The following is a 144,179-nucleotide window of genomic DNA, read 5'->3' on the forward strand; positions in this document are numbered from 1 at the left end:
GTTGTTCCTAAATGTAACTTTATTTCAGTGATGCTCCTTAGAAGTAATACTCCTACTTCATTTTGTTTATTACTAAATTCCGCTTCTTTTGTAAATGAAACTTTTTTTCTCTCCTAAGCATATCGTATCTGGTGATTTTCTCGAGCAATATGACACTACAATTGGGCTACGATTTCTCATATCGTTACCCGTGATTCTGGTAGTCATTTGTGCGCTTGAAGAACGAAGGAACAAAACGAAAAAAAAAATACGACCAAACGGTACAACTCCCACTTGCTTTGCTATCATGTAACGTACCACTCTGCTAAGGTGAGACATTGTCACTTTCTGGATATTGTTTTCATCGTAAAAAAACAAGTAAAATGCGCGCAGACAAGATGTGGAGTGTGATGGAGGAAATTTTATGTATTTTCGCGCAATATTCAAGCATTGGTAATCAGATCAATATGACATATTTGCGCTTGTTCACAATACGAAACATGCCGACAAAACCAGGCCGAATCAACTAAGCGTTGTTTTAGTAGGGTGCAACAGTTGTCAGCCGATAGGGTAATGAGTTAACAGAGCTGCTCTGTGTTGAACAGATCTTCCGGAAGACCTTTAAATGAAAACGCGCGAACGAGCCTCTTCCGCATGCAGAAATTTCAGTGTCTGTGATGGCGTCGTTCATCGTGAGGAAAACGTCGGTGTTTTCCGAGAACAAAAGTTGAGGCAAAAGCAAATAGAGTGATAGAACCATAAGTATATAAATAACAACAATTTGCATCAGCGAGAAAATATTTTACCAGTACTAAAAATTGTGCCCCGCCCCCCCTCCACAAAAATTCAATGAAATTGTCATATTGTTTCACAGCTGGGCATAGTGCAATAATATGCTGTGTGGGAAAAATCCGAACTCTACCTGGCGTCAAAACGTGAATTGTTAAGTGAGTACGTCTTTATTTGATTTGATTGATATGTGGGATTTAACGTCCCAAAACCACCATATGATTATGAAAGACGCCGTAGTGTAGGGCTCCGGAAATTTCGACCACCTGGGGTTTTTTAACGTGCACCCAAATCTGAGCACACGGGCCTACAACATTTCCGCCTCCATCGGAAATGCAGCCGCCACAGCCGGGATACGAACCCGCGACCTGCGGGTCAGTAGCCGAGTACCTTAGCCACTAGACCACCGCGGCGGGGCGGAGTACGTGTTTTAAGGAGGACGCATTTCAGAATGCTCTCGCATATTGGGCCGCCATCATCACCAACAGAATCAACATATTGTGCAGTGGCACAGCTGCAGGCGATGCCACCCAGAGTAGTAATTAGTACTTTGCATTGGACTGTTTTTCATGATTCGCGATTGCTCTTCTCTGCACTTCGTACTTGCCTAAGTAATGACGGCATCTGTCACACCTTAAGCGCAGCCGTGGTCCTAGTTCAAGGTGCTGGGAATTGTCCATTATGAGTATTTATATCAAGAAAGCCACCTTGGCATTTTGAACGTCGTAGCGTACTGAACCTCACTCGAACAGGCTCTTTGCGGTAAGTGACCAGGAGGCATTAGTAGTTCAAACTGCTTGATAGAAAAGCTAACTTCATAATTCTGAATAGGATGCACTCACACAAGAAACAAATACGGATTCTTGAGCTCTTCGCGACTAGAGTAAAAGCCAAATAGTCTGGTTTTCAAGGGATCAGGAAAAAGATACTGAAATGAGCCGAATGCCAAATTACTGAAAGCAACAAAAAAAAACAATAAACAGGTGTGCATTCCTTCAATGCACGTAGGTTTTCTTGGTGAACCTGTAAATCGTGCACTAATTTTGCATATGAGCTCAGTATAAGGCACGAATCTCATCATTCACGACTTTGTGGACGTGGCATGAAGCCCCCATGTCTGAAGCATAAACCAGGTCTGAAGAACACTTCATCGTGTACTGTTACCACAAAAACACCGCGGATACGCAACAAAAGATTTAAGCTGAAAAAAAAAGGTGAGTGACTTATAATTTATGCTTGCTCCATGGCCTGTACGTTACATAGCTATTGGGCAATTCATCATGCGGACCGCTACTCATCTACTTGCGTTCCATTCTTTACCAACTAGCGCAGATTACGACGCTAATATCTTGATGTTCAGAAGTTCGCAGTATATAAATGTATTGTTTAATTGAACCCGACGTGCCCCACGGAAAATATCAGGTACAAACCAACGGCAGTTTCGGCTATTAGCGAATGCATTCGCGCTTCGTTACTTCACACAAAATCACGCTTCGTGCATGCCGTGCTGCGTGGATCGTCTCTTTTAACCGGCTTGTTCAATTAGACCTAATTAAAGAAAGTTTATACCATTAAAAATACAATTCCTTAGCGCTACCCACGAATATGTCCGTGTTATGCTGTTTTTTGTATTATAAGGGGTTTTGAATAAACGAGCTTTTGCTTATTACGTGCAGGCACTTTAGAGTTTAAAACGGCGAATGTTTGGCGCACTAATTTTTATTTCCTTGTGGCATTGCTGAGCTCTGGAGTGAAAAGCGCAGCAACGCTAAAGGTCAGAAAGCACTGCTAGTAGGGCCCACTTACGCTTTTGCGTTCTCTTGCTGAAGGTGCAGTTCAAGCGCCTTCAAAAGTTTTTTCTAAACACATACGAGTTTTTTCGAGTGACACTGATTGCAAGTGCCCTTTATTATCCCGCCATTTCAATGAGTATTATAATATTCATCAGGAATACGTGCAATTTTTTTTACGAAAGACTTCACAGCAAGAGCTTTTTTCTGCATATGTGTCATTGTACTGAATTTAAAAAAAGGTACTGCTCTAAATCGTATTTTGTTTTTGTTTTTTGGTTGGCTTGATACCGTTGCCAAAAACATATCGAATGACGACAATACTTGAATTAGGTTTCTAGGAGAAGCCTTCACGAAACAACTATTTTTTTGAATAAGTACCCTAAGGAGCAATTTATTCCAAATTACCTTTACTTCATGTGAACATTCGCCTGAAAATCTTTTACTTCGTGTAAACACCCCAGTATGTTGAGGTGGTTTCTGTAATCGCCGTATTACAATTTCAACTTACAATGCAGGAATGTAACGCCGAATGGTTTGGACAGTGCCTTCAGTGACCTTGACGCACTACGGAAGAAAGGCATCAGGCACTACGGGCTTCTCACCGTTCTTTCGTTTCAAAAGGACTTCCGGCACACAGTTAGGAGCACCAAGGGTGTGCTTCAGGTAGGTAGGTAGGTAGGTAGGTAGGTAGGTAGGTAGGTAGGTAGGTAGGTAGGTAGGTAGGTAGGTAGGTAGGTAGGTAGGTAGGTAGGTAGGTAGGTAGGTAGGTAGGTAGGTAGGTAGGTAGGTAGGTAGGTAGGTAGGTAGGTAGGTAGGTAGGTAGGTAGGTAGGTAGGTAGGTAGGTAGGTAGGTAGGTAGGTAGGTAGGTAGGTAGGTAGGTAGGTAGGTAGGTAGGTAGGTAGGTAGGTAGGTAGGTAGGTAGGTAGGTAGGTAGGTAGGTAGGTAGGTAGGTAGGTAGGTAGGTAGGTAGGTAGGTAGGTAGGAAGGAAGGAAGGAAGGAAGGAAGGAAGGAAGGAAGGAAGGAAGGAAGGAAGGAAGGATATTCTAACTGCTAGAGGCAACCAACAAGTACTAACAATATAAAACATTTTGGAAACACGCACCTGACTGCAGCACCCTGCAAGAGAGGCCGCACACACATTTTTTCTGTCTCTTTCTTATCTTTTTGTCATCATTCTTTTTTCCGGGCTTTGCTGGGCGCCTGACGATGCCATACGAAAAACGCAAGAGGACAAGCTGGGCCTCCAAAGCACTGCGCGCTCAGTAAGAACGTAGAGGCCGCCGTCTGAGATTCTCTAGGGTCGCCGCAGTGATGCGGTCTCATAAGGAGTTTTCCATAATGATTTGAACATCAAAAATGAGGCATTGTTTTGCAAACTACCAATCCAGAATATTTTAGTTTGAGTAACGGTTGATGTTCTTGAAATTTTAATGAATGATTACTGGAGAGGCAAATTTACAGTAAACTGCTGTCATTAAAAAGTACGTCAGGGGCACTTGTGACACCTACTTTTTGCTTAAACTCTGAATGGACGCTGACAAAAAGAGAGTTTTAGTAACCAAATACAAAAATCTCCAAGTGAGGGAGAGTGGAATGACGCCATGTGATTTTGTTGTATTCCGAATTCACGTTCTATAGCAGCAGAAAGGATTCTTAGCGCAAAAAAATACATTAGTAAGCTTGATAAAGGCAAACGTCTACCTCGTCTTGTGTTTTTTTTGTCAAATAATTCATTATCTTGTTCTAGTAACAGCGCACACGCTATCACTGCGACAATAACTAGAAACATTTTATGAGTGGTCTTGTTAAGACAATGTTAATGTGCTCAAATAGGCACCATTTATCAAGTCGCCGTGCTGCTTATCATTGCTGTGCGCTTGAAGTGTGGTTCGCATGGTGATCGAATTCCAGAGGTGAACTGGTGCAAATACCATCACCATCACGGCACCGCAAGTCTATGCATTGAAAATGCTAGCAGCCGTGTGTTTCTATTTTTGATGCACGTTAATTCAACCAATGTGTTCAAAATTTTCCTATCTTCACACTACTGCGTTTGTCACAATGATATTGTTTTTGACGTATAACTATAATTATAAAACTCATTATTTTGTGATGTTCCAGAAAATGAAAGAGATACAGCATGAAGAGACAGCGAAGCTCGTCCTGGCTATTGGCACCTACGACTTCGCTAATATATATAGATTGAAGATGAAACAAGGATTCCGTGACGCAGTTAAGTAAGTAGTTAAAGCGTCCACTATCTCACTTTCATCTTACCCTGAAGATTGAGTCAGATTGAGAAGGCATGCAGGTCAACCGGAAAAGACTAATTGCTAACTTGCACCTTTCTCTCCATTGAGCTATTACACGAAACAGCCAACATGAAGCCACATTTCAACTATGCAGCAAACAGCCTGGCTTCAACAATAATGTTACTTACTGCCTTAGGTTTCCCGGTCTTGTAATTGCTCCTTTCTTTCGAGAGCCATCTTCTGTTGAATACACCTGCGAAAATGAGACACATCGGTGGGTCTAACTGAAGCAGCTACAAATAAATATATTTCTCCAAGCAACGCGAAAAAATATGTGAAAAGCATCATTATTAAACTGATCTTGAGATGATTGGTGAATGCTTTGGATAAGTAATCACCTCACTGTTATCCTATAAACTCGTTCTTTCGCACACTAATATATATTAGTGAGTCCTTACCACAGCCGAAACTCTTTTTCCGCGATACTCCAAAAATGTGCCAATATTCCCTACAATGTTCGGTTATTACTGGCTATTTGCCTAAGGGAGTTTTTTGTAAATGAACGCTTACTGTCAGCGTTCAGAGCCGGCAACTTGACCAGCCCGCCGAAAAATGCTGGCCTGATAGGCTTGATGTCACTCATGAAAAGAACTTAGGAAAAACAATAGGTTGGCTAGTTTCACTCGCAAATAACTTTGTGCTCGCAGAACTACAGCGTGATAGTTCCAAAGCTAAGAATTTCGAACGTTGCCTTGGCAGTGTAAATTCACGGTAGACAATGCTGTAGCCAGCCAACGAGGACACATAGCAGGGCAGTCTCCGCTCGCGCTGTAGTACCGAAGTACCACCCGAGAGATAACTTCAGTGTTGTGCTTCGGAACACTCATATTGAACAGATTTTTGTTATTTGTTTTACAGAAAGCTTGAATGCACAATCCCACTTGCGTAACCAGCGTTGAGTCTTGCATCACTCGTTGACAAAAACTCTGCAAATGCACCTTATTGCACTCTTCTTGATTAAGAGTCACATCACGACTTTGTAGCGGTAGAAATGTAATTACTTTGTTTTGAATGCAGATGGAGCAGTTTTCTCTTCATCACACCTCTACGAATACGTTTGTAAGACCAGCATACTTCTGGAGAAAATTCCGTCCACAACCTTTATCATGCCCATACCTGTAGAACCGTCCTTTCCTGCCACTTCATTTCAAATTTTGCTAGGTGAGGAATGTTTTACCAAAAATAATGAATGGAAATTGGTGATTTTCCAACAAGCCAGAACCTTCGGCAGGTGTGCTTTCGAAAAAATAAATAAATCGCTACTTGCCTCATTTCAGGAAATATTTATGGTTGGCGTGCCTCCGCGTAACTCACACCAGTCATTTTTCGCAGTAGTGGTTAAGCTCTTTACGAAAGTTATGCGGAAACAGCATTCTTTCGAATGAAACAGCATTCGAAACTATGACATTAAACTCCCTGTCACGATAGTGCGTACAGCAAGAACAATGCATGCCCTCTTTTTTGTAAAAGGAAACGTGCGAGCGCATGGTCTCCCCTCCATCGCGGCTCAGTAAAACACCACCAACGAGAGCTGAAGAAAGCATGTACACTTAAGACTGGCACCACTGGTTGCGAGACGACAGCGGGAACTTAAACTAGCATTGCTTGTACATTGGCCATGACTCGCTGTTGTTGTTTTTTGCCAATCCCTGACGACTGGAGCGGAAGTGATTTTCGTAGCTGTCGTTTGATGACACTGTAGGCAACTGCCACCGAGCGCAGACCACGAGCTCGCATGTCACCTTTCATAAAGGATGATAGTTTACAACAGGCGCAGAGTGTTACCTTAGGCAGGAAAACATGCTGAAAGCGTGCGCATTCCGACCTTTGGCAATCTTCAGGTGATCTACTGACTTGATGCGAGATGAACTTTCCGATTAAGAATATAGATTAGTGGCATATTGTTTGTTAGATATGACCTCAGCTGTGCAAATGTAACCAATTCAATCTATTTCTAAACGAACTATCACGAACAATGCTTCAACGATTCATGGTCAGTGTTTCCTCACTGCAGAAATTTGGAGGCAAATATCGTCATATTGATTGCTTCGGCGGGATGGATCAGTCCCCAGGGTGCCTGCGTCGCCGCACCGCCCAATCCAGTCAAAAGTTTTAACCAACAATACTTCGACCTAGTGAGTTGTCTCATTGCACGCAAGAGTGGTGACTTTTGACGAATTCGTTTGTACCGTTGCATCGAAGACTGTCGGCACGTGACGTAGCGGTACATTATGCAATGACGTATGCTATGCATGTCATGCGACCAAGAAATCCTTTTTGGCTTTCTCAATGTATGAGCTCTAGGATAGGACAATGAACGTGTCTTAGCTTCTATGCCAAAAAAATATTCAAAGTTGTGAGCTGGTGCTACTGTTTGCGCCACGCGCCACTTGCACATGCCACTCATTTCGTGCAATATCTACATCAGCCTTTATGTGCCCAATCGAGGACCTGAGGTTGTTGTGAAGCATATGGGTAACGAGCTCGCATAATAAACAAAACAATAGCTGTGTGACCAGATATGTGCTAGCACGTCGTCTAACGGTAGACTTATGGTGTTCATCTTCTTTCACAAATGCACGGCTAGATGTTTTGGATCCTGACCCCCCGCTAAACTCCCACTCGGCTTATTACGACGTTACACTACTTTCCTTGCCCATTATTGGCATGAAGTGGTATTCTCAAAGGCATTCTTTTTGGCATGAAACGGCATTCCCTATTCACTTCCTAATAAAGTGACTGACAGCCCGTTACGTGAAATATGCGAACGCAGCGAAACAGTCGAGCACTTTCTTAGCGACTTCACCCGCTTGAACTGTGAAAGAGCGAGCCTCTCAAGCGCCCTAGGACAGCTGGACAACCACCGCCTGACAGAGAATAAAATACTGGGGCCCTTGGTCTACTCGATCTACGTCATGAGCTGCTCTGAAGTCGTTGTGGAGCGTTTCGCAAGTAACGGGACTCACAGACAAACTGTGACTGTTGGCTGACAGCTTTGCTTCCAATAGTGCTCAAATAGCGCTCCAGTGACATCGTTGGCTCTACTGTCACTAACTCTTGTTCTTCCCTTTCACTCTTTTACACCCTTTCTACCCTTCCGAAGCACAGGATAGCAAACCGGAACCTTATTCTGGTGAACCTCCCCGTATTTCCTTTATTTTTTCTCTCTTAGTCCCTGAAGCATAACCTGGCTCATACATGACACAACAGAAGCATCGTCGGCTGTAACGGTTATTGGAGATGTCGAGTATGAGATGACGTCAGTGTACCATAATCATTTCTAAGGAATGCTTCCTGTGGGTGCTGGGAAATGGACAGCAGAGCCATCACGAGTGTCACTCGTCACTGAGGCGCAATAGTAACGCTACTGCGGCCTGTATGGGAACGTGCCAATGCGCAGATTGTTTTCAAGGCGGGGTCCGTGAGGCCGTGTCGAGACCTGGGCCTTTTCGTGCTGAATCAAGACCTAGGCCCTTTACACCCCAAGTTAGTGAACCCAAGTTAGTGAACATCCCTGTTGGACACTGCAGCATCTAAAGAAGCCAAAGTAAGCCATATTGCCTTTCTGTGACGCCCCCTTCACACACAGGGCATTTTTCTGAATATTTATAGGACCTTTCAACTGTTTAGTAATGCAATGCACGCATTTATTTTTGCCTCTTCGTGCAGTGATTGATAACGACCTTTTTTTTTTTTTGCCTAGCCGTTTGTAAGTTGAAGAAAGTTCAAGCTAGCCCCTTTGTAGCCGAATTCTCATTTTAAGATGCCTGGAAAGATTGTGAAGACAAGGTCCCCTATATTGTTTCTTACCTGACATGGCGCCTGCATAAGGTCTGTTTGCAAAGAAGTTCAATACAAAGGTGTGTGTCTGCGCTGGGATATTTGCCTGACAGTCCAAGTGCTTATATTCTGTTCTTGCTGGAATCTTTCTTTTTTCGGTTGTGCCCAGTAGGTCACATCAGAAAATAGCGCCACCAGTACGCCACTGTACAATTAAATCTAGTATGTGGAAAGTTCGTAATCATAGCACGATGTTTACGTAAAAATGTCGACTAAAAATGAAAAAAAAATTATGTGGCAGATTTCATAAAGCACCTATGGTAAGCTTTGTTCGAATGCATTTTCACTGTTCTTTTCAGGAACATGCTTGGTATGCAGTGTCACAGGGAAGCACATATAAGAAACCCTCAACAATCACGGGCATCTCCTTCGAAATGTCCGCCCTTCAATACGTCATGAATAACACAATAAGATCACTTAATGTAAGCCTTTACAAGCCATGCGTGTCCGTGATGAGACAACGGCAAGCGGTATGTGCTCACTCTGCGCTCACTCTTTGCACTCACTCTCTGCGACCAATCTGTGCTCACTCTTTGCAACTAGTAGCGCTCTAAAGTTAACCGAAATAAAGAGAACTTCGACGAGCTCCTTCTTCTCTGCTTGGCACAACACAACTATAATAATAGACCAGAAACTCAATGGAAGTAATATTGTGATATTTAGAATCATGATGTAAGTTTAAACAAAGTAAAGTGAACTAAAAGAGCGTTGGCAGGAATGGCAGCAGCGCCTTTCACGTAATGCGTCCGTTGCTGTACCAGCTGAGCTACAACGGTGCTCATCTCCTTGTCGACTTCACGGGCAACATACGTACATCGAAACCCTAGAGCGCTAGTCAGTGCCACTAGCAGGCATGAAGGTGAAGGCAAGTGTCGAACACTGCTGCCAGCTGGAGTCACGAAGCACGTGATTATTCAACGTGCTCTGGGCTAACGAATAATTCCTGGCGTGCTACATGAAGGCATTCAGTCTAGCGAAACGAGAGTGCTATGCAGGATCACGCTCGCTTCTCGGGTTGGCTGCGAGCTTGCCCCACGTCGTCGTGACAGGAAGAAAATGCTGAGAGAGAGAAAGGTGGCGTAAATCGCCAACAAAAACATGTCTGGCATCACAAATGCATGTGTGGCATTTCAAACTGTTTTCTAGGAACAAGGTGCACGAACGCGTCAGCGCCTCCACTCAGCGAGCACTTGAACAGTGCAGCAACGCCTGAGTGGTTGTCTCACCATCAGTTTTGCAACTGAACGTGACTCTATGTGATTCGGAGCAAAGAGCAAGTCAATCGTTCTCAGCTTTGATGGCATACTTAGCTACGGCTTAACTTGACAAGTATTTTTTATGTCTTGACTAGAAATGTGTTAATTGACGTGAGATTAGTGATTTCAGTTTAAGTGACCTACGTTCTAATTTTTATGCATTTATATAGCATAATCCTAATTGGCACAATAACAGTGCTTGGTGTCTCAATAACACTGCTTCTATTAGGGAGATTTACAATAGCGTTAGCAGGCGTTGCGGACGTTGTGGGTGCCATATGAGTTTTAGAAGAGCGTGTGACCCCCAGGGAACAGTCTAACTATATCTTTCCCTGGGAGACCTTGGCTCATAGTATGTAACGCTATTCTGGGTTACAGCGACTGTTTTTCTCTTGAATATACCGGTCCAGTTTTATTATCACGTTACGAAAAGATATTCGGCCATCATTCAAGACTTCCTTCACGTGCGTCTATAGTCACTGCTGCTTGCTGCTGTAGCACTGAAAATTTTACCATTGCTTTTCTATTTCATTTCTTTTACTAGAGCTGATGGATGTGGCATTTTCAACACTTTCCGGGCGTTGAGCACTCTAGAAACTTGGTTGGTCGATCATCCATGCGTTTCTTGTAGCGTGACCCTGCTAACAATAGAGCGCTCATTAGAGTCTATAATAAAGGTGGTAATAAAAAAACATCTCATGTGCAAATTAACAAACCACGTCTAAGATACTACATTTAAAAGAAATAACTGAGAAGTATTTCCAGTCATCTCCTTTAAAGTGCCATAAACATTTTGGGAACATTCACCTCTCTCCCGTGGCGCCCAAAAAGATGGAATTACCACCGAACGAAACACAACGATAGCTTCTCGTACACACACTTTTCCAGTGCTTGGTCTCTACATCTGATGCGTGAAACTATCATGATGCAACTGGCTACAGACGACATATACAGTGTCAATTTTTAGGAAAGGGTACACAGGAGCTCGTGGCCTTCAGTGGGAGCGAAAACAAACACAACCTATTTTTGCGTCATCTCATGGCAAGCGAAACAAGCATTCTTTGGTGATAGAGAACCCCCTTCAAGGATAATACACAAGACGCCGGTAATCACTTTGGAGAGAGGAGGAAGTTGTATTCTCTCCGCTCGTTCCATATCACCAATGACTGCTTGTTTTGCTCACCGCGATAGGACACAAAAAGAAGCTGTGCTTGCTTTCGCTCCCATTTGAACGCGCTTCCAGCAGCGGCAGGAGTACGCATACAATGCGCTGCTATGTTCTCTTTCATAAAAATTGACACTGCACAGAACTCCCGTAACCAACAAGGTGACAAAGCAAGATTCCACCCACACTCGGCAAACACTGCACTCTTGCCTCAAACAAGAACGTCATAGACGTGTTATGAAAGAACCAGTGCGATCTGCAAGAATGGGGATAACTGCGTGATCACGTTGCGATAACGTTGCTATGTGTAAGCTTGTATATGTTTTTTAGGATACTTTCATTTTGTCTACGCTTCATGCTTAACAGTAACATTATGTTTTACTGGCCAATGCAGCTAACTATGTAACAGTGTTTGTGTTCATTCATGTCAGCCTGTACAAAGCAGCCAATGCCTTGGTCAGGCACTCCAGCCTTTAGATACAGCCTTGCCATTTGTGTGAAATGAACATAAACATCAGTTCAACTCATATCACATCATGCTACGCACTTTCTCTGTGTTCATAGTAGGGTAACTGATTTTAGTTTTTTATGTCACTTTCAGCTTTGTGAGCCAACCAATGTCGCGGACCGCACCGGGGAATACCTCGGCAGTCCGACGTTCACGTACGGGATTATATCTAATTCGTCGAAAGTCCTTACACTCGGCGAGCTGAACAACACATTGGCTCTAAAGGTAAGTGGTAACACGGAGTCTCCCCTGCCCTTTTTCAAAGACCTCATAAATGAACTTTGTCGGGCCGTGTATGTGGAAACAAAATACAACAAAAGGCGTCTCCTAGACGGTCGCAGGCTGTTCTGCGTATTGAATTCTATGTGACTGATCTCGAGTAAAATGAGTGAAATAAAAGAATACCAGGCGCTTTTTATACAACCATAACAGTGACCAATAGATAATGAAGCCAAAGATGATACAGTGGACGGTAAATGTTCTGTTCTAAATGTAAATTTGTAATTACGGGATAAACGGGCAGAAAGTAAAGTGGGCGAAGAGACTTGTTGCGACTGGCCGAAACCGAACCTCCAACATTGTGATAATGCGCCCAGTGTTCGGTCATTTGATCCACGACGGCGGCCGTCTGCTCACCAATTTATCGCGGGTTTTTGTGCATGTAAACCAGGGTGTGTTAGTCAATGCCATACGCTGCCATAAGGATCTGTGTAGAATATATTAGGAACAGTCATCCTCTATAGGCTCTTTTGCGTGGTAAAACATTACAAAAAAATCTGTTAGTTTTCAGTACCCTTACGTCACAAAAGGAAGAAATCTTTGTAATTGTCTTCATGTCTTATGTCTCCATGGCTTTCGCGATTTGTTACCGTAATTTGCGATGACTTATCTCGGAGGACAATTGTTAGCGGCAAGATAGTTGACTAATCTTCAAAGGTAAGAGGTTTGCTCTTTTTATGCATTCAACCCATTAGACCATGTTTAACGTTATATAGGTGGGAACATCACAAAATATCCTTCTGAAACACCTAAAATATACCAGCGTGTAACTGATTCGATATTATGAACATCCTTTTTCTTTAGTTTATGTTCGGTGAGTCAAGCTTTACCAGTAGTAAAATAAGTGTTAATAGTTATGACGTTTTTGTGGAGAACAGAACCATGCTGTCTGCGCTTCTTTATTGATACGTGGGCGAGCAACACCGAATCGGTTTCACCCGGGAAGGGTGAACAGTGTCGGGAACGAAATCGCTGTTTAGGCATAATTTCAAATATCAAAAAAATTGAAAATATCCTTTGAAATTTCATTCACGCAATTTTTCTCCCATTCAAACGTCGGACTCCCTTTCCAACAACGTTTTGGGTATCATATGCGGCGAGTGTCACATTGCTCATTGGCATGTTATCATTCTTTGTTTTCACTAGAATCCTAATGGATTCCAGGCGAAGAGGTAAAGGTTTTTGAGTCTTCTGTGATATTTCTTGCTCTCAAGTGCAAAGCACATTTTTAAACATAACTCTGGTGGTTATACTGGTAATGGTTTTTAAAATTAATTTCTTTGCGTACTGCAACCACTTCGGGCATCTATCTATCTATCTATCTATCTATCTATCTATCTATCTATCTATCTATCTATCTATCTATCTATCTATCTATCTATCTATCTATCTATCTATCTATCTATCTATCTATCTATCTATCTATCTGTCCGTCTGTCCGTTCATCTGTCCGTCCGTATGTCTGTCCGTCCGTCTGTCTGTCCTTCCGTCTATCTGTCCGTCCGTCTATCTGTCCGTACGTCCGTCTATCTGTCCGTCTCTCCATCCGTCTGTCGGTTCATCTGTCCGTCCGTCTGTCCGTCCGTCCGTCTATCTGTCCGTCTGTCCGTCTACCTGTCAATCTGTCCATCCGTGCGTCCGTCTATCTGTTCGTCCATCCGTCCGTCCGTCTGTCTATCTGTCCGTCTGTCGATCTACCTGTCCGTCTGTCTATCTGTCCGTCTGTCTGTCTGTCTGTCTATCTGTCCGTCTGTCCGCCTGTCTGTTGGTCTGTCTGTCCGTCTGTCTATCTGTCTATCCGTCTGTCCATCCGTCTATCTGTCCATCCATTTGTCCGCCCGTCGGTCCATCCGTCCGTCTGTCTATCCGTCTATCTGTGCATCTGTTTGTCTGTCTGTACATCCGTCTGTCCGTCCGTCTATCCGTCCGTCCTTCTGTCTGTCTGTCTGTCTGTGTGCCCTCACGATCACCCCCTTAAGTTAGGGTAATCCAAAATTAGTGTGGGCTCGTAAGATGGTTTCATGATTCGCTGGCATTGGCAATGTAGACCCTACGAAAGCAAATAATAAACATTTGTGTCCTAGCAGAGAAATCGAAGCCAAGCAATTTGCGTGGAAACCATGTATTCTACTACAGAGCCATGCCAGGTCTTCGAAAAAGTTTGCAAGAAGAGCCAAAGGTTCATGAAATGCCAATGCTGGTTCCAGTGTTGACTATCCAATTTCTCGCGTGTATTTAGCGCCACTTCATAACGTTTCACTTAATAAAAAGTGACAACAGAGTCACCTTGCATAGCATACATTCCCAAGTTACGTGGGATCAGCCTGTTTTTTTTTTTGTGGGTAGTAGCGGATGGCGATACGTATGTCACGAAATAATCCTCATTTGGTATTGCGAAGCCCCCGTACTGTGAAAGCAATCGAGTAGTTCTTATAAAGCAATATTTGAATACCACTCCAAAAATACAGGGAAATAATAGTTGGCCTCGCGCGGCTCGACTTCATGAAAGCTTCGCAGTGCTTGCGGAGCGCAAGGATTGAACGCAAATGCACCCACTCGCACAGCAGCGCACCATGCGGGTGCCGCCGGCAGTCATCAACTGCAAGGCCATCTCCTAGCCCACGCTCAGCACACTAGGCAGTATATTTCTAGACACTGTAATCAAAGGTATGTAGATGCAGATCCTAAACTTGTGGCTCATACCCACTATGAAAGATTGGCCAAGTAGCGGGTAGCTTATCAAAGAGGAATACATATCTATTTAAGCACTAGCCAAACGAACAGTAACAGAAATATTAGTTTATTATAAATTATTCCTGACCAAATATTCAGATAAATTATTTCGTACTGAAGGAGCAATAAATTATTGATATCAAAAAAATTTTAATTAATTAATATGTGGGGTTTAACGTCCTGAAACCACCATATGCTTATGAGAGATGCCGTAGTGGAAAGCTCCGGAAATTTCGACCACTTGGGGTTTTTAACGTGCACCCAAATCTGAGCACACGGGCTTACAACATTTCCGCCTCCATCGGAAATGCAGTCGCCACAGCCGGGATTCGATCCCGCGACCAGCGGGTCAGCAGCCGAGTACCTTAGTCACTAGACCACCGTGGCGAAAAAAAAACAATTTTTTTAATAGTGCACACTGGTTAACTGAGAACCTTATGATATTGAGGTTGTTCAGTATATCTCTTCGACTGTATTGTGGAATCTTGCACGGCCTCGCACACTATCTTGTTTCTATGCCCTAGGGTACGTGTCCCTAGGGAAGTAAATTTGACGGTGTCCAAGTTAATTCAAGAATTCGAAACAAAATTTTAGTGATATGTTTCTTAATGATGAGAATTTTATACAAGATATAAAAAAGCGTTCCACAGTTTCCCCTTCTCCACACACACAGAAAAAACACAGCGGGGAGAGTCAAGCCCGCTCTAAACAAATAAAAATTTGTACTTGTTGTTACAAATTTTCTTTGTATTCACTTTCTCAACCATATTTAGATGTAGATTGAACACAGTTTACTGAGCCACTCTCACTGACCAAATTTCAGCAATTTCATGGTACGGTTTTTGCTTTGAAAGTCTTTGCCATTATGGTGACCTCAATTTTCATATCTAAAAACAATCTTTACCTTCCGCGTGGTTATTCTAAGCCTAGGAAGAGGAACGTCGGCTTATCTGTATACAATATTTTAGAGAAAAAAAATATAACTTCCTACCTATTCAATTCAAGATATAGTTTCACACTTCGTATTTTCTATCAATTGTTGACTTCGTTTCATGTTCATTTTTCATTCTTGTTTATTTAGTACAAGCTCGTCATGCGTGAAGTCTTCTATATACCCTTCGCTGAATAGCACCTCTTCTTTTCTTTCAGTTGCAAAAATTTTGTTCATTTCATCAACCGCCGGCTTTATGGCTAATTCATTGTAGTGCTAAGAGTACACATTCAAGCGTCAAGCAAGAAAGCAAGGAATCTGTTGCTTATAAACTTCGCAAACGCTTCTAGGGCTCACATGATGCAGAAAATATACCTTCTACTCGGCCAAAGCCCTCAATTACTTGTATTCCAAGCGCGGACGTCAAGAATAAAAATAAGAATTGTGTTGCCCACAGCTACTGATCATCCAAGTGGGTAAGTGTCAATCGTTCAATCATCATCATCATATTCATCTAGGCTTTACCTCAGGGTAAATAGGTGTATGCCGTGTGGAAAGATAAAAAAAAAGTTACAGCTTTGCCGCAAAAGCGAAAGAATGAACGCGATAGCAACAGATTGGAAGGTCACGCGCAGAATAACAAGCAGATCGAAACGTTCCCCGCGTTTATCAAACACAAAGGACGCACAAAACGTACTCACAGGTACAGAATAACGCGATGATAGTCTTAGTTGTTACTTCGCTGTGTCTGAGAAGCGCGCCTTTTTCGCAAATGGAGGCTGTGCAATGATTGCAGTGACCTTTGTGCGACCGGTAACTACAATAGAATCGTTACGACAAAACTGAAAGGCTAGCCAAAACGTACGATTTTACCACTGGGAGATAAAGGTGCGCGATCTAGTGTACATACCCTTATTCTATAGCAAACTTTGGTTCTGTAGCGGGGAAGTCCGGTGCTTTGACAAGCAGGCTACGGGTGCACGTCTTGTAAGGAGGCATATGAAACGATATAAAATTGGCCAGGAGTATTACATTGCTTTTAGACAATACCACTGCGCAATCATAACAGCTATAGCCCTATTCATCGGACACGTCTCAAACGTAATCAAGTCAATGAAAACCTTCGCAAAAATGGCACAAGGCTGCTGGAAATTCTGGGCACATGCTTAGTTGTACATAATCTCTATATTGTCCATTCCACGCCTGTCTTTCCCGTAACAATACATTTATTTTTTTTGACAGTGCCAATCATTTTTCTCGCTCGTTCAAGCCGGCGCGTTAAAGGCTAGGTGCATTTGCAGAATGGCGAAGGTTTGCGTTGTCTTTCGACCTGTAAGAACACCATTTCTGAAGTGATTCCTGTACAATACAGGTAGCAGTGCCCCTCAATCAAATGTTTTCTACGATTGATGGAAGCCACCCTGTGAATAACGATGTCGTTGAGGGTTTTATTGCATGTGCACACTCAGTAGGCCTGGCTGTGCCTAATGATAGGGATGAGATGGAGCATCGTATGTCGCTACTCCCTCAAGTTTGTGCTTCCCCATTTGGGCACATTCTTCACAATATGCTATTTCGTGAAGTTGGGGCCTTCGTCCAGTGGTTCCATCCACTGACAGAGAAAAATTACTCGCTGCGGGCCTGTCAACTATACACCCATAACCTCTTAAGACGCATTTAGGCGTCTGTCTGACTCGCAACGACTGGCTGAAAGCAATTGAAATGCTGTATAATCTTGCCTATTGTTTTGCATGACTTTACTCGCAGAATGACTGAGATTAGCCGAATTTTTCGCTACTCTTTCAGAGGAGACGCCACTCGTGTATGCCTTCCCACCGAGTTCCCAGCCAGACGCTTTGTATGCAAGTAAGTGCTTGAGAAAATATCTGCAAGCGAATCGTCTTATATAGTGAGGTTCATCGCAGCTGTTGCATAATTTAAAGTGCTTGATTAAAATTAGGCCATTTGGACTGTCTTGCTTCCTAACAAAGAAAGGTAGCAAAATGTGCAGAAAATTAAGAACACGAAGGAACCCAGTAAGAGCGCCAGAGTTTGAAGTAACTCTATTCCGACTAAGAAAACCAACCATGAAGGCTTGCCAAGTATGCACGAGTCATGAAGGCGTAGCCCGTCAGGACCCTACACCATAATACACTTGCCATAGTGGTAGCAACATTTCTGCAGACATCTTGAACTCGCACGGCAAATTGATAGCGCAAGTTTTCTTATCCTCTCGTAGTATGCGTCAGGCAACTGTTTGTATTTCATGGCTGCCGCGACAAGGGGGATTTCCTTAATTTCAGGCTGAGGGCGTATTGTACTAACGTAGCCCATTATTACCAAAAATACTCTCGTTTTTTATGAAGTATTTTGAAGCGGTTTTCAGCTTTGTCTGAACCTCAATTCAGACATTTCATACAGACTTCTGCTTCGTTTTCGATATATTTATATTTATTTATTTATTTAATAATACTGTCAACCCTCCAAGAGGGTCATAACAGAGAGGACAATACAATTACATACATAAAAAATGTACAAGGTACATAAAGTTGCGTAACACTCGGCACTTCACAATGAAAACAGGTATTTCATTAATACAATTCAGAATACAAAATAACAATTCAAAATTCACTGACATATTCCAAAATAATGGACATGAGGTCGCTTACATCAAACTCAACAATCTCGTAAGTGTGCCTCTACAGCATTTTCGAAGTCGGTGACATTGTTTAAAACAACAATTGCGTTTGGTAGTTTGTTCCACATTTCTACGACATCCGGGAAGAAAGAATATCGAAACATGTCAGTATTTGTTTGGTATGGTTTTATGACGCAATCGTGGTTAGTTCGGGGATTTATTTTGCCTGGGGGGTGTAAATATTTGAACTTATCAATCTTAAGTTGCTCGTGAATTATTTGGAAGAATACCTTCAGCCTATATTTTTTTCTCCGCAGTTCAAGAGTATCTAAGTTGCATCTCTGTAACATCAGCGTGACCGATTCCTTTCTTCGGTATGTTGAACAAATAAAACGCGCCGCCAGTCTTTGTATTCTTTCCAGCTTCTTCTTAAGGGTCGCTTGATGGGGACTCCAAACAACGGCTGAGTATTCTAGTATCGTCCTAATGAAGGTGGTGTATGCAATATGTTTTACGTCACGCGATGCATGTTCCAGTTTTTTCCTCAATATGTACAACTTTTGATAGGCTATCGTGCAAACGTTATCTATATGTTCAGTCCATGACAATTTTCGCGTAATTGTTACCCCGAGATACTTGAACTGTTGCGCATGCACCAACAAGTGTCCACCAATGCTGTACGGAAAGGAATGGATAGTTTTCCTTTTACTGATGTGTGTATATGTAGATTTAGAATAATTTATTGACATTTTTCATTTCCTACACCAATTATCTAACTTTTTCAAACAATTCTGAACTTTCAATTGGTCATCTAACTTGGTAATTGTGGCGTAGATTAGGCAGTCGTCTGCAAAAAGTTTAACTTGGACACCCTCTTCTGCCGCCACACTACTGATGTCATTGATATAGAGGAGAAACAATAGTGGTCCCAATACTGAGCCTTGGGGCACCCCTGAAAGTACAGCTAAAGGATCTGATACATGGCCATCCAGTTTTACTACCTGCGTACGGTTTGTTAAATATGCTTCAATCCATTTTATTACGAGCTCATTTATTCCTGCATTACGTAATTTGAAGATTAATTGGACATGGGGTACTTTATCGAACGCCTTCGCAAAATCCACGCAAACCACATCAACCTGTTGTCTTATATCTACAGCAGCCGCAAAATCATGGATTGTTTCTATTAACTGTGTCACGGTTGATAACCCGGTCCTGAAGCCATGTTGATAAGGATACAGCAAAGTGTTCTGATCTAGGAACCTGAGTATATGTTTTGCTATTATATGTTCGAACAGTTTGCAGGTAACTGAAGTAAGTGACACTGGACGGCAATTTGTAGCCTGTTTTCGGTTGCCTCCTTTAAATACAGGAATGACGAATGCGGTGCGCCAATCTTGTGGCAGTGAGTGCATTGTATATGTTTTTTGAAAGATGATAGTCAGATAATGTGACATCCATTCTGCATATCGTTTGAGGAATACAGTTGGTATACCGTCGGGACCGCTCGATTTTTTCGTGTCCAATTTGAGTAATTGTTGAAATACGCCTTCCCTAGCTATTTCGAGTGTTTCCATTGGAACAGTGGGAAGAATTCTTAAGGCTTCTTCCGTACTCGCTGTAGTTTCCAGTGGGTTAAATACAGACTGAAAAAAGTTGTTGAAATGGTTTGCTATCTCATCTTTTTTTCTTATAATGTTACTACCAACATGAATTTCATCAGCTGTTTCTTTCCTGTCGCTAAAATACCGCCAAAATTTCTGAGGTGAAGACCTGAGGAACTCACTGAGGTTTTTTTCAAAAAATGTTTGTTTAGATGTGGCCAAGGTACGCCTGAGTTCAGTTTTTAAATTTCTCAGAACCACTGGCGACGTGCTCCCCTTACGCAGTCTCTTAAGTTTCCTCTTCATATGAATTATATCTCGGGTGATCCAAGGACTTCTCTGTTTCGTTTTTTTAACGCGTGATGGAACATATTTGGCTATGCAGTAACATATAATACATTTGAATTCTTGCCATAGCTCTTCTACTGATTTTAAACCCGAGATGCTCTCGAAATTATCCAATTGGATCTCCAAATAGTCAAGAATCGATGTATCGTCAGCCCTAGCATAGTCTTTAACTTTTACTGGCACATAGCTCTTCACATGTCTCAATGCTCGAACAGGCAGATCAAGACAGATCATCTTGTGATCCGATATACCATCTTGCACCATCACCTTGTAATCATTTAATTTATTTGATAGGAACACCAAGTCTAGTATCGACCTTGACGTCGGCGTAATTCTGGTATCTTCAAGCACTATTTGTTTCAAATTGTAGGTAAACATAATTTCTAGCATTTTTTCTGCGTTTACTGGCTCCCCACCACTGTACGAAAAATTCTTCCAGTTTATATGTGGAATATTAAAATCCCCAGTCAATATCAACCTAGTGTTCCCATTTACATGGGCACATAAAAACTTGTTCAAGGATTTCAGAAACTCAGGGGAGCTTGAGGGTGGCCGATATACAACTCCAATAAGGAAAACGGTGCTTTCACATGTTATTCTACACCAGAGAGTTTCTGGTACTTCGCAATCAATCAACGAAGCATTAAGAGAACCTTTAATGATTATACACACCCCACCTCCACGTGAGTCTCTGTCTTTTCTAAATATGTTGTAACTGGGAGGTACAACACAATCATTCGGTATATTTTCATGCAACCACGTTTCTGTTATCGTGGTTATGTGAGGATCGTGGGAAAGCAATAAGTACTCAAGGTGCGTAGTCTTGTTCACTATACTGCGAGCATTGAACGAGAGCAATCTTAGCTATTTTTTTGGTGCCTCAAATGAGCTGCCTGGGCTATCAAATCCGTTTGCCTCAGTTAATACGACGCGCTCACTTCGCTTCGTTGTAACAGTACCACGTTTGCCCGAGTGCAAATAGCGCTCGCCTCTGACGTCATCCCATGCGTATATGTCATCGTTTATCCTGAGTTTATCGTGTACGAGAACTACTTTCGCACCCGCCTCCCTATCCAAGGCAGCGCTTTGCCATAACTTCTTTCGTATCTGCACTGTTTCCTTCGCATAGTCGTTGCTTATTCTGATCGAAGTTCCCTTTAGTTTTGCGCAGCTTTTAAAGATAGTATCCTTTTCCTTGCTGTCGTAAAATTTCAGGATCACGGGCCTTGGTCTATCACGATTTACTTTTCCGATCCGGTGAATTCTTTCCACTGTAGTAACTTCTATGCGAAGAACTTTAGAAAAAATGTCATTCACAATGCGTCTTTTTAACACTTGCGCAGACTCGTTCGCGCTCTCAGGAAGGCCAAACACCAAGAGATTATTTCGTCTGCTTCTATTTTCGTAATCAATTAACTTGTCATTTTGCTCTCGAACGATGGCCTCCAGTTTATCCATTCTATCTTTCATTTCATCAAACATGGATATTACACCCTGTATCTTATCTGTTTTAGCATTCACTTCTGCAATTTCTTTCCTGATGTCGTCTACCTTGCATTCCAAAGCATTTTGTTTTTCGAGAATTTCCTGCAAAATGTCAGCAGTCTTTGGGCCTGGATTTTCCTCAACATCACCAGCCATCAGCAGTAACAGTACTGACCAGCAATCATTCAAAATAGCACAACATCTACGAGGGCACGGCAGCACTAACAAGTATCTATTATCACTGCGATACGTAGAGCTGTAACTAACCTGCAATAGCAGCAACGGTGTTTTAGACAGATATATATATATAGGTTTGAGAAACACCGGGAAAGAAGCTGCTAAACAATGTTTTAAGTAACTGTTCCCTCGTATTTACACTGAGTACTTGTAATTGAGGAACACCTAGCATAACCCAAATCTTTGGAAATCTTCGTAATATATGCTACATAGGCACTGACGTTTAAACCTGTAGGCGCTGCAACTCTTCCAAGCAAAGTCACATAGGCTGTAACAGAAGAGTCCGCACAATTCTACAAATATAGTCCCATATTATTTAACCTTATGTCGTGCTTGCTATTTCTCCTAGCCTCGGAAGCCCATGAGCCGTAAGTTTTCTTGCCAAGAGCTTCATTTTTTTTGTTTCTAGAGTATATGATGCATGCAGTATTCTTCAGAGCAACATCGCAAACAGCGCAGTAGTAGTTATCCTTGCACTTCCATTTCTATGACTTATAGTCACGAAGATTGTGCAGTTGTGAGCTACCTGTTTACATGTTTTTATCAAAAGCTATAAGAATATGCAGTGTATTCGGTTCAGTAGTGTTCAAAACTGTTTATGCTAGTAGGCGTAGAAATACGCCACGAAAGTTCACGTGCACCATTTTTGTTTTCAGTTTATCAGATTCAGTTTGCAAGAACAATTAAGGTGAACCCATTTCTATGCAACGAATGCTGTCGAGAAATGGAAGCCTTCTCTCGCCAACTCTCACTGCCAGTCACGACGGGAGACTTACTCTTCGGGCTCCTAAAGAGTCTTATTAGTGTTAGGGAACAGGCGTGGCGTACATTGACCCCTACTTTTAGGCTTAGAGCTGGTCTATTCACTGTCCATTTCCTAATCGCACCACCCAACCATCGTCTTGATTGCCGCATATCAGGAGCGCACCTCCAGCGAATGCCACAAAGACATAACATGCTATCATCGACTGAGGCAGATACATAGGGATGTATCTGGGGGTTGGAGTGGGATACGACGGGCACAAGTCCGTCATCAAGCCCCGCTTCAGAACAACAGCGCTGTTAAAAACTGATTGGCCTGGTGAATTCACACTCATAATTTCCCCTGCATTTCAAACTAATTCACCTGTAGAAATTGTAGAAATAGCATGAGGAGTGAGTAAATGATAACTTGCAATTAATAAATTTGCAATAAGCAGGCAGATTTGGCTGCTTTCTACTTATTTGGCCAGTTTTTAGAGCTCGTAGTGCCTGAAAGACGTGGTGGCTAGTTGACCAGAGTTACCAGGTAGAAACACAAAACAAATCTTTAAGATTGAGCAAACTAGGCAAAAACTAGCGAAATCGGGCCCAGGGTTTTGAAAGTAGCCAAAAGTAGGTAAATTGTGTAAAAAATAGCACTGTTTTTTATTCTAATGACCGATTGCAAGTAGGTTTTGTTGAAAATTTAAATTAGTGCATCATGACAACTTTGAAGTAAGAACTGCTGAGATTTAAATTGAAATTGTTGGCTTCAGCAATCACTTCATGCAGGATGGTGAAATTTGTTGCAAAAATGAGGCTCTCGTTGCACTTTTTCAGTCACTTCGTTTAAAAAAAGTTTTACTGCCGCCTTGAAGCGAGCAGGAAAATGAGTGCCGCGTTAGCGTGTGAACAATTACATTGCTGCATTTTACGCATATATTATCGTCACTTTCGCAATAATTTTTGCAAAATGACGACGTCTCCACCGTTAATATTTCTTAGTCAAAAAAATACGCACATACTTTGTCGCATAGCCAATTGCTTTTAGGCGATTCCGCACCAAAGATTGATAAGTATAGTTTAACGTCCCAAACCCAACATATGATTATGAGAGAGACCGTAGTAGAGAGCGCCGGAAATCTCGACCACATGCGGCTCTTTAACGTGCTCCCAAATCTCCGCACACGGACCTACAGCATTTCCGCCTACATCGGAAAAGCAGCCGCAGCTGCCGAGATTTGATCCTGCGACCTGCGGATCAGCATCCGAGTACCTTAGCCACTAGACAACCGCGGCGGGGTCCACGCCAAGCGTCTCAGCCATTTCGCTATCATCTCAAAGATTTTTGAAGAAAAAGTGACTATTTGCATCGTTGAAAGCAGTGAATTACAAAAATATTTTGGATAACTTTTTTTTCACTTTGGTGCCCTCAGAACTTTTCATGATGTTTTCTCTAGAGGTTGTTTGAAAAAAATACCTTGGAAGTACCACACGCTCACTCTTTGCCAAACTTGGTATAAATTTGAAATAAAAGTTGCAAATTAGGTTTTATTGAATCTAAGTAATATTAGCGCAATGTTTCTGTCACACACGCCCCAAATAATTTATCCAAAATGAGTAACGACTACCATTTTTACACTGCACTACCGCACATCGTATAAATATCGGAGCGTTAGAAAGCTACTCCACAGAAGATTTGCTTTGCGAAAAGATAATAATAGACCTCTTAAATGACAAAGCTTAACAAAGCATACACAAATTTTCAAAAAACCGTAATTTTTGTCTAAATTGAGAAAAAATTTGCAATATGTGGCGGTCCAATCAAAAATCACTTGTATATCTCAAACGTAAGCAAATCTACATTTCTTTTTACATGGCAAGTTTCATGGTCACAATTTATGTTTCGAAGAAGAAAATTATTCGTGAATGTTCCCGCTGACGGGTACTTTTCCCTTTGATAAACGAAAGCTATCGCTTTAAGTTGCTTGTTGCCATCAAAGGTAAACTTCAAAAGCAAGTTTTTTTTCTTAAAACAAAAATTCTAATAATGAAGCTTCCTATTTGAAACAACTATTTATCTGCTTTTGAAAGAAGTATAATTATGGTGTTTTTAATTTGGTGCAAATTTTGTTTCAGTGTGGACAAAGATCAAAATTTTGTGAAATTCTTATTTCTTTGGTAAAGTTTAGCAATTTGAGGGGTCAAATTAATTTTATTGCCAAATATACCATCCGTGAAGTAAGTATTTACTGCTCAGATATTCATACAGACGGCGATATCGCAATAAAAACTGCAAACGAAAATGTGGCTAAACTCTCCGAGGCACATGCAGCAAAAAAGTTGCACTAATATTACTCAGCTTTAAGCATCTTACACAAGCACGTTTATTAACATGGAAATCAAATGTGATATGGAAAGAAAAAGCAGCACTTTAACGATAGAATCTGTCACAAACAACACCAAGAAAATATATTGCATAGTTTTGAAGGCACCACGTGACCAAATTTTTTTAAGTACTCTAACAATGCACTGTTATGAATACAGTATATTAGCACAATTTTTTTTGGGGTGCGAGGGTCGCCGAATTGATTGAGATGCTTGACGTGGAATGACCCCAATTTGAATGAGTAGAGGGCGTGGGGCAAATGGCACGCTTTCACTTGTTACGGTCATTGACAATTACAAATCAAAGTCGCGTTCGGAAAAGATGACATGAAAGGTGAATATCTGACCTACTTCTGTCTGGTTTGGAAGCCGATAATATAAACCATAAACCATAAAACCATAAAAAAACCATAAAAACCATAAAACCATAAACCATAAACCATAAAAAACTGCTTTTTACCTTAAGATAATATACCATGAAGAAAACAGCTTTTTTACCTTAAGCCCACTCCCCACGTGGGCATCACCTCTCCCGCGCCATCTCTCGCCCTTTGTTGGCAAGAAGAAGCCGCGAGCCGGTGGGCGCGCCTGCTGCGCGCGCCTCGAGAGTTTTGCGGCGCCTACATTGTGGACAGTTCGCCGCTGCTTGCCACGCGATACTTCCCGATGGTGTGCGCGTACCTTTCCCGGCTGTCGTCGGCATTGCGAGTGTTGCGCAGCCGATTGCGTTCGTGAATGGCGTCGTCAACACCGATCAAGCGTAAGCCAGGGAAGCCGACCGCAAGCGGTGACAGTGGAAGACCAGTGATATCGAAGAGGTGCCAGTCAAATACACCGACTGCGCTCGAGAATACAGATGGCGCTCGGGTAACATCGATGAGATGTTAGCCAAGGAAGCCGAATGAAATTGTCTTCAATGCGTCCCGCCTCCCGTGTCTTCGCGTTTCAAACAAGCGTTAACTCGAGTAAACGCTACAAGTTTTGCTTCAAACCACTCTTGCAGCACCCGCGTTAACGCCCGATTCAACCAAGTCAACGCCGTGCACACCGCTGCTGCTTCGCATCCCATCAGGGTTCCCTTTGGGAAGATGGTCTATAGTTTTTTTTCCTGCAACAGTACGCTGGTATGATTTAGCATCTGACATTGCTTTATTTTTGGTCTATCCATCCGCATCTCCTGACTTGAAAGTCACGTTCGTTAGCCAGAACAAGAACCAATGAGTCTTATCACAAGTTTGGAGATAAAAATTACAAGAAGTGAACTACGAAGGTACGTTGGTCACTAAATTATAACCTAAATAAAACGGGCAGATGGGTACGGAAATTATAAGTTACGTCAATTCCACTCGTTTTAGCAGAGTGTACTAATTGTGACGCAAACCTCAATTAAGTGACGAAAATTTAATTTTCTGCAGGCAAAAACCGAACCTGCAACTTTCTCCTCAATACTTTGAGCGTAGCGTCTTTTTTGCTTTGAAGAGGCCACAGAAAAAGTAGCGACTCTCGGAAGCATCGACGCTGTGTCATTTACAGATGTGTGAAACACTACCAAACTACGTTTACACAGTGTTCGTTAAAGCAATCAAACTCATTATAACAAATGACAATGATCTTTTCTTGTCAGATGGTATATAGAGAAGAATATTTTAAATTTGATAGTCTCTCTTCGGATATGTAAACGCGAAAATTTCGGTCTGTTTATATATCTGTCAACTGAAATGGCTTATGTAAGGCCACATCCACAAAGCCCACCATTATTGCTTAGGTTTCTGCGTTTATACTTGTGCGATTGTCGATTGAAAGGCAAATATTGTGCATATCTCAGGCGCATTTTCAACACGTCAATATTCTGTGGTGCGTTTTTGACACTAGAAAGGCATACGTAAAAAGTTCTAAGAACTGTAGCATTTATTACACTGGGCTGACAATGCGAATCTATGCACAAAAATGCGAGTTTTTCACGTTTTGCTAAGACAATACGGTGCTGCCACCTACCTTCAAATCTACAAAATTAGGCGTCCCAGATCGTGCGGGCATGCTGCGCGCTCACTATAATGGAGGCCATTCTTTCGTTTTCTGAGACTACCACAAGATGGCGCTCATGCCTCACGCAGCACATTCAGAATCTAATCGACAGATTTTCCCACGCAACACGTGAAATGTTTTATTGTATTCACTTTCTCCAGACGGAAGACTATTGTCTTTTGACGACTTTTGCAATCGAACATGCAGATATGTGGCTGAACTTTCAGCTTTATATCCCCCGCATTCATCACACTTCTTTTCTAGAATGTTGGCTTTATTACCCCAGTTTTCTGAGAGAAGCTTTGAATCAAATGTTGCTCTTCACTACACCAAACCGAGCACAGTGATATCACTCGTCTGGAAATGACGCAGGGGTTCTCACAATTACATGCCGGAAATTGCTCACATGGGGCGAACATTCTTGCCAAAAGGTGGCTCTGCCATCGGCATTACCGAGTGAAGGTCAACTGCTAAGTGAAGGGATGGTCTAGAATGCGGGGGTTAGCAATATTTAAATATGATAGCTAAACTTCATTGCAGTGGGTCCCAACAAAGTCTAACCATGTTGGCAATCCTAAAGTGCGTGTTCCTTGGAGCCATGACGATCCTTTTCACTCTACTGGCCTTTATGACTTACAATACAGGTGAGCGCCCGCTAAGCATTCTGCTTGTCCAAAATGCAGGTGACAGAGCGAAATACTGAAGGATCTTGCTTCTAGAATATTGCTTCACCGATGTAAGCAGATATTACTAATTTGTTGCTTAATTTAAATACTGTGCTGTTACAGTTGCCATTTCAGATGCTGTATCTATATGGCACCGTAATATTTGCCCTGGCCAACCATGAATTCGTTTTCCATCGGTAAGATCGCATCTTCACATCCGCGACACTCGGTGGTGTATTTGTGTATCAACATCTTTGAAAAATTCAGGATCACATAGTACTGCCTGCTTTATTTGTGGCTTTAAGCCACACTGAAATAAAACCATACGCACTTAATATCGTCTGCACACTTCCACTTTGCGTAATCTAGAATAAAGCGAAGCCTTTCAGTCCGCTCAGTCAACGCTGCATTTTATGCCAGAGTCAGGTGAGCTGTTAACAAAACAGTAACGAAGATGTACGGTAGGGTCGACCCTAATGAGATAAGAAAATTTAAATAATAATTAAAAATGTAAATGCCATTTAACGTCCCGAAAACGTCGCCGTATTTTTGAGATCCCGAAATTTTAACCCCCTGGAGTTTCTTAATGTGCACCCAAATGTGAGATGACGAGCCTGTGACATTTTTGCCTTCATAGAAAGTACAGCCGCTGCTGCTGGGATTCTTTCCCGTGATCTGTAGAATAGCAGAGGAGTGCAATAACCTCTAGACTACCGCTGTGGGGTAAATTTTCTAAGGTAGTAAATATATATTTTTATCACCACTCGTTACCAAGAAGGCCCCCGGCCGCCTTTGCTCAGGGTGGTTGGTGAACTACAATTCGCACGACACGAACTAGAAGTGCTGTGAACAAGAAGTGCTTTTAATTGACGACTCCAAATAACTTCGTCAAGCCTTTCCGGCTGGCACAAAATAGCACCAATGTATAAAAGGCGAGCAAAAGCCCGTACCGTACAAGCCCAACAGTAAACGGTACGTACAGTACGAAACATAACGGCATGAAAGCAAATGGAACTCGCACGCAACTGGCAGTAGAAGACGAGTCATCGACTCTCCTTAGCAGACACACGAAACCTGCGTAGCCTCTGCTCTGCAGCACTCACTGAAGAAAATCCTATCACTCTTAAATAAATGGAGTGACGTTCACTCCATTTAGGGAGGAACGGCGATGTCCCCAATGTTGGTATTTGAATAGAGAAACGTTACTCCCTTTGCCAAGGAGGTACATGTTCCTTCCTATGAAAATCAACAAGGATGCCCCCAGACGAAGCGAGTAGGCTTAGCAAATGCAGCGATTCTCGACTGATAAGGAGAACACGGCACTGAAAGTTACAAAAAATGGTGCCGCTGAGCTTGATATTGAGCGAAATGATTATATAAACAAGCAGACGAACCTGTGGCCATGAAAACATCGCGAAAGAGAACGACGGAGCAAGCAGGTTTCGTTTGGTCTGTGAAGCGACGTTCACTCCAAAAGACACGGATACTGCAGAGACCTCACCTGAAGAGTGCATGCTAAGCTTGTTGTATTTATTTCTCGCAGATTCACATAGTGTAGCGACGTTATCCATGCGTTTATGGGGCCGCCGGTCACGGGTTGTGCCTCCAAACCGTAGACTCGATCGCAGCAAAACCATTCCGACTCAGTTGTGCAGCTTTTATAGATGGATATTCAAGGTTATATAAGTAGCTGGAGGTGTGAGAGTGTCATAGTCGTGAAGTAGGTGGTAGAAGGCGCCATCTGGAGAAACTGAACGATACTACAAAAAAGGACGCCTGTGGGGACGTACGTTGCCATTATCCACTATCACATCACGGCTCCCATGCGGATTGTTTACCCCTCAGCCTTTTCAGGATTCATCACTGACACCGGACGCCCAATATGTGCTGATGCATGCATATAGCGACACATGCACACAAGGACACATACTACACATAGTATGCATATAGTACGCAACAAGTATGCTAACATATACGCTAACAAGTACGCAACAAGAGCACAATAAGCCATACACAGCAGCGGCACACACTTCGACCAGTTTACTCACACCCTACTTCAAATGCACACAAGCTTATATAGCGATGAATTCCGACAGACTATAGTGGCACAAGTTACAAGTGGGTTTTCTTACACTTTTTTACGTTTTGTGGCAGTACCACAGTATGCGCACACCTAAATATATTGTATCTGATGCTAAGACAAACACAAGTGTATCAACGGTGGCACATTAACGAACGGAATAATTACTAGAGCTTATCTTGTTTTTGCAAACAAGATTGCCCCAAGTCATGCATGGTATGCCCAGGGCATTCCGAACGCTGCACCATCTCTCGACCACTGCCACAGTTATTTTTTTTTTCTTGAAGCCTCCGAGAACGCAAACGCTAGCCGCGCGCTATAGCCATTTCGGAGGTCACGTCTTTTTTATTCTTCCACTTGTTACCCGGAAAGGGCGCAGAATGCAGACCAGACTTAGTCTCCGTCGTGGTAGGTGTTCTGTGGCCGCATCGACATCGTTTAGTTTTTCTTGTTAACGTTTGCTTATATTCTTTTTTACGTGCTTACCCCAAGCGTGACCGTTAGCCATGGATACAGTACACCACTAGCCCTTCAATGACAATGTTTTTGATGCGGTAACGACCGCTGTAGCATTGTATACGTACGTTACAACGCGGGTCTTGCGAGAGAAATAAGCAATGACCTCGCATTCAACGGTATTTTTTGGTGAACGATGGCAGTAAGGCGACATGTGGCGGCACGACGCGACTTTTGAAAAACTGTCTTGCGATGCCTGTGAATAGCAAGGCATAAGTCTTAAAAGCACGCCAAAAAAGTTTTGCGTGGCATTGGAGAAATTAAAATGCGGGACGAAGACTCGCCATCGTGAGTCTTGAATACGAGTGAATTGTGCTGTTGGCGGTGTGGCGTGTCAGGGTCGTTCGTAGTGTATCATATGAATAAAGGTGTAGCCCACCATGAGAAAGGCAAAAAATAACACCAAGCAGACCCACGCATGAGGGGTTTGTCTCATGCTTCTCTTGTGCTGTCTCTTGGTTGCGCAACCCCTACAATTCACAAACTTTCTGTTGGCCAGCATTTTTGGATGATTCCAGTGTCTCCATGATGGAGGACTTCGGTGGCCAAGGTGGAGCCTCCTCATACGAGTATCCACCACCGACCATATTAGTCGTAAGAACCGTTCCAATGAAGCGGTACACGGGAGGCCATCCAAAGGCCTCGGCACAGAGAATGTCTACTTCAGCACTCACAGGTAGGTGTACGTACTTTACCTGAATTTCCCTCAGAAGTACTATTTGGCTTAAAGCGCGAAGTGCTATGGTTTGATATGACTGTACGTATGGACAATAATTATAGCATTCGCCTGTACACAGTCGTTTACCGTGAAAACTAATTAATTGTGTCCCTCCTATCAAGCGCCACTAACTGTATAAGCAAGATAGTAGCTAATGTTAGCATTTTGTGTTTTTTCATTTGAAGTTTGAATCAATTCAACATGAAACAGAATACAAAATGAGAAACAACGCAGCAATTAAGGGAAAGCTTTACTTGTTACGTTTAGATAGAAGCTTGAGCTTTTTCACGATTGAAAGAAGCAAGGCATCATTATATGTGAAGAAAGATTAGCACCGTCTTCCCAAAAGACAACTCTGATGGGATGCGAAGCACCAGTGCAGCGCACGAGTGGTGTCACAGGCTGAATGGTGCTGACATGGGTGCAGCCGTGAGCGATGAAAGATTCGTTTGAAGCGATGGCTGGCGTAGGTCTTGTGGCACGTGAAGGCATGTTTCAACGCGTACGTTAGGCGCGCGTCAGTTTTATTGCGCGTGAACCAACGTGTCGGCAGTGTAGCGAGCGGTGGTCGCGGTAGCGTAGCGAGTGGCGGTAGCAGCAGGTCTTTCGGGCGAACCGACGAGGCAGCATTTGCGGGTGCTGCGGCAAGTTCGCGGCGGGCAATGGAGAGAGGGACGTTAGCGCGCACTGTGAGGGGAGCGTGACGTCAACTCGAAGCTGCGGCGTGACCTACATCGTAGTGCTTTAACATCTGCGGTGAGGGGAACGCGTTGTGGCACGTTCGTACGTACGCACGTACATACGTACGGCGTTACACACGCGAATCAAAGAGCTATTTCGCATCTAAAAATGTCGAATACAATCTGTGATGAGTGTATGAAAGGTATTTTGAACTATCACGCCGTGTAGAAAAGTTTCCGCGATGTCTGTTGAGCAGCAATTCCCTAGAGCCCTCTTGATTGCGTTTCTTGTTTCGTGATCGAGACATTGAGGAAAAACTCAAAAGGCAGATACTGACTTAGAAGAAAGGGTAAGGGTGGACATATTGTTGTAGGAGGTGTTTTTATCGATGACAGAACAGATCCCACATGATAACATGACGGCGTGTAGAACAATAATCAAGCCCATATAATCGACAGTGCACGTGGTTGTGTGGCAGTAGTGGCCTTTTGCCACTGAGTATGAGATCTGGTTGTGTGTCAGTGTGCTAGCAGACCCGCACAAATGCTTACGGTTATACAGAACACTACCACCAGGGCGAAAACAATCGGTGCTGGAATTTTGAAGCTCGCCCCCGGATTTTCAGATCACTTAAACGGCAAAGGGGCGTACCTCTGGTGGGGTTTTCCTGTCATTGCCGCTGGCTTCGAGTTTCAGTGTGAACGCGGCTTCACGCAAGTGAGGCCATGAAGGTTACAGCGGCGCGTGGCATATTGTCGTTGCTCAGCTAAAGAAGCCGATGATGGCTCACTCTTCTGCAGCGTAAGGCCAAACGCAGTGGTCACTACTATAGCATTGTTCGTATCAGGATAAAGATAGAGCTAAACACAGTAAAAGTGAGCTGTACCTTGAAGTTTTGCCATGCAATTCGTTTTCAGGTATTTGAATGACGCCTTTCGAGCCTTCACCCGTGGTATCACCTCAAAATACACACACATCGCCTATTTTACTCACTGCGCACAGGATGTATGTTCTAACTTGTGTGGAACCCTGCGCAGGCTACTCTTAGTCGCCATGACTACGCACATGCAGCCACCCAGGCGTTCACGCAAGGGCAATCAGATGAAGATCTGTTGAACCCAGATGAGAACAACACAAACATGGTATTTGTAGGATATCGAATTCATCTCCACAAGTATAGACTAGAGCGCCGGCAATACTATCAACTACGTGAACGCTGACTAAACCACGTCGGCTCATCATGAAGAAGACACGACCACTACAAATTAAAACATCACTGACCCTCATAGATCACGTAAAATGAACTAATCATTATCTTTTCTCTCTGGCACTGAGTTCTTCTGAAGTGTTTTAGCAGTATTGCTAATTACTTCATACATTTTCATCATGAATACTAGAGCTGCCCCTGTTTCAAGGTGCACTTTTTTGGTGTGGCCCCCTCAAGGCTTAGGCGCTCTATCACGAAATCAAGAAACGCTGCTTATGCTAACAGGCAATTGTTTTATGCCGCCCCGCCGCGGTATAAGTGGCTAAGGTACTCGGCTGCTTACCCGCAGGACGCGGGTTCGATTCCAGGCTGCGGCGGCTGCATTTCTGATGGAGGCGGAAATGTTGTAGGCCCGTGTGCTCAGATTTGGGCGCACGCTAAAGAACCCCAGGTGGTCGAAATTTCCGGAGCCCTCCACTACGGCGTCTCTCATAATCATATTGTCACGGGGTCGTGACGTGGCCGAAGACAGGAGACTTCGTGTTAGGATTTAACTGTTTATTTGGGCGAACCTGTGCCCGGTAAACTGAAAGTCCAATTACAGCAGCAGTCTCGCACAGATAGCAGTCTCGGACTGATAGCGGCGAACGGAGCGTCGGCCTTCGATCAACAACTGACAAGCGGCGAAGCGCGTCGGCATTTATACTCTTGCCGTCGAATGTTCTAGCGTTATCGCTGGCGGTGGCGTAGCTTCCAGAACAATCTGTACCGTTCGCACAGTGGGCGTGATCTTATCGAAATGATCTACTACAGTCCGGAACCTTCTAGAAAACTGCAGGCGCGGTTTGCGCTGAGAATCGTGCGGTGTTTTCGGACGATAACAAAAACTTGGGGAATGGAACGTGGCATTGCCCCCCTCTGAAAAAAAGGCATCGTCCCGATGCTTTAACTAAAGATGAAAGTACAATAATAATGCAAGAAAGTACAATGAATAAATTACGATACAAAAATAATACAAAAAAAACACTAGTTAAGTTTGTTAACGCGCATGAAACGGCTTGAGGCGCGCGACATGGACGACTTCAGGTCGCGATCGGCGTCGTTGAGAGTTCGTGATGCCGTCGGGGACAACCTCGTAATCAAGTGGGCCGAGCCGTCGAACCACCCTGTACGGTCCGAAGTACCGTCGCAGAAGCTTTTCACTTAGTCCACGTCGGCGTATCGGCGTCCACACCCAAACACGTTCACCGGGCTGGTATTCCACGAAGCGTCGTCGAAGGTTGTAACGGTGGCTGTCGGTCGTCTGTTGATTCTTGATACGGAGACGCGCAAGTTGTCGGGCTTCTTCGGCGCGTTGAAGGTACTCGCTCACATCGAGGTTTTCTTCGTCGGTGACGTTGGGTAACATGGCATCGAGCGTCGTTGCCGGGCTCCTTCCGTAGACCAATTTGTATGGCGATATCTGCGTCGTCTCCTGCACTGCCGTGTTGTATGCGAAGGTCACATACGGAAGAATGGCGTCCCACGTCTTGTGTTCGACATCGACGTACAGGTGCGATCAAAAGTGTGCAGACCACGGGATCGCGTGGCAGAATGCATCGACGCGCCAGCTAGCGACGAGACACGACGAGACACCTGCTGCAAGGGCGCATGCGCGTCCCGTCTTATCACTTGGCTTCTCATGTCGCTCTGTTGGACGCGGTTACGGCGCTCGTACCCAAAACGACAACTGGGTGTCGCTTTCTTTGCTCCATCGAATCTGTGTCATTCTTTTACGTAGCGGCTGCGACGGGGCCGGTTCAACACCGGCTCGCGTTGTTATTGACACCGGTTGATTAGGATAAGTAAGCATAGCGAGCATCGCACAACCTGACGAAGCCAAACGCACAAAATTAAATTTTCTCAGGCCAGCTTGCCTTTGTCGGGCTAATCCAAGTTTCACTTAAATGAGCTTAGCTAAGTCAAAGTTAATGTAGCCGAAATTAATCAAATGTAGTCGAGCACTTTATGACCTAAATAAGTGAGGTGTAAGTAGCTTTAGTTAAGCCCAGTCCAGCTTGGTGTTTTCATGTTAAGCGAAGTTAAGCTTAGATGAGCCCAGATGAGTCGAAATAAGTATAGCCAAATCTAATTAGGCAAAGTTGATCATGCTCATCCTTAACCTAGCCGTGCAAAATTAGCCTATACAAGGCAAACCTTATCGGGGCCAATTAATCTAGGTCGACTTCCCCATGAGCCCACAGAAGTCAAGGTCAGGAAGATACTAATTACTCTTTACCGACTCCATACTAATTAGGATAATTTACGTCTAATTAGTGCTAATTATTGTGAACACTAATTATGACTAAATATTAGTCTGAAATCCAGCTAGAGTATCCTCTATACTGGAATTTCACGTGGCATAATTAAGCTAAATATGCATAACTAATCTAATTAGGCAAACACCAAGGAAATTATAAAAAGTCTGATTAATCTTGGTTGGTCATAGCATCATCAAACCAATTGGATTATGATTAGCTTTAATTAGGCAACATCTTATTAAAACACAAATAATTAACGTAATTGAAATCGAATTCTCATGAGCTCAGAGAATCCAAGCTCAGCAAGATGCTGATTACTCCTGACCGAGTCGAGTCTCATTTACCTAAATATAAATCTAATTAGCCTTAACATTATTTATAAATATTACTGAATAATGTGCGTGACATCAAAGCCCACCCGAAGTACTCGAGTTTGATGTCGCAGAATTATGCAAATTACGCCTAGTTACGCCTAATTGAGATCGGACTTGCTACGAAACCATTAGCTTCACTGTGACTTTGCCTTGCGCCTTTAGTGCAGGCTGCCCACGTTTTTTTTTTTTCGTTTATCGAGTGGCGCGCTGCTTTCTGTGGTGCTTAGCTGTTTTTCAGGAGTTTCAGTAACAGGCAGTCTAACCGCAATGGCCAGTTATATGCTCTTTTGAAAGAGAAAGATACAGTATTTTTGAAACAATACAAAAACTACTGAATATTAGATTACTTAGCTGCTGATAAAATAATTCTTCTATGCAGCCGCTGTCTAGTCCTAAAAGATCAAAACATAATTACAATTTTAGAAGAAGCCGTCTGAACAATAAAAAAGCGGTTCTAAAAAAACCTCAGCGTCACCTGTAAAATATCTGGCTGTTACGTTTATACAAGCTCGACCGTAGGGATTTCCTTTGCGATTCAAAACGTGCTACAGCGAGAACAGTCGCCATAAAAACAATGGAAGCTGTGAGGAAAGCTACACATAAATGGCGCAAGCAGGGACTGCGTGATATTGTTACAATTATCAGGTTATTTTGAGTTTTTATATTGTTTATCTCTTTCAGATTGGCCCCTCAGGACTCAAATAAACTTCTGCTGGTCAGTTTGAGAGAAAAACATGGGGCCCCATTGAGCCGTTTTTTTTTTATTTTCCCCCTTGGCAAAATAATAAAGTATTTCTGCTCCTCTCGAAGCGGCAACTGAATACCCAAGGATCCTTCGGTCCATAACAGCTTGTACTTTCGGCGAGCCGTCAGCATGTGGATGACGACGACGACGAAGCTGCGCCTGAGCACTTCCGTGCGTCGGAGCCGAGCGCGAGAATTGAATATCTCGGCAAAAGTGACTGCGTGACTGGTCGCCCAGGTCCGAAAGACGACGAAATTAATTGTGTGAGGTTGTAAACACCAGGCGTCTTGCCACACGTTTCCTCAGTAACGTGTCAGGTTTCCGTTGGCGGCGATGACGGCTTGGACGCGTCGCGGCATCGACTCGTACAGCCTCACGACCACCTCAGGGGTAAGGCGCAGGCGCTCCCACTCCTCGCTTACTGCCTGCCAAAGCGCTTCGGAAGTCGCGCTTGAAAGCCGTCGCGCAGACAGGCGGCTCTTCACGATGCTCCACACATTTTCAATCGGGTTCAGGTCAGCACCGACGGGGGTAACCAAGGCAGAGTGCGGATGGCAAGGTTCTCGAGTACCGTGGCCACCATGCGAGCTGTGTGGATTGGACTTCGGTCGTGCTGCAGCTGGTAGCAGCCATCCTCGAATGGTCCCTCCAGGGCGTAAGGCACCAGCACTTCCTGCAGCAATCTGCAATAAGCGGATGCCGTGAAGGATCTATTGATTCGGACAAGTGGACCGAGTCCCTCCTTGCTGATGGCTCCCCATGCGCTCACGGCGCAGCGGCCGCTGGACAAAACGTTGTGGCAGTATTCTGGAAGGTATCTGGGGGAATTTAATCAGAAAAATCAGTGTTTCGTCGGAGTACGGGACGCATCAATTACTCATAATAATATATCTGTCATCTTACGTGCCATAACAACATAGGATTATAGGGCATGCATGCCGTCGTGGAGGGCTACGGAACTTTTGACTGTCAGGTCCTCTTTTAACATGCACTGACATCACACAATACACCGGCATTTAGCATTTCAACTCCATAAAAATGCGATTGCCACTGCCGAGATTGAACCCGCGGCTTTCGGGTAAGCTGCCGAGCGTCCTGTATATAGTTCAGGTGCTACGGAATAGTCGCGACAGGTAACCTAGCGATGCTTCAAGGCCCGCGTGATATTATATATGTTGAAATACTTTGTTCTATGGGAGAAAAGATATATAAATCTTGCCTTGGAAGGAGACAAGCATTGACATTTGTCTTATAAGTGTTGTTGTTCACGGGAGGGTTTGATACAAAGTGTGAGGAGCTGACAAATGGCATTACTGAAGTAATGGTCAATTTGTTAACTGCCACGAATCAAACCTGCAGGTGAATCTCACCTGCAATTCATAGGGCGCCATACATGACGCTGCTGGTCCCATCGCGAAGAGAAGGTAGATTCGTCGGTGAAAATTACTTCGCCCCATTCTTCCACCGTGCAGCCCTCCACAGAACGCGCAAACTCGAGCCTTAGCTGCCTCTGTCGCTCCGTCAACTGAGGTTTCTGAGCAGCCACGCAGCCCCACAGCCCGGCCTCTCGCAGTCGCCGCCGAATAGTGCTGAGGGAGACGTCCAGTTGAAGCTCACGGCGGATTTCCTTGGCATCAATGAATGGGTCTACCACCACACAGGCCACGATAAGCGAATCAGTTTGAGTGTCCGTTGCTCTTGGACGTCCACTGCGCTCTCTGTCAGCAAGACTTCCTCCATGGTCGAGGTAGGTCCTGATAATTCTACTAACTGCGGCCCTCGACCTATTCATCAAGCGGCAGATTTCGCGTTGGGACCATCCCTGCAACGACAGCTCCACAATACGTTGTCGCTGCTCCAGTGGCACGTATGGCGGCATTGCAAATACAAAATGAAGCACTACCACTTCGATGCTGCTTCCACAGTCTGCTACCTAGGAGCCGTTTACATTATCCGTCAACGTGACCGTCGGCTCTCATCGCTTGCAGTGATAACGGAGGTAGGGCGTCGGACTAAGCGTGCTAAGGATGGCCACACAGAATTGCTGCAGCATATGCGGCCGAATGCTTCAACCTATGCCTCTTTTTGTCGCTTGGCATAACCATCGTTCAGGGGTTCAATTATCAAGCGGAATCATCTGAGATATAAAATGCAACCCTACGCACTAGCGACCGACTGACACCTTTTTTGTTGATGCAAGCTGGCGCCAAAACCGAAGGCGCATTCTTGAGCCCTCACTGGCATTTCTTGATGTTGCATTAATTACCACAATTCCCATTATTATAATTTAGATACTCTGTTGCACATTTCCAGAAAAAATAGAACTAGCATTTTACAGCCTGCTTGCGCTGGAGACATTGACGTGAATAATTACACTGCATTAAACACCTTTACTCTCAAAAGCGTCCTATGCAGCAATAGATGTCTATATTAGGCGGATCGAGCCGTGATTTGCATAATTCTGCGACATCAAACTCGAGTACTTCGGGTGGGCTTTGATGTCACGCACATTATTCAGTAATATTTATAAATAATGTTAAGGCTAATTAGATTTATATTTGGGTAAATGAGACTCGACTCGGTCAGGAGTAATCAGCATCTTGCTGAGCTTGGATTCTCTGAGCTCATGAGAATTCGATTTCAATTACGTTAATTATTTGTGTTTTAATAAGATGTTGCCTAATTAAAGCTAATCATAATCCAATTGGTTTGATGATGCTATGACCAACCAAGATTAATCAGACTTTTTATAATTTCCTTGGTGTTTGCCTAATTAGATTAGTTATGCATATTTAGCTTAATTATGCCACGTGAAATTCCAGTATAGAGGATACTCTAGCTGGATTTCAGACTAATATTTAGTCATAATTAGTGTTCACAATAATTAGCACTAATTAGACGTAAATTATCCTAATTAGTATGGAGTCGGTAAAGAGTAATTAGTATCTTCCTGACCTTGACTTCTGTGGGCTCATGGGGAAGTCGACCTAGATTAATTGGCCCCGATAAGGTTTGCCTTGTATAGGCTAATTTTGCACGGCTAGGTTAAGGATGAGCATGATCAACTTTGCCTAATTAGATTTGGCTATACTTATTTCGACTCATCTGGGCTCATCTAAGCTTAACTTCGCTTAACATGAAAACACCAAGCTGGACTGGGCTTAACTAAAGCTACTTACACCTCACTTATTTAGGTCATAAAGTGCTCGACTACATTTGATTAATTTCGGCTACATTAACTTTGACTTAGCTAAGCTCATTTAAGTGAAACTTGGATTAGCCCGACAAAGGCAAGCTGGCCTGAGAAAATTTAATTTTGTGCGTTTGGCTTCGTCAGGTTGTGCGATGCTCGCTATGCTTACTTATCCTAATCAACCGGTGTCAATAACAACGCGAGCCGGTGTTGAACCGGCCCCGTCGCAGCCGCTACGTAAAAGAATGACACAGATTCGATGGAGCAAAGAAAGCGACACCCAGTTGTCGTTTTGGGTACGAGCGCCGTAACCGCGTCCAACAGAGCGACATGAGAAGCCAAGTGATAAGACGGGACGCGCATGCGCCCTTGCAGCAGGTGTCTCGTCGTGTCTCGTCGCTAGCTGGCGCGTCGATGCATTCTGCCACGCGATCCCGTGGTCTGCACACTTTTGATCGCACCTGTACATTGACAGCATGTCGGCGATCGTCTTGTTAAGCCGCTCGGTGAGGCCGTTGGTCTGTGGGTGGTACGCTGTCGTCCGGCGGTGGTTTGTTTGGCTGTATGCCAAGATTGCTTGAGTTAAGTCGGCAGTGAATGCCGTTCCTCTGTCGGTGATAAGGATTTCTGGGGCGCCGTGACGTAGGACGATATTTTCGACGAAGAATTTAGCTACTTCGGATGCACTGCCTTTTGGCAGGGCTTTTGTCTCGGCGTAGCGGGTGAGGTAGTCGGTAGCTACCACGATCCACTTGTTTCCGAAAGCCGACGTCGGGAACGGCCCCAGTAGGTCCATACCAATCTGCTGGAAAGGTCGGCAAGGTGGATCAATTGGCTGCAGAAGTCCCGCTGGCCTTGTCGGCGGTGTCTTGCGTCGCTGACAGTCCCGGCATGTTCTCACATAACGAGTGACGTCGGTGGTAAGACGTGGCCAGTAGTACCTTTCTTGTATCCTCGCGAGCGTGCGAGAAACACCGAGGTGCCCTGCCGTCGGATCGTCGTGAAGGGCCTGCAGGAGTTCTGGTCGCAGAGCTGAAGGCACCACAAGAAGGTACTTAGCTCGAAGCGGTGAAAAGTTTTTCTTTTGTAGAAGACCGTTTCGTAGAAAGAACGACGCAAGTGCGCGCTTGAATATCTTCGGGACTTCGGCGGTCCTGCCTTCGAGGTATTCTATTAGGGCCTTAAGTTCCGGGTCGGCCCTCTGTCGTTCAGCGAAGTCGTCGGTAGTTATCGTTCCTAAGAAGTAGTCGTCATCCGGGTCGTCGGGTAGCGGTTGGTCGACAGGCGCACGAGAGAGACAGTCGGCGTCGGAGTGTTTTTTGCCGGACTTGTAAATGACAGTAATGTCATATTCTTGAAGTCTCAGGCTCCATCGTGCGAGGCGACCTGAGGGGTCCTTCAAGGTGGCTAGCCAACACAATGCGTGGTGGTCGCTCACAACTTTGAAGGGCCTGCCGTAGAGGTAGGGGCGAAATTTCGACGTAGCCCAGATGATGGCGAGGCACTCCTTTTCTGTTGTGGAATAATTTGCTTCTGCTTTGGATAGCGATCGGCTGGCGTAACTAATAACCCTTTCAAGTCCGTCAGCCCTCTGCACAAGAACGGCGCCAAGACCTACGCTGCTTGCGTCAGTATGTATTTCTGTATCGGCGAATTCGTCGAAATGGGCAAGTAACGGAGGCGTCTGGAGGCGATGTTTAAGCTCCTGGAAAGCGTGTTCCTGCGGCGTTCCCCACTTAAACTTCACGTCGGCCTTGGTAAGGTTAGTGAGAGGATCGGCGATGCGGGCGAAGTTTTTCACGAACCGCCTATAATAGGCACACAGGCCCAGAAATCGGCGCACGGCTTTCTTGTCAGTGGGCGGCGGGAAGTCGGCGATGGCGGCTGTTTTCCGTGGATCGGGACGAACTCCAGACTTGCTGATAACGTGCCCCAGAAACAAGAGCTCCTCATACGCAAATCTGCACTTTTGTGGCTTCAGTGTGAGTCCGGAAGTCTTGATGGCTTGAAGTACAGCTTCAAGGCGCCGAAGATGCTCGTCGAAACTCGAGGAAAACACGACGACGTCGTCCAAGTACACAAGGCAAGTCTGCCACTTCAATCCTGCCAGTACTGTATCCATAACGCGTTGAAACGTTGCAGGCGCTGAGCAAAGGCCGAAGGGCATCACCTTAAACTCGAAGAGGCCGTCCGGTGTTATGAACGCCGTCTTCTCTCGGTCTCTTTCGTCGACTTCGATTTGCCAATAGCCAGTCTTAAGGTCCATTGACGAAAAGTACTTGGCGTTATGGAGCCGATCAAGTGCGTCGTCTATTCGTGGCAGGGGATACACGTCCTTTTTCGTGATTTTGTTCAGGCGGCGATAATCGACGCAGAAACGTAGGGTCCCATCCTTTTTCTTCACTAACACCACGGGGGATGCCCATGGACTTTTGGACGGCTGGATAATGTCATCCCGCAGCATTTCATCAACTTGTCTCTTCATGGCCTCACGTTCTCGCGTCGAAACCCTGTACGGACTCTGACGGAGTGGTCTGGCATTTTCTTCGGTTATGATGCGATGTTTCGTGATTGGGGTCTGCCGAATTTTCGATGACGACGAAAAGCAATCTTCGTATTGCAGGAGCAGGGCCTTGAGCTGTTCTTGCTTATCGTTCGGAAGTCTGGGATTGACGTCGAAAGATATGGGAGGGGCTTGGTGCCTCTGAGCAGGTTCCGCAGAATCGGCGAGGGCGAAAGCACTGGTGGCTTCGACAATTTCTTCGATGTATGCGACCGTTGTTCCTTTGTTCACATGTTTGTACTCATTGCTGAAATTCGTGAGCAGAACCGTTGCTTTGCCTCCCCGCAGCTCTGCGATTCCTCTTGCGACGCAAATATTTCGGGTGACCAACAGATGCTGACTGCCTTCAACGACACCTTCCAAGTCAGGTGATTTAGGAGCGCCGACTGAAATAATGACGCTTGAGCGAGGCGGAATAGTGACTTGTTCTTCCAGCACATTCAAGGCTTGGTGTCCTGACGGCGTGCGCGGCGGTAGTGCTTCTTCTGTGTATAACGTTATCGACTTTGTTTTTAGGTTGATGACAGCACCATGGAGGCATAAGAAGTCCATGCCAAGGATGGCATCTCTCGAGAAACGCTGTAGGACTACGAAGTCTGTAGGATAAATACGGCCGTTAATGGTGACTCTCGCTGTGCAGATTCCTGCAGGCGTTACGAGATGACCTCCGGCTGTGCGGATTTCAGGGCCTTTCCAAGCTGTCCTAACTTTCTTTAACTTCGCGGCGAACGACCCACTGATGACAGAATAGTCGGCTCCGGTATCGACGAGAGCGGTCACACTGTGGCCGTCGATAAGAACGTCGAGGTCGCTAGTTCGCCGTCTCGCATTACAGTTAGGGCGTGGCGTCGGGTCACGGCTGCGTCGGCTTGTTCCGCTGCTTCCATGTTGCGTCGTCAGGCCACCTTCAGTAAGTGAGCTTTCGCCGTCAGGGCTTTGCCTGGTTGGCGTTGTGTTCGGAAAGCTCCGTCGCGGCGTCGTCGTCGTCGGAGGATCTTCGGTAGTTCGTCGCACAGCAACCGCACCTCCACCGGTTGCTGCCCTTAGTTTCCCGGATACGGGCTAGGAGACCGGCCCCGCGTTGGGCCAGAGTATTGTCGGTGGTGCGGTGACGTGCGGCGGCTGGGCGACGGCGAACGCGAAGGGCTTCGTGGTGTCCACCGAGTTCCTGTCAGGTAGTCGGCGATGTCACGTGGTCGTTCTCCTGGCTGCGGACGTGGTGCATCGACGGCGAAGCCACGCAGTCCCATCTGTCGGTACTGGCAACGGCGGTAAGTGTGCCCGGCCTCGCCGCAGTGGTAGCACAGTGGGCGGTGGTCAGGGGTGCGCCAAACGTCGGTTTTCCTCGGCGCACTGCGCTGGCCCGCTGGTGAACGGTAGGTCGTCGGTGGGGGTGGTGGCGGCGGTGGTGTCTGGCGACGGAAGTGCGACGGGGCGGCGTTTTGGCGTGGACGGGGAGGAGCGTTGTGGCGCACTGCAGCGGCGTAACTCATATTTTCTGGCTCGGGCAGCGGTGTATGGGGAATTCGAAGTGATTGCCGAACTTCTTCTCGCACAATGTCGGCAATCGAATCCACTTGAGGTTGCGCCGAAGGCAACAGTTTGCGCAGCTCTTCCCGCACGATCGCTCGGATCGTTTCACGCAGGTTGCTGCTTCGTTCATGTACCGCACGCCCCCGTCAAGCCGTGTACCCAGCACCTCCACCAGATGTCACGGGGTCGTGACGTGGCCGAAGACAGGAGACTTCGTGTTAGGATTTAACTGTTTATTTGGGCGAACCTGTGCCCGGTAAACTGAAAGTCCAATTACAGCAGCAGTCTCGCACAGATAGCAGTCTCGGACTGATAGCGGCGAACGGAGCGTCGGCCTTCGATCAACAACTGACAAGCGGCGAAGCGCGTCGGCATTTATACTCTTGCCGTCGAATGTTCTAGCGTTATCGCTGGCGGTGGCGTAGCTTCCAGAACAATCTGTACCGTTCGCACAGTGGGCGTGATCTTATCGAAATGATCTACTACAGTCCGGAACCTTCTAGAAAACTGCAGGCGCGGTTTGCGCTGAGAATCGTGCGGTGTTTTCGGACGATAACAAAAACTTGGGGAATGGAACGTGGCAATATGGTGGTTTTGGAACGTTAAACCCAACAAATCAATCAATTGTTTTATGCCATGTCAACTACGGGATCGCTGACATCTTTTAATCACGAATATGACGTTGTAAATTTTATACTAACAGATTGCAGAGAAAAAAAACGAGAAGACAAAGTTCCACAGCAGCGCGTCGTACTAGGTATCGCGCACAGCTCAGCGCGCGACGCTAGCCACCGCGCAACTCAGTGAGCCTTCTACCTGTACCTGTTAAAGGCAAGCCATTTATATACATCATGTACCACAGGTAGTCGTCGGAGCTCAGCAACTTCAGTGCGTTTTCATCACCAATAGCAAGATGGCACTACGGGTACGCGTTCTGTGCGCGCTCTCAAAAGGACAGATGCTCGCGCGCCTCCACATGGCGTGGTCAGTGATCGTATAGTGTTCTCTCTCTAGCATGGTGGCTCACGAGCGCTCGCGTTTCTTTTGGGATTCGGGCGTCCACACATCTTGTGCTTCCACCGCAAGTTTGATCTGAAGTTGTGGTGGTTAAACACACATCGAACGTCATTTCACTCGCTGCTGTGGCCACGTTTACGAAAAAAAGCAGGCTGCTCACGCACGAAGAAGCAAAAATAGTGACAGTTCGCAATTTTCTTGTGTATATATGTGCGTTCACTTTGGGCATTTTTATTTTTGTTTTAGCAGCATGCTTTAGGTACTGAGCTGTGAAATTTGGTTGTCCACGCTGATACTGTTTCTGGTCCTTCCTTGCACAATTTCTGCTTGAGGTGTTCGCTACTTGTTTCGAGCTGTTTGCGGCTATTTGCGTGGTATTGCAATTAGCTGCTGTAGAATTTATTCCCTCATCTTTGTGGCGGATTAATGCACAATGAGAATGCACCTCTGAGAATACACGTTTCAATTTCGTGTGATATTGATTCCTAAAAAGAGGGATTAACTACGTTTTTCTTTCATTATTTTTCGCAGCACACCCATTTCTACTGACAAGTCGTCCCTCGTTCGCGACTACAATGGTGGCAACTACGACAAAACCTGCCACTGCAAAATCGCGACTACGACCGCAACAACTCCTACTACGTCGAGCCTGAGTACATCACGCACGATGACACCAACCACAGCGACGGCAACCACAAATACTGCATCCCCAGCGTTAAGAAGCATGACTACTACCACCATATCAACCACCACAACAACCACTAAAACAACAACCCCCACCACCACCACCAGTAAACCAGATCAACTACGACTAGCACTGCAGCAAACCCGACGATAGCGAGGAAGACTGCAGCAACCACGATTGCGCCTACCTCAACGACTGCAACCACTGCTACTACAACCTTAGCAATGAAAACCACCATGACTACGCCCACAACAACCATCGAAACAACCGCCACTACTGCAACTACAACGATGTCGACCACGACTACGACAACAGCAACCCCGACTATAGCGAGCACGAGGGTATCATCCACGATTGCGCCTACCCCAACGACTGCGGCAACTACTACTACAACATCCACAACGATAAGAACCACGAAGACTAAGCCACAACTGCCACCAAGGCAACTACCAGTACTGTAAGAACAACGATGTCAACCAAGACTACGACCAAAGCAACCCCGACTATAGCGAGCACGACTGCAACATCCACGATTGCGCTTACCGCAACAACTGCAACAACTACTACTACACCCACGACGATAATAACCACCACGACTAAAGCTGCAACAGCCCCCAAAACAACAACCATTACCAAAATGACTACAACCACTACGACCACAAGAGTCCTGACCACAGCGAGCACAGCCCGAGCAACCCCGATTGCGCCTCTAACAAAGACAGCTACTACAACTACTACACCCACAATGACGAGTACCAGCACGATTCGATTAGAACCTCAAAAACCACCAAAACACCCTTGAAAACAACAACAAAGACCACCACGAGTCCAAGTATTACGACTACAACCACATCAACCATGACCACTGCAAGCACAATTACTACTAAAACTACCAGTACTACGACGACAACAACCACAAAACCAACCCCAGGTAAGGGACCATTCTTCATGTTCATCTGCACGTAAAATGTCGCACAGATATAAGCATTTGAAGGAATGAGTGAGATACATAGCAGTACTGTGCAATTTCATTTGGTTAATACAATAGCGCACAGTGTGGATCAGCCAACACAATCAGAAAACAAAAAAAGACTAGTCAGTATTGGAATCACTCGTGACAGCAGGCTTCAGTAATACTTACGCACTTTAACGTCAAAGCGTTACCTTACTGCGTTGATAAAAGCAGGTAATAAACAGCCTCCTTCAAAAGCCGTGCTAAGAAAGCTCGTGACTTTGTCACCAGAACTCTCAGCTCTCCGAGCTTTAGCGTCGTTCTCCAAAAAAAAGCATGTCAACGTATGCAAAATGCTCACTTACTACCCGCCAAATGCGACGTGCATCACCCGATGTCCATGGACCGCTGCAAAATGCGCAGTCACTCGTACTGTAATACTGTTCCCCACAGTGACTTAGGTGTGCTCCTGCGGCTGTGTCCATGTGGCCAGTACCACTTATCTTCTTTTTCCTGTGCAGTTTTCTTACTCAGACACCTTGTACCTTTTTATGTTAGGTGGCCTTGTTGAGAAACACTCACGGTATACACCAAACACCATCTGTCCTGTGTATAAGAATCACCCCAAAAACCCGCTGCAGAGACAGCAGCTTTGATTTGACTGAGAAAAGCATACCGCACATAGAAACAATTAACCATATGCATAAGTGGGCCGTTTTCTGCTCCTCGTTACAATTGACGTAGCGTCTACAAAGCAAGCTTTACAGTTTGGTTATGTGTTAATGAAAAAACTAACAGAAAATAAATTGATATGGACTGAGGTCAAGAAAATGAAGCGTGTTGTTTCGTTCAAATCTCTCTATACGACTGCTTCTTACCTTTTGATTTTTTTCAATCAGTACATAACCCAAAATTGTACGTTAATCAACAGCCCGTCTGCCTTATCACTAGTGCTTCGTAACGACTCGACGCCCATGTTGCACTCGACGACAAGCCTCCGCAAGAACAACCTGACCAAAAGCGACGCTTTCATGTTCCCATCTCAAAAGTATGATCAGGAAATTGTGTGCAACGTTTTTTAGCGTTAGCTACACAGGCCTCGCTGAGCCAATTTCGCGTGGCACTGCTCTGCGCATAAGCAATGATCCTCCGCCGCCGCCGCGCGCGGCTCGCCGCCGGTGTGCGCGCAATTCGATGCGCTGCGCAGACGATCAGTGGTGTCACGCACCGGAGCCGGCACCTCCCTCGCACTCGGCCGCGGCCGCGCGCTACTCGCCGCCGATGGTGTGCGCTTTCCAGAGGAGTGCCGTCATAGCCTTGGTAGACATATGGACGCCAACGCGCGCGCCTTCCCTGTGCAGTCGCCATCTGACACTGGGCTGGAGCCGCTAGATAGCGCCTCTGACTGGCGTTTGCCACTGTGGTATAGCCTTGGAGGAGAGTGCAAATTGTGCTCAACGGTGCAGTAGAGCGGAGAAGCTTAACTCATCGGATCCCGAAGTAGTTGCCCGGAAAAATAAATATACATGTGCCACATATTACGTATACCGTGTGTCTGTCATAGGAACAGCTGTAAGCATAATATCTAGAAAGCTAAGAATTATCAGCTGAACCTTTGCTAACGCTACGTATATCCTGGCGTAGCTGAGATAAGCCACTGCCATTTTTTATCTGTATACGCGTATTGTGGTCACAAGTCACACGATAGCACGAGTTAAGGGGAATGTATGGTAGCGTAAGCGACTCGGGGAATGTCCTTCCGCGTTTACGGTATGCGCGGGTTTGTGCGATGCGGTGAAGGTTGACTGAACGAGTGTGCTGGTGTCATGTGCCTCTAACAAGTGGCAAAGGCGGCATAGACAGACAAGATAACTTGGTCGCAGAACACTGACTGCTGTAAAACTTTAGATTCATTTGTTGAAATTGTCTTTCTTTATTTACAATTGCATGAGGAACAATTGAAATACTCGAAAAATTATAAAACAATCGTAACGTCAATCAATATTTATTTTGTAGTTCGCATACTGACAGCTTCGAAGCATTGTGCTCCGTAGTTCAAATGAACTGGTACCGTTCGGTAAGGGTTATTGGGAGAATTCCCGAAAACAGCTCTACAGTTTTGCACATGTATAAAAGACGTCTAATACATGTCACACTAAAATATTCTTTCGACCTTCTCATCTGTCCTTTTTTATCGTGTTTTACAATGAAAAGCAGTCGTGCATGTGTGCATCAGCTTGCAATTGACCACACGTGCGACATCGTACGCAACTGCTTACGTGTAACTAAGCAAGTATGGATGCATACCCAGAGCAGCCATCTTCTCTTTTCTACTACATGCCCCCAGTGAAGGCCATTATCTGCACAGTCGGCAAGGGAGCGAGTTTTGCAGACATGTACCCACCGGACAAGTACTGCGATTACATCTTCTACACCAACGTGATCACTGCCCATGGCCAAATTCACTCCGAAAAGTACTCCAGCAGCTGGTTTATTTTCCTACACTCAGTCAGAAAGTATAAGCTCATGGAAACAGGAATATCATTCAGCTTGAAGTACGTGATCAACGTTGTCGATTGTTGAGGACATATAAAGTACCCGGAACTTTGCTTAGAAAAAAATGTTTAATAATCGATTTTGAGCACTTGGTACTGAACTATGGGAGAGCAGTAAGCTATCCCTAAATGAGAACATGTCCACAAAAATGTGTTTAGAAAAAAACTGGTGAATGATTTCGAGTACTTGGTACTCTACAAAGGGAGAGCGCAAGGCCATACCGTGGGCCTCGATACTCAAAGAACGACAAAGAAATCCACGCATATTCACGAAGTGTATGTTGACGATGGGGCAAGGTAGTGTGCAACCGATCATGAATCACGACCTTCCATTTGGTTAACGTTAACAGCATTTTATTTTGCTCTACCTATCTTTTTGTTCTGTCATATGCTTCGATTGGTGGGTGGCTGAATGTCGCTTTTCTTTCGATGTTGGGGTCTTATATTTTGTTTATTCTATTTAACAATCTTCCGAAAATTTTTGTATGTTCACAGATGTATCGGTTTAGACGTGTGCTGTAGATGCCGTGCGGCTGCTTAGAAACGAAGACATATTGTGCAGTCTTAAGGTGCTCTGCCCTTGATAATGCATTTTCACACAGACATTTGCGTATAATACATGTAATAAGGCAATGAAAGGGAGCTAGAAGAAAACAGCACACGAGGCGTTAACGAAGAAAAATATTCCTAAATAACAGCACTGCAAATAGTTATGTGGTACTACATTAAGGTTTTGAAAAGATATCTGAAATTTGCATTCATGAATTTCGCGCCGAAGGCCCACTCCTTAACGTTAATATGACTTCCCGTACATACGTGGCTTTTATTGCTATATTTCGTTGCAATGGCTCAACATCCTACGTGAGGTAGCAGTACAGAGCAAGGGACACAATATTAAATTGTGCAGTTGAATTACACCGACAGAGAACTGCGTAGGCCCTGTCAGACCTAAAGAAATATTGTTAAAAATAAACATATTTTAAGGTGGTGCCGACATATCATCAGTGTGTCGTGTGGCCTCAAGCCCAAAAGTTGTCGTAATTTGAGCAGAGTAGGTTAACAATAAAATACAAGTCATTTTCCTTTTGATTGTCCCAAAATTACACAGCCAAAATAAAGATACTTTGGTTACGTGAGGAAGTGCGCTTGATTTTGTGGCACGTCACGTGCAACGTCAGGCAAATTTTTAATATGAGGGATACAATTGTAGTTAAAATTTATGTTAATATTTACAATATACAACAGCCATTGTATTTTCCAAGTCGAAGAAAGAATGTCGATATGGGTATTCGCTGAGAAGCACAGCATATGTAACGATTTCGGTACCGTAGAGTGACAGCTGGTTGCATGATGCCTGGTTCCATGAAAACAGCTTGCATGACAGCTGGTTGCACAGTCGGTTATTAAAAATAGTGGTATATGAATTTCTTGACACTTGTAACGGTAATAGTTTGGTATCCAAAGTACAGAAATCAATGCCCTTTCATCTTGTCCAAACAAAATACAGTGAAAGAAATACTTCCAGGAGTACCGCGAGCTAGCATATTGGGGCCTCATACTACTCAACATGCATATCTGTGATAAAACAAATGTTGATAACGACGCTAACTTTATAATTTTTGCAGATGACACTAGCATTTTCTTGAGATAATGCTCTAAACACTCTGTCGGTCATCTCTAATACTGCACTGAAATGCCTGAGCGTACGGAGCTTTGTTAATTCTCGAAAACTGAACACGGCACAACTGATGTGGTTGTTCTTTTCAGTCGCAACGACATAGTTTTAAAAATTTTAGATTGAAGTTTGCATCTCACTGCATAGAACTTGCATCAAACGACAGAACTTTAAGAGTTCTTATTTGTAACAATCTTATTACTTGGAACGACCCCCTCGATCATGTTGGCACACGTTTAGCGAAAACGAGCGGGGTGTTATGTAAACTGCGCTATTCGCAATGCACACGAACTCTAGGTGGCGCGCGTGGCGATTCAAGATGGAGAACCGAGAGATGATCAACTTGTTCCTCACTGCACGTAGCGTGTCGTAGCAGGCCGGCCTTTTGTAGTCTCTGTCAGAGTTGATTCTGAACGGCTGTGAAATGCCGCTGCCTTTTAGAAAGCAGCTATCACTAGCGAATATTATGGCACACGTTGAAGCTTCTGAAAAAAAGGATTCGGTGTCTCATTGAGGGAGAAGAGGTTTTGAACGCCGGCCACCTTATTTGTTGTGGCGTCAAAGCATGAAACATTGACGCCGTTGCCATTCAAGGACTCTGCCTGCAAACGTCCCATGTTCGAGGGAAGCCTCATGAGCTGGAGCTTGTTTTCGACGTGGAAAGTCGCGTCAAGGTACGTACTACGTGAGCTTTATGTGGTCACAGTGGCTGCGCATATGTCTACACTGAACCGTCACATACCCTATGTAAATATCGATGACTAGAATGTTCAATAAGTAATGCGTACGTGCTCGACATCGTGCCGTCACGAACATTAAGTGCATACGCGCTTATCTTACCGCACAGTATCTATAAAAACGACGATATGGCTATGCGCATTTTTGGAGTAAACCAGAAAAAGTACGCTGTTCTTGTTTGCAAATTGGATTATGGTCGAAGGTAGTTAGTGCACAATATAAGACAAAGATTAGGTAGCGTTTGCAAATTGGATTATGGTCGAATGTAGTTAGTGCGCAATATAAGATAAAGATTAGGTAGCTAGCGATGGCGCGGAGCTGCGGACCCTGTTACGTTCGTATGCAATGAGCCTGCGAGGGGAAGGACGTGTGCCTCAGCGTGCCGCCCATGAAATTTGCTTATTCTGTTTCGCCTGCCTCAGCAACGACAACAAAGCAAGATGCTTGGGGTGGGGTTAAAAGCACCATCGTACGACCTACATGGGTTAGAAAAAAAGCACCGCGAATAGCCAAAACCCAAGCATTAATGGGTGTACGTCACGATGAATAATTATTGTATTGCGCTCCTGGTATTCCGTTGAGAACGAAACAGGCTGTATCTTGCCATTTTTTCCTGCATTGCGAGCTGCACTTCTGTACTTCAAAATTTTATTGTATTTTTGCCAAACTATCAAACACTCAAAATCTATGCACAGCGGCAATAAAATGTTTGTATGATGCAAGTGATCAAGCAGTGTTCTTAACTAAATTTTAGCCCACTATGATTATGGCGCTCTTAAATAGTGAAACGTTACACAAAGCAACCAAATTTTTTGTTGTAAACAAAACGGCTGTAGTAGGAATACCTAAATACAGTTTGCAGATTTTATGCTTTTATAACTGACCCAATTAAAGCATTTTTAGGTAAAATTTGGGTGGTTATGGTGCCTGTGAGGATACCGTGGACCAAGTCTGACAGTTTCCATCCGCCATCTGGAAGCAGCTTTCCTTTCTGAGCCTAGGTGACTAACGCAGTAGTGCAATCTTTATTTGGAAGAAGTGTTACCATGTTCTCAAAGGTGGCTTATGTGCATAACCTACTTTCTTCTGCAGGGCCACTGCTCCTGCAAGGCGGGAAACTCTGAGCGTTGCGAACATGTGATTGCAATGTTGCTACATGTGAACAGGCAAGGAGCAGTTTTCTCATTTTATTCAATATTATAAAACACCAGCCAAGCATGCAGATAGCAAAACAACGCGATCTAAACTTCCATCAATGTTTTCAACAGTGATGAAACTTGTAGCTCGCCGCTTTGGTTCACACTTGAAGGTAAAACTGGTATGTGCTTATAAACTCGGCAGGGACTTGGAAAGAATGAACAGGAACAGGCGCGAACTTCAGCTTTTATTTATCATCAACCTACAATATATATTAATGATACAGACATTTGCAAGTGCACGTACTCACAAGGTCATAATCAAACAGGTTACAAAAAGGCATACAAAAATTTGCACTCACTATCAAAAGATGATACTGATCTGTCGCTATCACAAGTATTGCCTCTTACAGCAACTCGCCTTCTCACACTCTCAGGCATAGCATACACACTATTCGAATCCATGGTGTCCAAAACTCAGAAACAAACAAATATTAGAGGTGGTTCTAATTTTCCTTTCGACACTTTCGGCTTATGGCTTTTAATGCTGCAGCAGCCAGAATTCAAATGCACTGATGCTTCTGGTGCCTCTAGTATGAACCAATGGGGCTACTATCTCAACAGAAATTGTTCGTAATCTCTGATGGTAGTACCACAAGCTGCACCACCAAAGATATTTGTGCGAAAACCTTTCGAAGCATTTTTCTTTCAATTTGCCTCTCCTCAATCAAGTAGCTCAAAACTGACTGCACACAAATAATTTGTATTAGTAGCTAAAGTTACAAATGAGTGAAAAAGTAATTTTATGGTTCACTATGGTCTCTTTATGCTGTTTGGTTTATGCCAGATTCACTGCTAAAGACTCATTGATACAGAGCAAAATAAATTCTCAAAACCGGGAACATTGACGTGCACAACAAAATGCTCCAGATATTTGTGTAAAAGGCATGTCTCAGAAAGTGAGCCAACATCAAAGGTTACTACCCAGTAAACCTTTACGTGTGACTTTGCAAAATATGCTCGACACGTGCTTCCCAAGTAATCTATTTCGCAGCACTGCAATGTAGCAGAAGCTATCTTGAGTGTTGTTTGTGGTTCCTTTCATTTTATTAATAGGACTGGCACCCAGAACTTGGACCTGCTGACGTCTACTGAGGTTGCACACGCCTGGGGCAAGTTGAAGACAAATACACTATATGAGGCCTGTAAACTCAAAGAACTGTGCCACGTACAGTCCAAACCGCTGCCAATTCTGGGCACCGAACAACAAGAGGAAATACGTCAGCGACTGATTGCGACAGCACACGAGAGTGCATTGGCGCTGCATCAGCTTGGCAGAGTGCACTATATTGAAAGCAATCAAGTCAAAATGATGCTAAAGATACGCACAAATGTTGTACGCACACACAGTCACACGTGTTTTACATAACCACTTGTTAAGAGTTCCTTAACAATTCCAACAGCAATGTGGATATTACCAACATCAGAAGGGGTTAACTGATATGTATCCCTTATGCATGCGAGGACAGTAGTCCTGGCTAGTGCCACCTAAACCAATTTTAGAGGATGGCGCCTAACTCCAAATGATGTTAACTCGACATGATGCCTGCATCATTAGAACACATGGGTAATATTTAGGTTTATATAATTAGGTAGCAAGCATCCCAATTGACACTGCACTGGCATTATGGCTACACAGGGCCTTTTTCTAAAACTGTTTCGAGACCTGGTGTGGTACTATGGTAGAATGTTTGAATGCCCCAAAGAATCAACAATGTTTGTTCTTGCCATTCCTGGGTAGATAAAAACTGTCAATCACCTTTCTCGCATTACCTGTCTACCGCGACCCATGATAACAGGTATGGGCCACATGTGTCTTGAAGAAAGGTTTAGACGATGTGCGTGACATGATTGTCCCGTTATTCATATCATGATCAGCCACATATATTCTCAAAACTGTCTTATCCTTCCATGCTAATTTTGGTCTACCCCAAGTCAAGAAGGCGATCAGGAGGCATAGCATCCAGGCGTAGGCGGCGAGACAGATAGCCTGCAGTTCGCTAAGAAATACTTCCAGTTTAAGACAGAAGATCAATTCTTCCTCAAATAAACCAAACGTGAATACGAAGCTACCGAACTATAATGAGGTAATGACAAAATGTACATGCTTCGCTAAACAAATGTGAAAAATATCAACAATTGATAGATTATTATCATTTAGTTCCACTGCAAGAATATGCTAATGCACAAAATGAAACAAACCTAAACGCTTTACATGCAGTAAAGAAAAAATGCATGCTACTGAAGCCTTCGAATACATGGGAGATATGGGCCTACCCTCTGCCCTTAAGATATGTGTAATGTCACTCGTCATATCGTCATGTGCTCTTTACACGGCCATGGTGTGAGCTGTCGGAAGCGTCAACGGGCTTGCGAATAATAATGCGGTAGTATTGAAGAGCTCGTTGAACAGAAATTCCGGCGTCGGGATCGTTGGTTGTGAGTGATTAATCCTCTTGTCCATGATTGAAAAATCGAGACACATGCGAATAAAATAAATAATGAATTTCCGAGTCCGAGTGAGGATTGAGCTCAGGCTATTTGCGTGGCTAGCAGGTGTTCCACCCCACAGCTATGCATATGCTTAGGAACACACCGAAAATAACTTCCTCCGCTCGGAAATGCAGATGAAATAACTGCAGTTGAAACACACGTGTCCTGAGTGGGGGGGAGGGGGTACAACTGTGCATCGACATAGAAGAAAAGGAAGATGGCTTACGTTTTCAATTCTTCTTAGGTGATTGCCCAAGAGACCCTTTGTGTCGGTCCATTAACTCAATAGTCTTTACATATCACAATGGTGTGTTATCCCTCATGTGGTGGTGCTCAGCTTCTTTAGCTTCCTCATTGACCTCAGTTTCTGACTACCTGTATAATAGGTTCTACTACATTTCATTGCGAACACAAGTTCCATAATATCACTCGAACCTTTTCTCAGAGAGAATAGAGGCGGATAGATTAACAATTCCACCAATCACAAGAAATATTTCATCAAGGGCGCCGACGACTTCCCAAGGTACAGGTTCCTTCAGAACTTTATAAACTTCCACCCTCTCGATTGCACGCTCGACGTGAACACGTGCCCTGGCTATTTTTAGAGTCTTTTCTGATTCTTTCGTCCGTGAACTGCAGGTGTCCACGAATAAACGGAGGCTGCACAACCCCCAGCCCAAAGTTTTTTGCTTAGCGAGCCCAAGTTGAAACCTTTGTCAACCATGACATCATCTTCAAAACTGTCGAGTTTTTCTAGAACTCCCGCTTTCTCTGCGCAAGTCCTGTACAATGCTCGGCCTCCGAAACCACAGCTCACAAATGTAATTAAGCCAGCAGGTTAGACGCCAACAAGAAGATTTCCTTTGTGTGTACCTTTGTAATGAGAGTATGTTGAAATTCTACAAGAAGCACAGTGCGATTTTTCTACTGCAACCTCTGTGCAGTCTAGCAAAATACGTACCTCTATATTCTTCAAAGCATTCAGGCAGATTGCTTGCAATTTCTTGTTTGTTTGGCCATGGAATTGCACTTTTCAGTACCGCTTCAAGGTTACACCCTGTGCTGTAGAAGTGGCGAGAGATGATTGTGCGGTTCACAGAAAATAGTGGTGCCATACACACAAATGGTAAGCAAGTTTTCAATCGCACAAGAACGAGAATGACTCGTTCAAAAGTAGACACTTCAGCTACTATGTCTTCAATCCTGCTCACTTCATTACTAATGGCTACAAGCAAAGTCATTGACGACACACCAGTAAAAGCAAGCACAGTATTATCTGATGTCAGCATATCTACAAGTCTGAACTGCTTCCTTATAACGCAGTCTACATCGACCTGGATGCCTTTGTCTCGTGTGCACATGATGTCTGGTACATCCTTCATGCACTGCAAAAGCTGAAGAAGGGCTTCTGCAACCTCCACTGTTGATACAGCTGTAGCAGTTGCACCATTAGCACATGGATGTGATGCAGTTTCCTGGCCCTGCTCTTGTACCTGCACGCAAGAAAGATTTCCCATAAAGACAGATTCAAGCCAATGCAAAAGTGCTGAGAATCTTCTCATTCTTAGAAGAAATGACGTCAAATTGATTTAGCTTGTTTTGGATTAATTGCTATAAAAATCAATTACATAGCTCGTTCGGCTTTGTAATTGTTTTTCAATGCTTCATAGCATCACTTGTATACCTGGTGCCTAACGACTTATGATGCGTGCCATAGTGTGATGCCATGATCTTATACTGTTTATATCAATTTGTGCATACGGTTGAACCATTTTACAAGAGGCATAAACCGGGAGGCAATTCTTGTCATGTACATGAGATGTCTCTTATGAGCAGGGCACCACGTAAACATTTTCCTATGAACCCCTATATAAATGTACGCACACAAGTGTCTCTTATATCCTATTGTTTTTTACATTAGTGTCTCTTATAAATGGGTTCGACTGTATCAGTGTTCTGGCCTTTGACTCCCTGTTTATCTTGTCGGCTGCTGGACTCATTGTATCTGTGAAAAAGTGGCATGTTGAGATTTTCGACTACGGAGGAAAATATGAGAAAGTTTAAGGTACATGCTGCAACAACCCTATTTTGAAACAAGAGTATGAATAATTGCAATAGGTTAAATGTGGCGTATTTTTTTCTTGAAGCGTCTCTAAAATCAGTAGAAGTTTTCACTTTATATTCGATGATAGTGCACAAGTTGATTTGCATTCCTTGAGCCGTTTTGTAATTTTACCCTGTGCATACCTTGCATACTAGCTCGTGCTGCTCACTTAATGCTCCGCTGTCGTCCTGCCAGCTATTAATCGTGCAAATATTGAAGGTTACATCAGTGTACGGCTTATGGTGGTAAAAAAGTTGCCAGAGGGCGTAACAATGCTTTGAGTGATACGTGCTTCAAGCTATTGACATAACGTTGTTGTCTCTGGTTAGTATAAATCCTTATTTTAGTTTCCAAACGTTCACCCTGGATGCATACAACTACCATAGCACTACATATTACAGCATATGATTGAGCCTTTATATCACAAAGGGCTTCATCGGGGTTCTCTTCACAAGGTGACACACGCACAGGTTGAGCAGGCTCCCAACATGTTTTTTGAGAAGCTGATCCTGCACAAAAGTAAAATGAAAGAATCCGTAAACATTCTGCATTAAAAAGAGTATACAAACACAGCGACAGCTCAGAGTGTACTTACGATATGTTGAACATGCAAGCCTGAGGCAGTTTATATTAAAGAGTGATTGAAAACTGCTTTATCTTGGCCATAGCACGACATGGGTATACTTTGAATAGTTGTAGATTGGTTTACATTGTCTAGCCCCAGATGAGTGCAAGCAGCTCTACTGAGCAGCACGTTTTTATTCTTGCTTTCAGTGATCTTGTCTAGCCATGTGAGTAACGCTTTAAATTAGCCCTGTTGCGTCCTGAATTTCAAGTTATTATCTGGCATCAAAGGTTGGCGAACTCACAAGTGAACTCGCTCAAACTCGAAGTGGCGAGTCTGTGTATGAGTGAGTCGGGGTAAGTAATTTAGCCAATTTGAGTTCGATTGAGAAATTGTTTTGTAAGCCTGAGGCCGAATGAGCCTTAAGAGCAAATTATATTTGCCGAGCGTGAGTGAGCTCCTTATGTTTTGCTGACATACGTCTGGCATTAATACATCTTGTGACCACCTAAAATGACTGCAAAGAAGCTAATTGTTGGAGACTAAAGGAGTGTAACTGAAAGCTCTCCCTTTCTGTCCTGTCATTTATTCACTGCTTGAGCTGGAGCACGAGAAAATGCCGTTTGGACAATGTCACAAGCCACATTCTATGCCTCTTTAGTTTTTTTTTTTTGCTGCAGACTTTTTACAACATGCACTCGAAACTGCACAGCAGCTCTTTCACGTCAAATAGTCAGAGCGATAAGTTTTGCCTGCCAATCAGTCTGGCTCGTTTACGGTTCGTCAACCATGCATTTCTGCAGCCAGCTGTTGCATTTTTTGAAAGACTTGGGCACTTTCAAGTTTCTTTCAAATATGATTGCAACATACAGACTCATTACAAAAGACAGAGACACAAAGGCAGTGTTAACTCTATATAAGGACAAACCAAGACACAAAAACGCGCTCTGTGTGTGTCTTTTTTGTGCGTTTGTTTCTCGAAGTGGTGAGTGCACGTTTCAACAAATGGCTAATATTGGTGTCATGCACTTATGACACTTTTTACGAGTTTCGTTGTGTGCATTCTTAGCAGATCCATGTCGCACAATTCAGTGGTAGCCTTAATGTCGTTTAGCGTTGTTTTGCAGTGTCTGCAACATCATGGTAGTTGCAGAAGAAATTAGAATCCTAACAAATCTAGGAGAGATGAAACCTTTGCCTATGAATAGTGTAGAGATCGTTGACAGCCAGAAGTGCTTAAATAGCTTGCAGCACTTCCAGAACAGAATTGAATTGGTTTGACATTACACAACTGACTATTTTCTTAAAACTGACTGTCTTACATTTTAGTTACATTTCTAGTACATCGGGCATCTATATCTCCTCCTCTACAAGCTGTTCTTGTCAGTTTAATCAGTGTGGTGGTTTGCTGCACATGCTCTCTGGCGTATTGCATCCGGCTAAAGATACTTTCCGAATCAACGCATTGTTTGGTGGCCTCACTCCCTCTGTTGGCAATGGTTTAAGAGTATCCAAGATTCTACGCTCGGAACGGCTTTGGCAGGCTCGCCTGTACCGTCAAGCCCTGCAAGTACAACTTCTCGGGAACGATCGCACAGCAGCTAAACAAAAGAAGTGTCGTAAACTCTTCAGCCTCGTGGACCCTGTCCTGTCCCTTTTTAGCTGTGTTCGCGCGCTGAAAAAAACGTTCAAATGTGACTATCTACGGGCTTACTATCTTTTCTAATCTAGCAGAACAAATGCCGACTAATAAATAATATACCACAGTGCGACCCACTTATGGTCGATTCCGCCCCGCCGCGGTGGTCTAGTGGCTAAGGTACTCGGCTACTGACCCGCAGGTCGCGGGATCGAATCCCGGCTGCAGTGGCTGCACTTCCGATGGAGGCGGAATAGTTGTAGGCCCATGTGCTCAGATTTGGGTGCATGTTAAAGACCCCCAGGTGGTCGAAATTCCCGGAGCCCTCCACTACGGCGTCTCTCATAATCATATGGCGGTTTTGGGACGTTAAACCCCACATATCAATCAATCAATCAATGGTCGATTCCACAGCCTTCCAAAGTTTCTTTGTTGTACGCCCTGTGTGGCGTGTCATAAAAAATGTTAATAATAACAAACATACTATGCTCATGTCTACCAGAGTCATGGGCATCTCGCGCTGTTGCTTCCTGAATCCTTGCCAGGTCTTCTTTTTTATGTGTTCTTATGGGCAAGCTCCGCGAAGGCACAACAGTCTTCTTCAGTCGTCTTCAATTACGCGCCCACGATTTGGGATCTACATAAAATGAGGATTGAAATGAAATCCTGCAATGTCATTTGCCACAAGAACAATCTAATTTAGTACATTACAGAACAGCACATTTCGAATACCTTACTGTTAAATAAGCATTCAATGCATGCATGGTAGCCAATTATTTTACGTAACTCTGCATTCATAACAATGCATCGGCCATTGGTGGAATAAAAAACTAAAATGTTTTGTTGATTAAACCAGATTGTTAATGCACACTACTGAGACTTAAAAAACCAGTCGCAAAGCTAACGCGCTAAAAAGCAAAGCCTGTGTCACAAGGAAATTTTTCTCGCGATCAGGGCCGATTTGCATCGGGCTCGGTTCAGATCAATCGTCTCTACAATGCCACTTGCGAATAAGTGTGATTCGGATTGATATGATCACGGTTTCGTTGACGTCTGCACCAAACATGATCCGGACAGTTTTTTGCCGTGTAACAGCGGTCAGTGTTGATTACGAAATCTGATCCGGATTGGCCCTGATCGGAATGAAAGAGCCCGCGAGGAAAGACATCTCAAAGTGCAGTCGCGCATTACGGTCTGTTAAAAAGACCGACAGAATGCGGAAATTAACAATCCCTTCATTATATGCGGGCGACAGACGCCCATGCACTAGCTTCCTAACTCTCCAAAAGCAACAATCAAGTGTTTCTCATCCTTCACACTTCTCATCCTTCACCGCTCTGTTTGTGCAGTGACGCACGCAACAAATCCTCTTGCTTTTCGATTTTTTTGCCATTGCGTGCATGAAACAATATCGTAAGAGCGTAATCTTTATGCTTTCGTAACAAATGTCAACAATTAGCATTTGTCTTACCAATGCTGCTCCAGAAGAAGTCTTCTGTGACAAAATGTGCGCTGCAAACCTTCATTTTCGACGCCCCAGGCTTGCCTATACGGAGCTTCACCACCCACTCCTTCTTGAGTCGCATGTTTATCAGAAACGAATGAAGGCTTATCTCATCCTTCACCGCTCTGTTCGTGCACTGAGGCACGCAACAAATCCTGTTGCTTTTAGATTTTTTTGCCATCGCGTGCATGAAAGTTGGTAAGAAACGAGAACCCCGCCTGGCTGCACTCCTCAACTGATTATCTCTGAGATTTTGCTCTCGCCGGCCGCTACGTGGCGCGACCGTCTGTGTGCAATGCGAATATTTCACCGCGCAGCGTTAAATGTGTTATTTATAACACAATATTTTTCCAAACATAGCGTATAGTCACTCAGTATGAAGTGACCCTACAAAAGTCAATTTACACAGCTTCAGGTGCTTCAGATAAAAACAATTCACCATGTTGCAAATGCTCAGTATGAAACCCATACTGGAGAATTATTTTCCACCCTAACGATCTGCAATTTTAAAAATTCCATAATCTTAACATCGCTATAAAATGGCAACAGTTCTTTTGATGCAACAACCATGGTTTTTGTCGTTATGCAACCTGACTTTGCCTAAACTCATCTCATACAACAAAAAAAAAAAAAAAAAAACGACAGCCAAATCCCTCATATCTTTTTCACGCACGAAATATGGAATGAGCAGCCTATCATACCGTGTGCAACGCTTGCTCAATGAATATGAAAAGTATTTGCAGTAAAATGGCATGTGGTTGAGTACTTACGATCAAAGCAGTAGTGAGCGTTACGTTGTTTATACCAATTTGCCCGTTCCTGGTATAGAAGCGTTTCAGATCTTTTTTTTGTAGTTTAAATATACAGACTATTCAGATTCATATCAGCATATTTGGGATGTTCATATATGACACATAATGATCTTCATTGCGTATATATATTCTGTACCTCTCATTGGTGCAAATATTTTTGTGCATTTCCATTATTCTACCTTTTCATCGCTTCTCTTATGCACTGTATTATGATTTTTTTCCTTTTGTTTTCGCAAAGAAACCACGTACTTCATACTTTTCACGAATTTATTTGAATGTATATGTTTATATATGTTAACTTCTCAGTCAAATATGAGGACTGGAAAAGTAAAAATGCACAATTAGAGATGTTTAGATGCATGCTAGGTAGTTTTGTGGCTGTCAAGAATTCTGGCAAGGAACTTTTTCAAGCCGCTGAGTAGGAGCGTTTTGTTGTTGTCCTCGTGCTTATATCTTGCTGTATGAATGCCAAATTCATTTATTTATTATTTGCCTACTTATTTATTTATTTATTTATTTATTTATTTATTTATTTATTTAGTGAATCAGGCTTCGAGCTTCGTAATATTTGCTGGGCGTAATGCAGGATTCTATAACGACGTAGTAGTGGTGAATAAATGCATAAACAATAACTCCTTTCGTAACGATGCAAGGCTTCGCGCGCCTTTTGTGAGAGCAGGGAGCTGTCGATTGCGTGCGGAAAGACAACTTCACCCACGCCCAGGCAGTCGTTTTTGAAGTCCTTCTCGCAGCCTGACGACTCTTCAGAGCGCCTTATTGAAGTTTATATACTGTCGGAGGAGCAAAATACGCAATGCACTCATTTCATCCATATACGGTTTTAGAAAACATCAAGAAGTAGTATAACGCCTAAAAAGATAATATTTGGTTATGATTTATAAAGCTAGTAAAACTACACTATGCTGCACATATAGCCACTTCGCTATTGATACAGTATAATGTTAACGTCAGAATGTCGAACTTGTAGTTGCCGCAGAGGTGCACTTACGCAGTAATAGTAACCGACAAAAAATATTTGAATATAAAGGAACCCGAACCTTGTCATCACCGTTCTGCCGCACTTATCTCCGCGGTTAACACTGGTGTTTTGTCTGCTGACATTTACCAAAGGGCTCAGCTCGCCATTTCGATTACTCACCATTGTGTGTTAGTTACATTTGTAACTTCCACGTTTTTGAGCTAGAAATATACTGCTTTGTATAAGCAGTCACTGGCTTTATTAGTTTTATTAGTTTTTATTACGAATTTAAGGACAGCAACAATTACTTACTGGTGATAATGTGATGATAATGATATTGCAGTAATGTCATGTAAGCACAAACTTGTTTACTTCGGTTTCTTTATTATCAATGATGCTCCTTTCAGATTCAAGACGTTTTTTTATTTTGTCGAAAAGAATACACTAATTAGAGGAAAGTAGAAATATTTTTCAACTTCGCCGTGATTTCTCGTTCATGGTGAACAAGACTCCCGTGATGAATTTACTCGGCGTCTCTGATTGACTTTTTTGGTTATCATGACCAGATGACATTTCTTCTGACCTGTGAAGCTGTCGTTTCTTAATCTGGCCTAAACATTTATTCATTTGTTCATTGCAACGGTATCATATAATTAACAGGATGATAGTTTTCTTATATACTACAGTTCACACACGCGTCTGAAATTTGGTGGACAAGTGTAAAAATCTCATGCATAACCTAGTGTGAACACCCCCAAGCCGAATTAAAATTTTTTTTATTCCTCAGTACTTCAGCTTCAATTGCGATCGCTTTATATTGAAGTATGTAAAACAATAATTTAGGCTTTTTCAGGCATCATTGCACTGTGCGGAAAATCTAAATGAATACCTGGAATATATGTATGCTAATTAAGAAATCTTTTCAAGATACAATTTTTTGAAAAGTTCGACTCACCACGCATTTCTTCTATTGACTAGTTGGCTTGCATACCGCATCAAACTTATAGGAAATTGCCCTTATTGAACCAGTACATTTTTAGAACACTGTTGTTATTCCAGGCCCTGCAAAAGAATGCAGGATTTTACCGTAAAGTGCGCGACTTTGGTGTTTATTCTACCAATATGCAGCAATTGCATAACTTAGTATGTCTATCCGTATAATTCATTGAATCTTTCTCTTGAAAAAACTTCTCGCATGAGAATTCATTCTGGTATGTAAGCCCTGTACTTGTATTCAGTAAGTACTGTGATTTCTTTTTTTCCTCATTTCTGGCTAGCGGAGAGGCGAACGATATATTGCATGGGAGTAGATTGGAAGGCTTCTGCTACATACAGTTCTAATTTGTGGCCTCTGCAGTGAGAACCTTCCCTATTATAAAAAAAATGTGTTGATTTCATGCACTGTTTCCATTGACCAGCCTCGATTTATATGTGGGGTTTAACGTCTCAAAACCACCACATGATTATGAGAGACGCCGTAGTGGAGGGCTCCGGAAATTTCGACCACCTGGGGTTCTTTAACGTGCACCCAAATATAAGCACACGGGCCTACAACATTTCCGCCTCCATCGGAAATGCAGTCGCCACAGCCGGGATTCGAACCTGCGACCTGCGGGTCAGCAGCCGAGTACCTTAGCCCCTAGACCACCGCGGCGGGGCTACTGACCAGCCTGCTGCGGTAATATTATGACAGTCTTAGCACTGTATTAAACTTCATAGGAAGAATCGCGACCTCAGATCGTTGTGAGAATTCTGGCAGGGCCACTGAAATTAAAATTTCCACTGTCCACATCAAGTATAGTACATGAGTAAGCCTGCCGTCATTGCTAGCACTGTGTCAAAGAACGCTGTTGAGTGATAGTTTATCACGGACATATGACACACTAGGACATTCTTTTTAAAACATCTACTTAAAAAAACTCATTGTGTTGAGTAGGCATCTATAAAAGTTATTAGTGATTGCAGTGCAAACTTCTCATGCAGGAACGTTACGGCAGCCGATTCGGACGACGCCACAGGTGAACTGGACGAACTTCGTAGGCAAGGCATAAGACATTATGGCCTCCTCACCGTGCTTGAGCTTCAAAGTGAATTCAGCTCTACAATAATGTCCTCGAAACCTGTCATTAAGGTGCGTGTGATAGGCGTTGATTTGAATGGGGCCTTTGCTTAGGGGCCGGCAGTAGCTCCGCAACACATTGCCTTAATTTTTCTACCCTAAACGTGCTGCCAACAATTTTCCGTGCAGTAAATCACCGCATCGATCGTGCAGAACAGGCATTTGGTGTTCGAAGCACTGTAGCCTAAGTCTTGCAGATTTATGCATAGATGTGCCTCGATGGCCTACCAGAGAAAAACTGGCTTGACGTGGTTTTCCTAACTGAAGCCTTTCTTCAATAGATTTACCTCGGATAATCTTTATTACTGTTTCGGCTGCGCAAAGTAGCATGACGTTAGGAAGGTTAGGTGCCATCGCAGTTGCGTTTTAATTTAAGTCAAGCAAAACCATCATCCCATATTACAGTGGTATCAAAAATGAAGGAAATTTTTGCGTAATATTTGTCTAATATTTTGAAGGTAGTTACTTCGTTGCATAACTTCAAACATAGTGTGAATTTTCGGGACAAATGAGTGCTCACTGTGTGTTAACAACATAAAAGTTTAATTGCTGGTGGAAATTCAGGAGCATACAAAAGAGGCAACCACTACTATTCATTAAAAAATCGTTCTATTTTACGAGAGCGTAGTCGATGTTCTCACGTTTTGATCACATGTTAGGCTGACTTGGTGGGCTTCACTTCGCTTCACTCGTGTTACGTAATGCTACCTCTTTTCTTTTTCTTCCTCCATTACGCTGACCAAGGCTTCCATGTCTGCACATACGTTCATACCGGGTCTGTAGCTCAGTCAGTAGAGCATCCAACGCGTTCTTCCCTTGTCGCAACTTGGGTCAATACCACCGCAAAGCTGTCGTTGTGTCCATCTTACTATTTTGTTCGGTCTATATTGTAGTTGCTACAATACAGTTAAAATTTGGAAGACTCTTAGGCTTCAGCTTTAGGAGTTCAACGCTTAAGCAATATCATGTCCCTATAGTCAGTGCTAGAAAACATTATTGCGCGTAATTCTTTTCGAACTTGCCATACACCCACTACGTGGTCTTAAGGGAGTAGGTGCAGTAATGTATGTGCCTTATGTAGTGGCAGCCCGGATTTGAACTATCAATTTTATATGATAATCATATTTTCTGAAACCCATTTGCAATATATCGTTGTATTACGCAATATACTATAGTATTTCACGTTGTATTGCAAATCATGTAGACAAAATGCGTGTGTTTGTAAGCATGCAAGTCACTTTAATTGCTTTTCCGAGCAAAAGTTATTTTCGCTGCATTCACTAGCAGAATGGGGGCTGTCTGGAAGATTAGCGGCTTGCCACACAAACGACCCGGGTTCTTTCCCCACTCTGACCCAGAAGGTTTATTCATTTTTTATTTATATCTTTCTCAATTTGTCGGTCACGCACAACATGATGTTTTTTTTTTGCTCACAACCAATGACACCGATGCCAGATTTTATTCTGTAACTAGCTCTCCAACGCAATCACGTTAAAATGCTACAAACAATCACCCGTAGACCTTCTATAGCCTCAATTTTTTTGTTTTATTTGAGGCCTCGTCTCAAATAGAACACCCTGCTTCACTTCCCATCTTCTTGTGCTTTCAGAAATTAATGAAGGAGATGCATGGGGTGGACCGCAACGCCAAGACGGTTCTCGCCATCGGATCATACGACTACTGTCACAATTTTGTAAAAAGTCAAAAGATACTTCACCGACGTGGCCAAGTAAGTAATCTCAAGTGCCCTGCTTTTTGTCCTCTTCCTTTTTATAGAGTGCATCTCAACGTGGAGAAGTTAAGCCTGGCGAGGAGTTGCATACCCATTGGTGAAAAAGTCTGCTAAAGCAGTCGCTTCGAACATACTACCTCCAATGATTTACTTTCAAAACACCAAAAAAACGAGAAACCGAAATAACTGCTCCATAAATTGAATGGCTTGGTGATTGGGATTTTTCGGTCGTCTTGGTGAACTCCCTATCTACAGTATTCAAGGTTGTACTTTGTCAATAGCTTTAGATAAAAATTGATAATTGAATATCAAATGATTTTCATGAGTTAACATTCGTATAAGTTCAATAGTGAAGATAGTTCGCCACTGACACTGTTGCTTCAGTGACATGGCAGTGTTAAACAAGACGCGTCCATCGTGTGAACAATATGACACTTGTTGCGCCGTAAGTGTATAGACTGCATGCCTCTGGGCAATTGTATGATGAAAACAAGACAAGTATGATCGCTGTTCTTAAGTCTGATTTTTTCTGCAATTTATTTTCTGGCAGTGTTCAAAAATATTCGAAAAATATTTGGTATTTCGAATATGTGCTATTCAATTCAAGTGCCGAATGAAATAGAACTCTTTTCGTTTTGTTATTCAAGATTTTAGAATACTAGCCCACTCCCAGTCGAAGCTTTGTTTGCTGCACCACAACAGAAAGCAGGACTTCTCATTCGTTGTTTTTATCATTTGTGTCGTCCTCTTCTCTATGCACAACATGCTCTCGTGTGGTGCAAAACTTGTATTGGTGATTGCTCCAAACCACAAACTTATGTCTCTACGCCCCGGCCGATAAAATAGGTGCAGACTGAGCAAACTTTCGTGAGTGGCCCCGCCGTGGTGGTCTAGTGGCTAAGGTACTCGGCTGCTTACCCTCAGGTCGTGGTATAGAATCCCGGCTGCGGCAGCTGCATTTTCGGTGCAGGTGAAAATGCTGTAGGCCCATGTGCTCAGATTTGAGTTCACGTTAAATAACCCCATGGTAGAAATTTCCAGAGTCCTCCACTACAGCGTCTCTCATATTCATGTGGTAGTTTTTTGACGTTGAACTCTACATATCAATCAATCGATTAGTGCGAGTGTTCATTTGTAAACTTCGTAGCAGGGTCGCTTCCACGGTTCTGAGTTTTCCATGTGAGGATGAGTATATTTGCCCGATTTCATTACATGTATATGGGAATACCCTTAAGAAATGCAGACGAGCTCCTAAGGAAATGGCCAGAGATGTGGCCGCGTATTTCGTCGTGGTCCGTGAAGAAGGCTATTTCCCTCGAAGCATGATTTATGGCACTGCAGTGCAGCGCTGCAAGAGCAAACCGTGTGGCTTCCACTTATATTTCACGGGCTTTTTCAAAATGTGGAAAACATACCCATGCAGCATGTACATTGCCCCAAACAATTGAATCTGTTAATTCAGAATGCCTTCTACAGCGCGACGAAACACACGTGGCTCTTAGTTTGAATGACTTGACGAGGTAAGTGCAATACAAGACATTTCCTAATAAGGCACACATGACGGCTAATCATATGTTGTTTTTTCTCATTTAGTTCCGGTGAACCACTATTCTGAAAGCGCATGTGAAATAACATCTCTCTCTACTCATTGCCTACATAATCGATACTTATTGTGTATTAATTCTACTTCTCAAGTACACGAACTGTTGACGTATTCTGGCATGTGTCTGAGCGTACATCCGCTACGCTTGCTTGGTGATGCCAGTAAAGCTAGATCAAAAGTATATGCCGTCCATGCACTTAATTATAATCGCCGTTTTTTTTTCGTTCCAGCACATTCTTAGCAGATATATATGTTTACATAATTTCGACGGGATGGAGTGCTTCCAAGGTACGCTGTGTTGCCGCCCTCCGAGTGTGATAACGACATTTAACACGCAGTTAATTGGTCTGGTAAGTTTTCTTGTTTCATGTATAAGCCACCTTCTCAGCTTACTTTGTCATTCCTGCATGAAAGAGCTGCTCGAGGTGTTAAATGTGCCACTAAGCATCGCAATATTCTTTGTAGGATCAACAGAATAGTAAGTACATTGATAAATTACTTTAGACTTAGCAGCTATATTATCACAACACTCATTTCTTATATTATCTTTTGTTGCAATGGGTTGTCGCCCACAACGTCTGTCGGGAAACCCCGCTACAGTGGTCTAGTGGCTAAGGTACTCGGCTGCTGACCCGCAGGTCATGGGATTGAATCCCAGCTGTGGCGGCTGCATTTCCGATGGAGGCAAAAGTGTTGTAGACCCGTGTGCTAAGATTTGGGGGCACGTTAAAGTACCCACGTCGTCGAAATTTCCGGAGCACTTCACTATGGCGTCTCGCATAATCGTATGGTAGCTTTGGGACGTTAAACCTGACATATCAATCTCTCGGAAATGCTCAGTACTACATACACTTCCCTGTTAGAGAAGGTTCCGGATTATTGTAGAAGATTCTGTTAATATCGCGCGCAAGACGCGAACAGTCGACGTTGTTTCAGTGCTTGCGTGACGGCTAGTGATAAGACGGGTGTATTCAATATTCAATGGCAAATGTTTAAGTGCCGACGCGCTTCGCCGCTTGTCGGTTGATCGACGGCTGACGCTCTGCTCCCCTCAATCTGTGCCAGTGACTTTCTGTACATCGACTACAAGTTCGGCCACACAGTGTCATCTTCGTTATAGTTTGCTGTCTTCGTGAATGTCACGACCCCGTGGCCATATAAACTATAGCGCTATTGATATTACGACAATATATTTTATTAGGAACCTAAGAAAGCAACTGTAACATAATACCTGGTTCGAAGGCGTTAGACGCAGACGACCCGTTTATTTAGCATGGAGCCCAAGCTGTCCATTTCTAGCGCGTGCCTATCTCCCCTTCGTCCTCTTTGATAGTCTGGCCCGCTCCAAGAGAATATTCTGCAACATCCTCTCAGGGGCCCCAAAATGACTAGCACACTTCTATGAAGTCTCGACCACTCCAGGTTGTTCTGAACCGGATTATTATTCAAACTCATCCCAGGGTGGCCAAAGAGAATTGTACTCACCGAGAACGCCGATCGTGTTGAAATGCACTTGTTTTGCTACCGGGAGTGCCTGTGCACTACGGCCGTCAATTCGTGGCTGTCGCACCCCTTGCTGTCTCCGGAACCGATGCTGATGGGACGGAGGGTGCATGTTCTTGAGGTGCATTAGGCTGACGTGCTGGGCATGCAGAATTATGAAGATACGATGCCTGTCGTCGTGGTTGCCTAAAAGGTGGCTGGTCTGAGACGAGTTGTTCAAGTATGGCGTCACCATGGACACGCTGTCGCTGACGACGTCGTCGCACACGGCATTGACGAGCATCGGCGTGTTTGTTCGGCGGCTCCGCGTATTCCAAGGTCTTGCCGCTAGCAACCGCGTAGTCAGGCTGGTGGCACTTCTTTCCTGAGATCCAGACACCTTGCTCCCGTACAGATAGATCGTGGTGCTTGTTTGAGGTTCGTGAAGACACTTTATCGCTCCTGATGGCAACAGAACGCCACATCGAAGATATGTCTGTGTGCGTTGCAGGAAGATTGTTGCTGAAGACTAACAGTGTGCTAGACGGGCGCTAGATTCTGTCAGACGACAAGGGTTCATGTGCCATCCTGCCAAGCATTGTCTCTATTGCTGTTAGTGTTTCAGTTACGCGGTCCATTTTGCTGGTAGTGACCTTCCAATAGGCGTCGGATCCTATGATGACACTGATCTCGTCCAGTTGCCACGTACTCGGTTGAAAGTGGTCAGCTACGTTGTACTCCCGTTCGAGAAGTAGGTGCAAAATGTTGGAGGTGAGTGGTTAGCTTTGTGACAAGGCAAATTTCAGGAATCGTCAACGCTTGTAAGGTAACCGTTGAATCGTCGAACTGGCTTCGAAGCCGCACGTTGACACGCTTGGTGCAGAGTCACCTTCGTGACTTGAATTCTCCAAAAATGAGAAGAGAGAGCTCTTCTTTTCTCACGACGGAGCACTGAAGAATCCTTGCCAGGTCTGCACGAATGTAAGTGCGCTGACTGCCGCTGTTCAGCAGTACCCGCAAGAGAAGTCGGTGGTCTCCAGACTCTGTGCCCAAATTCGACCTGTCTAACAATACGCGTGTGAACTCAACATGACTCTGCGCGGTAGTGACCGTTCGCGTGGTTGATGGTGGTGTTTGAGAGAAGGCTCGGGATCATGCGTTGGGATGTGGATCTTCGGATGGGCGGGATAACTCGCAGAAAATGGTCAGGTGGCGCCGCTTGCAGGTACCACATCTAAGATTGAATGACTTCCTGCACATTCTAGCGATGTGGTTTCATGTTCAACAGCGGAAGCAACAATTGGTGTTCTGTAGCCTTGCCCGCTTCTCTTCAGCCGATAGGTTGGCATTGCAAGCAGCGATCATGTGATCCTTGCTGTGGCAGAGTGGGTGGCACGTCAGTCTAACAGGCAAGGTAGAACCCGTTAGGGCGAACGCTGACGGTATGATTTCTGTGCCGTACGTTTCTTCGGATATGTAAGTTCTGGCTTCGTCTTGCGCCACACTACGAGACTGTAAGCGTCCCTTTTCCTGGATTTCCACTTGAATGCGGAGAAACATAAATAAATCCTTGGCTAGCCACGTTCGGTCTTCGGGCGTTTCGGCGATGCTGGAAGCTCAGTTGAATTTGGACTTCTGTCTTTACATAATGGCGAGATCTTCCGGCAGACACCGCATTTGGACACGATTTAAGATCACAGTGTAATGGTTGGGCGCAACTTGTAGGCCTTTCAAGGCTCTAACGTGTAACTTCACACTATCGTGTAGGAGACAAAGCCTTCGAACGTCTGACGATCTTTTCACAGGGCTTAGCGCAAGAAGATTGTCAACATGCTCGTTCACAAGGAGATCCTGGCGTGCAAAGCGATCTGTGAGGGTCTTAATTGCAAGGTGGTAATTTTGACCCGCTATACGAATGCCTTCGACAGTTCGCTTCGCACCCCCGGTGAAGTAGGTGAGGAGGTACTTAAATTTTTTGATGCGTGGCAGCTCGGTATTGTTGAGGATGATATCGTCTAAATGGTCCCAAAAAGACTGCCATCCACGGAGTCTATCATTGAAAGTCGGTATCTGTAGCTTCGGTAGTTGAACTGAACGCTGGCGGTGCTCTCTCACCTGGCCTGCTGCGTCGGCGGAGTTCGAAGATGCGAGGTAACTAGGCCCGGGCTCAGTTGCTTGAGCCTGCGTACTGACCATCCTCTCACGTTCTTGAAGCCAGAACTTGGCGCGTGACACCACGTAGAGAATTTTCTTGTATTCTTGTGCCGTTCCTAATTCATGGTCGAGGATTTCTTCATCTGTTGTCGCCAGAATGACCTCGTCGAGCCTCGAAAGTGCTGCTTCGTTATCCTTCAGGAAATCCATGTGGCTGGTAATCTGGGAGGTGTCTAGATCCGGTTGCTGCAGCAGGTCTGATAACATTGCTAGGGCTCGGGTGATACCAGCTCTGATCGAGCCGCACTTTTTCGGAAGATGGTCAGCGGTCGCCATTGTCGTGACCTTCAAGGAGTCTCCGAGTTTCGTGCACAAAAATGTAACAACATAACTGGTCCGCAGACGTCAGACGGAGACGACCCGTTTATTTAGCATTTCTTCATCTGTGGTCACAAGGATGATGTCATCGAGCTTCGACAATGCTGCTTCTTTATTCTTCAGGAAATCCATGTGACCGGCAATCTGGTGGATATCAGGATCTGGTTCTCGGGAACGGTTTGGCTTCGCACATCAGCTTCAACCAACGGAGGCTTCACAAAAGTCCTCGAGGCTGCGACTGCGGTCGAAATTTGTGAAGTCCGCTCCATCTCACCTCCGAAGGTCCTTCCTCCCAGGTTTCGGCACCAATGTAACAAAATACCCGTTTCGCATACGTTAGACGCAGACGACCCATTTATTCAGCATGGAGTTCAAGCTGTCCATTCCTAGTGCGTGCCTATCTCCACTTCGTCCTCTTCGATAGTCTGGCCCGCTTCAAGAGAATGTTCTGCAGCATCCTCCCGGGGGCCCAAGAATATTCGAAAACTTCGATGAAGTCTCGACCACTCCAGGTTGTTCTGATTCGGATTGTTATTCAACAGCAACATTCAGTCTAAAATATCTAAAAGAAATTGCCGATCGCAACGTCTCGCATTTTAGAGTGTCATCGCATTTTGGTCACATAGCCTCCACAAAAGTTCTCGAGTCTACGTATGCCAGGTGCCTGGCTTTCTCAGAAAACAATGTACTTCATGTTTACTGATGAGATGCGATGCAGGCCATAATAGATGCCATCAAACTTTGTGCTGTCATTCCAATTAGAGCAGGAACTTCAAAGTGGTGCCACCCCACGAATTTTCTTTTTGCTCGTTTTGTTTTGTCTGAATTGTGTTTTCCCACGAAGCGTGGTAGTTTTAGAATCAGCGAGAATAATTCACATACAAGAGACAATTTGTTTTTTTTCTTTTCAGAGTTCCCTTTTGCACTGTCGCATTGTAACTTTTATGACATGGCATCCGCCATGGCAATAGCCATGTTATATTACGAACCCGGCGTGTGAGACCAACAGCTGTCCAACCCACGTGACAAACGATGGTGATCATTACAACAGTTTGGTGACACCGATAAAGTTGATGAAGTACACAGTCGTCACGCAGGCTACTTTCCCCATATGCGAAAGGGGTAAGGAAGTTATAAAGGGTGGGAGCGCCAAATACATATATGGTTTTAGAGGAGAGACCTGATCGATCTCGGTGCTGCGGTGACGACGATCAGGAGCCACGCTGAGAGGAGCGACGTGATAGCTGCTGTCATATGTTCGTTCCCTTATGGTGTATGGACCAAGATCTATAAAGTAATTTTTCGCAGAGCCCAGGTGAACGAACAGGTGTCCGCAGAAGGACTTTGCCACCTTGGCGGAACAGAAATATTCTAGGTCTCGCATCAATATTGACTTTCCTCTTGTCCTCATTATTAGCAATACTGGCGCAGGTGATTTCACGACAGCGAACTCTTCTGCGAAGGAGGAAGATGAAATAGAAGATGTAGAAAAAATGGTGTCCAAAACACTTGCCCTCTAAATATTTGATTGGTTTATTACAAGAACACCTGTCTCAATTAGGTACTAATATAGTAATTGCAACGGATGCATCTATGAGTGGCGAGAAGGCAGGTGTGGGTATTTTTTCTCTCTCATTATTCTGGTCATTTTAATTACGCCTCCCAGATTATACACCAATATTTGAAGCGGAATTAATGGCCGTTATACTAGCTATTCGTAAACTTCCTGCAACTCATTCTACAGCTGTGATAGTGTCTGACTCGTATTCCGTGTGTTCATTTTTATCATCGTCGTCGACATCAGCAGTACTAGAAACTTTAAATCATTAATCCCAGCAAACATTCGTCTAGTGCGAATGATATGGGTGCCAGGCCATCGTAGTATAATTATAAACGAAATGGCTGACACACTTGCGCGAACATCTCTTGATCTTCCGATTGTGCCAATCATGCCTCCTACAGCTTATGTAACAGCAGCGAGGTTTAGAAAACTTTCCCTTCTTGAAGACTCATCAAAAATTATGATACCGAGTCCAGATTTGTCGCACCTGCACTTCACATGGAATAATAAATGGTGTCCCACGCGTAAATTAGAAATCTTGATAACAAAATTACGTTGCCGTGTACCACCTCTTAATTTCTACACAAACTAGGTCTGGTCTGGTGCCATCCCCTCTGTGCTCAAGCTGTAAAAAACCTGAACATATCGACCATTTTCTTATCCCATGTCACTGTTTCAAAAATCAAAGAAAAAACTGCTTCGAAATTTTATTAAAAACTAGGAATATCACTTAATACTCCCAATATTTTGTCTTTTGGGGCCACTTCATTGTGACACAGCGACAGGAACATCTGCGGGGCTCTCAGCAAATTTGTATATAAGACAAGAAGATTACCTTGCTGAGTCAGCGATCAGCTCTCGAATTTACTAGCCCCACTACCACTTATTTTTTAGCTGATACACTGCATTGACAACTTTCAGGAGTATATCATATCACAATTCCACCTCAGATATTCAACAAATTCTATTATTTCTCCCCCCCCATTTTTGTTTTTTTACATTGCGCCAAATTAATTTGACAGTCAAAACACAGTAATCATATTCCCCCAATCTAGAAAATCTAAAGGTATTGACTTGCACTAACTACCGGCTTCTTGGCCAATCCCCCCTTAGTGGGTGAGAGCCACAAAAGAAAGGAACAAGCAAGCAAGCAAACAAAAGTGGGCGATGGCCTTACACTAGGAAAAACGGGCTGTAATTTGTCGAGCGTCGCACGGTGGTATTACATGCGACCGTGACGAAAGGAAGAATAGCGACCCACACTTTTGGGATCCGGTTCAACGTACATCGAGAGCAAGTAAGACAAATCCGGTGAAAACGCTTAGTTGGACTAAGCTTGCGGATGATACGCTGATGGGGTCTTGTGGCTGGTATTAGAAGACTGGAGAACTTCAGCAAAGGCATGCGAAATAAATGTCATGCCACGGTCACTAAGAAGCAAATGTGGCGTAAAATAATCACGTGCAGGACAAAACTGGTGACTTCAGAGGTAGCACAAGACGGAAGAGCTGCCGTCTCTGTGCAGAGAGCGAGGTGGTTCAAGGCAGAAACAATCGAACGGTGAGCAGCGGACGTAAGCGGAAGGGGTTCGTATAAGTATATACCTACGAATTCAAAGGGATTGGACCAGCACGACAGCAGTTGTAACGACCCCGCGGGAAGAGTCGTGGTACATTTTCTCTGCCGGTATGACGCGCAGGAACCGACGTACTTGGCGACAAAAGTGTGGAGGCCAGGCCAAAAGGAACGAGTCATGACTCGGTCATCCGTGTCGTGAAAACCCTAAGTGGCCAGCTGTGGCGTCGTCATAAAACGCTTGTAAAGCTTGCAGACCAAGTGAATAAGGAACGGCCGGGACCCATTGGTTACCGAGAGGATGATAAATTTGCCGACCTAATGTTGCATCTTCAAGCTTGAAACGTGCAAGCTGTCGTCTCAAGTGGCTGTTTGTAGCACGTGATAACGAAGTGAGCCAGTCGGTGATTTTACGACAGTAGGTATGGGCATGTTGGAGTGAGGCGAGACCTGTAGACCAATAAAGGTCTGCTGAGGCAACAAACTTTCCCGAGCCAACAGTCATCTACTTGGTCACTTCGCTGGTCGGTGAAGAAAGGATGGAGGGTGAAACCTGGGCACTTGGCGAGAGCAGGAAACTCGACAACGCATCGATATCTTGGTGTTGCTGAACCTACCTATATGTGATGCTCTAGTCATGCTTTTACTATCGTAACACCTAATGGCCAAGGCGTCCCGACAGACTTCAGAGAGAAATTTTTGGGACGCCTTGGCGATTGCGTGCGTCGAATGCTACGAGTGCTACGATAAACAACACAAAGCATAGTGGTCAGTCACAATTGTGAAATGCCAGCCATACAAATATTGGGCAATACTGGCGAATATTGGCGATGAACTAGGCACAGGATATCGCTATTGCGTTGAACTCCTAAAGCTGAAGCTTAAGGTTCCCCCAGTTTCTTCATGACTTTGGTATATTCATTCGGTCGTAAGTCAATGGTCCGCAGAGGACGTTCTGGCTCACACACGCTAGCTGTAGACTTGTGAGACTCTTCATCATTCAAAAGAATGCACTTCTCGACTGTTGTGTCGGCATCGTACATTTGGGATGGTTTGCAGTGGGTGTATGAAAACCTCAAGCGTATGTACGTGCATTCTGAAATTGATGAAATGGACATTCTCACTTAAGAAGCAGTGTTTTCTTGTAATTTTATTCAATAGCTCAACTAATTGTAATGTTGGCTTCCTACAACATTTCATAAATTTGCACTCGAAGGTTTTCAAGTTAGGGCATGTCGTAGATAAATTTGGCCAAATTCGTTTTTTATTTGGTGATTTTGAGATATAAAATTGAAACAACCGAAAAACTTACGATTTGGCTCACTTGAGAATTTCATTCATCAGCTCTAAATTTTCTAATTGCCTAATTCCTCGTTCTTTCCAAATTTATTGGTAACCCTGTTGATGTGAAGGCTTGATTGCAATGTACCTGTATGCGCTACGGTTCGGTTTCACAAATACGACGCTTGCTTTTCCGGGTAGATGCCAAACAATCAGAGCGCATAGAGAGGAGCACACAGTAATTGTATGCATCTTCATCTGTAGCACGATCACCACACTGTATTGGCATCCCTATTTTTCTCCAATATAGTGCATTTTATAACAACGCAATACATCTATTCAAGTCTTGCGGGAAGCTATCTGAACTGATTACTCTTTCGCCTAGTAATACTTCGAAATTTATAGCCGTTTTCACAAGAAATAGCAAAATGTATAACCGGAAATGTACAAGACAACTGTACGATGTTTATTCGAATGCCTTCTGCCGAAGTTTCACGGTAAGCTTTGCTTCTCTTCTTTACAGCTGGATGGTTGGTTTGCGGTGTCACCGCGAATGGCATTCATGAATCCGTCGACAATAATGGGCCTATAGTTCGAGCTGTCCGTCCTGCAGCACGTTAGGAACGGCACCTCAAGGTCAATGACACCGTGTAACAGCCATGCGTGTCCGTACACAAGGCACAACGATGAGCGGTGGATGTCTGGGATTTATCAGTATTTAGATTCTATTTTTACCCGGTGTAACAATGGATTGTGGGCACCGTAATGCCAAATGAATTTGCTAGTGTATATTTCGTAACACATCTGGGAGGAGCTGTCTTTGGCTGTGAAACTGATATTTTTTGTTCAGGTATCTCGCAGCAAAAATTGAACACGCATTGAAACTTCATACGCACGAACAGAACGTTTTTATTATCAATGCGTCTAAGGAAACACTCTTCGTTTAGTTGTTAATGATTAAAAACACAAATGTTACAGCTTTTCAAGGTGGCACTCAAACTCATCCACAAAATACTCTATGGGCACATAAAAAGGCTGCGCTGAAACACAAAATCAATTTGCCCCTGAGAATTAACAGGAAAAACTAACAGAACGGGCCGATAAAATTGCGATTTAGTTCTCGTAACATAAATACAATTAACATTAGGCTTGACGCTTTAACTTATTCAAATTCCTTCTTCTCACTCAAGAAGTGCAAATAAAATGCTTCTTTTTTATTGTGGCGGATCGGAGCTTCACATCAATAGTTGAAGCAATTATTATCTTTGTTGTGATCGTGGCTTTATGATGTGCTAGTGCAGATCTGTTCACAGGAAGAGGACGTCAACCACAAATCTTAAAGAAATCGAGGTCAATCGCAATGTTGAAATTGGGGTAGCCTCACGGTCACACATCAGCAGCCAGACATCATTTCTCACCATTTCAGTGAAAACTTATTGCATTGCATGCGGGACACGAAAATGGTGGGAGGTTGCGTGACCGAGCCGTACTGGCTGCACAAACACTAAATAAAGTTTGTTGTTGTTTGTCCTGCATGGACGTACTGCTCACTTCCTTGTGCCAATTTCTAGCTACGCTCGCGTCCTCTACAGTAAAATATGCAATAGGTGAAGCCATAGCCCACTTTCATATATCGCGGATGATCGTAAAATCCATGTGTTTCCCGATGTATTGGTTGCCTGTGGTCGGGTGGGCATGCTTTCTTGCTTTCACTGTGCGGCTGCTGAACGTTTTCAACACTATAGTGAAGTGGAAACTAGCTTGTTGCCACCATTTATTGGTTCACTGATTGAAATCACGTGACAAGAGAACATTTTTGGCTGCAGCGTGTGTTTGACCTGCTTCCGCTATTTATGTTCATAGTGCCCCTGAAAATTCGGCTATGATTTTCTATTATTCAGGGTTAATGGTTCACTTACTAAATTACATAAAGTTTTTTTGATGAAAATTTTTATCGCCCATTTGTTTCAGCTGTGCGAGCAAACGAATTTCACAGGTGGCCCTGAAAACAACCTCGGCTATCCAATACTCACGTACGGTGTTACTTCAAATGATTCAAAAGTACTCGCCCTTAGCGAGTTCAATAATTCGTTGGCTGTGAAGGTGAGTGAAAGCATGAGGTCTCAATATTTCAGGAACTAATACAACATATTGCCATCAATCTTTTTGTCGCAAGATTTGCGTTGCAATATATATTGACACGTGCGGTTCTTTTGGTTTACGAAGAAAGCCGCTATCACTTTCTGTTAAGCGCAATGCAGGCCGCGTTTATCTTGTATGCCACTCTGGAACGCGTTACGACGCGTGTATAAAAGCCGGCGCAGTGCGCCACTGGGGAGTCTTTTTCTTTTCCGTCGGCCGACGACTGTTCACGCCGCTGTTGCTGCGAGTTGTGTTTGGCCCTGTTTTGCTGGGCACAAGTTCGCCCAATAAACAGTTCGCCTGACACCGCCCTGACTCCTGCGTGCTTCCGCTCAAGTGCTGCGTGTATCACAACCTCGTGACATCTGGTGGAGGTGCTTCTCGGTCCATGTACCGTACGCCCCCGTCCAGCCGTGAGCCAAGCCCAAGCCGCCAAGAGGACGACGCCGACCCGGTCGTTCGAGTGAGCCGAAGACAACAAGGACTACCGCCCGAATACCTGCCGCTCCCCGACAAGGACAAGAAAGCAAAGGCTGCTACGAAGCCGGCATCCACGATGACGGAAGCAAGGTCTTCGGCAACCGTGGTCGTCAACCAGCCCAAAGAGCCGCCTACCTTCCGCGGATCGACCTACGAAGACCCGGAAAACTGGCTTGACATTTACGACCGCGTCGCAGCCCTCAATAAGTGGGACCCGGACGACAAGCTGCGTCATGTGTATTTTTACCTGGAAGACGCCGCAAGGACTTGGTTCGAGAACCGCGAGTCAACGCTTCGAACCTGGGACGACTTCCGCGTTGCTTTCCTGCGCACCTTTGCAAGCGTCGTGCGGAAGGAAAGAGCCGCATCACTGCTTGAAACTCGGGTGCAGCTCCCCAACGAAAACGTAACGATCTTCACGGAGGAGATGACGCGACTTTTCCGCCACGCCGACGCCGACATGTCTGGGGACAAGAAGGTTCGCCTGCTTATGCGAGGAGTGAAGCAGGAGTTCTTCGCCGGACTGATCAGAAACCCGCCAAAGACGGTACAAGAGTTCCTCTCCGAGGCTACCACCATCGAGAAGACTCTTGAAATGCGGACCAGCCAATACGATTGGCGCATGTCGCCAGACGTCGCAGAAGTCCGAGGACTCTGCCCCGACGACCTGCGCGAAACCATACGCGCTATTGTTCGTGAAGAGCTGCGCCGCATGTTGCCATCGTCTCAGCCCCAAGTCGCCTCTCTCGAAGACGTAGTCCGCGAGGAACTACAGCGCTCACTGAGCGTTCCTGAACGGCCACAGCCCCAACCGGAGGCGATGACCTACGCCGCTACTGCACGACGACCTGTCGCCGCTCCTCGCCAACACCAGGACCCAACGTCTCCGCAGTTTCGTCGCCAGCCACCGCCGCCACCCCTGACGCCTTCCCGCTCGCCAGTAATCCAGCGCTCACCGAGGAAAACTGACGTTTGGCGCACCCTGAACCACCGCCCACTATGCTACCACTGCGGCGAAGCCGGGCACACCTACCGCTACTGCCAGTACCGTGAGATGGGACTGCGTGGCTTCGACGTGAACGCGCCGCGTCCGCGCCCAGGTGAGCTACCTCGCGACATCGCCGACTACATCGCCGGATTGCAGTGGCAACAACGACGACCATCCCGTTCACCTTCGCCTGGCCGCTACGTCTCCCCGGATCGCCGCCAGTACACCGGCCCTAACCGGGGCCGATCCCCAAGCCCCTACCCGGGAAACTAAAGGCAGCAACCGATGGAGGTGCGCTTGCTGCACGACGCAATGCCGAAGATCCTCCTCCGCCGCCGCTGCCGATGACGACGACCACGACGCACGAACTTTCCCGACGTAGTCGCAGTACGCCGCCTGAGCAGAGTCTTTACGACAAAGCCTCGCCGCGGCCGCGACATAGCAGCACCGGACCAAGGCGACGCAGCCGTGATCCGACGCCCCGACCTAACCGGAACGCCAGACGACGAACCACCGACCTCGACGTGATCATCGACGGCCACAGCGTCACCGCCCTAGTCGATACCGGTGCCGACTACTCTATCATCAGTGGTCTCTTCGCCGCTAAGCTCAAGAAGGTAAAGACTGCATGGGAAGGACCGGATATCCGAACAGCAGGGGGCCACCTTATAACACCGACTGGAACCTGCACGGGAAGAGTCACGATTCACAGCCAGACGTATTCTGTGAATTTTGTGGTCCTGCAGCAATGCTCGCGAGACGTCATTTTAGGCATGGATTTCCTGGACCAGCAAGGCGCAGTCATCGACCTAAGATCCAGGTCAATCACGCTGTCCACGGATAATGTAACGGCGTCAGACTGCAACGTCGCTCACAATGCCTTGAATGTGACAGAAGAGCAGGTAACCATCCCGCCACTGTCGAGCGTCATCATTTCCGTCGGCACCAAAGCGTCTAACAACTTACAAGGTGTCATCGAAGGCGACCAGCACCTGCTCCTAAACCGTCAGATGTGCGTCGCAAGAGGCATAGCCAAGCTTTATAACGGCGAAGCCAAGGTAATGGTGACGAACTTCAGCAACGAATATAGGCAATTGAATAGGGGCACGACGGTAGCACATCTAAGCGAATTTGTGGAAGCGAGCAATGCCTTCGCCCTCACCGATTCTCAGGGAGCCGCAACGTCGACAGCAGTGTCCGCGTCCGCCTTCGACGTCAATCAAAGCCTTTCCAGGCAGCAACAAAAGCAGCTCAAAGCCTTACTCCACCAATACAAGGACTGCTTCTCGTCGTCATCGAGGCTTCGTCGGACCCCTCTCGCGAAACATCGCATCATAACCGACGAATATGCCCGTCCGCTCCGTCAGAGCCCCTACCGAGTTTCTGCACGGGAACGTGAGGCCATCAAGCAACAAGTCGACGAAATGCTGCGTGACGACATCATTCAGCCGTCTACGAGTCCGTGGGCATCACCCGTGGTGTTGGTGAAGAAGAAGGACGGAACCCTACGTTTTTGCGTCGATTATCATCGCCTGTACAAGATCACGAAGAAAGACGTGTATCCCCTCCCACGGATAGACGATGCTCTGGACAGACTCTACAACGCCAAGTATTTTTCGTCGATGTATCTCAAAACCAGCTACTGGCAAATCCAAGTAGACGAGAGAGACCGAGAGAAGACTGCCTTCATAACACCAGACGGCCTATTCGAGTTTAAGGTCATGCCCTTTGGTCTTTGCTCGGCGCCTTCGACGTTCCAACGGGTTATGGACACAGTACTCGCAGGCTTGAAGTGGCAGACTTGCCTCGTCTACTTGGACGACGTAGTCGTATTTTCTTCCAACTTCGACGAGCACCTCCGGCGCCTTGAAGCTGTTCTTCGGGTAATCAAAGCCTCGGGACTTACCCTGAAGCCAGAAAAGTGCCGCTTCGCCTACGAGGAACTATTGTTCCTTGGCCACGTTATCAGCAAGTCGGGAGTGCTCCCTGATCCACAGAAAACAGCTGCGATCGCCGACTTTCCTGCACCCACCGACAAGAAAGCAGTACGCCGATTTCTTGGCCTCTGCGCTTATTACAGGGGCTTCGTGAAGAACTTTTCGCGGATCGCCGAGCCACTGACGTGCCTCACGAAGGCCGACGTCGACTTCAAATGGGAAACGCCGCAAGTCGAGGCATTTCAGGAATTAAAGCGACGCCTGCAAACGCCGCCAATACTGGCGCACTTTGACAAAGAAGCTGACACCGAAATTCACACGGACGCAAGCAGCACAGGGCTCGGCGCCGTGATCGTGCAGAGGACCGACGGACTTGAAAGGGTCATCAGTTACGCTAGCCGGTCACTTTCGAAGGCAGAAGCCAATTATTCCACGACAGAAAAGGAATGCCTTGCCATCATCTGGGCTACATCAAAATTCCGCCCCTACCTGTACGGCAGGCCTTTCAAAGTCGTGAGTGACCACCACGCCTTGTGTTGGCTAGCTAACTTGAAGGATCCATCAGGGCGCCTCGCACGGGGGAGTCTCAGACTACAAGAATTTGACATCACCGTCGTCTACAAGAGCGGACGAAAGCACTCCGACGCCGACTGCTTGTCTCGCGCCCCTGTCGATCCGCCGCCCCAGGTTGACCAGGACGACGACTCTTTCCTGGGACCCATAAGTACCGACGACTTCGCGGAACGCCAACGAGCTGACCCAGAGCTCAAGATCCTCATGGACTACCTGCAAGGCAAGACCGCCGACGTGCCGAAAGTATTCCGCCGAGGACTGGCTTCGTTTTTCCTGCGAAACAACGTCCTCCTGAAGAAGAACTTCTCGCCGCTCCGCGCCGACCACCTCCTCGTGGTGCCTTCAGTGTTACGTCCAGAGGTTCTGGAAGCATTACACGACGACCCGACAGCCGGACATCTTGGTGTTTCCCGCACACTGTCACGATTACAAGAGAAGTACTATTGGCCTCGCCTCACTGCCGACGTCGCCCACTACGTAAAAACATGCAGAGACTGTCAGCGACGCAAGACGCCGACAACTAGGCCAGCCGAACTTCTGCAACCCGTCAAACCACCTCAACGGCCATTCCAACAAATCGGCATGGACTTACTGGGGCCGTTCCCGACGTCAACTTCTGGCAACAAATGAATTGTCGTAGCGACTGACTACCTCACCCCGCTATGCCGAAACAAGGGCCTTGCCCAAGGGCACTGCCGCCGAGGTCGCCAAGTTCTTCATTGAGAACATCGTCCTCCGCCACGGAGCCCCCGAGGTCCTTATCACCGATAGAGGTACGGCCTTTACGGCGGACCTAACGCAAGCGATCTTGAGGTACAGTCAGACAAGCCACCGCCGAACCACCGCGTAACACCCACAGACGAATGGCCTCACCGAGCGTCTAAATAAGACCATCGCCGACATGCTGGCCATGTACGTGGACGTCGAGCACAAGACGTGGGACGCCATACTCCCGTATGTAACCTTCGCGTACAACACGGCCGTGCAGGAAACGACGCAGTTTGCTCCATACAAGCTCGTCTACGGACGGAGCCCAACAACGACGCTTGACGCCATGCTACCGGTCGGCACCGACGAAGAAGACCTCGACGTCGCCAGCTACCTGGATCGCGCTGAAGAAGCTCGACAGCTAGCCCGCCTGCGTATCAAGAACCAACAGACGGTCGACAGGCGCCACTACAACCTTCGACGACACCACACCGAATACCAACCCGGCGACCTTGTCTGGGTCTGGACGCCGATACGACGACGGGGATTGTCTGAGAAGCTCCTGCGACGCTACTTTGGACCCTACAAGGTAGTCCGACATCGTGGTGAACTGGACTATGAGGTCGTGCCCGATGGCATAACGTCATCCCAACGACGCCGTGCACGACCCGAAGTCGTACACGTGGTGCGACTTAAACCTTATTACGCGCGCTGATTAGCTGTGACGCCTTGGTAATGTAATTTATTGCATGTACTCTCTCCTATGTCCTGTCTTTAGCATCGGGACGATGCTTTTTCAGAGGGGGGTAGTGACACGTGCGGTTCTTTTGGTTTACGAAGAAAGCCGCTATCACTTTCTGTTAAGCGCAACGCAGGCCGCGTTTATCTTGTATGCCACTCTGGAACGCGTTATGACGCGTGTATAAAAGACTGACACGTGCGGTTTTCTTTTGGTTTACGAAGGAAGCCGCTATCACTTTCTGTTAAGCGCAACGCAGGCCGCGTTTATCTTGTATGCCACTCTGGAACGCGTTACGACGCGTGTATAAAAGCCGGCGCAGTGCGCCACTGGGGAGTCTTTTTCTTTTCCGTCGGCCGACGACTGTTCACGCCGCTGTTGCTGCGAGTTGTGTTTGGCCCTGTTTTGCTGGGCACAAGTTCGCCCAATAAACAGTTCGCCTGACACCGCCCTGACTCCTGCGTGCTTCCGCTCAAGTGCTGCGTGTATCACAACCTCGTGACAATATATACGGATGACTGATCGTGCCATGGACCAGCCGTTCCCTCAAAAATTCCTACACGGTTTTTTGATATACTCACAATTTTTTATTACTGCAGAAGTCGCTTTACCCTCAAATAATAATACACTCTGAATAAGCTAATAGCATCATTTTAATGCGACAGCATTGAAACTTTTTTTCTCGGGAATTCAGGCGTCGATGTCGGCGTTCGTGTTCTTAGTTGTGAGTGAACAATAATGATCGTGCAGGCGACCGAGAATCTACCAAGGTGCAAGCGATTTAACAATAAATTTCAGTCCAAAGTCAGAATCGAAACAAGGCCGTCTGCTTGACAAGGTCTACAAAAAACCAGATTATTTTTTGGGAATCTATGGGAATGACACTAAAGGCATGCCATGTAGACACTAAAGGAATTCCATGCAAACTATATGATCGACATTCCAATAGTGTAAAAGACACTATAGGAATATAATGTAGGAAATGACTCTTCTTAACGCAGGAAATATTTCACGGCAGATTTACATAAAGGCACGCCACGTGAAAATAAGTGACTAATAAAGGAGTGAGTGGGTTATATTCAGCCCAGCCGTTAGAAATTGTTCAGGATCGCAAGTGCTTGTGGTGCCTTACGGACAACCTATGGGTACTCCGTCAATTACAATGGCTCAATGCACAATTAGAAAATATTTGTTCAATAAATATTGTAGGATTAAACAGTGTAAAACGGTCAAAAGTACACGCACAAACGTTTTTTTTTCTTTGCGGCACAGTTGCAGGTAATGCGTATACGATGCCTAATTGCACTATCACCTTCATCTCTCAAAGGCCAAGCGAAAATGTCCTCTGAGATATTTTTTTCGCCATGGCAAGAACCTGGTTTGCAGTCGTTTCGTTCTTTTTAAAGTGGTGGGAATGTTATAATGGATTTTCTGAAAACGAAACAAATTGTGAAAGGAGATCACGGTTACCAGTTCTGAACGACGCAATACTGCCGTTGATGTACTAGTGATGAATTTCAGTGCGAATAACTGTACTGAATCTTGATGAAATAGATAGATCGTGTTAGGCACTCAGCGGGCAAACGCATGTTCGAATTAGTGCTTGCCGCACATTGTTAACCTGTTTCAAAAACGCGGTGATATGCTGTTATCCCGCAGGAAAGCACACGCTGTTTGATTTGGCAGATCTGCGGAAATCACAGAATAAAAAAAACGTAACTGTAGCGGCAATGAAGTGACGTTCAATCAGTTCGTCATTGCTTGCTGAGACTAATTTGAATGGTGAAATTTCATAAAGTAATATTTTGTATATCGATTGCAGCAGCACTGCCGGGAAAATTGTTTAGAATTTTCAGGTTTTTTTGTTAAAATAATTCACTATGTGAACGCCTGACTGAGAAATCAGAGAAATAGGTGAATTTTTTTGTTTTGTCCACATCACGGCTGAAATGTTTACTTTCTTTTTTACCTAAGACACGTCTACGCTTTTTCGTATGAACGAAGGAAAGTCCGTTTTCGCAGCGTTTGTTTTAGAGCTCGTTCAGTACACGTTCATTGTTTTGCACAAAAATGAAAAAAATACTTAAGAAAAAAAACAAAGAGACTGAATTTTGGGGAAGACAGAAGCTGGGGGTGAAAAATTCGCAAACAGGCGGAGTTCTGGAGCTGACGTTCTGACAATCAGACTTTTCTTGAATTGAAAAGCCTTGGAGGAAACAAGTCGACTCATCGAAACATCAGCTCCTGCACAACCCCTCCTCACAACATTTCCACGTTTTAAATGTATCGTTTTCTGTGTGCCACATTTTTGTGTGTTTCTCGAGTTGCGCTTCCAGACCATTTTGCTAAAGACAGTAAATTATATCAACAACAAAATGGCATTCTTCGCAGTTCACAACGGCCGTAAAGAACTTCGTCGGCTACCGTGAACGCACGACATGGCTGCTCTACAATGTGCACAGTTTGGGCAGCGGCAACCAGTGCGGCGATCGTCCGTTCAACGTCGTAAGACTGTTCTGCATGGCTTAGAAAGGCTCGAAAGAACCGATGTGCCATGGCTGACGTGCTTTCTTTGTCGAATAATAATACCGTGTTTCCTATCGCTTTACGACTAAGACAAATAAAGTGTCCGATGAGCAAGATGTCCTTGATGTTGCTGTAATGCTCGCTGTAGAGGGCTTTTCGCCAATGCGTTACGTCGATTGTGTCGAAGGGTTATTTTCAGGTGAAGAGCATGGCACGAGTCTGCTTTTCTTGACGGAAGCTTTTGTGTTGCAGTGGGCTTCCTTTCACAGCTTCCGAAACACAGGAAAGCGGACTCTAAGAACACATAAGTAAGCGCCAATGTTTGCGGGGTACATTTACCTCTTTGATGGGAACGAAATGGTCCTCCCGTTTGTGCAGTTTTGTAGACAGATTTTCAATGTCCCATCAACCTGTACTCTTTTTATGGATATATTTCCAATATTAATCTTGCGACCTCTGCTCCAAGTATTAGAAAGCAATTAGGGTTTAAAATGACTTGGAGAATAAATCTTCAGTTCGGTCAGTTTTTTGCTCCGTATCTACCGTATTGTTTTCCTTTAGCTTTTGAATTCACTAGCATCTTCCCATTTTGTGGTAGAAACCAACTTTGCCTATATCAAATTGAAAATTTCTTCTGCAATCTTGATGACAATATCCTGTTTACCCTATTTTTTCGGCGAATATTGTTCTCTCACAATACATATAGATTAGCTCAACATACACTGCCTTGAATTCAACAGAAAAGGAGCCAGCCCCGTTGATACTACCGTTGGATATGCTTGCTGCTTTTGACATGAAGAGTGTTGCCATCTTGCAGTTGCGCACGGAAGTACTGCTCTGCAGCGTCACTAACGAACCTATGTGGAAAGTGTGAATGCAAGAATGTAATAATTTCTTACTTATAATTTTGTACAACCCTGGCCAAAAGATCCCAAACCACACTTCCATAAAAATACACGGGATAGTGGACTGGAAACTTTTGACCTAACTTGTATGTTTCTACAAAGGCAATGAAAAGTGCTCTGCATAGAATAGTAAGCTGTATGCATAAGTATGTTTGATCAAAAACAAGAAATTTGGCACACGTGGACAACTTTTACAGCGAAAGCTGTTACGAGACTACAACTCAGGTCACGCCCAATTGTACGCCGCTGCCGCCGCCGGTGTCCGTGACCACATCACGCAAAACTAGAAAAAAAAACTAGCACTAAACACACAGTGCGACTCGAAACCCGGGTCCGCTGGGTGCCAGTCCAGCATTCTTTCACTGAGCTACGCTGGTGCTTGTGACTTGTTAGCAAACTTGCTTTAGGCAGGCTTTATGTTTTGAAAGCAATTGCATTAATACGACTTATAAAGCATTTTAAAACAGCGAAAGAACTACCAATCGTCGTACATTGGGAAAAGCGTAAAGAGTGGGCCGTCTAATGCTCCGTGCCATTGCAAGAGCTTGTTCTTGTTCCCCTATGAACTGTGGCGAATATCCACTTGCAAACGTGCAAACGCACGAAGGGGAGACAGAAGGTTAGGTGGGCCAATGAGAATAAAAGGTGTGTGGTACAACGTGGCTACCGGAAGCACAAGACTGGGTTGATTGGCGAATCAGGGGAGAGGTTTTCGCCCTGCAGTGGGCGTACTCCGGTTGCTGCTGATGATGTTAATGATACTATTTCAGCCATAATTTCGCATCATCGTCAGCCACTGCATGAACAATTGGCACAGCATTCCTTGTAAGTGTTGAGCGGATACCACGCTTCCCAGAAGACCGACGAAAAATAGCAAGGCGAATGCTGGCCTACTACCCAAAAGTTTATTAGCTCTAGTGGGTGTCAAGCAAGCGTGCTTGCAGTAAATCAGTGTTTTGAAAATGCTCTGTAAAGCTGCTACTCTAGCTTTCACTGCAACAGTGCTGCGCCTTCTGCACAGGCCTGGAATTTTTTTCTCTTAACCACGGAAAATCATAGCATGCAGTATCTTTAGCGCCTGATGTAGCTTGAAAAGAGCGTCTACTATATTCTACGGCGTCGTATCATGAGGCTTCCATCAAACTCTTGTGCTAGATGAGACGACAATTTAAGTACTCATTACTGAAGCTTTTTAACCCAATATCTATACTGATATCGTGCGCGTTCTTGGTTTCTCTCTCTGCCTGCAGTTAAACAATGTTGAACAGCAGGACACAAATGCGGTTGGTACCTACCGACGTCTCCATATTCAAACCACAAATACATTTCTATCTTTCTTGTGAATTGCTTTTCTATTTTATTTGCACATTGCTTTATATCTTTCTTGTACATAGCTAGTGCTATGTGAAAACACTGAAGTTTATATTGTGAAGTATAACGCGAGATAGCTCCATAAATACATACTTTTTGCTTACAGTTTACGTGGGCGCCAATATGTGAGTGTGTTGCCCAATTGCAATGGGAACTTATCTTCCCATAAAACTTTCGCGGACCGAATGCTTGGCTTATATGTGAGAATCGCATACCCATCATGGGTACAAATCAGTTTTTTAACCAACGACAGGAACAGTGGGTAGGGGTCTTATTTTTATCATTTCATTAGTCATCATATCCAAAACAGTCTTCAAAACTGTTTTGATTACCGCAGCTGTGCTCAGGATCATTACCCTTTATTTTAACTAACTCGGTAACATACATTAGCAATGGAACAATTGAGAATATAACATTTCCGTGACTCTTCGTTGATCTCTCAGTTTGGGTTGGTGTCACTGATCCCAGAAGCATGGTTGTGATTATCACGTCAGAAAAGAAGACAACGTTCCAGTAAGCCTCGTGCGCCGCCTTACCTGCTGTCGCCAACGCTTGTGGTTAGCGTGAAACCAGCTGTGCAACGCACCTAGAAGGTAACAACAGGCCAATTTAGACTTTATTTAGAGCTTTGAATCAGCTAGTAGATATGGCCGATGCGTAGCATTGTCGTCATGACTCGTACCAGAAAGATAGAGACGAGGAGTCGCATCTTCTTCAGAGATACCCTCTGTTGCGCGTTTTGAGCACCGCGAAATTGCCGGGCATATGCAGGCAAAGATTGAAGACATGCGTATTGTGCTAGCCGAGAATTACAAGACAAAGCACGATTTGTATTGAATTGAATAAGCCATCCACAAAAAAGAAATGTGAATTTTTTCTTGCGTAGCTTGTCACTGAGCTCGAATGTGTGTGCCAGGCTCCGTGGCACAGATCGTGACCGCTTTAGCATCAGAACAACTAACTGGGCAAGTTGGCGATTAAAAAACAATGGGAAGGGGAAGGTCGAAGCTGGCGACGAGAGATTTGTAAACGTGGGTTGGGCCGAGCCTACACGTCAAAAAATTTGTCTTCTTCAAGGCTAGTTCAATACTAGCCTTGAGGAAGACTGTACCACTTGTCGAAACATCGGCTTGACACAACTCATTTTTGTTTACGAGTTGGTGTGTTTGATCATGAATCAAGAGACAGTGCGTAAGAAAACATGAACGAGCACAAAGCCACCATATGATTATGAGAGCCAGAGTGCTCGATGTGTATGTGTACGTAAGTGTGAATAATAAAGAGCAAGCGGAAAATTTTAAAAATAACAAAGATTTGTTTTGGTAATCTCTTGCAGAAAAATGCGTGTGGCTAAAGTTTTATTAGAACGGAAATTTCGCATTGCCCCAATAATCAGCCTCGTGGGAAATTAGAGCCGTTTCACATGTCTCTGGAAGGGTAGAAGTTTTGCCAGCCAGCCATCACTGCGATTATCACAAGGATACAGTACCAGAAGAATAGGTTGTGTGATGTTCATGTCTAAATCGGACACTTAGTTCTTCAATTCAATATCACGAGAAGGAGTGATGTCTCACTCCTTCTCGTGATATTGTTCATTCGTGAGGGTTGTTTTTTCTCCTGTTTTATATGTGCTATTCTGCGTTTAGATATCAATTTTTACTTGCGAGTCAGTACTGTTTGTCGTTCCTCTGTTATTGCACGTTTTCCCCTTTTATTGAGAGGGAGGAGCAGGACACAAGATGGTTTGACCACCTGTCATAGCATAAAGGTTTTAGAATACTAATATTTAAATTTTAATGCTTATTGCTGCATGACGTATTCTGTTGAGGTGGTTTCTTTCGCCAGGTATATTCTTGCTGGCGCTTTGTCCATTCGGATAACTCTCGAAAACCAAAGGCTAATATTTCTCGAAGAAGAGTACAAGTGCCGTGCCCATCACCCTCCCCAGTACACGGACCGATTTCGTCAAATAGATCTGTTAGTGCAGCGTTATAGAAGCGCGGATGTGGTGCGCTCTTTGCTTACACTTCCAGTTTTCATGGCATGGGGAGCACCTTCACCATGTGTCCGAGAAATAATAGACAAATGCCCTTGATATTTGCAGATTGATATGCGGGGTTTACCGTTCTAAAACCACCTTATGAGTGTAAGAAACGCCATAATGGAGGGCTCCGAAAGTTTCGACCACCTGGGGTTCTTTAACGTGCACCCAAATCTGAGCACATGGCCTACAACATTTCCGCCTCCATCGGAAATGCAGCCGCCGCTGCCGGGATTGGATCCCGCGACATGCGGGTCAGCAGCCGAGTACCATAGCCTATAGACCAACGCAGCGGTGTGACCTTGATGTTCTTATCAAATAAAATTTAGAAGATGTCAGAGAAACCGGGAATTTGGCGTTTTTGTAAGAGTTCATATATTTGAGTAAAAGAAATAAGGGACGCCTGCGAATTAGAGAAAAAGTGAACGAAAGGAAAGCTCCTTCCAGAATACGATTGGGCCACTGTCCTTATTGGTAGACATCTTCGATACTGGCTGCTTTACGGAACCAATTTTATTCTGAACAAGGCAGCAATATGCGTAGGCGTAGTAAGCACACGGAAAGCACAAACACTGAATCGGCTGCAAAACTACTAAATAATAAGAATGTCACATATATTTTCATTCTAGAAAAATAAACAGAGAATTCACCACACTGCCGAAACACTCATGTGTCATTTGTATAATTATTGCCTTTAACAAAGTAAAAGAAGAAAGACTCAATATCCAGCTGCTGGTGCTTTAGGTGACAATATAATGGGTCCTCCATGTGTGATTTCAAGTGGTGAACCTAGTTAAGTTACAGACTATGTATATTTAGAGTAGGGTAACTTTGCCCCAATATTATTATTATAACAATAATATAGTTATCAGTTCATTCCGAAGACTGCGGTAACGCACGTTCAGTTACTGAAATTTCGCTCATCAAGGGTTCATTTAAGGCACTGACATCGCACAGAATACAAGACTGTGGCATTTGTCCTCCATAAAAATGTGACCATCGCTGCAGCGACCTTAGGTCCACCATCTGAAAACCATAATGACTGGTCCACTATATACGGTGGACTATAGAAAAATTTGTCGGCATACAATAGACATAAAATGACAATCACATGACCTTCACTTTGTGCTGTTTATTTTTCGCTCCTTTGAACAAGGTATTTTAAACAACAAAACGCGTGCTTTCAGTTAGGAGTACGTGTGTTGGTTCATTTTCAGGTCCTGTCTCTGTCGAGAGCGAAGGAAAGTCCAACCGCTGCCCGGCAGCAACTGTTGCGACAACACTGCAGCGACGAACCGTCTATTGACGTACGATAAAGCGCAGAGTGCGCAGACAATGGGTAAGCTATGTCAGAGCTAATATCGTATTTCATTCAAGTATCTTACTAATAGTGAGACAGTCCACGTGGCAAAGTCGTGTTATGGAGTCGACGATAGCCTGGTGGCCAGAGTACAACCCCAACTTTAGGCTTGAGGAACAGAGGGCAACGACAGTAATTGTGATGTCTATATTTTGTACGCTAATAGAGGAGGTAACATCAAAAAAAAATTAAGCGAGGTAACCTTCAGAGCAAGCTATTTGGTATCAAAACGTACAGTGCTAGTGTACGTTTCGTGCTTTTTTAGAACGCTCATCAGCATCTCGAAAGACGATATGACGCGCACACATTGCTACCGCAAAAACGTCTCTTAGGCCTCACATTTTCGCGATGTTGCCATTTTTTTGCTTCAAGAGTCGTACTTGTCTGCTTTACATGGTATCCTGGAGGATTTTTAATCGATTATGACGATCTTTATTCGAAGGGCGACCACAACACAGTAATGATGTTCGCAGGTATTCACGCTTGACATGAGCCGCTGTAAAGTACAGTGCCTAACGAGAAGGTTCAAGTTCAGAGCCAGCGATGCCATAAAATTCATTTTACTCTGTTATTTTCTGATGAATCTTCCCGCCCAAATTGAGTAAAAAGGACGGAGACATACAGTTTTTCGGTCGTGTAAGCATAGAAAAGTTTAGAAGTAAAGATGTCCAGAAGGCAACATTTCAAAGCTGGAACTGTTCTGCCAGATCGCGATGGCCTAACACCTGAAGATATGCCTTAAGATCTTGACTCGCCAGTATCATTTACCTGTCCCATATAATTGGATAGGCTTCAGCGCAATTTTTACGAAGACAAATGGAGACGCACAGAACACAGACGAGCGCTCGTCTGCGTTCCTTGTGTCGTCATTTTTCTTGATCTAAATTGCGCTGAAGCCATCTAATTATGTACGAACTCGCCCAAGTCAAAGTTCTGTCCCATATTTCTTGCAGGATCAATACCTCTCCCAATAATCTCTAATGTACAATTCCTTGCACGAACAAACTTCTTTTTGCGCCATCGATTTTTTTACCTATTCATCTCACCTTTCCCAATACTGCCCAAGATTGCAGTTCGCATCACTATAGGTGTTCACTACGTGGTTATCATCATCTGATACCTGTTCTCTGCATTTTGTTCATCCTCTCATAGCCGTTTTTTTTAATTTTAATGCGACAAAGGGCGTCCCCGCCCCGTCCATTTCCTGATCCGGTGCTTTGCAGCACTCGTCTGTAAATTACACACCAACGCTTTTTGTTTCTTGCCTTTGCCTTCATTTTGTTCTTATCGCATCTGTGACCCACCAAGCAACAGCCGTGTATACTGTAGTGATAATTGAATGGTGTCGCGAATTCATCGTAAGCTCCGCTGCGGAGGTCTTGTGGGTAAAGCATTCAGATGCTGACTCGCAGGTCGCGGAATGGAATGCCGGCGGCTGCATTTTCGATGGAGGCGAAAATGCTGAAGGCCCGTGTGCTGATATTTGGGTGTACGTTAAAGAACCCCAGGAGGTCAAAATTTCCGGAGTCCTCCACTACGGCGTCTCTAGTAATCATATGGTGGTTTTGGGACGTTAACCTCACATATCAATCATTCAATCAATCAATAAATCGATGAATCAAACCAACATTCATCATCAGGTTGATTGATTTGTTTAATAATTGGGGTTTAACGTCCGAAAACAACCATATGATAGTGAGAGACGCCGTAGTGGAGGGCTGCAGAAATTTCTACCACCTGGGGTTCTTTAACGTACACCCAAATCTGAGCACACGGGCCCACAGCATTTCCGCCTTCTTTGGAAATGCTGTCACCACAGCCGGAATTTGATCCCGCTACCTGCGGTTCAGCAGCCGAGTACCTTAGTCACTAGACCATTGCGGTGGGACATTGATCATAAGGTACAACTGTGATTTCGTGTGATATTATGGTAAAGTCTGTGGATGCTGTCAGGTTCATCATAACAGCCGGTGTAAACTTGAATTTAATGCCCTATTAAGATTGTCTGTAGGTGTATTTTTTGTCACAGGTTGAAGGCTGATCGTTATTTGAGTAATGTGGTTTTGCTCAGATAATTACCAATATTTATGATGTGATGCACAGCGTTTAAATATTTTTGGCATGCAAGGCAGCGCATGGAGCTGCTTTAAGTGTTTGCGCAGTGCCATAGAAGTTTTTCCCTAAAAAACAAGCGCATAAAAACGCTGGACGTCAAAGACATCAAAACACTCAATAGCGGTGAGAAATAGCGATCGATTTTTTTCTCGTGCACTATTCAAGTACGCGGCCTGCGCGACTCTTGACAGGGATGTTGATCACTGTAAAGTCATGTGTATAGTTAACCTGTCACGCTAGCTGCTCCATCCCCTGAAGGAATCAGCCTTGTTAATGCGCAGGCATTTATTCAGCATTTGTCACTAGATCAACATTATACATTAGCGCGTTCTTTTGAAAGTTTTACTATTGTGCCTAGTTGGATATCCTCTTAAAGCTGTGCTCTTTCCATATGCTTTGTTGTATAGATTCGCTACAGGCATCCACTTGCTTTTACTTCTTTTTTTGCAGAGGAGAGTACATTAGTGTCTGGCATCACAAAGCCCTCCGAGCCGAGCTCTCTACTTTTGTGTGAGTGTTCTCCTCCTATGCATGAGATTTTCAATAGGGAGCTAAAATTGACCTTTACCATTCTAATTACTGTAAGAGGCCAGGTGCCCGAGCAAAGCAGGGTGGTGAGCATTCGCTTTAACAATTGTGAAGCTAATGCTACCAAATCCTAAATTTCAATAGAAATGAGACCATATATAGGGCACCACGCATTGATAAATACTTCCTAACCATGGCGTCGTACGCCGATTTGAAATAACGGTAATATTGCTCATCCCCATATATAAGCATACTCAAAGGAATAAGCATATCTTCTTCAAGGCCAGCGCTGTGAAATACAAGCAAACTCATTTTGCAGGTAACTTATGTAACTAGGTGCCGCAAAGAAAAGCAATAGTTATCTCTGCCAGTGTCTTAATAACAAAGGTCCTATAGTGAGTGAAGAAACTTCATAGTGAGTGCAGAAAGCAGCCATGCTTATAGTGCAAAATTGTCGGCCATGATGGTTCTGCAAAGTTGTACTTGCTAGAATTATTCTATTGTGCGTGTTCTCCGAGATATCCTGGTGCAGAGTTGATTGATTTATTTATATGTGGGGTTTGACGTCCCAAAACCACCATATGATTATGAGAGACGCCGTAGTGGAGGGCTGCGGAAATTTCGACCACCCGGGGTTCTTTAACGTGCACCCAAATCTGAGCACACGGGCCTACAACATTTCCGCCTCCACCGGAAATCCAGCCGCCACAGCCGGGATTGAACCCGCGACTTGCGGGTCACTACAGCAGAGTGTAATTGAATTTCGCAATAATTATGCATTCAAACTGGTGCACATCTGTTTAAAAACCTCCCCGATGTTACGAACAGTCAATCCTTGATATCTCCAGCAGGTAAAGAGAATGCAGCGAGTATCAACTTTATTTTGGTCTTCGATCTGTTGTCATAATAAACGATCATAGAAGTACGGCGGCAGAGGAGATTTGCCTCAGTCGAACGGCTAGCAAGCGTAATCAAGCGAACCACCATTAAATTTTGCAGTAGGGTATTCAGAATCGTAGAGCTGCTATATACGTAGATACACGAGGTCCTTCAATTTAATACAAACACAGCCACTTGCTGCAGTTGCTAAAAGGTTGGTTAATAAATATTAGGTCAATGAACAAATGAAAAATAGTATTGTATTTCTTGATGTCCCTCTGTATACAAAACGTATCTGCCATTGTTGTTCTCTGATTCTTCGCAGAGATGACTTTTTCGAAAACAAATAAACATAACTTTTAATACCCTGTATATACACAGTCGACAACTCCGTATTCCTGAAATAAAGAAACCTCGTATTTAAAGAGCCCACTGAGATGCCCTCTTAGCTTCAGAATAACCCATAAATATTAGCTGAAACGTCATTAAGGTGCTCTTTGTTGAAAAACAAATTTCGAGATACAACCCGAGATATTGCTGGGATTCAGGCTTGAGCTATATGTGCATAATGACCACAGCATAAAACGCGCCGAAAAGATTTGGTACAACACATGTAAGAAAGGTAACGGCTATGACCAATTTTATGAATCATCATTTCTTGCCGAAATGTGGACACTTTGTCAACAGTACACTAAAAAAATGATAAAGAACGCAAAGGCTGCGCTATCTATGTTATTTCTTTTTTCAAACCTATGCGAGCACTGCGAGAAAAAGCTTCCTGCAAAGCGCATACGCACTAGCCATAACTTTGCGTCCCCACTTGTCGACAAGTAAAATTAATTTTGAGTGAGTGTCAGGCTTTTCCCGTGATTTTCTCGTATTCATTAAAAATCGCATTGTTCTAGATCATTCAGCAACCATAAATCAACGTGGGAAGAAGTGACAGAGAAGCCTTTTACTATTAGATTTGTCAACCAACTGTATCGGACATAGAGTGGATATAGCAGACTCTCTGTCATCTCGAAGTTCGATGTCTGTTACATGCAATTTGTTTTTTTTATGTTAGTGTATTCATTTGCGTCACATACGATGCTCAAACAAGACGTCTGGAACACAAAATACAAATTATTAAATATATATTTATTTATCCTTGTATGTGGTTTCAAAGAAAGAATATTTTGCATCCAAACCTAATCATTAGCCTTAGGAAGTGTGTATTCTTAGTCAACCGCTGATTCTTCGACTTCTACGTAGTGAACAGTTCTGAAGCAATGACTCATAGTCCGTGTCACAACAGATGATAAATAAATTGGGCGAATGCTCTAAACACAAAAAAAAATATGGCACAGAGGTGTTTTCAATGTTTTCAACTAAGTAGCACTGCATTCAACATCCAGTATGCGCATCAAGGTCTTCTAAATATCGTTATAGATCACAATTTTTTTTTTCATATTGCGCCATATTTTGGCCTCTTCATATAACCCTTGTTTATTTTTTTCAGCATCAGAAGCCTCTGAGTCGTAAGCAATTCTTTTCCCGATAGCGCCACTTTGGTGTCTGTCATGTCCAGATGTGCCAAATGGCTATAAGCTCACTCGGAAGGAGACCTAGAACTCCAAGCGCACTATTCACTTTAATTGCGTACACATTTAGAAAGTTCCGTCCTATGATCTCTTTTAAAAATGTTTTTGTGCTACTCTCTCTTTTTAAAATATTTTACCGAATAATACAGCCATACAATATAGCTGAACACAGAACATTTGCGAATCATAAGTGGTGAAAACCCTAAATATATTGTTTTTTAAAACAAATCAACAGGTTTTTCAGCACTTTGAACCGACTTGAATTGGTGTAATCATTGTAAACTCGTAATTATCTGCCCTTGTAATACACCTAGTTCACTGAAAAGCAGAAACATAGAAGCCAAGGGGAAAGAAATGTGCCTTCACAACTCGCGATACAACTTTTCTTTGTATGCTACACCAGGTAGAACATAGAAATCCTAGAGAAGACGTCATATGATGCTCAAGTGTTTTCGTCAAGAGACATGTTTAGAGCCCGAATGCTGCCCGAGTGGTTAAGGTGCTCGCAGTCCATGGCTCTGAAGACGCGAGTCCAATCGATTACCGGAGATAGGATTTCGGGTTTAAGCTAAATGGTAAAGACCCATCTTTAATGCGATTTCACTGAATGTTGCAGAGCTCCACGTGGCCGAATTTATCAGCAGCTCTACTTTTCTCCTTCTTTGATACGCTGAGTTTATGCGAAACGTTACACACCGAAACAATCTCCTAAGTAATCAGGTTTGTGAGAAACACTATGCAGCCCTAAGCTTATTTTCATGGAACTGAAAATAAATGTCATGAGAATTGCAATGCTGTCTCGGCGTTAATAACAAAAACAACCGCTACAAAATAGCAGTTATCATTATAGTAGTGCTACTATATGCGCTCCGTTCTGTGGGCGTCAGTCATGATATGTAATAAAAAGTGATTTCTATGATAAGTTTCAGAATCGGACTTTTCTTTACGGGCACCTAACGTCATGTGATTAATGCGATGAACTTGTGCCTATTTACTGAAATCACAAAAGACACGGTGTAGGGTCATTCTTTCTAAGTATGAAACTTTGCCCCTGCAAGTTTACGAGTTGAAATAATGTACACCTGGTTCAGTCGCTGCGGCCTTAGATATCTTTGCTGTGGTTTTTCAGTTAGCCCTTTTAGACAAGATCAGCCTTCTTTCTGTTGTCTAGAAGTTATGATTTCACTGCAACAGCTACGGTAAGGTGAGTCTGCTTTCATGTTTTCACCACCAATGACTTGGGCGTGGCGTTCCTTGCTGAGCACCACCTGTTTATTCCAACGACAATGTTACACGTAACAATGCTGCATGTAGACTTCTGTTCTGGATGCTTCAACGCACACGAGTAAGTTTGAAATTATGCTTATGAAGTGAACACTAACGATCAATCACTTCTTGGTATGCCTGCCACAGCAGAATGTGCCTGGATCACTGAATGCTACCTTCGTACAAAACAATTTGTTGTACATGATTTGTTTAAACAGGTGTTCATGTTCAGTAGCACTTATTCAAATATAATTGCAAACAAACTTTTTGCAGTAAGCCCGAACCCAGGGAAATGATCCTGACCGTTTTCATGGGCGTCTGCCTGGTGGCCTTGATAAGCGTAGTAGTTGGCGTCATCCTCAGCGCCAGCGATCTTGGTGAGCACATCTCTTTCACTTGACTAAAAGCAAACTTGCACCAAATTTTCAGCGTGGTCAGAGAAGTCTGCAGATTGGTAGTCGACGCTCCTGAGAACACGTAGAGCCAGAAAGTTGAGTGCCGCACGTAGCGGGCAATTCGCGGTTTTCGAAGTCATCTAAAAGCTAGTAATTGCTGTCTATTTTCTTTAAACGCGATGCTACAAGCGCAAATGACTATGCCATAAACATAAAACTTAAGCTCACTGGATTTTTTGAGCATTGGAAAGAGCATAGTGAGCGTGGCCATCACGGAACGGTGCCACGTGCCCGCAGACAACGCAATGAAAGTAAATTGTGCTCTAAGCAGTGTTGTTTTGTGTTACGCCGACGAATTACCATTCAGAGACATGAAAAGTCCCTATATCGGGTATTTTACTCTACAAACGTTGGCGAAATTACCAGCCTATTTCCCTGCACAACAGTATTAATTTTCGCCGCCATGCATGCAGACACATACCATAATTACATGTGTCTGCCGTTTTGGCGACATTTGAAGTCATGCGTAGCCCCTCCACTGCATGACATTATTATTTATATACTGTTTGTACGCTGCATATTGTAGGCTTGATGTCTAACACCCGTAGTGAACTAGAAATCACTCTGCGTAAACATCGGAAACAAAGGGTGCTTGCTCCAGAACCGATTACAGTTAGAGTGAGCCAGGTGAAGGCACATTGTGACCGCTAATAAGCCGTCATAGAAGAAATAAATCATTTATGAAATTTCCTGCAATATCACAAACATTCGTTTTTTTTTCCTTTTGGTGAAAATGACAGGCAAAAATTCCCCGAAAAAATAAAAACACCCCGCCCGAAAGACTACTGGTTTTAAAGCAAGGTGCTCTAAGCCATGACGCACGCTGACAAAGAGATGCTACTACTAGTTCATTGTAACGTCACTCCCTCCCTAGTATTCAGCGTGGTGGCTGGTACGAAAGAAGAGAGAATACCCTTGTAGCACACACGTACAAGGAATTCCTGCATTTCCCATTGTACTTGACCAGTTCTGGAATATTTAGCGGTGGGCTATCTGTCAGAAAAAAAAAGCTTCTCTATTTAGGCCACTCTATCATTGCTAAAAAAAAGGGGGTGCATGACAATCCACTGTCTTCAGCCGTATATGTGGTGATTTGGATATAAATAAAATTTTGTGTAAAATTGGCGATTGTGTGAGTGAATCACTTTCTTTGAGTGGAAAAAAGATACAGGTTACAGCCCACTTTTTACTTCGGGGTAGCATACATGCTGAATAATGCGCTCAAAGCCCAAATTACAGAATTTCGGATAACATTTGCAATGCTTCAAAAAATATATGGACCCTAAAGCATTGCTTTCAAGAGTTGAACGCGATAGCGATGTCCTGTTTCTTGTGGTCACTTCTAACATTTACTGCATGAAATCACTTCGAACTCGCTATGTACTCACTACATGGTGCTAAGGCAAAGGCGCACAAGTGTATGTACCTTTGTAGTGGATGATCGTCTTTAAACCCCGAACACGGTAATCCCGTGTTCGGACGCTCGATGGCAACGTACGGTTGTACCGCGCATTATTGCTGCAATATTTCATGTTGTTTTCTGTAGCACGTGTACAGGGCGCATTCGTTTGTAATGTATAAAAATTAGTTTTACTGAATTTCCAAGCAAAGGAAGTGCTTTGCTCTGTATTCAGAAACACACGCCTGGCCGTGTGATAGAACATCCACTTGCCACGCGAGTAACCCGGGTTCATTCTCCCCGCGCACGCAAACGTCCCACGTTTGACCCTTAGTCTAACCCAGGATTTTTTATCATTTATTTTATTTGCAACAATTTTTGTTTTCGGGTCACCCGTTAGATGAATTTTCACTCATAACGAACGACGATTCCCGCGAAACGAGCTTTTTAACGCCGTCACGTTAATTAGGGCGTTTGCCTTTTTAGATGCCCACTGCAGATTCTGCACTGTTATGTGCCCGTGGGATAGGTATTACACTAAGTATTCCCTTGTATGCAGAAGTACACGCGTGTGATCCTGCGATAGAATTGCGGCGGAGTTAATTGATGGATTAGGTAATGCCTCCGACTCTAAACCGTTAGTTACACTTATTAGGAAATAGCTATGTTTTTAGCGTCGTTGTGATAATGCTGTGGCGACAGCCCACATGTGATGTGTCACGGGTTTTTAGCCACATTCAGGTTGCCTGGATAGAAACAAAATATTTTTGTAATTTAGCGCTCCGGTGCGTGAAGACTTCCTCTTCGAGTTGTGCGCTGGCACCGTGTGTCGTGCTAAAACCAGAACAACAAATACCTACTCATATCAGTTGGAGTCGGTGGGTTTGGTTACGAACGGAGATGATCAGAAAAGCTTGTGGGGTGGGGGGGGGGGGGGGCTAGTTGGAACATAGTGTTTAAAAAGGCATTACTGAAAATTTCAGTTGTTAGATGAGCTTTGTCTTTTTGGATTCAAGATTTTCGTCCTTTCCTTTGAAGCTCTTCCTTTAGCTACAACGCGAGCAAGCTATACGTTCATCAATTTTATCGGCTAGTTCTTAGGGTGTTTTTTTTTATTTTGGGGTATCAATATTAAAATTCATAATGTCAAAGTCTTTGCAGCCGGCGACCTATTTCTACATGTTGTGTGCAGTTGGAAGTGGCCCGGACGTCGCCGCCACTAATGATCTCAGTGAGAAGAAGCCAGGCACAGGTCAAACTCCTACTAGAGAAGCCGAAGGAACTGTTTCAACGACGCCGCCAATGGGAGGTATTTCAAGGGTCACGGTACAGCCGATGCCCACTCCAGCATCTACAGGTTTGGACACTTTACCATTTTTCGTTATCGTCAATAAGGTGAGATATATATTTACTGTGTCATCTCAACTACTGCAATGTGCAACGTCTGGGGTGTCTATTTTGAGCGCGTCATGCTATTGTTTCGAGGAAATGGGTTTACTCACAGATGAGATCCAATGGCGTGAAAAAGAAGCGGCATACTTGCGGGACAAGCCCAGCCTGGTTCGCCCAACCACAAAGTCCAAGTGGCGGCTCCCCTGTACTCTTTCTTGTTCAGTTTCTGCATTAGGTACAACTGCACGTTTCCGTTGTAATTTTTCGGGGATAGACGAACCTTGCCGAGCTATTTAAATATGCTTATGATACTAGGGCTTGCTAGTAGCGACTCTTGCTTTGTTCCTGCTAAGACAATGTTGGAAGGCATGCTAGTTGACGTGCTTCTTCGGAATGACACAACTTCTGAGCGATGCAAAGGTCTTTCTCATGCGAGAAAGTAGTGTGTTTATCAAAAAGTAAGTAACGATTTAGAGTATGTGGTACCCTATTATTGGAGAGCTGTAAGCCGTCCCGTAGGCCTCACACTTCATGAGGCCGCATCGACAAAAATTTAGAGAGTGCAGGCAGAACGTATCAAAACTCCAGTATGAATATGCTGGACCGTACATCGTGCAGACAACTCCACTAAGGTACCGTGCGTGAAGCAGAAAAAAAAGTGGCCCCGCCGTGGTGGTCTAGTGGCTAAGGTACTCGGCTGACCCGCAGGTCGTGGGATGGAATCCCAGCGGCAGCGGCGGTGGAGGCAAAAATGTTGTAGGCCCGTGTGCTCAGCTTTGGGTACACGTTAAAAAACCCGAGGTGGTCGAAATATCCGGAGCCCTCTACTACAGCGTCGCTCATAATCATATGGTAGTTTTGGGACATTGAACTCGATATATCTATCTATCAAAAAAGGTGAACGTCTGGTACCTTAATATTTACGGTACTATACAGATAAGTGACGAATGATATGGGGGCGTCGCAGTTGCTGTTATTAAAATCACCGTACATCGATCACATATTCACAATAGTGCTATTCGCCCTTTTGGTCCGATCTTTAGTTTGCGGAGTGTAAGAGGTGCAATGGCGATCACGAAATCCAAAAAGACGCAAAATATTTTCAACAACATCGGGAAAAATATTATTGCCGTCCATGGACAGTAATCACCACCCGTGAAGGGCAGTGACGCAATAGATCCGTGGTAACGGAAAAGAAGTGCATCGGCCACTGAGGCTCTCAGTGCATCTGGGTTGCGAAGGTCGAGTTAAATTATACTCGCGCACGTTAACATATCAGCGACCGGATGGCATCAAAGGGGTGATCTGAGCAAGTCAAGGGTATTTTTTGAATTGGGAATGTCTATGGGGAAACGGACTGCAAATAATCTGCTGTTGTAGTCATGACCTGCTTTTAGCGCTGATATATACCTTATCTGGCGACGTACTCTATCGTGGTTTTCTAGATTTTTAGCCAGTAGAACCTGTACGTAGTTGCTGTATACTTGTGAAGCCGAAACGATTTGATGTTATGCCATCGTGCATAGAACGAAGGACAACTGGGTGCGAGCCCTATGGCACCACTAGAAGGAACAGGAGGCCGTAGACTGCGTAGTTTATCTTGTACAGCAAGCCATTCAAAACTGTAAAACGTTTGTCGGGGAGTTACGCGCAGCAACATCAGAGGTTTCAGTGTTGGGTCGCATAGTGGTTTTTGTTCGAAGCTGCTTATATCAGGTAACTCGGACGAGACAGAAACTAAATAGTGATCAAGGTATTCGTCAGCAATGGTATGCACTGAAGTAATGTGGCATAGGCAATAGGCATCTGTGTGGCATCATCTGCTCTTATTGGTCACAAAAAAGCTGTGCTCTTGGAGGCGCAACGCCCGATGAGCTAGTCGGTCAGACGGGTCGCGGAGTCTAACAAGCCAGCATTGTGAGTAATACTATTGTGAAGGTGCCGCCATGCAGACACGGTTAAGATTCTGTATGGCGAATACGACTGCTAAACACTCCAGCTCAGCGATGGCGTAGTTCTTCTCTGCTCTTATCAGTGTCCGATTGGTGTATGTTATGACTTGCTGGCACCTGTTGGAGATTTGGACCAGCGTAGCGCCAACACCTCATTGGCTAGCATGAGTATGCATCTCAGTGAGACCTTGAGGATTTAAGGGCTTCAGAGTTTGCCCTCAATCAGCCCACTTTTTGAGCTGTTGTATTACAGCCTCACATTTATCGCGTATCTCTGTTGCAATATCCTAATCAGCAAGATAAAGCAAACTCTATCTCTAAAATGACTGATTAAGTTGGCTACCCGTGGCGAACATTACCTGTCATTTATTCACCACCGATAAAGTTCGAGTTCATGATATTTTCTATTTCATCATCATGGTATACATTTTCTGACGCAATTACCTGTACGGTATAGTTGTTCATCGGCGCTCGTCTTACTTCTACTCGTTTCGTTTGAGCGCTCTTTCCATGCAGTACTATCTACTAACTGGTCGTTTAAGGCACCCGTTAGATAAACTTTTGTTTCGGAGAATTTGTTATTAACGCAAGTCCCCGTCCTCCGAAAGCCGCTGTCTTGAATACTAAGGAAAGTCGCCTTGTTCCTACGCTGTAAACTAAACTTGAGCCTACGGAGGCCTTCTACTGTCAATTAAAGGAAATGTTACATCTACCGCTGAAGGAATCCGTGTGTTGATGCAAAGCAGCCGAGAAATAGTAAATGGCACACAGAACCTCGTCTACGTCACCATAAGCAAGTGAACCAACATCCATTCTCTACCTGACTAACGCCCAAGATTTTGTTTATATGCCCAAGATTTTGTTTATATGCACAACATGAAGAAAACAACATGAAGAAAGTTCACAATATGCCAAGACGTTGTCAGAAAAAAATTATGTTTATTTATAGGTGAGTAATGAGGTGTTGCTCCTGAGCAACATTGGGCACTTGAGGCACTACTTCACGTGGAATGCCTTGAAGCAGTTGCGTCTTGGAAGGAGGCACAAGTGCATGTTGCACTTAGCGCAGTACAGAAACGTGTAGCCTAACTTGCAGAACTTGCATCGGTTCTTTTTTTCGCCGTACTGTGGCCAGTGGTTCATGCCATCGTACCTCACGTCCACTGTCGGCCTCGGTGTCACCGGAGAATGGATCAAGTGTTTGGCGGGCACGATTCCAGCTTCAGCAGCCATACCTGACCTTCTTTTCAAAGGATTTGACTTCAGATGTGCGCGGCCGTGTGGCGGGATGTTCCCGGAACAGCTTCAACAGGGTTGCTTGGCACTCCTCCGTCGTCGTCTTCTCGCGGATGTTGATCGCGAAGATTTATCACAACTTCGAGTGGACAGGAATCAATCAATTTTTTATCATCTCTAGTTTCAAATTCGGGATTATCTGGGTCGCTGTCAAAATCAACATCGGATATTTCACCATCCGAAAGAAAGATTAGCTCCTGTATTTCTTCATCTGTCAGCCATTGCTTTTCTTTTGACATCGCCATCAATACATGAAAGACAAAAGAATATTGTCCAATAACTATCACTTATCGTATTTCGTAGAAATAAGATTATGTTATTGCCTGGTTTTGCGTTCACTCAAGCAAAGAAATGCAACAAGCGTCCAAATTTATATCAGCTTGCACCTCCGCAAATGCCCGACGTTGCTCGTGAGCAACAGCGTTTTTGGAGAAATGCGGCCACACCATTCAGCCTGTTTATAAGTGTTCTACAGCGCCTTATGCGCAATTTTGAGTACAACATAGCTCGCGGTAGCGTCCCATTCCGCTGTAGTAGGATAAATTTACTCACGTGTGCGGAGCTTGCGTAGCAAACGCTCGAACAAAGTACTACAAAAAGGCGATGCTGCCATCTGTGTGTATTTCTTTGAAGCTTAAGACGCTTGGTAGACTTTGTCTTTTTCCACAGATGGCGCTAGCAGTATCACACAACAGCATGCTTTTGCGGAAAAAATTATTTTTGTGGTTGTTGCCCCAGAGCAACAGTGGGCATCAAAGGGTTAAGGCCGGAGCTTCTATGGGGGCGCTGGTGGCGTTGTGTTTCGCACCGTCGCGTGGACAGAGTCTGACGTCTATGGGCGGGACGCCGTCGCGGCAGGCTTACCGCTAGTGGGGCGTCGGCGGCGTTGCGATGGTTAGCGAAGCCCATCGCATTCACAAATGGCGATGTCAACGTTGACGAGGTGCGAGCCAGGGAAGCCGGACGCAAGCGTCGGCCGTGGAAGACCAGTGAAACCAACGAGGTTTGAGACAAGAACGTCGACCGCGCTGGAGAATACAGACGGCGCGCGAGTAACGCGGACGTTACACGAGCAAAGGAAGCCGAGTGGAGGTGTTCTCAACGCGTCTCGCCTCTCGTGTTTTCGCGTTTCAAACAAACGTTTACACGAGTAAACGCTACACCGAGTTTTGCTTCAACGAGTTGTTTCAGCACCCGCGTCGACACCTGTTTCAACAGATTCAACGCCGTGCGCACCGCTTCTGCTTCGCATTATATCAGGGTTCCTTTTGGGGAGATGGTCCACAGTTTTTAAGTTCGAATGCACTTTGTAAGCGACCCAGAATCCACCATCCACGGTGCTCTTCCCCTCTCCTCTAGCAATGGCACTAGGAGCGAAGAGGAGCGTCTGTAGCAATGGCGCCGTGACGGCACACACCACGTGATTGCGCGTGCCCACGTCGCCACGACTTGCTCGAGATCGGCAAGTAGTCTTAGGTATGAAGCCAACGCAGGCATCAACCTCGACTGCGATACCAGTAACAGCGAATAAAACGCAATAGAATGCGAGCGTTGCACGCGTCGTTGAAGATGTCGCGCCGGTTGAAGACAAGGCAGCGCGGCGAAGGGCCCATGATGCCGAGCGCAAGCAGGCGAAGCGGGCCGCGTACATAAACATCAATATAGTGCGAATTCACTCTCACATATACGCGTAAACTCACCAAGATTTTCCGAGAGGGTCTAATGGTTTCTGGGAATCGCAATGTGATCACACGGGAAAGTTTACGTTAACTCACTGGCGAATGCCAACGGATTTTAACTTTACGCCCCCTCATAGCATCACCCCGTGCATTCGCAATTAACCACGTTCACTCTCGGGGAAATGCTTGGGAGTTTTTTTGCGGTTTGGCTGCACAATTTGTGGTGATGCATGAAATCCCTCAAGTACACCCGTTATTCTCTAAATAGCCTTCTCGTATTTCTGACAGTGATTCCAAAAGTTGATTTTAAATTCGAAGCATTTCTTAGCGAACTTCGGCGACTTTGACCGTATCTATCTATCTATCTATCTATCTATCTATCTATCTATCTATCTATCTATCTATCTATCTATCTATCTATCTATCTATCTATCTATCTATCTATCTATCTATCTATCTATCTATCTATCTATCTATCTATCTATCTATCTATCTATCTATCTATCTATCTATCTATCTATCTATCTATCTTTCTTGTGATGAAGAAGATGGAAACATGCGAAAGCACATTGCCATCGCCGGGCTCGCTCAGCTGTTCGTTACCTGGCTACGTTTTGCCTGCTGTTGCTGCTAGCTTCCGGGTCACCGTGAACCTCAATAAACCCCCGTAACAAGTGATGGAGCTGCTGGGTCGTGCCAACCTGGAACTTCGTAGCCGGAAACTCAAGCCAGCCTCGGCAATGCCGGATGAAGCACAGAATCAACCGCCAACAACCTGCTCTCGTGGGGCCCACATTGGTCTGCCCTGGCCCATCGTGTCTACGCGACCCACCAATCTTCAGCGGTACAGAAGAGGAGGATGTTGAAGACTGGCTCGCCGAATACGAACGGGTAAGCGTGATCAACCGCTGGGATGACGCTGCGAAGCTCAGCTACGTGTCGTTTTTATTCGAGTGGCGACGCAAGCATGTGACATCGAAACCACCAACGCGACTTCCCGGCGTGGGCTGCTTTCAAAACGCACGTGACGGAAATGTTCGGGCACACTGCTGTTCGCAAGCTTCGAGCCGAGCAACGGTTGCGTGGCCGTGCGCAGCAGAATGGTGAAACATTCACCAGCTAAATCGAAGACGTTGTCGACATGCGTAACCGCGTTGATGTCGCAATGGCCGATACCAATAAAATCAGGTATTTTCTGAAAAGGATTGAAGACGACGCCTTTCAGATGCTGCTGGCAAAGGACCCGTCCACAGTGTCTGAACTTGTCAGTCTTTGCCAAAGTTCTGATGAGCTGCGCAAACAACGCACAGCCACGCGCCGCTGTCATCCACAGGCGACTTCAATGTCGGGATTGGCTGTTGCTCTTGAGAACTCACCGCTGCTGCTACAGATTAAGGATTTCGTTCGTGAAGAGGTCCCCCGCTAAGCTTTCGCTGATGCCTGCTTGTTCACGACCAGTCGAATTCCCTGTTGGCGCCCCTTCTCCAAAACATCATCAGGGACCAGGTCACCGAAGAGGTCTCGCCTTCGCTCCATCATGATCCGACTGCTGCTCTCATGACGTACGCCGTAGTCGCTTCCAGGCCTATGATGCAAGGTTACAGCCCTCGTAGTCCGCCTATTTGCCCACCAGTATCGCCACCCGCCCACCCAGTCGTACAGTACGCACGAGCCGACGACCCTAGCACACGCCAGACAACCATCCCATTTGTTTTATTTTGGCGTAGTTGGACATGTGGCCCGTTACTGTCGCTTTCGTGCACCACCTAACTCTAACAGTGGGCGTCCACTATGGGCCACGTATGCGCCACGTCAACCCCGTCGCTGTTATTTAGACGACTACGAATTTGATCCTACCACGTGGACCATACCCTCCTCTCCCCGCTCGCCTTCTCCTTGCCGCTGCTCCCCTTCCCCCATGCACCGACGGCGGTGCCATGTGCGCCAGGAAAACTAAGTGGCGCAGTTCAGGAGGCGAGAATTGCGGTTCCGGCAAAATGCACAAGAGCTCGAATTGCTCCCAAAAACGTTATTGAAGTCGCTATAGAAGGAACATGGACGCTAGCCCTTGTTGGCACCAGCGCTGCCCTTTCAGTGATTGATGCCCGCATTCTCCGCCATATCGGAAAAGTCACGACGCCTGTTTCTTGCCTATCCCTTCGTACAGCCAACGCACAGCACGTCGAGCCATCCGGTGCCTGCACAGCCCGTGTCATCATCCAGGATGTTCTTGATGTGGTAGAATTCATTGTGCTGCCATCTTGTTCTCACGACATCATATTGGGGTGGGAGTTCCTCTCTACACATTGTGACATCATCAATTGCGCCCTCGCTGAACTCGAGTGGTTCCCATTTTCGACAGATGTCATCGATGACAAGGACACATGTCGCAAAATTACAGTTTGTGATGACACTATTGTGCCTGCCCAGTCTACTGTTCTTGTCTCCATCTCTTGCGACACTGAAGACGGCGGCTCAGTGCTTTTCGCCCCGTCTGCACTTCTACTTCGCCACCGATCACTGCCATTACCATTGGCCGTTCTCGAGTTCCATTCAGGCGCCTCTGTGATGTACATCACCAATTCATCGCCCGACCCTATCACTTTGCGACGCCAGGAAACCCTCAGCAAAGCCGAGCCGCTGGCGTCATCTTCGATATTCAAGACCATGGACGACCCCACTTATATGGCCATCCTCGAGACATCAACTCATCGGCCACTACCGTGATCATTCACACCAGCTATAGCCAGCGACCTTACGACGACACACCAAGTTCAACTTCTTCGCTTGCTCGACGATTTCTCTTCATCTTTTGATTGCCAAGCAAGAGCGCTCGGCCTCAGAACGACTGTTTCGCATACTATCGACACCGGAAGCCTCGCGCCCATCCGTCAGCGTCCTTACCGAGTATCAGCGAGTCAGAGGCGCATTATCGATGACCAGGTGAATGACATGCTTAAACGCGGTGCCATTCAACCTTCCAACAGTCTTTGGACATTACCTGTCGTCCTTGCTCGAAAGAAAGATTGCACAATATAATTTTGCGTCGATTATCGCTGCTTAACAAGATTACCTGCAAAGATGTGTACCCGTTGCCACGAATTGATGACGCACTCGACTGCTTGCAACGAGCAGAGTTCATTTCTTCCTTGCATTTCCGCTCTGGCTACTCGCAAGTGTCCGTGGCTGAGACTGACCGCTCGAAAACTGCGTTTGTAACACCAGATGAATTATACGAATTCACTGTAATGCCACTCGGTCTTTGTAACGCGCCCGCCACCTTTGAACGCATGATGAACGGCATCTTACCCGTCTTGAAGTGACACACTTGTTTCTGCTATTTGGATGATGCTGTCGTCTTTGCACCAGATTTTCCAACCCTTCTACAACGGTTGCATCAAGATTTGACCTGTGTCCAAAATGCCGGTCTCCAGCTTAACTTGAAAAAGTGCTTATTCACCGCTTGAAAACTAACTATACTAGGCCACGCCGTCTTTAAAGAAGGCGTTCTTCCCGATCCTGCTAAACTTCGAGCCGTATCCGAGTTTCCGATGCCCACTAATCTGAAAGCACTGCGCACCTTCATTGGCCTATGCTCATATTTTCGGTATTTCGTTCGTAATTTTGCTACTGTCATCGCACCTCTCAAAGCACTCCTCCAAGGCGACAACGAACTATCTACATGGTCAGAAGCTTGTGACGATGCGTTTACGACACTTCGACGCCTGCTTACGTCTCCACCAATTTTGCGGCACTTCGCTCCGAGCGCACGCACAGAAATTCATACTGATGCTAGTCGTGTCGGCCTTGGTGCTGTGCTCGCACTGCGACGATGCCAACGCCGAATACGTGGTTGCATATGCCAGTCGTGCACTCACAAAACCTAAGACCAATTACACGGTAACAGAAAAAGAGTGACTGGCCTTCATAGGGGCTCTACAGAATTTTCGCCCGTATCTTACGGTCGTCCTCTTGACATCGTAACAGACCACCACGCTTTGTTTTGGTGTTCAAACCTCAAGAACCCGTCAGGTCGCCTTGCTTGGTGGGCCCTCCGACTCCAGGAATACGACATCCGGGTCGTATATCGTTCTGTCCAACAACACTCTGATGCTGACGCCCTGTCAGGCTTCCCACCTCATTTCAGACGCCAGCGCATCTAGTCACAATCACAATATCTTGCCACTCGACATCTTAGGCATGGCATCAGAGCAACAAAATGACCCTTGGATCGCCATAATTCTAAACTTTTTGTCAAGTCCCCTGACCACCCCTGCTCCACAAGCGCTACGCCGTCAAGTGCAGCATTACGCTATCCGCGATGGTCTTTTATACCACCGTAACTACCACATCGATGGCCGCACATGGTTATGGGTCGTGCCCCGCCATCTTAGTCGCGATCTCTGCTCCGCTTCCCACAATGACCCTCAGCGTGGCCATGGTGGCGTCTTCAAGATGTACACGCGCCTTCGTCTACGCTATTATTGGCGCGGAATGTGATGCTTTGTATACAAATACGTCCGCTCATGCCTCGCCTGCCAACGACGCAAACCAGTCTCGCACCTCTCCACAGCACCTTTCCAGCCGCTTTGCGGCCTAGCCCACCCATTTTATCGCGCCAGCATTGACTTGTACGGGCCTCTCCCATGCACTGGCGCTGGAAACCGCTGGATTGTCATCGCCGTGGATCACTTGACAAGATACGCTGAAACCGCTGCATTACCTTCCGCAACAGCCCATGACGTTTCCTCGTTTATTCTACGCAGTTTTGTTTTCCGACATGGCGGCCATCGTGAACTGCTTAGTGATCGCGGCCGTGTATTTCTCTCAGACATGTTGCAATCACACATATCCGAATGCAGAAATATTCACCGCACCATTACCGCATATCACCCGCAGACAAAAAGATAATTGGAACGATTTAACCGAACTCTGTGTGACATGTTGTCCATGTACGTTGCGTCAGACCACTGCAATTGGGATCTTGTTTTTCCGTTTGTCACATTCGCCTACAACTCCGCCTCCCAAGCCACCACCGGATTTTCACCATTCTTCTTGCTATACAGCCGTAAACCCACCAGCACCATTAATACAATTCTGCCATAACATCCAGACGTTGACGACCATCAGCCTGTGTCTGCGGTAGCTCACCACGCCGAAAAATGTCGACAACTGGCCCGTTCTTTCACCTACGACCAACAGTGTCGCCAAAAACAGCGTCAAGACTCCGACATCCCTCCTCACCATTTCACCGTCGACTCTCTCGTGCGGCTTTGGGTCCCACCAATTCCAGCTCCCGGCCTTTTGTCTTATGCTTCTTCCGAAGTATCACGGAGCCTACCGCGTGGTTGCGCAGACCTTTCCTGTTAATTATGTGGTTATCTATCTATCTATCTATCTATCTATCTATCTATCTATCTATCTATCTATCTATCTATCTATCTATCTATCTATCTATCTATCTATCTATCTATCTATCTATCTATCTATCTATCTATCTATCTATCTATCTATCTATCTATCTATCTATCTATTGCCACCAGCACGCGTAGTGGGTTGACAGCAAGAGCAGCTCTCAATTTGGAGGAAAAAAGAAGATCGCGTGGTTTCTTCTCTGCTCGAGAGCCAGCCACGACTGACGCATCGTTCTAGTGCTAGCTACCTGGTGGTTTATAAAATCCCCCAGTACTTGTGACTCATTGTGACAAACTGGTGGAGGTGCTGGGTAGTCTCATGGATGCTGCAGACTCCCCCAGGAAGCCGCGATACGAGTCCAGTGCCAGTCAATACTCCCGTACATCAGACCAGCCGCCGAATCAGGACATTGCCTCCGGAAGCCGACGATACTGCTCCCACCACGTCGACAAGTATGACCAGCGCTTCGGTGTAAACCTCGGCAACCGGCACGGGAAGCACGACGTCGAACCGCTTTACGTTGGAAAGCCCACGCGCACCGGCGACGTTCCATGGCTCGGAGCACGAGGACGTTGAGGACTTGTTGGCGGATTTCGAGCGCGTAGCCATTTTGAATCAGTGGGACGACGCGGCGAAACTGGGTCGTGTCTACTTATATCTCGAAGACGGGGCACGTACGTGGTATCAAAACCGAGAGGAACAGCTGACGACGTGGCCCGAATTCTCTCGTAGACTTCTGCAGACCTATGCCAGTGCTGATCACCAAGAACGAGCTGAACCAGCTAATCTGGCCCGCGTCCAGCTGCCAAACTAAACTGTGACCACGTTCGTCGAAGACATGACGCGCCTCTTCAGACGGGCAGATTCAAGAATGACAGAGGACAAGAAGTTGCGTCACTTGATGCGCGGACCAGCTTTTTGACGGCCTCGTGCGAAGTCCTCCGAAGACGGTCGCGGAGTTCTTGTCTGTAGCAGCGATCCAACCAATACGACAGGCAAGTGAGTGGCATGTCTACTGCCGACATTTTCACCGCCACTAGAACCAACAACGACTGTCTACGTGAACTCATCCGTGATATAGTACGTGAAGAGTTACTAAAGGCTGGTGTAACACCTCATCCTACAGTTAACTCTATTGCAACTGTAATCAAGGATGAGCTGCACCAGGCCCTCCGGGACACGTTGCCATGATACAGCTGTGCCAGCTCCTGCTGAATACCGCCGTGAGACAACCTACGCGGAAGCCCTGAAACGCCCTGCTGCATCGCCGCCATTATTCGTCCATCCTGTTCCTGCTGTTCCACTACAGACAGCGCAGCACATACCGTACTACGAAGGCACGTACACGCCACCACCGTTGGCCTTTGTCCTTGGTGCTTCTGTCGCCAATCGTTCAGTGCAACCAGTTCAGTACATCGACAATCAGCGCACATCTCCTCGAAAGTCTGATGTTTGGCGCACACCTGATCGCCGGCCTCTGTGCTTTCACTGTGGAGAAGCTGATCACTTGTACCGCCAGTGCACATATCGCCGTCTTGGGCTTCGCAGCTTCTCTGCGTACTCACCGCCACCCCGTTACGGCCAGAGACCGCGCGACATCGAAAACTACTTCTCCCAGCAGAATGCACCACCATCTGCCGGGCGCCAGTCGCGCTCGCCATCACCGAGGTGATTTTCATCAACGCCCCAGCGGTATTCTACCACATGGTCTCCTAGCCCCCGCCAGGAAAACTAGCCCAAGCGACCTCTGGGGGCGGGGTCGCAGAACGTCGAAGCGCTGAAGACCTCCTATTCACGCAGAACTGTACAGAAACCGGTCCGACATCACATACTGCTGCAAAGGATGGCCGACTTTCACTCTACATAGCAGTGACAATTGATGGTTGTGCAGTTAATGCGTTAGTGGACACCGGCACAGACTCTTCTATACTGAGCGCGAAACTGACAACGCCGCTGAAGAAAGTCATCACGCCGTGGCATAACTCGCAGATTCGGACAGCTGGTGGCCACGTCGTTACTCCACTGGGTGCCTGCACAACTAGAGTACAGATTCAAGGGTACACATTCGTAGCAAGCTGCCTTGTTCTACGCGAATGTTCCCGTGACGTCGTTCTGGAAGTTGACTTTCTACAAGAAAAAGGACCTATCATTGATCTGCAAGAGCGCCGCGTCACGTTCTCAGCCCAGAGAGCAATCAACGTGCAGGATGGTGGAAGGCGTGTCGACATACTCCGTATTTCTGAACAGAGTGTAACGCTTCCTCCACAAACAAGTGTTCTAGTCGACGTAACATGCTGTGGCTTGGGCGATGGCGATGTGGTGGCTGAGACAAATTTAGAACACCACCAGCAGCAAGGCATTTGTGTAGCTAGAAGTGTAATACACCTTCGTGTTGGCCGATCTGAATTGCTCGTAACCAACTTTAGCAACGAGCATCGACATCTTTTCCGTGGCTCTTCGATAGCGTTTGCCCACGAAGTAGCAAACGTCATCAACTGTCTCACATCGGAAATAGTGGATACCGCCGACACGTCAATGAGTAATATTGACATCAATCCTGATCTGTCCACTGTTAACCAGACTGCGCTACGAGCGCTCTTGTTCGAGTTCATGTCTTGCTTAGCAACTTGCTCAAAGATCCGCCAGACGTCCATCACTCAACACAGGATCATCACGTACGAGGACGCACGTCCGATACACCAGAACCCCTACCGCATGTCGGCCAAAGAACGTACGCAAGTCACCGAGATGCTTGACGATGGCGTTATTGAACCATCTAACAGCCCGTGGTCATCTTTAGTCGTACTTGTCAAAAAGAAGGACGGGTCGCTACGCTTCTGCGTCGACTACCGAAAGCTTAACAACGTGACGAAAAAGGATGTGTATCCGCTGCCACGTATCGACGATTTGCTGGATAGACTTCTTCGTGCCCATTATTTCACTTCTCTCGATCTCAAAAGCGGGTATTGGCAAATCGAGGTAGATCAGCGAGACCGTGAGAAAACAGCCTTTGTGACTCCAGACGGTTTATACCAATTTCGAGTGCTCCCTTTTGGCTTGTGTTCAGCACTGGCAACTTTCCAGCGAATGATGGACACTGTCCTCACAGGGCTGAAGTGGCAGACTTGTCTTGTCTACCTTGATGATGCGGTGGTCTTCTCTACCACGTTCGAGCAGCACCTTCACCGCCTGCGCAGTGTGCTGGAGGCTATTCGATCGGCGGACCTCACACTAAAGCCACAGAAGTGCCACTTCGGCTATAAAGAACTAAAACTTCTTGGACATGTAGTTAGCGCCGAAAGAATCCGTCCCGATCCGGACAAGCTTGCCGCTGTTGCCGAATTACCAGCTCCTGTCAATAAGAAAGCCGTCCGGCGCTTTCTTGGTTTGTGCGCCTACTATCGCCGATTCATTCATGGCTTTTCACAGATAGCAGAACGTCTAACTCGTCTCACAAGGGAGGACACGCCGTTTGTCTGGGAAGTCGAGCAACAAGCAGCTTTTGACGAGTGCGACAGCGCATGCAATCAGCGCCCGTTCTCGCTCATTTCGACGATGATGCTGACACGGAGGTCCATACCGACGCTAGTAACATTGGGCTTGGTGCAGTGCTCGTTCAGCGTCAAGAGGACATCGAAAGAGTGATAGCCTACGCCAGCCGCTCTCTATCCCGTGCCGGGGCGAATTATTCCACTACGGAGAAAGAGTGCCTCGAAGTCGTGTGGGCAATCACCAAGTTCCGCCCGTACCTTTATGGTCGTCCCTTCAAGATAGTGACGAACCATCACGCGCTCTGTTGGTTGGCAAGCCTGCGCAACCCTTCAGGTCGGCTAGCATGGTGGAGCTTGCGGCTGCAGGAATTTGATGTCACCATCGTCCATAAGTCCAGCCGTAACCATGAAGACGTTGACACACTGTCACGCGCACCCCTTCATGTCGTCAGTCAGGAAGCAGAGAAAGACGAAGGCTTTCTGGGTGCGGTTAGTGCATCAGACTTGAGCAAACGACAGCGAGATGATGCAGAGATTCGTCCAATCATTGATCATTTAGAGGGCCAGGGTGCAATCATACCACGTAATTTATCCCGCTCGTTGACGTCGTTCTGCCTGCGAGACGGTGTGCTGTACAAGAAGAACGCTCGTTCGAACAATCGTGCTTACCTCCTGGTGGTTCCTCGAGACATGCGAGACGACGTCCTCTTCGCTTGCAATGACGAACCCACATCCGGTCATCTGGGCTACTCAAGGACACTTGCCAGAGTGAGCGAGAGGTACTATTGGCTAGGACTTCCAGCAAGCGTAAAGAAGTACGTCAAGAGCTGTCGGGAATGTCAGCGCCGAAAGCAACCATCTGTTAAGCCAGCTGGTTTGCTTCAGCCCATTGAAGCACCCTGCACGCCGTTCGACCAAGTCGGCATGGACATTCTCGGGCCATTTCCTATGTCTGTGGACAGCAACCAATGGGTGATCGTCGCGACCGACTATTTGACACGCTACGCTGAAACCCAGGCAATCCCAAGAGCCACGGCTTCTGAGGTAGCACAATTTTTCATGCGCCACATCGTGTTACGACACGGTGCTCCTTCCAGTATAATAACGGACAGAAGGACGGCATTCACGGCAGAGCTTACGGACGAAGTTTTCAAACTGAGCAACACCAGACACAAAAGGACAACTGCGTACCACCCGCAAACTAACGGACTTACCGAACGACTGAATAAGACCCTCGCAGACATGATCTCAATGTACATCGACGTACAGCACAAAACATGGGACCGGATCTTACCTTACGTGACCTTCGCGTTTAATACCGCCGTGCAAAAGACCAAGCGATTCACGCCATTTCGGCTTCTCTACGGCCGCGAAGTGCAGACCATGCTAGACTCACTGCTACCGTGTCAGGACGAAGACGAATTGGTAACAGACGCCGAAGAATTCGCAGAGCGTGCTGAGGAAGCTCGGCAGCTCGAGCGACTGCACATCGGCCAGCAACAGCAGGCAGACGCACGACGCTATAATACCCGCCACAGAGAAGTGTTTTACAGCCCCGGAGATCAAGTTTGGGTGTACACGCTCGTCCGCCGCCGTGGCCTTTGTGAAAATTTGCTGATCCGGTACTTTGGCCCATATAAAGTGTTACGCCACATCAGTGACGTGAACTACGAAGTGGTTCCGGACTCAACACCCCATGCACGGAGCAAGACACGGCTGAGGCCGGATGTCGTTCATGTGTTGCGCATGAAACCATTTATTGCGCGTTATTCGTAACTTTTCCTTTACCGTACAGCGTTCTTTGTGTTTTTTGTTTATTTTGTGAACTTGCTTTCTCGTTCTTTGACGTTTCCTATATTGGCACGCTCTTCAATTTTTACTTTCACTTTATCCGAATTTCCAATTTTTTTTCACTTGCCTATGTAGTAGCGTCGCGGTGCTGCTATATACTTTCCTTTTCTCTTTTTAGTACTTGTTTTTTTTCTTTTTGGAAGGGGGGATAATGCCACCAGCACGTAGTGGGTTGACAGCAAGAGCGGCTCTCAATTTGGAGGAAAAAAGAAGATCACGTGGTTTCTTGTCTGCTCGAGAGCCAGCCACGACTGACGCATCATCCTAGTGCTAGCTACCTGGTGGTTTAATAAATCCTCCAGTACTTGTGACTCATCGTGACACTATCTATCTATCTATCTATCTATCTATCTATCTATCTATCTATCTATCTATCTATCTATCTATCTATCTATCTATCTATCTATCTATCTATCTATCTATCTATCTATCTATCTATCTATCTATCTATCTATCTATCTATCTATCTATCTATCTATCTATCTATCTATCTATCTATCTATCTATTCGCCTACGACTTTTAGCTCTCCTGGCCGTTTAAATAATGGTATCGGTACCAAATTTCGTATGGCAGAACATGACTGTATGAAGAACATATTTCAATAGTCGTAACAAGAAAATCATTATAGGTATGTGACGAATGTCATGATTTACATTTTATGGTCCTGCAGCTCTTTCGGTGGTTTTGTTCACATGACATGTTGCGAAACTGGTTTGGTAAGACATGATTGCATGGCGAACACAAGTGAGTGACTTTAACATTAAAATCATGACATACTTGTCATGTAACAACATGACTACATGCCACGCTCATGATGCGCTCGTGGCCGTTTCGCTAGCGTCACGTATACCAAACTTGGTATTACGGTACGTGATTGGAAGACGAAGGTATGTGACTTGTGCAAACAAGATAATCATGAGATGCGTGTCATGTAACAGCATGACTACATGCTACGCTAATAATGCGCTCGTGGCCGTTGCGCTCGCTTCACATGCACCAAACTCGGTAATATGCGATGTGAACGAGCGACATTGGTACGTTTTACATCCAAACATGATAACCACGACAGGCGTGTCATGTAACAACATGACTACAAGCCACATTCATGATGCGCTCACGGCCGTTTCGCTAGCTTACATACGTCTAATTTGGTATTACGTGACGCCAATGGATGACGAAAGCATGTGATGGGTGCAAAAATGATAATCATGAGATGCGTGTCATGTGAGAACATGACAACATGCCACAGTAAAGGTGCCAATACATTTAGACGTGACTCGGTGTGCGTGATCGCCAGAGTTCATTTCGTCGCATCACGCCGGCGTTGCCACGCCCGGCGCCAGTCCTGCCATATATTCGCTGGCGCACGCCGCGCTGCGTTGCTGTGACGCATCCGCGTTTCAGCGCGTCTAGCATCCCTCCATCACCGTAAGAGAGAAACGCAGCGCATCGGCGTGAAATGCAGCATGTCGCACTTCGCGCCGGTTGCCGTCAGGCCGCGCCGACAAACGCTGGTCGCGCCTCGCGTCAGACTGTGGATTGCTCGCGTTTTGCTAACGTAGCGTGGCAGTGCGCACCGTGCGCGCCCGTCAACGCTACATTGGAGTATAATGGGCCTTTCATAATGCGCTCGCGGCCGTTCTGCTAGCTGAACATATACCAAATTGGGTGTTACGTAACGTCAATTGATGTCCAATTATATGACTGGTGCAAACATGATAAATCTGACACGCGTGTCATGTCAGAACATGACAACATACCACGCTCATAGTGTGCTCGCGGCCGTTCCGCTAACTCCACATTTACTAAATTTGGTATCACGTGACGTGAATAGATGACGAAGGTAAACGACGCATCGAAACATAATAATCGTCACACGGAAGGCATGTACGACACAATTTACCTCCACCTCGTAACGTTGTGCTGATTTTAAAGTGACATAAAAATATTTTTTATTCGTGCTTCGCATATCGTTTATCCCCACTGTACGTGGGATCTGTCCATTTTTTTATATTTGCGCATACTTCTGACATATCCTCGATACGCGACCAGTTAATATTGCACCAAGTGTGTACTTGCCTTACTTTGTTCGTCATCTCAATCGAAATTCAACACGGCTTTGGTCGGCATAGGTAAATTTACTCAAAATGAATTTCTTGACTACTCATTTCTTGCTTTCTATTATTCACACGCAGTCAAGTTAATCATCTGCACAGTTGGCAAGACAGCCACCTCTGCACACATGTACCCGAATTACTACTGCGACTACCTCTTCTACACCGACGTGTACCCAGAAGGTGGCCGAATTTACGAAAAAGACGGCAGTTACCCCAGCTGGCTCCTTTTTCAGCGGATGGCTGCTAGACGCCCGAATATAGAGTTTGGGCTCTCGTTTGCCTTTGAGTAAGTAACAGATATTGGCTTTTTACTACCCGGAAAAGTGTATAAGAATGCACTTTTTCCAAAAAAAAGATTCTGGAGCTCATGTTAACCCTGTGAATAAATAAAAACAAAGCTATACTTAACAGCTTCATTCAAGTAGTGAATTGTTTCAAAGTGCATTGGAAATAATTATGCTCTAATGAACTCAATATCAGGAAAGAAATGCCAGAGTATCTTCTGGTCTTGGGTGTATTGCGAAAACACAGTACCAGGATATCACTATGAACATGCGAGGCCTATTCTTTATTTACTGAAAAGAATGCCAGTCTATTGGTCTGCTTTAGGCCTGCGTAATAGATATTTTTGTGTGTTGAAAAATACCGCAATATTTCTTTTGAAAAATCACCAAACTGTGTGCAAGTTTCTCAATATTTCGACATGCACGAACGAAAACAGTCACTGTATTGTGAGATATGCAAAAGTTCTATTTGAGACGCTAACAAAATATATTGATACTCTAAAACAAAATATCACTTAAGTTACAATACAGCGAAGTATATATTGCAAAAAATAAATTATGGTATTTTGGCGTTGCTGCTAATTAATGGTAGCGTCTTATCTGAACAGACATATTTTAGTCGCTAATCGTTCAAGCAAATGAATGCTCGTTCCAGTTAACCGTAATATTAGAGTTATGATGGTAATTTATAACTTCATCCATCCCTCTTAAATTCACGCTTGTCTAGGTGCGTTGAATTCGTTGATGGCCTCTGCGTTCCTATAACTAACCACCTAGTATCGTATTTGCAAAATCATGGTCGCTCACGGTCAATTTTTTTTCCGTCACATCAGCAAAATATCGCATTGCTCTGCAACACATGCTGATGTCTTCGTAGCTCGCCCTGATACTCTTATCATGCTCCATTCCCTCGGACGCTGCCAGGCGTTTTGCTATTCTTTTGTGAGTTAACTTCTCATACTAGCCTCATGTCTCATTAGCAATACTATCATGCAGCGACTCTAAATTTCGACTTTTCAAGATTGCGGTCAATTGTTTTTTATGATTTCGAAAGTTTACTTAAAGCGCTACAGCTCATTGTAATTCCTTTATGAATTTACTTTCTCAGAAAAAGCTTCCTTCTTAAAATTCTTAACTCACATTCTTATAAAACGTCTGTTTAAAGGGCCACTCGCCAGGCCCCATACCGAATTTTAGTTAGACTGTGGAAGTTGTTGGGTGTGCGTTGAGGAACGTTTTGACACAAAACTTTTTCTAATTGGTTTATCACGAGCGGAGAAAGCAGATTTTTTGAAGCAGTGGGAAATGAGGATGAGAGGAGGCGAGCTCGAAACCCTTGCCGCTCCTCCACGTAGCCTTCGCAAGCCAAATTTCTTCCCCACCCTCTAAGGCACCCGACCAAGAAGAGGTCACGTGCGCGTGACGTGCCCAAACAAGCCGAACCCCCGAGCATGCGAGTGGCGCTGCTTTGTTGACCAGCGTGATTTTGTTGTCTTCTGCCTGTTCCTGCGGGATGGTTTGAAAACGCTGGCTTAGACGCGGTAGAATCGATAACCACATTGAGTGCGCGACGCGTAGGAGCGTTTCATTTGCTTCCACGGCTGTCGTTTGCTCGATGCGCTGACCACGGGGAAACGAACACATGTGATACGCTGGCACATTAGCCGCGCAACTCGTAGCATTTCACAGGAAAAAAATGAAAGAAAAACACGCACAACTTTTTATTGTGTCTCATTATTTATTTCAAGTTTCATTATCCTCCTAAAGCAACAAATACATAAACTACGCATGTTGTGTGGTATACCGTTCACAACATCAGAGCAGAGTCGTCTACCTTGAGGACCAACGTCATTGCATTGCCGTGTGCGTAGGGCCATTCATACGCCCACGTCATGCCCTCATTCTCTAGGCGTGCGCGGGCAGAGGGGAGAGGGAGCAGCGTTCATCTTCGAATTCGACTCATTTCCGCAGCGCGTAGCGTTGAGAATTTCGGCAGACGAGATCATGAATGCCTCGTCTAGGCATTTCGCTTGTCAGCTCAAAATAGTCATACCTGTTGAGTGGCCCTTTAAGATATATAACCTAATATTGAGACTACAGCTAAAATAGTACCAAAATATATATTTAGAAACCAATTTTTGTTTGTCAGGTATTCACAGCAGCAAGCTATCATTGATTCAGAGGAATGGTTGCCAATACGAACTTGTGTGATGCTGTGCATGCATACCCTGGCATTGTTTTATTCAGTTAGCGATATATGGTTGCTCTAAAAACAACCTTATCTCGGCAAGAATATTTTATCCTAAACAGTGTTTTACTAAGTTTGAGAACAGATAATTGTAATATAGTGTTTGTTGGGATTTTACGTCCCATCACTAGGCAATTAATCTGAGGGAGGCCGTAGTGAAGGGCTTGAGAGATTCTGCCCACCTCATGTTCTTCGACGTTAACCTAAACGAGGCTCGATAATTTCGCCTGTCTCAGAATGCATTTACTGCGGCTGTGATCTAATCACCCGAGCTTCTCTTCAGCAGGCAGGCGAAAAAATAGCCCCACCTCCCCGAAGAAAGTTGCGAGGAAATGCAAATGCATTGCTTGACGTGAATGGCAGCGTTACGCACGTGAGAACCCAGGGTTAGAATAATAATTTTTTTTACACCGTGCAGCCAATAGCACCTTTCGCAGCACGTCTCGTTCTTCTGTCGCGAGAAATGCGGTATGCGTTTCCTGCTTAAAGACCTAGCGTGCACGGTTAAAAAATACTATTATTTAAAAAAAAGGCGTTCTTAGGCTGGCGTGATCGTTTCACAGCGCTGTCTCGTGCACACATTCCCAGATTCTCTGGAGAGGTGCTCAAGCAGCGAACGGTCGAGAGTGAGGCGTGAGCGAACGGCAAGTGGGACGCAGGGAAAAGAGAGAGAGAGAACGGCGAGAAAAAGAGTGGTGAAACACTGCACCTACCCTCTCCTACAATCATCGCACCACATGCTCCGGTAGCTAGGGGCAAGGATAAGCGCTTGTGTCCACGCCTGTTGCTATGAGAGAAGGAGTGAGAGCGGAGAATGAAAGCGGCGCCGATGACGACGCGGACAACGACGAATGCCCGACATTGCCCGAATAAGAAAAGTATTCGTACTTGAAAGAATACACTGCATTATTGTATGCCTTTACCGGAGCATTCCTGGATCCTATGTGTGTCTGCCGTTTGAAGCCAAATGTAAAAAAGGCTTCCTTGTAACATAACTCTGACACAAGGAAACACCATATGTGAAATAACGGGAGGGTGGTTCTGCTGGGAAAGAGAAAAATTGGGTTATTAGAGGGTAATGCGCAAAACTTAAACATGGATCACGTTCATTTATAGCGCCCGTGCCACAAGATTGCAATGAAACAGATGACAAGCTAAAATCTCATTTCAGGTAGTAAATCTCATATCTGCTTTCAGGTAGAAATAAGGGCATTTCGACAACCTGTTCAATGCACTCTTGTAGAACTACCACGTGCCGCAACTTGCCGACTTATGGCTTATATCAGGCAAGCAACCAACACTCCATGTAGAGAGTGGAAAGTTATTTGGTGTCTGCAATATAAAGCGATGCAGTTGTGCTGTAGCTGCAGAAACTTGAACAAAGCACGTATATTTCGCGCTAAGTGGTCCTTCATGGCCGCAACGTTTAGGACGGCATATCAGACTATACGATGAGGAAAACTTGGGTCTTGATTTTATAGAGCTGTGGCTTTTGAAAAAAAGAACCCACATTAGCTCTAACAAAGAAGTGAGCACTCGAAAAGGAAGTGAAAGCAGAACCATTGTTCCACGCAAAACCTATCAGCTTGCTCCTACTTTTTTTGAGTTCGTGATTCTATGTTCATGCTATTATGTGTGCGTTTGACATCCACGGACTTGCCCGTTTACAGGTCCAACTTTAACAAGCACAAGTCTACCTTTGAATAACTATGACAATAATAAAATTGCGTCTCACATAATTATATGGTGGTTTTGGGACGTTAAACCCCACAAATCAATCAACAATATTCAAATTGCCTCGATTCTCTAAGGTGTTTTCCGTCGGGCACCTGTCGTCGCAAATGATTTGTCAACATAGGGACTGACTTGATCGTTCGATACTGCACATTTCTATTGAACTATGTTCACATGTGTACAACACACATTACTAGTATGGGTTGTTTTTTTGGCTCGACGGCCATCGGCGAAAATTCACGAAAAGTGAATCATACGACTGGCTACACTGAATGATGTATGATCCGGTAGCTGAATAAAACGAGATATTTATCGTCTCATGCTCGCACAGTTTAATGAAAATTGAATAAAAAAAACCAAAGCAATGGGAACTGACGTACACCAAAATTGATCAGCGAAAACAATAAAGAAAACGCAACAAACAATAAAAAGTGAATAATATTGAACACAGCACATGAATCGAGTGTAATATGGATAGTAACATGGCAATGGGTAAGTAAAAGCTTTAAAATTACAAAAAGGTGGTATACGAATAACCGGCCAGTAGTAGCCAGTCCGATAAATATGAAGTGTACAGCAAAGCACTGTATCGAATAGTCCTAGTAAGTTACTTTTACTATGGTGTAACATCTGGATTAACTAACCCGTAAGCCTTAATTTCATGACCGGCCTCTATGAGGATATGGAAACTTAACCACATTTTCTTCATTTCTTTCCTTTTAAAACAATTCAGCCTCGCGTATTGAACTGAAATTGGTGTATTTTTTCAAGCTTTCGGCAAGCAGACAAAGATGGCGCCACTTCACTTGTGCTTTTGACATGTTACGTTTGCTTTCTTCCGGCTGCTGCCGTCTTCACGGTGTGCTAGACGGTGGACCCGCAATATTTTTGGAGATATTTGTTTTTTTTATTATGCGCAGTACAGCATGTTGTATGAGTACCTAACGCTAAGGATTTTAAAAATAACAGCTGCGCTTATCACCGAAAGTGACTGTAGACCCTTACTGCATGGAGAACATTTTTAACTAGAATTGCCAATTTTAGTTTCTTGCGAAAAAATTTTCTTAGTGAACTGTTTTGCAATTTTTAAAGAAAACTTTGTTTTGTGCCATAAATGTTTCTGTGCATGAAAGAAAAAATATTCATTATAGCATGTTTGTTTGCAGACGTTTTGTTTTTGTATACTCCGTGCGAAAGGTGTTTTGCGTGCTAGGCATCTTTAGTTCAGGTGACCATGGTAAACTTTGGTAACGCTGTACGACATCACTTCTTGATAGCTTCAGGACTAGCCTTGAGATTCGGCTGCCAATCTGTAGGAAATCACAAGGCTGTACTCTAACATTGTGCAGCTTCCCGTTTTCCTAGTGCCATCGACTGCATAATTACATTTATTGTTGATGAACTAATGAGCGTTCACGTGATCTAATTCACTTCTCCCTAAAATTTTAGGTGAGGCCTCTTCTAAGCACAACTGCGAGTTGGGCAGGTTGGCGGATGTTCGTCGTAGAATATTTTACAGCGCATCGGATTACTTGCACACAGTGACGGGACACAGTGATGAACTTACGACTGAAATTTATTCGGAAACGAAAGAAACATACAGAGAAAACATTGACTCATCAAAACTGTGCGCAAGTGCACAAGTATTACAACACAACGTGATTCAAGTCTTGCCTAACGAGTAGTTATATTCTTCATCTAAAAGAGTAATTGATCGATGACTCATGCACTTGTTATTCAGTATAATGAAAAATGCTTCAGGTATTTCACGTCTATGGGGATAAATTTCAGTTGCGAGTTCGTCGCTGTGTCCTTTCATTGTTCGTATCTAATGAGCTGCAAAACATTCTACGATGCCTCTTTTAATCAGGGGAATAAGTAATGGTCCAATTGGTGGGTCTAGCGAGCGTGCCCACATGGGTGATTTGTCATGCTTTGATATATGCTTCTAGAAGCACAGCAACCGAGTGCGTCCTGTATACACGCACTTAGACTTCAGATACTTCGCGTACACGCAAATAGGTATTCTAAGCCGCCAACAGGTACCAAATGACGCTATTGGCGGACGTTCCCTTTCGCGTAAAATTCTAACATGAGAAACTTTGTCTTAGTCCGGGTGGCAGTGATCACGTGACACAGAACTGCGAATTATTTTAGCCTTTACATTGTTTATGCATACTCTAACTTGATGGAGCTTGTAGAAATGTTTCTTCACTGTTTAATGCAGGTATGTTACACCAGGAAGTTTGGAGCACGTGGCTGACATTCTGGGTGGGCTGCGGAGACTGCGCATCAAGCACTACGGATTCCTCACTGCACTTACGTTTGCAGGCGAATACCGTGTGACCCTTCAATTCATTCGGGTGCTCATGGGGGTATGTAATGGAGGCACGACGACGTTTGGAATGATGGTTTAGGTACACGATTCCCAAAAGGCATGAAACGTTTGAACGAAGGAGAAACGAAGAATCGAATTCATACGTTGCACAATAAATTGCAGGAGACACTACGAGTGAAGCTGCACATGCTCAAGAAGGCGATAATTATAGTTGTCGTGAAAGTGCAGCAAAAGTAATGAAGAACATAAGCTAGTATGTTCTACTCACAATGATATACATGCTGGCGATGGTTTATTTTCTTGTTTTTTTCAGCATACGCCGCTAGGTATCATGCCATTTGCAGCACTGAATTCTTCCCTCAAAAATATTTTAATTGATTGTTTGATTTGTGGGGTTTAACGTCCCAAAACCACCATACCTATATGAGATGCGCCGTAGTGGGGGGGCTACAGAAATCTCGACCACCGAAGGTTCTTTAACGTGCACCCAAATTTGAGCAAACAGGCCTACAACACTTCCGCTTCCATTCAAAAAGCAGCTGCCGCAACCGGGATTCGATCCCGCGACCTGTGGGTCAGCAGTCGAGTACCATAGGCCCTGGACTACAACGGCGGGGCCCCTTTACATTATTTTAAGCGTTCTGAAGAACCCATACGCGAACGCACCAAACGTTAGGTTTTATGCAGACATAAAATAAATGGTATTAGAGAGAAACTAAAAACTACAGCTCAAAAGTGATATTTTTAGCTCCTGATAAACACAGTAGCTGAACGCTTTAGCCTCGCTCTTTGATCATCTGTAAGGAGTGCTCTGAAGGTAACTTTTTTTGCAAGGCAGTGTATTTTTGAAATTATCAAGACCACTCACAGGCGCAACAACGAAAAATACGTGTTTAAAACATTTCTGTGATATTCTCAAAAACAGGTAGTTTAGACGTTTTGTTGCTCATGAGCGGTTGACATGCTCAAGTTATGCACCGACGCGTTCCATGAATGGTTCTTGTCTCGAATCTAAGGCATTGCCTATGATACTGTGAGGCATACTGTGCGGGATCACAAGTATAGACTGTAAGGCATATTGTGCGGGATCACAATTAGTCTAGCCTCAACTTAACCGTAAAAAGATTCGTCATGGTCATTATCCGCGAGCCACACAGGCGTAAACACCAATTAGTGGAAAGAAGGGTTCCCATTCAATGCTAGTTAATGACAGTTTGGCTAATTTGTGGCTAGAATTTCAAGCCGGTACCACGGCTACTCTCCGGCTGCATGAAACTTCAAGTTCGGCGCATTTACTGGCCTATTTCGCTGTATTACTCGAGGTTACAGCCATGAGAAAATTTTAAAATAACCACCAGAGTTCGCAAGCTTTTCTGCACTGTTGGCCTCCGAGCACCCACGTCTTTATATCACCAGCAGACTTATGATCACGGAGGCGCCCAGCGAGCGTGCCTTATTCAGAAGAGAAAGACGGGTTTGTGCTTAGAAGAAAACGCATGTCTTTATTTCACTACCGCAGATGGCAGAATCGAACGAATACACAGCTCATCAAAGAAATATTCACAACACAAACAGCACGAGTGTGTGAATATTCCATCGAGTTTCGGGGCTTGAAGCTTACGTGGTATTTTTGTTTTTATATCAATCTCTGTCTTCGTAGTCAACAAAAAAACTGGTTCAGACAAAAGAGTTTATTGAGAACTCTACCTATTGTAGATAACTCCATGCAAGGGCGCAGAAAATTGATTACTTAAAAAACTGTGATCTACACACTGCTTGGAGGCAAAACAACAGTGACAAATATTTTGCTCATTTTGGTCTGTTTTTGCGTAATGGAAATCGTATTTTAAACCGATAATTTATAGCAACTCTATGCATAACCTGAATATTTGCCCATTTGGCTGCAAATTTGGCGCTATAATTAGGCACACTACTTTGGCTGTTTTTAGTTTGGGTTTAACCCTTTGTTATATCTACCCGATGGCGGCCATGATGAAATCCAACACTGAATATCGACAGAGCACCCGAGAATGCGAGTATTCGTTGAGAGCTGCTACATTATGACGCCCCCGAGTACGACTCGAAAACTTCAGTTGTGTTGAGGAATGAATATGCACAATGGCACTCAATATGAGTTGCATTTTTTTGCTTTTGTTAAAGATGGCAGCAACCCTGCAAAACGGAATCCACAAAGAAAAAAAAACGAACTTATCTCACATGCTGTGGTAATCATTATATGCAAAGCACGAATGACGAACGATGATATGACCCTTTAAAATAAACCCAACGTTACGAGGCGAAAGGTTATTATTCCGTCCTTGACTTCCATGTCATAGATATTAAGTTTTTACGCGGAATTTGTGTTTGTTGTCTGTTTGCGTAACGTAAAAACACATTCGGTATATCTGAACCTAGTAAAACGTCCGAGAGCGCTCTATGAGTGTGGCAAGTAGTCATGTTTTACGTGACAAGTATGTCGTAATTATCCTGCTCAAACATGTCGTTTACGTTCGCCTTTCAATCACGTCACGTAATATAACGTTCTGTATAAGTGGATGTAGTGAAACGGCCACGAGCACATCATGAGCGTTGTATGTAATCCTGCTCTCACGTTACACGCAGTATGATTATCATGTTTGCACCAGTAATATACCTTCGTCATCCATTCACGTGACGCAACACGAATATTTGTATATGTGAAGCTAGCAAAATAGCTGCGAAAGCACTCTGAGTTCAGCCCGTAGCGATGTTTTACATGACACGACTGTCTTGATTAACAAGTTTGGACGCGCCACTTACCTTCGTGGTTAGTTCGCGTCACGTAATATAAATTTGGTACTACGGGAATCTAGCGAATTGGCCACGAGCGCATCATGAGCATGGCAATAATGCAAGTCCTTACATGACACGAATAGCATCATTATCATGTTTTCACCATTGATATAGCTTATTCATTCATTCACGTCACGTAAGGCACAATGTGGTATATTGGAAGGATGCAAAGTGACCACGAGTGCACCATGAGTGTAGTTGTGACTTACGTGCCATGCCTGTCATCATTCCCACTTTAGGAACTGTCACTTATGTTCGCCATGCAGTCATGTCATACCATACCAGTTTTCATATTTCCTGTGAACGAAACTACCGCAAGGGCCGCAAGACCGTGATTTGTAAATCATGACATTCATGACACATGTAATGTGTTTCTTGTTATGACTAATTACTTAGACTCGCCAAGTGTTGATGTTATGCCATGCTAGGCCTGTTAAAGATCCAAATATTGAGACAGACAGACAGACAGACAAACAGACAGACAGACAGACAGAGAGAGAAACAGAGAAAGACAGATAGACGGATAGAGAGACAGACAGACAGATAGATAGCCGGATAGAGAGGCAGACAGACAGATAGATAGACGGATAGAGGGACACAAAGACATATAGATGGATAGATGGATAGATGAATGGATAGATGGAAAGACAGATAGACGGAGAGATGGATGGATAGATGGATAGATGGATAGAAAGATGGATAGATGGATGGATAGATGGACAGGTGGATGGATAGATGTATAAATGGATAGATGGATAGATGGATAGATGAATAGATGGATAGATGGATAGATGGATAGATGGATAGACAAATAGATAGATAGATAGATAGATAGATAGATAGATAGATAGATAGATAGATAGATAGATAGATAGATAGATAGATAGATAGATAGATAGATAGATAGATGAATGGATACTGAGATGCTGTAAAAAGTATTTAGTAAGTTTCTTTTTGGAATAAAAATCTGTTGTTTGTCTGCCCTGGTCCTTGTGTCTCTATTGTGTTTCTTCTCGTGTGTGTGCGCTGAAGCTTCAGTAAGTATCCAGTCAATGTGTCACTACTTATATTGAGCGGGACTGTACATCTGCTGTCCTAGTATTATGTGTTTTTGTCTCTTTGTGCACTGATATGAAAGCATGCTCGCTCCATCAAAGGGCAACAGGAATCATCAGAGTTGCTTCGTTATGAAATGAGGCCTATACATAAACAGGTTTCTGTTAAAACTGTATATTTATGGGACTGCTTTGTGAAGACGATTACTATGCCTTTTTAGAAGCTCTTTAAGTGTGCGGCCAGGTTGGCGATCTCCTATGTCTCATCATTTAGTGGCGTTTGTTGAATGTCAATTTATGTGGTGTTGCAGTCTTTGAAGTACATGCAAGGCTCGGACCGGGAAGCGAAGACTGTTCTTGCCTCTGGTGTTTACGATTACAGCGCGGAGTTTATGCCGACGTTCGAAACGGAATTCAGACACTCGGTGAAGTAAGTAAGATGAACTCGGACTTTCTATTATGTCTTATGCAAAGGTGGTTTTTATTATTGTGATCTAGCAGCTCGGCGAGACAGTGTGAAGGCTAAATAGGGCGAATTGTGCGATTCACAGATGTGACGGCAGAAAACCGATTGTAGCCGTAGCACCTATCATGGAGAAAATCCCATAAAACCTTGAGAAAGAGCATAATGATGAAGCAGGTATGCAGTGAACTGGTTGGTGCTAATTTGAAATGGCTTGTAGACTCTTGACTAGGTATTTTTCTAAAGAAATGAATACATACGTAGAAGTTGTGCGAACGCTAAAAAACTGATAAGAAATTACACGTAACATTTTGGAGAAATTCCACAACGTACACAAATACTCTAGCATTCATGACAATCATGGTTCAACTGAAATCTCAGTTTATGGAAAAAAAAAGGCATTGAAACAAACATGTCAACTCAGCCTAGCTCAAGCACCTACCGCTGCGGCAATGAAAAAAAAAACACACCGTCAGCATAAAAATAAATGTTTCTACAGTAAACATACCTAAAACTTGCATCAGTAAAGAAATATCAGTAAAAAAGTAAATTTTCTCCTAAAAAGGGGAATTTTTTGTCATTCATTAATTTAGATGGCTAGCGTATCTGTACAAAAAACCTGTTATCAGCTTCAGTCAATTTGTGGGTTACATGTGCTCTTCATTTTAAAAAGTAAACTGCTGTGAGTTTCCTCATGTCTGCTTTCTTCGAGCTCTTGTCTGTTGTGTGGCGTCATACGTTTTTAAACTGTAATAATCCAAATATGCCTCTTTAGATAACATTAGTAATTGATCTCAGATGAAATGAACGCATTGATGTTGCTGGTTTTATAATTTGAGCTAGTTCTGTGGAGCTACACAAAATATAGTTAGGTGTGATTGTAGGGTAACTATTTGTACTCTCACTTCCTATGCGGCGCCTACCATAATCCAATCGCAAGAAACTGCAATTCTGGAGTAGTCATGTTAGCGTATATGCTTAATAACTAACCCCTCCACAAAAATGTGTGACGATGTTTACTCACGCCTTCTTCACACTTATAACTTAGCTAGATGGCGTGAAGGAGATTGTTTCACAGTAAATCTGGCAACGGGGAGGGTGGCTTGTGCTTTGAGCAAAAAGTTGTCGTTTTGTGCGTGACTGAAAAATTGAGACCAGTACAATCAAATGAAAATCATAAAAAAACGAGTCGGAGTCAGAATTTAACCAGAGTTCTTTGAGCAGCAAACAGCTGTTATATGCTCAAGCCGTGCGCCTGCGTAGAAATACGGTGGAAGAAACTTTCTTGCTTGCAGATGCTATAAAAGAAACTTTCGCGGGTTCCTAAACACACGCGTCCTGTATACATGCTTCGCAGTACATTGAATATTGCGGTAATAATGCGTGGTACTAAAGCCCCTATACCTTCGGAAAAGTATAGCGTTCTTTTCATCTGCGCGGCTTCCTCCTCTTTCCGCTAGAGCAAGCTCATGGCGCGTTACAGGAGGCGCGCTTGTCGCAAGCGAAAGGAAAAAAAAAAGAAAGCGCCAGAGAGGAGGCAGCGAGAAGGAGAGGAGATGGCGCCACTTTTACGAAAGAAAAGTACAGCGTTGTTTCAATGTGCTCCGCTTCCTCCTCTTCCCACCGGAGCAAGCTCATGGCGCGTTTCAGGAAGCGCCTAAGTCACAAGCGAAAGAAAAAAAAAAATAAGGCACCAGAGATGAGGCGGCCAGAAGGAGAGCAGACGGTGGTACTTTTACCAAGAAAAAGTACAGCGTTGTTTTGATGTGCACCGCTTCCTTCTCTCCCCGCCGGAAGAAGGCTCGTGGCACGTTACAGGGGGCGCAACTGTCGCAAGCGAAAGAAGAAAACCAACGTGCCGGAGAGGAGGCAGCGAGAGGAAAAGAAGATAGTGGTACTTTTACGATATTGAGGGGCTTCACGTGATACCAGCGTATATTATTATCGAGTGTCAATACGTGTGATTATAATGAGGACTCCATAGATTAACGCCAGCCACCTGGTACAGAAGAGTCAGACGTTGCTGCGCCTGTTCCCCCAAGGTGACGTAGTGGGTGCATGACAAGCTCGAAACGATGTCAAGCACACATCCACCCTGATGTAAAGCATGCTACTCAGCATACACTGACAAGAGCCATATGCTAAAGTTTCATGACACAAGACAGATTTAACTTCATCGATTACGTTACAGTAATCCACCGTTTATTTGTTCGAGTAACCTCAAGAATGAAAAATCAACAGATCCCACGTAAAGTGGAATCAATTATATGCAAAGCACGAATCAGGAATGTTAATTTGTCACTATAAAATGAGCACAACGTTACACGGCAGACGTAAAAAATGTCGTACATAACTTTCACTGCATGATTATCGTGTTTCGACTTGTCATTTACCTTCGTCGTCCATACAAGTCACGTAAAACAAATTCCGTATATGTAGAATTAGAGAAACAGCTGCTAGCAACCTTTGAACGTAGCATGTATCCCTGTTTTACATGACACTCAAATCATGATTATCATGCTTGGACGTGTCATTTACCTTCGGCGTACATTCACGTCACGTTACGTCAAATTTGTTAAATGTTAAGCTGGTGAAACGGCCACGAACGCATCAAGAGCGTGCCATGTAGTCATGTTGTTATATGACACGCATATCATGGCTGTCATGTTTCCACCAGTCACATACCTTTGTCATACATTCACGTCCCGTAATACCAAGTTTGGTTCAGATGAAGTTAGCGAAACAACCATCAGCGCATCATGAGTGTGGCATGTTGTCATGTTCGTACATGACATGCAATGCATGATTATCACGTTTGTACCAGTCGTGAATCGCCGCCAACCATTAACGTGACGTGACACTAAAATTGCTATATGTGAAGCTGGAAAATGACTGCAAGCGCACTATGAGCGTAGCATGTAGACATGTTTTACACGACATGCATGTCATAATTTTCATGTTTGCACGTGACATTCACCAATGTCATCCATTCACATCACCTAATACCTAATTTGTTTTATGTGAAGCTAGCGAAACGACCGCGAGCGCATCAAGAGCATGGCACGCAGTAATGTTGTTAAAAGACAGCAATCTCATGTATATCATGCTTGCACCAATCCCATACCTTCTTCATCCATTCATGTCCCGTATTACGACATTTCGTATATGTGAAGCTAGCGAAACACCTAAGGAGCACTATAAGTGGATCGTGTAGTCATGACATGGCACACATGTCACGATTATTTTGTGTGGACGTGTCGTTTTCCTTCGTCGTCCCTTCGCGTAACGTAATGCGAAGTTTGCTGTATGTGAAGGTAGCGAAACGGCCGTGAGGGCATCATGAGCATGTCTTGTAGCCATGTTGTTACGTGACACGCATGATGGCCGCAAACGGTCTCGATGTATCCACTCTGTCGCTGAAAAGCCTACGTTACATACTCGTATGATTGCCTGTATTGCCTTAAGTTCACCTGTTGTTTTCTTTTTGTTTTTTGCTGTCTTTATCACTATCGGTATTTTTCCTTTGGTTTTCAAATCTTTACACAATACCTTTACTCAATATTTTTTGCCATGTTTGCTTACTATTCCTGGTGTTTTGTTCATGCATTTTATATAGGGCATACCTTGAGCTGCCGCAACAGCTTTGTGTATCAGGTGTCCAGGTTTGCCTTAATCTGCTCAGCGCAGCTTTTTCGCCTGATCTTCTCGCAACCTTGCTGCGCAATAACCTAAATACAGTTGAAAAAAATCATAGCTGCAGCAACCACATGCCTTCGTCATTCATTCGCATCGTGTAATTGGAAATTTGCGTCGCGTATTTGGAAATCAAGAGAGTGGTATGTCGTCATATTGTTATAAGACACGCATCTCAAGATTATCATGTTTTCACCATACAGATACATTTGTCATTCATTACCTTCCCGTAATACAAAATTTGGTGTATGCAAAGCTACCAAAATGACCGTGAGCGCGCTATCAGGGTGGTGCGCAGTCAGGATTTTCATGACATGCATGTAATTTTTTCCACGTTAGAGTCTGTTACTTGTGTTCGCCCTTCAGTGATATCTTACCATACCAGCTTTGCAACATGTGATTTGAACTAAACCACCGCACGATCAAAAAGACCATGAAATCGAAATCATAGCATTCATGGTATACATATCATGGTTTTCATTTTATGACTTGCCATTTGTGCTCGTCATACAGCAAAGTTATGCCCTACCAATTTTGGTATGGATACCAATATGGAAACGGCCAGCAGAGCTAAAAGTTGTAGGCGGATCGATGTACGGACGGCCGGACGGATGAACGGTGTGGACGGACAAGCGGATGGATGGATGGATGGATGGATGGACGGACGGACGGACGGACGGACGGATGGATGGATGGATGGACGGATGGACGGAGGGATGGACGGACGGACGGACGGACGTGTAGCGACGAGTTGGAAGGAGAGAGGCAGACGTGAGAAGCTTCTAAGGCGGCAGCCGACGGGGCCGTGTCGATCTCGCCACTTCATTTCAAAGCTGAAGTGGAGCCGTAGCGGGTGCCTGCGTCCCATAAGCTAGGCGCGTGGGCTCGTTCTGTTGTCGCGCAGCTCTTCACGCAGCTATGCATGAGCTGCGCGGAGAGGCGCGGTGCGGTGGCCAAGAAAATAATAATGATGATGATCATACACTACAGATAGATAGACGATAGATAGATAGATAGATAGATAGATAGATAGATAGATAGATAGATAGATAGATAGATAGATAGAGATAGATAATGCATAGTGGTTAGAACATTAGCCTCGCGTGCAAGGGGTCCATGGCTCGAATCCCGTTGCCACACACTTCCCATCCGGACAAAAAAAATTCGCTGGGTGATGGATCTGCATGAAGAGGTCAGTGATGTGGCCTCACAGTGACCACCACCGGTAAAGCACTCCCTCACCAGAAAAGGATTAGCCAACTTGGCTAAGTATCTGGCCACTACTTTCCAACATGCATACGTCAATTAACTCGCGGCCCTCACTACCCAGCGGCAGCGAAGCAACTTACCAGTGCGGCGGCCACCTCTGCAACGCAGCAGACGGTGCTAAGAATCTATGCGTCCGGACAGGCTACCATTGAAACCTGAACCTTGCAACGTTTACCGCTAGACCCTTAGTTAGCGAGGCAAGTCTAGCTGAACTACTCTAGGAGCTAGAGGCTTTTAAATGGAATGTGATAGGGCTCAGTGAGGTTAGGAGGACAAAACAGGCCTATACAGTGCTACAGAATGGGCACTTCTTTGGCTATCGTAGTTTGGCTGAGAAAAAAGAACTGAGCGTAGGGTTCCTTATTCACAGAAATATAACTGGCTACATAAAAGAATACAATAGTATAAATGAAAGGGTGGTAGGTATCATAATCAAACTCAGTAAGAGATACAATGTGAAGGCGCTACAGGCTTACACGCCTACATCCAGCCATGATGGCGTGCCATTTAAAAGTTTCTATGAAGTCGTGAAATCGGCAATGAATGAGGTAAAACACAGTATACTATACTGATGGGCGACTTCAGTGCCAAGGTAGAAAACAAGCAGGCTTGAGATCAGGCAGTATGAGATTATGGCATCGCTACTGGGAAAGCCAGATGAAAGCTAATTGTAAAATTCGGAGAAGGCTTTATTTTACGGATCTTGAATTCAGTCTACCGCGAACGAGGGAACCATATGATGTGGAGGCGCTTGACAAGGTACGATGGTGTGACCATAGAGTGGTACGGTCTCAAATTTGCCTAGGCTTGAAGAAGGAACGAGAGAAACGGATACGCAAGAAGCCAATCAGTGAGCTAGCTCTGAGAGAGAAAGTACGAGAATTCAGTCTTGCTTCAAAATAGGTACTCGGCTCTTATCGAGGAAATCAGCCTTTGCATTGACGCAATGACTGATAATCAGGTGAGAATCTTTACGGAGTGTAAAGTGGAAGTTGGAGGTACGGTACTTAGACAGGACACTGGCAAGCTGCACCAGGAGATGAAGAACTTCATTATGAACGTCAAAGTACAAAAGTCTCAAAAACAACAGACAAAAAAATTTGCCAGAGCTTTCGAGACTGTTTATTAAGCGTAAAGTATCCTATGTAGGAAAGTATGACATGAAGAAAATGGAACACGCTCTGGAGTACGGAGGAAGCATCAAAGCAGTGAAGAGGAAACTTGGCAAAAACCGGATGTATGCTTAAGTGACAAGGAAGGCAAAATAGCTACCAATATGGATAGGATATTTATTTATTTATTTATATCCAAGATACTGCAGGCATGAAGCCCAAGCAGGAATGGTACAGGCAGTAAGGCAATCAAGCCAAGCATCACACAGCATACAATAATCCAATCATCACACACATACAACAATAATGCAAAAAAGCCTACGTGTCCTGTAGAGAGATCTGTACAGCAGCTGGGACAACCACGACAGTAATATAAGAACTATCCCACCAATAATAATAGGAGAAGTAAGAAAAGCCTTGGAAGGAACGCAAAGAGAGAAAGCCTCTGGGGAGGATCAGATTACATCAGATCTGCTGAAAGACGGATGACAGATTGTGTTAGAAAAACGAGCCACCCTGTTCATGAAGTGTCTCCTGACAGAAAGAGCACCAGAACAAGCTATTTATGAAGGTGATTGCTAACAGAATTAAGAGAATATTAGGATTCAATCAACCAAATTAAGAAGCAGAATTTTGCACAGACTACTGAACAATCGACCACATTCGTCTTATCAATCAGGTAATAGAGGAACGCCCAGAATACAGCCAACCACAATACGTAACCTTCATAGATTACAAGAAGGCGTTTGATTCAGTATAAATATCAGCAGTCATGCAGACACTGCGGAATCAGTGTGTTGACAAAGCATACATAAACATCCTAGAAAAAATCTTCAGGGAATCAACTGCCACCATAGTACTCCATAGAGAAAGCGTCTAAATACCAATCATAAAGAGTAAAAGACAGGCGTATACAATCTCACCAATGCTATTTACCACGTCCTTAAAGTAGGATTTCAGAGGCCACAAATGAGAAGGATTATAGATAAGAGTTAAAGGAGAGTACCTCAGTAACCTACCCTCCGCCGATGACATTTCATTGGTGAGTAACTCAAGGAATGAATTTTAACGAATTCATACACAAGAGAACGGAAAGATAGGTCTTAAGATTAACCTGACGAAAACGAAAGTAATGTACAACGACCTCTGAAAAGAACAACGCTTTTAGATAGGTAATATTGCAATCGAACTTGTAAATAATACGTCTACTTAGGACAGGTAATAACCGCGGAGCCAAACCACGAGACTGAAGTATCCAGAAGAATTCGAATGGTGTGGAGCTCATTTGATAAGCACTCTAAAATCATGGCTGGTATATAGCTACTACCCCTCAAGATGAAGGTACATAACAGCTGCATCTTGCCGGTAATTTGCTATGGAGCGAAAACCTGTAGGCTTACAAAGCGGGTTCAGCTGAAATAGAGGACGACACAGCGAGCGGTGAAAAGGAAAGTGATAGGTCTAACCTTAGCACACAAGAAGAGAGCACTGTGGATCAGGGAAACACCGGGATTAAGGATATCATAGTTGAAATCGGGAAGAAGAAATAGACATGGGCCAGGCATTCAGCGCGTAGGCAGGATAGCTGCTGAGCAATAAGTGTAATTGACTGGATTGTCAGAGAAAGCAAGCGGGTTAGGTGAGGACAGATAGTTGGGTGGGCTGATGAGATTAAAAGTTTGCGGGTATGAAATGGCAGCAGCAAGCACAGTACCGAGTTGACTGGCGGAACATGAGAACATCCTATGTCCTGCAGTGTACGTAGTCAGGCGGATGATGATGATGATGATGATGATGATGATGATGATTGAACTACGCACTAGTGACACGGGATTAGCATCGCATTCTATTCTTAAAGGTGAAGCTAAAGGGTGCCCACACTTTTCGGCCTTCCGGCATTGGCCGTCAACCATCTTCTTCACTTTTGCCGTGAATGATATTACACGCAACCTACTCTGTCGAAGCGACTCTTATAGCGAAATGAGAGGTGTTCTGCCCGAAAGGCTCGTAACAGTGAGTAAAACTCGATCAGATTCATTCAAATTTCTTTTACTTTACGATCACTCATACTATGACTCACCAGAATTCTACTCTGCTGTACGTAGGTGCACGCTCCCGTCTGTCCTGTCGTTTGCACGCCGAAACATTGATAGTTATCTCGGCTTTGCTTTCACAGGATTTGGCTCACCCAAGGTCTTACCAACAGGGCTGGCTCGTATTGAATAAAACACCAGTATTCGACTTAACCTGGCTAACTCGTGTTCAAATTCAAGTGCCGATTGGAGCCTTTACAGATCCAATCATCAGCGGATTTGTTCACGAAAAAGCTTAAGAAATTACCATATGTAATGAGCATTTGAAAGAGGAACCGATGAGATTATGAATTTCATAGCAATAGCACATCTACCAAGTGGAGCTGTCGACACCCTTGTTAGCTTTGTATCTGAACAGAGGCAAAAGTGGTGCTGATTAAAGCAGAAGCGCACTAAAATGTGGTACTTGAACGTTGTCAGGTACAGGAGTAATATCTTTAGTGATCTGATATCCAGGGAGTGCTATTTCCGAGGCTCCATACTAACACTTCTCTATATTTGTTGCCAATGAGAAGACAGTCTATATAGGCAAAACAAAATGGAAAGCCTTCGTGACTTCGTCTATAAAACGCTGAAAAGTCTGAGCTGTGTTTTCCAACGTAACTGGATTCGTAGACAGCCATAAAGCCCTAATATGGTGGGGTAATTGTTGCAGTTTTTGGAATATCAGAAGACTCCCGGGTAATCTGGTGATAATCTTTAACAACATATATCTTTGAGCCGCGGAAGCGGTGCGCTTGAGGCGAACCCAAGTAGGCCCATCTGGTGGTACTGGCAGCGAACGTAAGCGTGACCTGCTTCCCCGCATCGGTAGCGCAGGGGCACGCCCAACGTCAGTTTTTCTCTGGGCGCTGCGCTGTCCAGCAAGCGAAAGGTGGTAGGGATGCACTGTCCTGTGGCAATGGTAGTGCGACTGTGCAGCACTTTGACCTTGTCGCGCAGGGGGTACAGGAGGTGGACTGTGGCGGCGTAGCCTATAGGTTCATGCTGAGACTGCGGTTTTTCGGAAATTTCAAGCGATTGCCAAACTTCCTTGCGCACTATGTTGGCGATCGAATCCACTTGAGGCTGTGGCAAAGACAAACTCTTCTCTACTTCCTCCCACAGGATCTCACGAATGGTTTCGAGCACGTCGTCGAAAAAGAGTGGTTGACCCTTCGCGTACCGTGGCGTTGAGCGGCTTTTGAACTGTTGGTGCGCATCGCCAGCATCTGAGGTGAATTCCTGCACAATGCTCGGTGGGTTCCGCATCAGACCCGTGAAGCTCCTGCTTCCCTCGTCGTAAGAGGCAGTGAACTTTCATGCTTTTTGGCATTACAGGCTGCGCGTGGCGAAGGAGTCTGGTCATCTCTTTCATAAAGATGACCACGTTTTTGTATGCTTTGAAGCTGTGAACGGGTTTCAAGCAGCACTTTGGCCCTCTGCTTGTAGATGACGATCTTAAATGTAGCCAGGAACCTGGTGCAGAATATGCTCCACGTTGTGAAGGTTCGCTCTTTGTTTTGCGAATCAAATACGAGCGGCATTTTGCAAGGCGAAGTACGCATGGCGAAGCTCGTCTTCGCTGGCCCAGTCAACAAAACCAGTGATTCTGTCGTATGCTTCCAGCCAACTTTCTAGATCTTCAAGTGGTTAACCTTGGATTGTTGGTGGCTCCTTCGGTTGTGGAGGCTGGATGGTTGCAGGTGGTACAGGGCAGTTATTTTCACCTTGGTCGAGTTCAGGGTGTTTATCTTCCGGGCCGTTCCATGTGGAAGCCCGTACTGTAGCAGGAGCCCTTTCTACCGGTGGCTGGCTCGCTGCTGAGCATCGGCGTCGACGTCTCTTTGACGTTGTGAGCATCGTCCACAGGCGTACATGAGCCGCAAAGCACCTCCACCAGATGTCATCGGGGCGTTATGTGTACACAAGGAACAGACTGTAGGTTGAAGATGAAGCTGTTTATCTGGTAGAACTTGTGGCTGGTCAAAGAAAAGTGAAATTACAGCAATACCTACTGGCACCGATAGCTGTGAACAGAGCGCCGGTCCTCGATCAACCGACAAGCTGCAAAGCTCGGCGGCACTTCTATATGTATAATTGAATATTCCAGCCCTATCACTGGTCGTCGCGCAAGCTCTGGATTAATCTTGAGTGTTCGTGTCTTGCATGCAGTCTTAACAGAGCGGTATTTCATACTCGCGAACCTCCTAGGATACTGAGACGCAGTTTCCTCTCAACATTACTGACAGAATTTGTGGGTGAATGCGCGTGGAAATAGGAATGTGCGTGGCAATATCTACGAAAAGATGAAAATGCCTTAAGAAATCAGCACCCGAATATTGTGGAGCGGACATCTGCTATCCCAAATAAGCACTGTAGTTTCTTCTGGAGACCGAGATCAAGAATCACAGATTGCTGTTCGTAAGTTGCTATGGCAGAAATCTTTTAAAGGGGTTGACTTCTCGTGAAGACGCTGGTCATTTTTGGAACCTACATTTATGCTGACTTCTGTTCCAGTGTCGACCAGCAATTGAAGAGCGGCGTTTATGTGAGTGATGTGGAAGAGGCAGACCATTGATTGGCCTTGATCGCTCGGTGCTGTTATTGACAATCGTCCTAAGCGTTTCTCATGCATGTGCCATGAGTAGGGTGGTACAGATCTGCGAGCCGCGGCAGATAAACACCGATGATAGTAGCATGTGTTCAGCAATTACCAGCGTCGATTCGGCTGATGAAAGCGCCATCGGTGGGCAGGCGATGTGAGAGATGGTCGGCGTAGACAAGGTTGGTCGCTTAAATCGTTATTATCAGTCATTGAGTCGCACGTTGGCGACTTCAGCTGCGAGATATTTTACCGTGTCTCGAAGAAAATCTGATTCAGAAATATGAGAGGTGCGGGCAGCGTTTATAACTGCCGAAGCCACTCCCATTATGTCATATGCCATTTCCGCCAGTTGCGACAGTCTTATGTTGAGCTGGGACAAAAGCCGTTCCCACAGTTGGTGGAAGGCGTGGTATAAACTACTCACGTAGTATGTACGTTTCCGAGCAGTGTGGTTTTGTCCTCGTGCAGGTGTTGCAGTTGACGTGGAAATTATTTGGCACAGAGGTCCCCAAACTCTTCGTAACAGGGAAGTTACTGAATGCGCCGACGCTTAGGCGTAACAAGTCGGTGAAGAAGAGCATGGCTGGCTATTGTATATGCACTTTCGAATGGCGGGCGCACAAGGATGTCTCATGTTTCGGCCATTGCCTTTGGTGGTAACGCTTCAATAATTAGCTAATGCTGGCGTACTTTTGACGTGATGTGAAAAATCTTGAACTTGTTCTTAACTCAATTGAACCATAGGGAGTGTTCAGCAAGTTACAGCTGTGGTAGCCTTATGGTAGTAGTACCTGCAACAACACACGAAGAGGGCACAAGGCCGGGTGCACTGGCCGCAGTTCTAAGGCTGAGGCTGTCGAGATTCTCTCGCGGCTTCATAGGAGGTGGCGTTTGTAGTGCGGAGCCACCAGCAAATGTACGACTTTGATACGCGGTTTTGAAAAGAAAGCGCCGTTTATTATTCCAATTCCGCAATAGCTCCAACTACTCCTTTCTCCTCAAAGGACTTCCTACTACCACCTCATGACTCAAGTTCGTCGTGCCAAAAGGAAGAAAAAGTATGTCAAAACCATCTTTCTGCAGAAAGCAGTTTACTGAAACATCCATAGCCTGACTGCTCTCGTCACTCGTCTTGTCTTATAGAACCTGTAGGTTAGCGTGAACAAATAAAAATTGGGGGACCCTTAAGCTTCGCCTTTAAGAGTTGAACGCGATAGCGAAATCCAGCCCGTAGTGCGTCCTTCAAACGCTTAGTGCATACTTATTGATGTGTTTTGTTACACACACAAAAACGCGCACGCAAGCACGACGTATCAACAGTAATGGTACATGTTTTCAATCTATTTAACAGCACTTTAACGACAACTTGAAGAACCTTTATGGCTCGTTAGTTGTGGTACAGTACTTGACATGAATGTCCCGCATGTACTTATTGATGAGCAAGTCTGTGCAGTGTGGTCGATTCCATCACAAGAACAGTGCTGTGTTGTTGTCGAGACACGTTTTTTACATTGTCTCACAGATGGCACACAGGCACAGCGCGCGTGCGCAAATGGTACATACAGGTTTTTGATCTAAAGCAAAAGTCGCATAGCCTCTAACATACACGCCAAGCGCTTGCCATGTCAGAGGCCATAAATAGTGCCACCATGCTTCACAGATGGCAGCACTTTATCTAGCGTTCGCTGTTTGCTTGATCAACGCCTCTGGAGAGACATGATAAGTTTTCTGCTAGATGGACATAATTGTTAATTTTTAGACCTGTTTGAAAGTTCCTGTGTGTTTTTAGAGGAGATGGCTGCACTATCCCGGCCTTCGACGCATTTTGGTGGCCTCCCATATGTGCCTAAAAATCGCCGATTGGGCTCGTTTTCAACGGGAAACCTGTAGAACAACATGCGTTGAGGAGCCTCCATTCACTACATGGCATTTCTGTAGCGTTTTTCCTGAAGCAGCTGCAAGTAACATCGTGGCTTAGTGGTGGGACACCTACTTGCCACGTGAACGGCCCGGATTTGATCCTCAATGGGACCGAACATTTTATTCTTTACTTTGCTTGTTTCTTTCTCAATTTTTCGCTCACGCACGACTTTTCGCTCACAACCAACAGTGCCGACGCCGATGGCGGAATTTCCGCAACACATGCGCTCTAACGCTATCGCGTTAAAATCACAGTTGAGCGTCCTGACACGTCACAGTTTCGCTTTAGATGCAACGTGTGTGTTCGTGTGCACCTATTGCCACGTACTTGTCCAAATAACGAAAGGATCTTCTGTTACCGTCGACGCTTTTCTCATCTACTACATGGTGGCTAATCTACAGTATTTGCATATTTTCTTACATAGAAAAACGCTAAGGTAAAGTTTGCAACCAACCATTTCGATGCTATGTTTCTTGTGATGCTACTACACTTTCTTGCCAATTTTTTTTGATAGAACTTTGAATTCAAATGAATTCAAGCGAGGCTGGCTGCATACCCGTGCTTCTTTCACAATTTCGACTTGTTTAAAAAGAGTGGGGAGTTAGCGTTTAATGTACGTTTTTGATCGCGACCTTCCTTCTCTATTCGCAGCACATTCGTGGCGGACATTTTCATCGCCATCATTTCGGCTGGATGGTCCAGTCCCACTGGATCCTGTGACGCTATTCCACCCAACTCATTCAAGACTGTTAACATGAGCCATGCCACCCTAGTGAGCTTTTTTTACACTACGTATAAAAACGACGACACACAGTAAAGTTATAACAATCACAGTAGCCGCACTCGGTAGTGTTTTGATCAAGTACAGTGATTATAACATGAATGGAAACTAATGATAGGCTCGAATGAGCATTTTACCGTTGATGAGACTGGA

The 144,179-nt window shown here is 44.9% G+C and overlaps 2 protein-coding genes and 1 long non-coding RNA gene across 4 annotated transcripts in view; all 3 read left to right on the forward strand.

The window, feature by feature from the left end:
• Positions 1-30,819: 30,819 nt before the first annotated feature.
• LOC142769238 (uncharacterized) lies at positions 30,820-86,636 on the forward strand. Its single transcript, XM_075872308.1, has 7 exons — positions 30,820-30,990; positions 45,177-46,261; positions 64,526-64,673; positions 66,271-66,390; positions 68,227-68,346; positions 78,399-78,530; positions 86,386-86,636. Exons 3-7 carry the CDS (start codon positions 64,650-64,652, stop codon positions 86,521-86,523), a joined length of 534 nt encoding a protein of 177 aa, XP_075728423.1. The 5' UTR covers positions 30,820-30,990; positions 45,177-46,261; positions 64,526-64,649; the 3' UTR covers positions 86,524-86,636.
• A 1,519-nt stretch (positions 86,637-88,155) lies between these two features.
• On the forward strand, positions 88,156-101,773 carry LOC142769239 (uncharacterized). 2 transcript variants are annotated; one of them, XR_012885723.1, is made up of 5 exons: positions 88,156-89,389; positions 92,055-92,176; positions 94,763-94,822; positions 98,842-98,945; positions 101,615-101,773. It is a non-coding gene; the product is annotated as an uncharacterized LOC142769239 (long non-coding RNA). The 2 variants fall into 2 exon arrangements; XR_012885722.1 differs by lacking the exon at positions 88,156-89,389 and having other exon boundaries at positions 91,846-92,176.
• A 17,968-nt stretch (positions 101,774-119,741) lies between these two features.
• The window catches only part of LOC142768311 (uncharacterized), a 24,442-nt gene continuing 4 nt past the window's right edge, over positions 119,742-144,179 (forward strand). Inside the window, exons 1-4 of the mRNA XM_075870279.1 lie at positions 119,742-119,902; positions 126,110-126,257; positions 130,419-130,537; positions 143,897-144,179. The exon at positions 143,897-144,179 is cut by the window's right edge and continues 4 nt beyond it. Coding sequence (XP_075726394.1) covers positions 119,742-119,902; positions 126,110-126,257; positions 130,419-130,537; positions 143,897-144,062 — 594 coding nt within the window. The 3' untranslated portion in view covers positions 144,063-144,179. The remainder of the gene's footprint in view (positions 119,903-126,109; positions 126,258-130,418; positions 130,538-143,896) is intronic.

This window comes from Rhipicephalus microplus, chromosome 8 (assembly GCF_043290135.1).
Source record: "Rhipicephalus microplus isolate Deutch F79 chromosome 8, USDA_Rmic, whole genome shotgun sequence".
In the NCBI taxonomy this organism is placed as follows: domain Eukaryota; kingdom Metazoa; phylum Arthropoda; class Arachnida; order Ixodida; family Ixodidae; genus Rhipicephalus; species Rhipicephalus microplus.

Coding starts and splice junctions, on each gene's coding strand:
- LOC142769238 (XM_075872308.1), top strand. CDS start 64,650: ATGTCCTCGAAACCTGTCATTAAG. Junction 64,674..66,270: donor CCTCGAAACCTGTCATTAAG/GTGCGTGTGATA, acceptor TTGTGCTTTCAG/AAATTAATGAAGGAGATGCA. Junction 66,391..68,226: donor TACTTCACCGACGTGGCCAA/GTAAGTAATCTC, acceptor TTTTCGTTCCAG/CACATTCTTAGCAGATATAT.